We start from the raw sequence: 105,962 nt of genomic DNA, 5'->3' as shown, positions 1-105,962 counted from the left end.
GTCTTTGTGTATATTTCAATTTACAATGCGATCGTCGTGTTTTGATTTATTAATTTTTATTGTTTTCTTTATTTGCCAATTTTTCAAAACTTAAAACATTTTACACAAATTAATTTTAAAAATTTTTAATACGTACGCAGTCTGTTTAAAAGTTAAGTTAGATTATACACTCCTACGCCTACATATACATTATATACTCATATATATATATATATATTTATAGAGAAAGATATATATATATTTACTGTATATATATTTAATATATATATATATGCATGTATATATAGATTTAGTAATTATGATTAAATCTTGCCTTTGCATCATCACAATTCATGTAAAGTTTTTCATTTTTTTCGCTCAGTTTCCATGCGCAGTTTTTCAATTTTGTTGTCCACCTTGCTTTCTCTTATGTTTTATTTGGATTTCCTCTTTTAAATTTGTATTTTTTGTTTGTTTTTGTTTGTAGTTGTAATTACTTGTATTGTTGTTGAAAGTTTCAATTTACACACGGTTACAGTTATGGCTGTTGCTGTTTGCTGTTGCTGTTGTTATGGGGTCAAAGATTAATTTTGCTTGCGCGTCCTCTTCACAAATACACAAAAATGTAAAACCAATTAAAAAGCTAAACAAATTAGTACGTTAAGTATTTAACATTAGGGCTTTATGCGTTAGGTCGTAAAAATATTTTGCTAAAAATTAATATTCATATAGTTTAATATATATATATAACATACTATTGAAAACTTAAGCGCACAAACAAAACTAAATATTCAAATTAAAAACTAATTTTGCCAAACGTTTTTGCTTTCCCGAAAAAAATTAAAACAAAAATTACAAATTACAATATTTAACACAATTAGGGGATTTTTTGGGTGGAGGGAGCGGGGAGGCGGGGATGGGTTTCAGGAAGGATATGGGGAAAATTTCAGGCTTCCAAAGAAATGGTTTCCAAATAACGGCACATAATTTTGGTGATAATTTCATTAATCATAATTTTCATCAAGTTCAACGAAATCGGAAAACTTTAACGGAGTGTGTAACAATTTGCCAATTGGTTTACAGTTTTAGTTTAGTTTTTAGTTTACAATAGAAAAACACATTAACAATAAAAACTTACAAATTAAATTACAAATTTAAAACAATATAAAATCAGTACAGTTATCGAATTAAACAAATCGTTAAAATTAGTTATATGTATATATTTGCAATTTGAAGTGGGTTCAAAGGTTCAAAGTCACCAAATATGTGGAAAATTTCACAGGCGAAAAATCGAAAATTTTGCATGATAAAAATACGCGGCGTTGAAGAATTTTTCTTTTTTTTTTTCGTTAATATCCTTAAAAAAGTAACTCATTTGTTGTGTTTGTGTGTGTTTAAAGAGAGAAAAAAAACGTAATAAAAGTTTTAAATGATTTCTCCCCTTTCTTTTTCGAGGGCAACCTCTGCTCTCGATCGGGAAAAGGTAGATCCTTTAAGAAGAACTCCTAAGGAAACTTATCAAAAATTATTTTAAAAAGATGGTTAAATATTTAAGTGATTTTTTTTGTTTTGCTTGTTATTGTAGATAGAAAATGGCGCACACTTCTCTTCCTTCTCCTACAAAGACAGTTTACTTTAAACATTATGTGTGTGTGTGTGTGTATATGTTTTGGTGTTGTGTGTGTGTGTGAGTGTGAGTGTTACTAAATTTAATCTTAACTATGGTCATTTAGAATTTGTTGTATATTTTCCTCTTATTGTTTGTGGCTAATATTATGTATTGTATTTAAAGTTCTTTGCTGGTTTGCAAATTTTGCGCAAGTTCTCATCGTTTTTATTTTTATTTTTATTTATTTTTTTTTTAACTGTAGGCAACTGCTTGGTGTCTGTGTGTGTGTGTGTTTGTTTGTCTGTGTGTACTGGTAATTTAAAAAACTGGTGTTTTTTAGGCTTATGCTGAACAATGTTCATAGATACGTTTTAAAACACACGCGCCCTTGTCCTTCGTCAACGGCCAACAGTTTTGTATTCGCTTTATACTTGAGTTCAAAATTGGAAGTATTCTTTTGTTAGTTTAAAACTAATTTATATATTCTTTTTGTTTTGTTTTGTTTTGTTTTCTTTTTTATATAATATATATATATATATATATTAATTAACTTGTTGCTTTACTTGAGATCTAGCAATAGCGGAAACGCAGACATAAACGACAGATAAATTTCAACAAAAAATAAAGGGATTTTTGGTTGTGAATTTCGCAAAGTAATCTAAATAAATGATAGGCAAGTTTTTGCTTGATAATTGATTTTCCTATATAAAAGTATTTTCTTTTTTTGACACGCGTGTGTGTGTGTGTGTGTGCTGTTTGTAGGCATGGCATGGAGTTACAGTTAGGTTCGCTATATATGTATGTAGGTGTGGGGCGTTACTTTCATTCGTATCATATCATATCATATCATATCATATAATATCATATGTGCGTAGCAGTTCTGCTTAGATGAGTTCGTCAATAAAATTGGGAGAGAGTTTTGAGTCTGAATTGTTAATTAGTTGAGAGGCTTTTAAGGAGAATTTCTAGAATTTTATGAATTGTTTAGGTTTGCTGCTAAAACGCAATCGAGCGTCGGCTAATTGATTTCTTTCTTTCATAATTTGCTCTTATTTATGTTTTTTTCTTTGAAAGTTAAGCACAATTTGTATGTTTATATGTGTAAATATTAAGTATTCGTTATTTTGTTATTAAAATTCATAATATTCATCGTTATTATTATTAGTTTTAATTTTACTTTTACTTTTAATTTTACTGCTTGTGATGTGTGTGTTGCGGTTGTTGTCTTTCTAATTCGTTGCTTCAATTGGCAGATATATTCTCCGGGATTTGCTTTTGCCGGAACCATCTGCACATTTGTGTGTGTGTGTGTGTTTATGTGCAATTTTTTAACCCTACATATATACTTTTTCTTCTGCCAGTTAATTGATTTGAAGTTGCCTAAGACTTAGGGTTCGTTAAAAAATAGTTTTTGTGTTTTCCAATTAATGCAGAAAGTCTTTGCCAGTTGCCACTGCCAGTCATTATATAATAATGCTGGGTGCATTTACATATTCTTTTTGTTTTTTTTTTGTTTTTGTATGTATTTTCTTATCATTCTCATATCAATTCAATCAATCTAATTTATATTTTTTTTGTTTTCTTACTTTTTGTTTTGTTTTTGTTTTTTGTCAGTCAATGTTTCTTCATTAAGCTTTGCTTTTCACTTTGAATTCTTGTTGTTGTCTCTCGAAGTCCCTACAATATTAAACATTTTTTGTTTTTTTAATTTAGTACACATCAATATTCATCTGAACCTGAATCTGAATCTGATCTCTCTCGTATATATGTACTGGTTTCCCATATGTCTTGCTGGCTCCTTATTGCTGTGTGGTTATATACAGTAAAGGGAAATCGCTTGTGCACTATTTGCTTGTGTGTTAATTTTGCTTAAGGCTCCTCTCCTCCTCTCTTCTCTTTCTGTATATAGTCGAATCGATTTCGAATTTGTTTTTTGTTTTGTTTTGTTTGGTTTTTTTTACGCAATTCAATTCAATTTCAATGTATAAAAAGGTGCTACATGCTGCTTAAGATTTAAAATCAATCCGTACTGGGCTTAGACTGCTCTCTCTATATAGTTATAGATAAATATATATATTTTTAAATTTATATATCGTTTTTCGGTTTTTTGTTTTGTTTTTTTTTTTTTGCTATATGCGCTCAATTATTGTTTCGATTTCAAGTTAAAAACGCTATGAGACTTAATTTGTTTTCGTTATACTTTTTCTGTGAACTTTTAAAACGATTCGACTTCGATTTTGTTTATCTACGAGTTTATACGGGTTTGATCTTTTCTGATTTTAAAAATGGTTCTTGGGGGGGAGGAAATCGGTTAAATGAAGAAATTTTTCTTTTAAAATTCTGCTGCTGCACAGGCTATATAAGTGTTGGCATACATACATACATACAGATACATATATACTCTACTTGACTGATTTGTTGCTGCTTCCGATACCGATACCGATTCCGACTCTGATACTGGTACTGATTCTGCAATATTTGTTTGTTTGTTGTTAAAGCTATTTCGAATGAATCAAATGAACAGAACGGAAATCGGTTTGGTTCCGAAATGAATGCGTTTATATCTAAAGCAAGTTAAGGATCTCTCAGAATTTTCTCTAGCTGTAGGTTCTTATGGTTTATACAATTCTTTTAAAGGGAATTTATTGCTTTTAAGAGTTTTGTTACTTGGATCTAGATCTTCTCCAGGACATCGACGAGTGAAATTATTATTATTATTATTATTATTATTGGATGTTGCTGGGGCTGTAACTTCCATGTTGTGTGGCTGCTTTATAACTGATATCATATATAGGGTTGCTGTTGTTGTTGGTGTTGCTGTTGTTGTTGTTGTTGTTGTTGTTGTATTGTTCTAACTCCATGCCGAAAACGTATCCATGTACCACTGTTCACCATTTGTGCCTAAAGGTTGCTGTGGTAGCGGTAAACTGCCCCAACTGCCGCCATTTCCTATTAAACCGCTCGGGTAACGTCGCTTAACATCTGCCGGATTTTGGTGACCTCCATCGAACTTACGTTTACCGACTACTGCAGTGGGTAGGTTCATAGGTTCGAGGACAGCATTTTGTTGTTGGTTGTTGTTGGTTGTTGTTGTTGTGTGTGTTTTGTGTGTGCGTGTGGGTGTGGTTGAAGGTGTTTTTCGAAAGAAAAAAAAGAGAAAGAGAGTTAAAAATATTGTTAATACAAAAATGGTTCAAGGTGGTTTCTATTATTTTCTTTTTTTTGATTTTGTTGTTGATAAAGTTCAAGTTTTAGCTGGGCTATGGTTTAAATGAGGTTTTCTTGATGTATTTCATTTTTTTTTCTTTTTTTTTTTGCACAATTTGTTGCATTTTTTTTTCAGTCTGTTTTTTTCAAAGGGGCTTTGTGGTGGTTCAATAAAATGTTAAAGACAAACAGGTGGTTTTTTTTTATCATTGCTCATTTAATATTTCCCATTTGCATTATTGGGGGGTTGTTTCTTTACACATCAAAAATCATGAATTGGTGTTAATTCGACATAACGTTTTGGGGTATGGTATATGATACATTTACAAAACGTATACGTATAACGTGGTCTTGTTTTACACAAAATGAATTAGATGTGGGATATTAAGGGTGTTATCATGTGTGTGTGTGTGTGGGTGTGTTTGCTTTGGTGTGTGTGTGTGTGCTTGTGTGAATTACAATTATTACGAATTTGTTTCTCAGTGTGTAAAACATAGCACACGTTATTATCGCCGGAAAAACATTAAACATTAATTAAAAAAATGTTAGTGACAAGGAATCGACCGATCGTTTTTATCGATCGATTCCTGTATCGAGCGCTGACTCTGGGCTGTCTGGGCTGTCTGTGTGCTTGATTGAAGCTAAGATTCTTCTTCACTTGTCCATTGGGGGGAGATTTGGAATTTTGGAATGTCGCCGCTCCTTTTCTTGAGTTGGGTTTTCTTGAGCTGAGCTGAGCTGATCTGAACTGAAGCTGTTTGACTGGTGTGTTTGGTCCCGGTGTTTCTTGATTATTGAAAACGATGCCCCACAACCGACGATTACTCATCTGGTATTATCGTTTTCAATTGAATGATTACAAAGAATACGTAGATTTTGTTTACTAATGCATAGTGTCAAGTGTGAGAAGAGTGTGTCTTTGGGTTTTTTTGTGTTGTGTGTTCGGGTTGGCTGCATAGCACTTGAAACATTACTTGGCAATGAGACTTGAATACTTGTATTTAGGGGGACCAGGTTCTTGATTTCTTTTCGGACCGAGATGTCTTGTGTTTGGAGCTATGCTTTTTGGAATGCTTGTGTGAATGCTTGCTTTTCCTACTGTGGGAGCTATCTCGTTTCTTTGGCTTCTTGACAAGCGGGCGACTTTCGCCGCTGGCCGAGGGGCTCGACGAGGCGCTACGCTTAGTTGCCCTCCATGGACGTCTTGCGAGTGGCTCCAGCTAGAAACAGATTTAGTTTTTTTTTTTTTTTTTTTCTTTACGATGTGTGTGTGTGTGTCAGAAACAAAGCGCATGTAAGAGTGTGGTTGTGTGAAGCATTCTAAATATAAATCAAACGATCTGTATCTACAAATACAGCCACAAAGTGTACGAAGCAGGTGAGTGTGTGTGTGTGTGGGGGAGTCACGCTTTTGCTGCGGATGCAGATACAAAAGCGTGCCAGGAATCCGGTGGGTTGGGGGTTCGTTGCTCCATTGATAACAAATTATAAGAAGGTTTGGAGTCTGTGTGTGTGTGTGTGTGTGTGAACATAATACACGAATCGATTAGTATCTGTATGTAAAGGTGTGGTACAAATCAAACAAAACTATTTCCAGTTGATTCGCACCCTGTGGGGGAATATGTTTTGGGCTTGGATTATAGGGGGGTTGATTATATTACACATATATGTATTTTATTTATGGGCTTATGTAGGTTACTAATACTATTATTATTTGATTTTTATTCACATCCTTTGGCTTTGTGTGGCTCGGGTTAGCAAAGCATGATGGGTAATTAATTAACAAGACTCTCGACTCTCGATATACAGAAATGCACATACAAATAATATATATGTATATATGTATATGGTTAATTTAATGGGCTAGAGTATAAATTATATATTTATTTATATAAGATTTGTGCAATCGCAATCGATCTGTAAGTCAATCTTGACGCGCGTTTCGTGTGTATAAGTATATTATTTATGGCCTGGCAATCAACAAATTTTTTTTTTTTTTTTACCAACAGATTAACGCGGGACACAAAAAAAAACAACAAAAATTATATACACGTACGTCAAAATTTTGGATGATTTCTCTTAGGGGCTATGGGGCTCTTACTCTCTTCTATGTCTGCTATGAAGGATGGGTGGGGGGAGGGCGATTAGAGACAAAAACAGGGCAGACACTCCTCCATGTACTTGCTGGTACTTTTTTTATAGTTAGTAAAGTGACAACAATCTTGTGCGAATGGATATTGGTGTCTGTCTGTGTGTGTGTGTGTCTGTATGTGTGTGTGAGATATACTAATCGATTCATAAACGTTTACACAGAAGACACTGCTCATTGTTAGCCACATATCCGTATCAATATGCAATTAAAACAATCATATAATTTGTTATAATGGTACATAGGTATTGCGTGTGTGTGTGTGTGTGTAAGTGTAAGTGTAAGTGTGTGTGTGTTTATTGCTGCTTACAGTTCGAAGAAAGTAAGGAAAAAAGAGACAGCAGTCACGAGAGGGCATGCATCAAAAAATCGTAGCATACATTTCAGCGCCGACACAAAAGAAATGAAAAACCCCATAATTATATGGAAATATATGTATGTATATATGGAAAGCACACCAAGAAAATTCGTAAGCAGCAAAAGCACAACTACAGTGAACACAAGAAACAACGAAAGAAAACTGTATAATTCGTGATTATAGAAATATAGAAAAAAGAGAACACAACACAACATCGAGGTTAAAGTAGGAGGGGTTGTTGGGGTTTGGGGTTGTTGGGGGCTTCTGGGTTGGGGGCAGAGACACACGACATTGAGGGGGGCCTTCTTTTGCTGGTTGTCGGGGAGAAGTTCGGTTTTCTGGATAGGTCGTATCTCTCGATGGGTTTCGTTTCGTTTCGTTTCGGTTCTTGTGCGCCTTATGGATCAGCGAGAGAGAGTGTATGTGTGTGTGTGTGGTGTGGGTTGTGGATGTGTGGGTTTGTGGGTGTATGCGGGGGTTTTTTTACAGTTTACTTGGCTTTACTTATTAATTTATATGAATTTGACATTTGCAATTTACTTCTTTCTGGGTTGTTGCTGTAGTTGGATTGTCTTTGCAGTTTTCTTTCGACGTAGGTTGTTGGGAGATTTAGCTTTAAGTTCATTCGTTTTGATAGTTTCGATTGGTTTTTTGTTGGTTGGTTGATTGTGGTTGTGTTTTTTATCTCTGTAGTATTTTTGATTTATGTTATATTTTTGTTGTACTTATTTTTTGGTTTTGGTTTTTGGTTTGTTTGTTTGTTGAGCTCACCTGGTAAATTTTGTAGCGGCTTGACGTGCTGGGTGCCACGAGCGTTGTGACGCGTTTGTGCCACCCCACGGACCCCCCCGGTTGCTGCCGGCGCCCCCTGACCGGTGGCCCCCCGCTGAGCTACCGCCGCCGCCTGTCCCACCGCCGCCGCCGCCGCTGCCGGTCCCGCCGCCTGTGGCACTGTTTGGGCCCCCCGACGACTGATGCTGCCACGCTGGCCAACGGCTTTGCCACGCTGCACTGTGGTTCCATGCCCACGACCAGCCCCCTATTATATGGCCATCATCATCAACACAATCCACACATGGCATCATCATCATCGTCGTCATCGTCATCATATCATGCATGAGCGTGGCATTTGTGAGGGTTTAAGTGTGTGTGTGTGTGTGGGTTGAGTGTTTGTATGCGTGTGTGTGTGTGTGTGGGTGTGCGTGTGTTCGTGTTTGGGTGGATTCATATAGCGATTCCAGATTCGGTTCCATTATCCATCATTATCCATCATTCGTTGTTGGTCGGTTGTTGATTTGATTTTGGATTTCGAGTTAACGTTTCGTTCATTTTCGTTTTGGTTTTTAGAGTTTTGGTTCGAATCGTATTGATATTTTTTTTTTTGCATTATATAAATAATTGAAATTGTGTTTGTATATATATGGATCGCCAAGAGAATTGTCAAATTTTGGTCATTTCAAATCAAATGAAAGTAAGCAAGATGAAAATACATTTTTGGAGTTTTTGGGGTATTGGAATTTTGGATATTGGTTTGGAAATTTTCGGCAGTCGAATCGATGAGAGAATTTCGAATTTGGTTTTGTGGTGGAGGTTGGGAGGATTTTGGGGGAGGGGAGGGTCAGAAAAACGGTTTTGGTTTTCGAAAAAGAAAGGTAATCGATGGTGTTTTTTTTTTGGTTTGGTTTTTGGTTTTTGATTTTTGATTTGGTCGTTGGTTGGTTTTTGATTTAGGTAAATGGCAGAGATATAGAATTCGTAATTTTAGTGTGGGCATTTTTTTTTTTTGGTTTTTGGTTTTGGTAATTTGTTTTGTTTTTGACGAACATATATATAATTTTTCAAGATTTTTTGTTTTTTTTTGTTTTGTCATATTGTACCGAAAAACAAATGAATTGTTTGTATATAGATAAGTATATATATATATATATAACAAGAACACATAAAAAGAAAGAAAAGAAAAGAAAAAATCGAAATAAACGCGTTAGATTCTTGGTGTAAACTGTTTTTTGTTTGATTGTACATACACGATGTAATGTATGCATATAAGATATATGTGTATATTGATATAGAGAGATACGTCTGCGGATGTTCAATAATTAACTAAAATGTATTTGCTTCTCTCAGTATTTGTATCTGTATCTGTATCTGTATCTTTTAGCTAGTCTTTGTCTTGCTTCAATCGGATATTATAATATACTTATAACAACGGATATGACACGTCTACTCGCATGTCCAGGCAACAAAAGTATTTTCCTCTTGCGATTGACACAATATTCAACGAAAAAATATTAAAAAAAAAAATAACTTTACCAAGTTTATAAATTTGTTTAAAAATTATAAACTAGATTTTACAATAAGCGTATGCGGTTAATGGTTTATTAAAGCACTGGCATAATAATAACAATATATATTTAGGGCAATCATATTTTAAAACTAAAAAGCGCTTCACTTAAACACGAATTAAAATTAAAATTATATGGGGAGCACGCTGTGTTCAGCTCATCAAATTATAATTAATGGGTATTTGGGCCTGCCGGGTCAATGGGTGGTGCAATTAAGGGCATACAAGCAAAGCATAAGATTAAAGCAAAATAATAAAGCACAAATTGTTAATTGTTTGCATTTTTTCAATGGGCGGCGTGGCGAAGCGGTTCTCTCGATTCTCTCGAAACAGGCAGCGAATATGTATGGATGTATATGTGTACTCCTTCCAGCAATGGGCGTGCACTTGTTTGTGTGTGTGTCTGTGTGTGGGTGTGTTTCTGTGTGAGTGTGGGCGTGGCTTTTTTGTATTTTGGATGCAGCAGCATGTAACGTGCAAATTTTGACTTTTTGTAAAACGAAATGAAGAAAATATAATTTTGGGAAATTAAAGCATCCGTTAAGCAAAAACAAAAAGCGTTTATAAAACCAACAAAATATATACACAAAATAACTACGTTTGGGGCGGCAACTCTTTAGAACTGAAGGATCTAATCAGAATAAAATCAAATATACAATATATATTCACAAATATGTTCTACAATTCTCGTGTGTTTCTGTGTGCGTGTTGTTGTTGTTTTTCTCTGATTGTTGTCCGATTCGGGAGTAGCCAAAAAAAAAAAAGATCTATTTATAACGCACCATAACGGCCGACGAGTTCGAGCCATTTTCTTGGGCTTTCGACGAATGCTGTGCGGCACTTGATGTGGCCCCAGCCATTCCGGATCCGCCTCCGACTCCGACTCCGCCTCCGCCGCCGAGACTGGTGCCGCCGCCGCCGCCGCTGCTGCCATCGTTGGTGGCATTCGGATAGTTATAGTAATGGAAATCACCTTCGTAGGTGCGGTATAGATCGTCGTAATATAACTCGTTGGTGGCCAGACCAGGACGGTATTCCGGGTACCCAAAATAGTCGACCTCTAAATAATGTTGTGCAGGCCATTTGAAGGGGTTGGGTTAGGCAGGATAAGGTGGGATAAGGTAGGTTAGTGATGATGCGGCCCTTAGTTGAGGGGGCAGGGTGGGTTATAGCTGAGAGACCTAGTCCTAGGCTGCCAATTGTTTCACCTTAGCCAATGTTGCACGAATTGGGCGCGTACTGTAACGCAAAGGAGGTGTGTGATTCGGGATGTGGGATCTGTGGCTGGGTCGTGTGTGTGGTCGAGGGGGGGGGTCGGTATGGCTTAAGTAGATGAGACTTGAGGATTACTTACCGGTGATATAACATCAAACAGTATACAGGGTGCTTAACATTCGCTACACAGAGAACACAATTGCAACATTTAATTATCATAAACAACTATGAACAACGTTTAAGGTTTAATGGCTAATGTTCTATGGGTTTTAATGGGTTTCGGTTTGGGTTTCCGTTTCGGTTATGAGAGTAGGTAATGTTGTAGTTGTAGTTGTTTGCTTTGCACTTTGGCTGCGACACAGAGAGCGAGAGAGAGAGAGAGGTTCAGAGGAGCAGGAGGACGGTAGGAGAAAACAAAAACTATAAAGAATCGACAACATCGAAAATGGAACTCAAAAACGAACATGCAAATAAACAAAAAACAAAAAACAAGAGAGAGACAGAGCGATATCGACACATAACTTGCAAATGCGAATATAGAATAAGGAAAAACCAACAACATTTACGATTAGTACAATGAAACAACGGAAACAGAAAATATAAACAATTGAGAAGTGATAAGTGAGGTTATGTTCAGGTTAAAGTGAGGTTATGTTTCAATTGGTTTGCCAATGTTTCGATCTCGATCTCGATCTGGATCGTTATGGGTTAGTAGACTCAATCTAGCTGGAGAGTACGTCTGGGGGCAGTGCTAAGCGTGACTTTAAGGGCTCTAGGTATCTGTGTGTGTGTGTGTGGTGTGTATGGTGTGTGTATGTGTGGTGGTTAGGGGGCGGGGCTGGGGGGGACGAGCGTACATTTGTTAGTGGGTTTGAGCGCACATTTGGTTAACCTTAAAGAACTAACTAAAATGATGAGGCGAGACAGAAACAGAAACAATAATCAAGAAGTTTAAACAATATAAGAACAAAACGTTGCGATCTCAATGGTGGACATGATACAATATCGTATAACTTAAGACTTAAACAACTGCAGACCGGATTAGTGTTTTGCTTACGGCTTTGGTTAGACTCTTTCAACTAGAACTAGAACACAAACCTATCAAATAAGTACCGGGTTTTTTTTTTGGGGGGGGCAGTAGCTTGATATACGCCATATATATGTGTGTGTGTATGTGTTTACATGTGTGAGAGTGTTAGTATATGTGTTTGTGTGTGCCTAACAACTTGGCTAACTGACTACGAAAACTAAACATAAATTAACAAAAGTTATAAAGTATTTTTTTTCTTCTTTTTTTTTTTTTTGTTGTCCCAAAGGAAGGCGCTTGCGGCCTTCGCTTTCTCATCTACCATCATCATCGTCTGGCAGATGGCAGCGATGGTTCGAGCACATATATATGTATATGCATGTACATACAGACATCTAGAATGTATCTGATGGATTCACTTGGCCAATTTGCCAAACTTACCGTATTCGCGAGGTATCGGCGTACGGAGCGGCATGCGCGCACCTGGCAGGCGCATGGGCGTCAAGGACATCATGCTGGGATGTGTCGGCGACAGATTTCTGTATGGAGACAATGTTTCAAATCTTTACAAGGATTATCCCACATGATCGAAAGATGGGATTGAGTATAAATTGGCAATGTTTGTGGTTTGTCGTTTGTGTGACGGAAGTTTGCGGCAACGAAAGAAAATATAAAGTAGAAAAAATAAATTAATTCAAGCTCTGGTTAAGCTAGTGGCAGGCGACTTGAAAAGCAAACAGAAATTAAGATCAATTTGGGTTCTTAACGAAACGAATGGAATGCAGGATTTTTGCATTTGTTTTTTTGTGATTTGGAATTTTGCGCCAGGGTTTATTTTGTTTGTAGATTGTTGTTGTGCTAGCCAAGGATCGTGTAAATATTTAGGCTGGAATTACATACCCCACAAGGCCGGGACGTGCCTGCATCATTTGCATCATGCGACGTTCACGGGCGCGCAGAATTTCCTCCTTTTTCTTTTTGTCTGAAGGCGGTTTGGCGAGTGAGACCTAAACAGTCGAAGGATTAGAGTTTATTTGGAGACTTTCGTAGGGGTTTGGCACCTACCTCGATATTCGAGGCGCCGATCTCCTTGCCATTAAGGCCACGCATAGCTTCGACGGCGCTATCACGATCCTCAAAGTGTATAAAGGCATAGTCTTTAATTTTCTTAACGCGTTCTACTTTGCCATATTGCTCAAATTGTTCCTAGACATAGAAATACAAAGTTAATCAGTGTGTTCCATTCTCCTTGGAGTACAAACCTTTAGTTTTTCCTCTGTGACGTCCTGGGTTAGATTACGCACATAAAGAACTTTAACCTTAGACATTGTTTGCTCATCTGGCTCCTCCTGTGGATCGGCCCAGTCGACTATTATATCACATCCCCATACCTGCGAAAGAAAAACCATGTGTTAGGGATAGTTATGATAGGGTATGGGGGGGGGCGTGGACTCACCTTAATCCTACCAGTGCCAAGTCTTCGTTTGGCCAAAGATGCCGCCTTGTGTGACTCGTATTCGAGAAAGCAGAAGCCGCGATTCTTTTTCTTATCGTCTGGTGAACTGTATATGATTACCTCGTAAAGGCCAGCTATAGGTTCAGATTCGGGTTCAGATTTATTTATAAATATAAAGAAAAATGTCATTTAAGTACGTTGCTATTGAAATTGCGTTATCAATTCGAATGCAATTTTATGATTAGTTGGTTGCATATTGTAAAAATAGAAAACAACGTAAGAAATACAACAAAAAAGTATTTGTATTTTGGCGTGTGTGTGTGTGTGTGTGTGATAGAGAGAGTAGTTATAAGAAATACATATATGGAATATTTAAAGAGAAATGCACAAAATTTTACATGACAAGCATCATCCATCCATCGGGCTATCATTGTTATGTAAAATAATGAATCTTTCCGATATATATATAGTGTGTGTGTGTTTTTTTTTTTTTGATTTTGAAAACCAATGCCAACAATTGCTTCATTTGCTTTTGCTTAAACTTTTTGAAATATTTTTGAATAATTGAGAGAGAATGCGGCTAAGCTAGTAACATTTTCGTGTGTAACGGGTAATGCAAGGATCGGAGACAAAGTTTTACTGAGAGAGAGAGAGAGAGAGAGAGAGAGCGGGGGGTACGGGGGGGTGGTATAACATTGAGTAACGTAACGTAACGGATAGAAGGTTATGTAGAGTATTTTGTAAAACGAAACACACACTTAGAAAAAACACTTAAAAAAACCTCTGGTATTGCTATTTGGTTGTTGTTTTTGATTTTTGTATATATATAGTACATGTGGCAACAAAAACTAAACGAAAAAGAATACGATCGATGTATAACAAAAAAAAAAACACAACACGAAGTACGAATACGAGTACGAGTAGAGCACATATTGAGCTGGGGGGTTGGTTTCTTTTCTTTTCTTAGTAATGGAAACAATAATGGGTATAAACTATACACAAACATAGCCAGAGTTAGACAGAGTAAGATAGAGAGAGAGAGAGATAGAGTTAGAGAGAGAACTGTGTACACTGAGATACAAAAAGAGATCGATAGACGAACGAAACAACAAAATATGGGCAGAGTTTTTGAATTTGGTTTTCGAGTAGTTTCAATATCGATTTGATTCGTTGGGTTGTTCAATTTTGCTCGGGTAGTGGCGCTTATGTGAGAGATAGATAGTTACACTTAGAGAAACATAGAGTAAAATGAGTTTTCTTTTTTAAAGGCTTGTTGTCTCCAGTCATTAAGTAGTATATATATATATATTCAACGTGAATAGGCCAGAACATATCGATTTAGGTAAACGAATTGCTTTTTTCTTATTTTGGTATTGGTTTTGGTTTTGGGGCGGGATCGGTTTCGGTGTGCGCCGTTTTGTTATCTATATTATAGTAGTATATGATATAATCGTATATAAGTCTGCACTAAAACAAAAACTAGGTTTGTCCCTTTTTCAAAAATATTCAAAATGTTTTTCTTTTTTATTTTTTTGGTTTTTTTGTTTGTTTTCTTTTTTTGGCGAATTGTTTAGCTACAGGTTTTCAATGTCAACAAATTGGGCACATTTAATAATTGGAAAAATGAGGCTATAAATTATAAAAAAAACAATTAATTTTTTGTTGTATTTACTAACAGCGCTTAAAGTTAGAGAGAATGAGTGAGAGAGTATAGAGAATGACAGAGAGAGAGAGAGAGTAATAGATTAAAATCAATCGACCCCAAGACGGGGCTTCCATTGAGGCCCTGCCTTGGATTCTGGTCTCTGGTTAGGATGCTGTTCGTGTTTTGGGATTTATTTTTATTTTTTTTTTTTTGTGAGTGTATCATAAATTTTGTTATCAAATTTGAGTTGTTTTAAGCGTTTTAAAAGCGAAAATTGCAAAACAAAAATCCAATTGATACTTGGCATAAACAGGCTTCCATGCTCTTTTCACATTCTGCAAGTATCGCCCCTAAAAACATTGATTAGATTATATTTATATATATATATTTATTTGTTTTCGGCCAATTCCGGGAGAGCCAATTGGGGGTGGGGGGGAATGTGCTGGACTGGTCTATGGTCTAGGGTCTGGGCGGGGGCTATAGGGTCTAGGTATTATATTATATTTTATTATTTTTTTGGGTCTTTTGCTTTGTTTGTGGTTGGTTTTGGTTGCTGGTTTTTGGTTTTTGGATCACTTACGTGCATGTTTAGAAAATTCCTCAATTAATTCGTCGCGATCTCTATTCTTAGGTATATTGCCGACAAATAGCCGGTGATTGTTAAATGATATCGTAACACCAATCTTTTTGCCTTTCCGAATTTCAAAATCATTTAGCTGCAATTGTTTAAAAGTTCACACAAAACAAAAGAAAATTTTGATTTGCTATGAAAAATTTGTATTCCATTGGTACTGCGATTTGATTTTGGATTGATTTTGGATTGGTTTTTTGGTTTTTCGGGTTGGGTGAATTATGTGGCTGGTGGTAGTGTGTGTGTTTGTGTGTGTGGTATGGGGTGATGGTACAAAGGTAAGTGTGGAACTCTAGAATCTAGTCTTTAGTAGGTTTTCTTTTATACTTTGTATGCGTGCCAAATAAAAACGGAATTTACTCAAAAAATTGTTCATTTCTTTAGCTATTCGGCTGGTCTGTTTTCAGCTACTAGTCTAGTACTTACTATGCAGAATTATACAAGTTCGAACAGGAAAAAAAAAAAAAAAAAAAAAAAACAATAGGGCAAATTCTGCAGGCATGTTCTATATTGTTGTATTTACAGCCAGAAAGTCACTCCTTACCGACCAGATCTTACCTTTTTGCTTTGGCCAATTGGGCGTTTCAAATCGAGCGACTTTCTGGCTTGAACACTCAACGCTGCGTATACGTAATATTTGATAATATCTAGTGGGTAGAAGGGTAGCCTGCTTTCTTACAATGTGGAATAGTAGTTATAGAACATAATGGAAAACGAAAGTTTGTTGGAATGCATATTAATTTGGTAAATAATTTTTAAAAATTTCTTTCTTTTTTTCGGTTTTTGGTTTGGTTTTCTTTGGTTCAAAGTTAATGACTGGAGATATTATGTAAATAAGTTGAAAAGAAATATTCTTGTACGACAATTCAAGCTTATATAACGGTATGGCAATGACAGAAATGGGCGTGTCATTGTTTCTATGTGTGTGTGTGTGTGTGTGTGTGGGTGGGTGTGCTATGAGGCAACCTAAAAGATAAAACTTAGGAATGCATCCGTTGATGATTGTGGTTTGGTTTTTCTTTTTTTTTTTTGGTGAGCGGCGCGCGCATTTGAAAAGAGTGTCTCAGGCAGCATGGGTGGGGGGGTGGTGGGGGGCAGACGCCTTTCAATGTGTAGATGGGCAGATGGGTGGCTGGATGGTTGTTTGCGTGTGGGTGAGGTGGTGGGTGAATAGTTAGAATGAGTTGTGAAACAAAAAATAAATATATTAAATAATGTATACTAAAAATCCTACGACCCTTTCCTAGCCTAAAGTCCTAACGGTAAGTCCTCCCGCAATTAGCCAATTTTCCCATTTTAGCCAATTGGATTTTTGTTTTCGATTTAAAGCCGATTTTTGGAGCACTCCACTCCAGTTGATGATAATTTAAAATACATTTTTTTGTTAATTTTGTTTGACAATTTACCTGTAAGTTTACCAAATTCCTCTAAAATTTCATCTTTGCCCTTTGACTTGGGTATATTGCCTACGAAAAGGCGCAGATTCGGTACGCTTATATTTATTTTCAGACACTTGCCGGGTTTTATTTCGTGATTATCGAGCTAAATGGTGGAAGGGAAGGTAAAACGAGTTTCTTTTTAATACCAATTCACTGTTAATAATAAATAATAATACGACAACAAAATCATAAATCATAAGAACTAATTAAACAATTTCGAAATAAATCAATTAAGGGGGAGTTCGTTTTTTTTTTTTGTAGGGAAAGGTTAACTAAAAAAAACAAGACTTTGAAAAGTAATTTATTGCATTACCAATTTCGTTTCGAAGCGGGGCCGCAGTTGAGGTTTTTTGTTTTTGTTTTTGGAAAATGTTAAAGGAAAACGTTGGTTTTTTTTGTTGGTTAGTTATTAAGTGGTTAAAGAGGTACATATCACGTTCTGCAAATTTTTGTTGGGACATGCTCGTTTAAATAAAACCAGACAGTATGGTCGAGAACACGCACGCTGCTTAGATCTCTACGAAAAAGTTGATAGCTACATAGCTCGACTTAAGATTAAAGAGAATTCAACTAAAAAGAAAATAGTATATCAAATAATACAGAAATAGACAGGGGGCTTGGATTGGATTGGGTGTGTGTGTGTGTGTGTGTCGTGTGGGGGGTGTGTAGAGGGAGTAGGCCAGATTATCATTATTCTTTAGATAGAGTGAGAGAGAGAGAGAGAGAGAGAGAACTCTTTTCAAATCTGAAATTTGTACGATTTCGAATGCGCTGGTAGAGAGATTCTTTCGGATTAACTAAATATTACAACTCATATATGTATGTACTAGTATATGTAGTAGAAGACGGGACATGCATTACAAGTTACAGAAAAAGAGAGACAGAGAGAGAGCGGAGAGAGAGAGAGAGACAGCAGATGGTGAGACAGATAGCGTTGCCTATGGTTCGAATTTGTTTGGAAAGATCATGGCAGAGAGGTACAGTACGGTACGGTACAGAGTAACAGCAGAAAGTAACTGTAAAGTTAGCATACGGTAGGTAAGAAAAAAAAACTAAATAAAATTGCATCAAATTTTTGCTCGTTGAATCTAAAAGCGCCGAATCGTTTTCTCTTTTAATGTTTGGGTTTCCGCAAATGTTGCTCTTTCTTTAGGTCGAATTTTGGTTTTGTTTTGGCCGCATAGCTGTTTCCTACTTGTTCCGAGAGTAAATATGTGGATACAATACGTTATAGATGTAGTATATAGTATAAAGTATATATATATATAGGAGGATAATAGTTAATACGTATAAAAAACATTAAAGCACTGATTCAGGGTCGTGGACGGGGGGTTTTTGGGGGTTTTGGTTGCTGTTTGGGTGGGCTGGGGGCCGGGGTTCTGGTGGGCTGGTGGTTGGTGGGCGATTCAATGGTTGGCATAAATACCTGGCGCACTGCATTGACGGCCGCATCGCGGTTTGTGAATGTGACAAATGCATAACCACGATTTGTGCCTGTCATCGGGTCCATCATAAGGCGTAGGTCCCAGATTGTGCCGCAATTCTCGAATAGCGGTATGAGCTCATCCTCGTACATGTCCTTGGGTATCTTGCCGCAGAACACCTCGCATCCATTGCCGGGCACGTTGCCCTCCCAGTCCGGTGGCGGTCCGCCATATTTTCGTTGACCTTCAAGTACATTATCGTTAGATGCATCGCATGTATGCTATGGTCGTGGCAGACAACCCACCTGTCGTCACGTCTAATGTGTAGCCGGTGCGCTCGAGAATCTTCTTGATCTTGTCCTCATCGGGACCTTTCACCTGTACGGCAGTGGCGGGCGCGGGCACGCCCTGTTGGCTAGCCCGACTCTTTTGGCGGTATGTCTTCATCACGCCACACAGGTAGGCGGACTTATTCGACACATGCTCCAGGTTCGATTCGAGGAACTGACCCAGCACATTCAAGGCACCTTCGACGGGAAACTCCTTGAGCGCGTCCAGGGCGCGCTCATCCAGCTCGGCGTGAGCGAGTTTGCCGGTTTTGTAAATTTCATCCAATTTGCCAGCGACCTACGTGACACAAGTCATCAAATTAAAAGGCTGGAGTCCTCCTGGTACGTTAGGTAACTCACCTTCTTGTCCAGACCGTACTCCAAGAGCTTCGGATAGTCCTCTGTACGTTCGCCATCGCCACGGTCATCGGCTTTCTGATTAATGTCATCTAACAGCTCGCCATTACCCTCCGCCATTTCTGCAACAACAAAAATACATAGAAGTGGGTTCCGAAATTAGTCAAAATTATTAGAAAAATAATTTAAAGTAAAATACATAATAAAATACCATTTAATGTAACTCAGAGTGAAGAAATACTTCCTATGTACTTTCTTATTTCACTATTTAATGTAACTCTATTTTTTCTTCGAGTGCAGAGTGCTCCGAGTGCTCCCCAAGTCAGCGCACAGCGCATTTACCTTGAAGAGTTCAACGAACGCGACGCCAGGCCGTAAAAAAGTGAAATAGCTACAGAGTGTTGTTGTTTCTGTTTTGGAAATGGGTCGCGAGAATTCGCGAAACAAAAATTTCGCAGCTTTACGCATCGCCTCACGCACCCGGCCGAAAAAGAGACAGCGAGAGAGACTCGGAGAGAGTGTGAGAAAAGTGCGTGAGCACGTTTGCCAAAAAGTTCGTTGACTCCAAACAAAAAAATGACGCGATCTGGCAGTGGGACACGCACAGCAAAAAAAAGTGCGTGAGGAAGAGACAGAACAAATGTAAACAATATCGAAAAGCACACAGAAAGAGAGAGAGAGAGAGCGAGTGCGTATGTGCGATAGATTTGGACTCGCGATAGCGATAGCCGTGACGTAGGAGCACCAGTCGCCATGGCAACATTCGCGCGGTTTGCGGGCGGCATAAATCTGTGTTAGTGTGTCTAAACTGGTTAAAGTCTTGGCAGCAGTGCTTCTGGTCTTTGGTTTGGCTTGAGGTTCAATTAAATTTAGACATGTTGTCTCACTTGGCTTATCTGCAAACACCTCCGAGGCACAAACCTGTCAGGTGTGATACCCTTTCGGGGGGCATATGCCATCAGCAAAGAGAACAATCGGTATTAATTCCCATCTGCGACACAGTACCGTAAGAGTATACATTCGTCGATGGCAGAAATACACACATATTCATGCATGTATGCGGTATTTGCTTGCCTCCACTTTTGCCATGTGTTTCGCCACTTAGAAACGAGTGGAAACATGCGGGGAAAACTGCTTTGGGGACTGCAGCTGCATTGGGCAATTTATCATAAATGAATATTTATGGTGCGCAGCGGACTCGGACTCTCGGGTCTCATAATGAAAATGCATATTTTCGGTAGTTGTCAAGTGCCAAAAACACATCGAAGCAGGCGAAAATATTATCTGTAGAACAGTCAAGCCCACGTACTTGTGTGCATGTGTGTGTGTGTGTTTGACTTTTCTCAAACAAAAAACGAAGCAAAAGCTGCAGCAACGGCGGCGGCGGCAGCAAACACACACGAAACGAAACCGAAAGAAATGCGAATCTATAGCCGAGAGCAATAATTGCGTAACTTTGTGCAAAAAAAAAAGCAAAGTGCGAGAGCGCAACTAAGTAATAGAGCGAGAGAGAGGGCAGGCGAACGCTAGCCAACGTGCAAGAGAGTGGCGCGGCCGATCAGAAATTATGAGCAAAGTAAATCGCGCATTTTTTGTGCCCGACTTTTTTGTTGTTGCTGCTTTTGCGGACGGGCCTCTCGCTCTCCCTCTCTCGCTCTACCCGCAAATTTTTCTATTCCCTCTATGCCGCTTTTTCTCTCCGCTGGCATTGAAATACTTTTGTTCGATTGATACCGTAATTGTGTGCGTGTGTGCTTGAGTTACTCACTGATTGAGCGACTGCGGGACGAAACTCCCACAACACGTTTTTCTGGAGTGCCAGCTGATGGCTCCCCGGCCTGGGAGTCGCTGGCGGCGGCGGTGACTGTGGCTGCCATCATCTTAACCAACAATTTGAAATTTCCTTCTTCTCGTTTTTTATTCTTTTCTTTTGGTGGCTACTTGAAATTTCGCTTGCACTCGGTTTCGATCAATTTGGTAAATGAATTTCGTTAATTTGGAATTCCTTGAGAGCACAATGCAAAAAAAAAAATTTTTTTTTTTTTTTCCGAGACGAATAAAATTTTCACAACTGAACAGAAACAGAAACACAATTTTGTGAACTCAAACGTAGCAATGCCGAATCATTCCCGTTGACGTTTGACAGTTAATTCAGAGACAGGGGGTCTGCCAACTCGATTCGATACTAGGAGGCGATAATCCCAGGAAATACTAATAAAGTGGATACCCTACCCCGAACAACCAGTGAAGCGGTTTCGGGAGTACCATTAATGCTTGCAGGAAGACAATTCTAAGGCTGTATCACACTGAAGTTTGCTAGTGCTTACATTTGCTTGGAGGTTAGCAGTTTCGATTGAGGAATATTAAGTTTACAAGTGCAAAGGAAAGCTTTCCAGTGCTGGCAAATGCAAATCGCAATATATTTATGACAACTGCAGTGCCGTTGGAGTGCATCAAAGTGCAATGGTATGTATAACAATAACCGGAACCAGTCAACCAGCTAAAGCAATAACAAACAGCTATCGCTGTTCATAACCCTCACCCCTTCCTCTGGTGCTCCCGAGTGTTGACGACAACCGCAGGCGCTGGCGGGGGGGCCCCCAAGGGCGGAAAAGCGTTGCTGGAAAAGCATTTTCATCGAGCCACTGCCAAGGAAATGAATAATAAACAGGGGCACTGTGGAGAAGCCCGAATATGTGAAATTCCATTAGTGGGTAGGACGCCGCCCTGGAACATATCAATATGAGCAGCATTCCCCCCACTCTTGGGGGAAGCCGGAATATGTGCAATTCCCTTAGAACATATCGATTCGCAGGGTTTCCCTGGCTACAGGGCCTCCTCGTCCCATATCATTATACATTCCAAAAAAGAATACTGAAGATTGCCTTCTATTCATTCCTATTCAGGTGAGTGGCCCCCCCCCTCCATGACCTGGCCCGTACCAGCATGCTGCCGCTGCTGTTGGCCTAAAACCGCTTTCAATTTGCAACACTCTTTTTTTTTCTTGTTTGTTTTTTTTGCTTGTTGACTCTGCCTCTGTCATCATTTTTTGTGCATGTTTGTTGTGGCAACAGGGTTGTCGCCTGCCTTGTTTGCTCTACGGTGGCAACTCTGTTCGCTGCAAAAAATGGCAGAATTTGCATGTTTTTTTTTTTTGTATTTTCGTTTTGTTTGCACCGCTCGCCTGGCCTGGTAACTACCTCAATAAATTTCATGTTGATGCCGGCGGATACACATATCCTGGGCCCTGCTATGCACTTGTGCCGGTTGCCACCCTCCGCTGCTGGTCGCAGGGGTGGTTTGCTCTTGTGCCAAGAGATAATGCCTGGTGGAAGGTTAGTAAATCAGCGATCGGAAAAAAACGAGCTAGCAATTTAATGGCAGAGACAAAGGAAAATCAAAAATGTTGCTGATAAAGCCAAATAAATCGTTTTATGCCACATTTGTCTGACAGACAAAGCGTCGCCAGTGGTTGTCTGGGGTCTGGGCTAGAATTACAATTCCCCTTTGAAAGACCGAAGCGAAGCCAGACGACATGGGCTCACGGGCTCACGGGCTGGCTGTCTGGCGGAGTTGGGGCCGGCCCAAAGTCTGGGGGTTGTTAGCCATCGCAATGCAGTTTGAAGTGTTAAAGTTTCAGGCTTTTTGAAAAGGTGAGTTTCAAGAAGCTGCACAAGGGCACACACACACACCAAACTTTCACCAGGGACAACCGGACCAGCCCCAGAGAGCCGGAACACTTGTGTAGTTATTGATTTTGGAGCCACCACCCCTTTGGCCAGATGAGCCGGCACAACTCCACCAACAACTAAGCCGCTTTAAGGCACACAAATATCTCGAAGAGTAACTGGTAGACCAGACCAAAGCAGACCTCGGACGGAAGTGTGGCAAATGCCTCTTGTAATTTATAGCCCTAGACGGAGGGAGGGGCGGGGTGGGGGGGTAGAATTTATGGCATTGCGACAAGGCAAAAGTGCAGGAAAACTAAGCAAATTAGAAGGAGGCGACCAGGAGGCGGCTGCAGGGCTTCCAAGGGGTAGGCAGAGGGAGGTTGTAAAATGTAATTTATGACAGAAATTAAAGTGGAGCCGCAACTAAAAAGATTTGGGGGTGGGTGGGGGGTACCTTAAAGTGTTGCAATGGCTAGAGCCAAAGGATCTTTTGAATTATTGGGGATAATAAATGCTACTATCATTGAATCCTTTGGCAAATCGGAAAAACAGAGGTAATCCGAGGACACAGTAGCCGTTGTCTGTGCCAAAATCAAAGCCATCGCTGCCATAAGTTGCAAGTCGAGTTGGGTTGAATAAACAACGTGGCAGGCTCTGCAGTTCGGTGGGGTTTTGTTGCCAAGAAACCAATCGGGCGGGCCACGTCACCAGGGGCCCACCAGGCGCCGCCATGAAATCGGGGTGGCAGTGCGGGGTAAAGAAAATGTTTTCAATATTTGATGCTCGCATTTTGTGGCCGCAAAAGTGGATGCCCCGCTCAACATGGGGTCAGTCACGTGTTGGTCCACAAGGGGGGGCGCAAGCCGGAGCCCTACCCGATTGCACTGCTGCATTGCGGCAAGTCCGGACGGACGGCTGGACAGTCGGATGTGCAAACATTGTCTGGAGGTACCAGAAGTACTCGAATTGTGTCTGTCTGTGTGCCAAGTATCTGGCGGGGAGGAGGGGGAGGGGTAGGGGGAAAACACACACGCGACAAGCGCAAAATGAAAATTACACAAAACTTTTCCAAAAGAAGAAAATGGCGTGCTTTTTTATGGCTGTCAAAGATGCCCCTGCCGGAGAAAACTACAAAAACAAAAAAAAGAGGTGGCATTTGAGAGTTGGCCAAAAAGGCAGAGACCAGGCAGCACCAGTAGGGTGCCGCACACGATCCTGTGGCAAGTGAACTGCGCTTTTGTGTGTGCAACGTGCCAACCCAAGCCGAGCCGTGCCCCAAAGTGGCATGTTCCCCATAGAGCAACCGAATTAGAAAAGTGCCGGCTGCAGGCGCCTCTCAATTGCCAGGCAGGGCCCCAGGGTGGGTGCCCCACCCCCCCGTAAACGACTCTCGCGCACACACACTCCCATAGACGTATCTTTTAGTTGTATTTTAGCACATTTTATTATATTCAAAAATAGGCTGCTCCCAGACTGCCCTCCCGCTGGGCTGCGAGTGTCATCCCAGTGAGAGGGCAGAATGTCCTGGCGGTGCCCTGAATGTTGCATAAATTGTGTGCAGCGCCAGAAACTAATTGCCAAGATGGGAAGCAGGAAAATAAAGGAAAGGAACCAAAAGAACGAGGGTATTTATGCAAAAGAAGGTGGGATAAAAAGACCAGAAGATGCCGGGCATAAGAAAGATATATGACTGTGGGGGAATATAGAAAATTCTCCAAGATTCTTTCACCTTTCGAGTCGCGCAAAAAAAGCCCCAGAGTTGAAATTACTTAACACAGCTCTCGCAAGTCGAATGCAAAAGCCAAAACGTGTTTGCCGGCAACTGTCAAGTCGGCCCCCCCACCCCAGGCCCCAAAGACCCAACCTGCTTGCCTGCCCCCCTCTCCCCCCCTCCCTGCCTTCGCTGGCAGGGAGCGTGTTCTTGCCGAGCAAGAGTCATGCATCATGCAACACCCAAACGAAATGAGAGTCGACGACTCCATGCGGCTTTTGGGGGCAGCAGCATAGCGCGACAACGTGAAAATACAAAGACAGGCGGCGGAGAAAACATGGCGAAGCGCCAAATTATGCGCACATGCACCAGCAGGCGGGGTGGGGCGGGGCGGGGCAGGAGAAGACAGACAACAGAAGAAGAAACGGAAGCAAGACAAGAACTGCAAATAATTGCAGCAACGTGTGTGTGTCTCTGTCGCTGTGTGTGAGAGTGGGGCTCTCTATCAGTTTTCCTTGCTCCTCTCTTTCCCTTATCTGCCTCCGACTCTGCTTCTGCCTCTCACTATCCCGCAGAAGAGAGCGCATTGCACTCGAAAGCTTTTGGCGCTGCAGCAAAGCTTTCGTGCAATGCTTCGCCGGCCGGTTTTCGAATTGTGTGCTCGTGTGTGTGTGCGTGCGTGTGTTTGTGTGGACGCCATTTGGCTGACACGTGGCCGACATGGAGCCCAGAAAGAGAAGCAAGCGCGCTTTCCCTGCACAGAATGCAGTGCCGAAAACAAATCTGACCAAAAAGGAGAGCCAGCAGAGCAAAAGCCGTGGCAAAAAGGAGAAGCGAGTGGAGTGGAGTGGAAATGCCAAAGCAAGGCAACAAACAAACAACAACAGAATAAGCGCACGAACAACGAAATTCGCACAGATCCAGAGGCAGAACAAACCGGTTTGCCACTCTCGCACAACGATACTCGCAGACACCAATACACTCGCAGGCACAGAGCAGCCGAAAGAGAGAGCGAGAGAGAGAGAGAGAGGGGACGGTTCGGTTCCGACTTTGTCTGGACTTTTCTTTATTTTAAGTTCACTTTTTAATGATTTAAGCAGCGGCGTCGGCGTCAGTCAGCAGCGTCGGCGTTGGAGCAAGAGCGCGGCTGAAGGGAGAACGAGCGCACGATGCAAAAGGCAAAAATCAAAATGGTGGACAGGCAAAGGCAGCATGAGGACCAAAGGAGGCGGCAGGGCGGGCGGCAGCAGTGGTGGGGCCTGGTAGCCACAGAGGAGGGGGCGGCAGGCGGCGGCCTGCTAAGAGGTAGACGACGACGACGACGCTGGCAGCGGCGTTTAATGCGATTGTGACGATGTTAAATGCATTGCCACACACACACACAAGCGAAAAAAAACCTCATTGCTGCATCTGTGTGTCCGAGGGGGGGGGGCTCTAACTTCATTGTATTGGCTGGGGGGGAAGGGGGGCGCTGGGGCCACCGTATATGTGCGGCAGTGTTGTACAACGCCGCCTGCCGAGACACCGTGGGCGTTGTTGTCGTCTGTTTTTATAAAATATCAGCAGAAATATCAGAAAACACCTGAACGCACAGAAATTCAAATTCGTATCATTTCATGCCATGCGTCAGCTGTTTCTTGCCTTTGGAATTCTATATACAATACATATTTAAATATATACTCTGGGCGCAATTTCTAATTTTTGCACTCACACAGAGAGAGAGATGGAGAGAGAGAGAGGGAGGCGGCATGCATATATTGTATGTTGGGGCCTGGCTGCATGCAAGAGAATCAGCAGCGCAAAGAGGAAGCAAAAAATATATAAAATGCCGTCGCCACACATCGGAACGTACTAAACACTCACAAACACACACAGACACACACACACTCTCTCACACACACAGTTACTGGCACTTGAAGGGGATTGCGCTGCTGTCGCAAGTCTCCACTGTGTGTGTATATTTATAGGTATGCAAGTATATTCGCACTAATCGCAAAACTGCAGTTTCTTTTTTTCTGTTTTTTTTTTTTGCCAAGTGTATCCCAACGATACACAGACCGAAATTACCTTTTTGTATGGTGTTTGCACTTAAATATTCACAATATTAATTCCCTTCGTTGTGTATTGGGGGGACGGGGGGGATATTGTTATAATATTTGCGTTGCACAATTTGTTGCTAGATTTCTTGCATTTTCTACATAAAATATTCCTATTTACGAGCTAGATACAAATGTATCTGTGTACTTTTATGAGATCACAATTGGCCGTGTTGCCGTTCCGTTACGTTTCGTTTCGCATGCCGCGCGCGTTTACCGCCAACATATTAATAAAAACACTCGCGGGAGCGCTCGGGGGTGTGGGGGGAGGCGGTCTACTATATGGGAATTTCTATTATTTTGGATATTTTGGCAAGCACTTGAATTCCGATTCCGATTTCGATTGCTGCTGCAGGCACTGCACTCTGAACCGATTCCGTGTTTGATTTTAGATTTCGATTCGAATGTGGCCAATAATTCCTGCGTGTGGCGGCCGCGTTGTAATAATGGCGGCGGACGGCTACGTCACCGGTTCTTCGTCTGACGCTCGCTGCTGCTCTGTGCGCTGCTGCTGCTGGTCTTCCGTTCCGTCGTCACTCACTTCCCTCGCACAACAAAGCTCAAGTCGAATGTGTTGAGTGTGTCTACCTCCTGTTTCTGCTCAGCGCTGCCAAAACCACTCAAAACACAACAAAGCCCACAAACAACTCTGGGGAGTCGCAGTCGCAGTCGCAGCAGCAGTGGCAGCAGCAGCCGCAAGTCGTAACGAAAGCTGCAGCAGAGACGACGGTGGCGGCGGCGACAAAAATGCACACACAGAGGCAGAACGAGAGAGCCCACAGTGCACACTGACACTCTGTCACACGCACACACAGACGACCAGCCAGACGGGCAAAAAGTTTCGCAAAAAAAAGGGCAGGAATTGAGAGAGAGCGCAAGCTTCGGGCAAAGCTACCAAGAGAGCGCGAGAGCCGAAGAGAGCGAACGCCTGAGAGACAGCATGATAAGCAGCGCGAGTGGCAGTAGAATTTGCACAACAAAGCGAATGGCGAAAAAACATGCTGTTCTCTCTCACACACAAAGGCAAGCTTGCTCTCTCTCCTTGAGGAAGATCGCCGTCCGTCTCTCTGGTGTGTGTGGGCATAAAATGCGAAGAAAAAAAACCACGAGCAAGTTTTGTCGCGTGTGGATGCTAAGTACTATTGTGTTCTTTATGGTTTTTTTTGCCATGTGGAACTCGTTGCAATCTTTAATCTTTTGCCACGAAAAAAAAGCAAAAGCAGAGCCCTGAGACCAAGTCAAACAAAAGTGAAAATTGCTAATAAATAGGCTAAAGAATACACAGTTTTGGGCCATAAAGTATCTGGAAGACACTCCGTCGACGTTCCACAATGCCATCCACACTCATACACGCACAGGCAGACGCACACACACAGACACTGGGAACACAGAACCAGAGAGGCACACAAAAGCGAGCAAAAAACACAAACTTTGGCCGAACATTCCTTCAAAGGGGTTAAAATGAGCGAAAAACAGCAACGGCATGGGCATGGGCATGAATGCCCAAGGGCTGTGTAAAATGTAGATGCTGTCTGTAAATTTTTATACAAGGCAAACCAAACCATCGAATCGGTAACTAAAATAAACGCATACAGTTGCAGCAGGGCCGCAAACACAGCTACACGGGGCTCACACACATGCCGATACAGATACACGGATACACGGACAAAAACTGCAGAAGAGAAGTGACCGACCGTAGGAGGGGTATGGAACAGGACTGGACAGTGGGACAGGCACAGGGTTTGGGGTAGGGCAGTGGGGTGGGGGGCAGGGCCGAAACCAGCGCCCACGCGGCGTATCTCTGGCACCGGGGCCGACTAGTGGGCTCGCCCAATGTTGCTGTCGTCGTTATGGCCATCGTTATCCGGCTTTTTGGTCATGAACTTGTGGGCCTCCACTGCACCTCCCCTCCTCCCCTCTTCCCTGCCCACGTCACACGTCAAGCACCAACCAGGGCTTGCACGTAAACATCTCAAAAATATGTACTACGATGGCTTTCTCTCTTTCCCGCTGGCACTCTATTTTTAAAAGTATTGTAAAAATAAACTAAAAAACAAAATTAAATAAGAGCAATTCTCTTCAGCACTCTGCTGAGTGGCATTGGCCTTTCAATCGAAATTTTGTGTGCCGAAAAAATGCAGATTTTATTTACTTTGCGGAAAAAGTTTAGAGGTACTCTCAGGTTACCCAGAAGAGCCGGGTAGGGTATGGCATGGAAATGGAAACCCTGGGAAGATACTCATGCAGAGCCGAAAGCAGACACAGTGGGTGCTGTGCTGTGTGGTGCCATGGCGCTGACTAACAGTAAAACAGCTGAAGTAACCTAAGAAGTATCGAGGGAATTTGTGATTATTCCGGGAATACGTGAACCGGTAAACAGGATTCGTAAGCATGGATTAACCTGGTCAGAAGATCAGCACAGCACAGCGTAGAACTTTCTGCCACGATTTACTTATGAATATTTTAAAATATTTTCCCTCTAAAAGGGATATGCATACATATCTCTATGATCTGGCCATATAATATAGAAGTAATGGTTTGAAGACAGATTTGAAGAGTTGAAAACATAGAACCAATCCAAAGACTCCATAGTTCCGTGGGATAGACTGCACATATCAAATATGTACGAAAATGAGCGAATAATAGATAGAAAAAAGACCCTACCCCACCTTGATTCAAACAAAAAAGAGCAGATCTGATATCTTTACGACAACTAAATAAAAGTCATTATAGAATCGCTTTTTCTTTGGGCAATAAACGTGGAGCAAAGATCTATATCTGTCTATTTACTGAAAAGGTGTGTCGGGGCTGTCGTATGGTATCTTTCTATGGTAACACTTACTCAAAGGAATTGTTGGTGTTGCGTCGAGAGTCGAGTGGAGGTGTCTCTGCTGGCTGGCTGTATCCAAATGTGTAGAGTATCCAATTGGCGCTGTAGGTGTGTGGTAGATATTTAATCCGAAAATGTGCTAAGCTATATTTATGGGAATTTCTATATGTATGTAGTTAATGTGTGCTTCTGTTTCTGTTTCTTGTTGTTTCTTTTTTGCACTACTCAAAGAACTTCACTGGTTTTTGCTCACTTCGGTGCACTTATAATTACAATATCTAGAACGTGTTTCGTTTCGACGATATTTTCACAACACAACTTTCGCGCTTTTCCGACACGTTGCGCGATCTGTGATCGCCGGGAGAGTGAGAGTGATGCAGTGTGCAGCGTTGAGGTGCTGCTGCTCTGCAGTACAGTAGAGCGCCAGTACGACGGCAAGACTGATGATGATTATGAGGCTGATGACGACAATGATCAGTCACCGCACTCGCCGTTCGCCGTTTGCCGTTCTCTCTCTCTCTCTCTCTCTCTCTTTCACTTTTCGCCAAAGAATGCAGTCGTTCCTTCTCGCCTGCCTGCCTGACTGCCTGCAGTAATTGCAATCAGCGTTGCATTCGACGAAGCGACTCTCTCTTGTGGCCCTGTTGCTGGGGGCTGCTGCTGCGGCGGCTCTCAGTCCACAGATCGAAGATCGCCTCCGTTGCAGCTCGGGCGCAGGAAGTGCACGACGAAGCTTCGGCGGCCGGAGAACAAGTTACGAGCTCTCTGCACTCGCGATCGTTTCCCGTTCTGCGCGATCGGCTGCAGTTCTTCTCTCCTCTCTTCTGCTCTGAGATTTTAGCAGTGCGTTGCTCTCCCTCGTTTCGTGTGGGGCGTGTACCCCTTTGTTGGGCGGGGAGCCTTGGGGGCTTGCAGTTGGTCCAGAGCCGTGGCGAGCCGTTTCAAAAGCTTTCGAGCTGCACTTTCCCCGACTGCATTCGATCGCGATCGCGCGTTACGTAAAGCGTGCTCGGTAGCTTTGCTTAAAGCTTTATATGATATGGCGGAGGAGTATGAGGAGGCACATTGACATTAAATTACAATTTTGCGTTAAATTGTGTTAATTTTGATTGGAAATTTGAATTTTGTTTGCAATTTGCGGCCGTTTCTGCTGCTGACTGCGTTTTGGGGTGGTTGACTGAAGACTGGCACTGATCCAATCCCTGGTACAATCCAATCCGAAAGTTGAATTGCAAATGCAGTTTCTCGAATGTAAGTGTGTGTTTTTTTTTGTGTGTGTGTGTAAACGCAGTCTCCACTTCTCTGTGTGTGTGTGTGTTTGCTCTCTCACTGAATAGATAATTATATAACTTCGATTGTTTTCTTGTACGAGTATTTTTGAGCTGTTTGAGCTTCACTTGATGATCATAATTTCCACTTGGCACGGAATAGTATTCAATATAATAAGCACTTTTCTTTCGTTTTAGTCGTTTTTGTTTTCGTTTTCGTTGTCTTCATTCAATTCTCGTTACTCGTTTCTCGTTTTGTTCAGGTTGTGTTTGCTTCACTTGTTAGAAATTTATAGATTTTGTATTTAATTTTAATGCATTTCCAGACATGTCGCTGCATTTTCGCTCGCCCATAGATACTTTATCCGTCGGATATCAGTTGATTACGTATTAGGTATTATTATTATCAAGTTTTAGCCTATGACTGCGTATTAGTATTATATATGTATATATTTATTATAATTAGAAGCGTTGTTTGCTTGTGATCCTCTCACTGGTGCACTTAACCATATTAGAATAATAGATTATTGAAAATTTACCGCTATTACCGTTTTATAATTCAAGGCAGCAAATAAAGAAAAAACTTAAACAAAAACTGGCAAATGTTTGCTTAAATCTTTAAACCACTTATAACAAGGTTTTCTTATTTCTTTTTTTTTTGGATTTGTCGACTGTAATTTTAATTCGATTCTATTGTTGTTAGATTTTGATCTCTGGATGACGTTTCGATGGTAGGGAGGGGTTGATAAAGTTGCTGGTTGCCGGCTCTATTGCTGATGTTAATCCAAAAAGTGTGTGAAGACGTTGTATGCGCGGACTCCGTGTTTTTATACGTTATTTTTTGCGTTGCCAAAAAGATATGAAAAATTTCCAAAAAAATTTTAAACTGAATTTTAACGTTGAATTTTGTTTTCTGTTTCTGTTTATGCTGATTGCCGGTTGATTTAACCGTTGGTGTAAAAAGTTCCAGATTTGTAATTGCAATATTTTCGCATGGTCGTTTGCGCGTCCGCGATACTTGCGAGTGGAGTGGCGATGCGATACAGATACAGATACCAGGCTGGGTAGTCACTCAGCCTCGGCCTCGGTCGCAGTCTCAGTCTCAGTTCTCAGTCTCCGTCTCCGTCGTCGTCTCAGGCGGCAACAGCCACAAAAAAGCTTGCAGCTACACGCACACCAATGCAGATGTTGCTCTCCAGAGAGAGCACGGATATCCAGAGAGCGAGAGAGAGAGAGAGCAAGAGCAAAGCGGCTTCCTTTTTGTTTTGTTTTTCGCATTCGCAGCGGTAGGCAACTGCATTTGTATTGCAACTTCTCTCTCACACACACACACACACAGGGAGAACGTCGCTCCCTCGTGCGAGCTTGCATGTGTCTGTGCTTTTTGTAGTTCTTCGCCCCAGCAACCACCCAGCCGCAGCCACAGCCACAGCCACAGCCACAGCCACAGCTTTAGTTGCCGTTGCGTTTGCGATTTCCTCTGCCTCTGCGATGCCTTTCTTTGCCGGCTTGTAGCTCTCTCTCTCTCTCTCTCGCTGTGCCTCTCTCTTGGTTTTTTACACATTTTTTTGTCATTCCGATTGACCCCTCCAAAACAGAGCCGGGCGATGCCCAAAGAGATGCCAACAAAGTCGCGACCGCCGATGCGTTTTCTCGCCCTCTCGCTCTCTAGCCCTCTCTATTGCTCTCTGTCTCTGTGTTTGTGTGGCATGTTTGAGGAACATTTCAATTAACTGCAATTCTTCTGCTCCCATAGCATACCGCCGGGCAATGGCAATCCGTTTTTATGATCCACTCGCTTCACTCGACTCTGATTGCCTCTCTTCTCTCTCTTCTCTCTGCTCGTGCCCGTGCCCGTGCCCGTCCGTGCGTCCAAGTTTAATTAACTCGGAGTCACGGACAATGCCGAGCGAGCGACAAGTAAAGCGTATCTAGATGCCCCCGATAAGATCTGTTCTGTTCGGTTCTGTTCTGTTCTGTTGCCATCGCTCTTTTGTAGATTCCCATTTTGCCAACTCAATATGTGGGCCAACCAGCAGGTGCGATAACCGTCAAAGGGAGATAATATTGTACATATAAGGGAATAGAATTTCATAGATGATATATTGATTGGGCTTGGGAGATGCACCCAAGATAGGGGAGGGGGGCCTTAGAAGGGTATGGAATATAGAGACTTCTAGAAACTCTTCAAGGGTGATATCTAGACCTGAAAGAAGATCGATTTATAATGATCCTCTAACACAGTTAACGATCCTTTAAAATCATTGGACTTATAGCATTCCTTATGGGTTCCAAATCTACTAAAAGCCAAGTCCTTCTAAGGTCAAGATCCAACAGCTTTCCTTTCCTTCATTTGTAGGGCAGAAAACGAAAGCCAAAACGAAGTGAATGCTGGGAAAGAGGCTAAAACAGAGAGAGACAGAGAGAGAACGAATCGAGGACGATGAGCGAGGAAACCGCTGATGAAGACGATGACCATTCAGCAGCAGGAGCATCATCAAGGAATCGGAGGCATCATCAAAAATGCGATGGACCAACATGAGGAGCAGCAGCGGCAGTCCGTATCTGTGGCGATAACGCAATTTTTGTGTTGAATCCTGTTTTTATTCCCACAGTTTTGCCGAGGCTTACATCTGACGGGGGACGTGGCCCCGGTAGCCCCGGTAGCCCCGATGCGGCAGCTACAGCAGCGGTGCCGGTGGCAGGAACAGGAACAGGGGCAGGGGCAGGGGCAATGCCAAAGGGGAATCACGGGCGCATGGTCATCATCAAGGCGATCGCTCTCTGCCAGCGTCGCTGTCGTGGTCTCAAAATAATAAGATGACATCCAACACTTCTTGTGCCGAGGCAGAGCCTCACAGGCAAGGGGCACCGCAGTCTCGGCATTGGCCTGGACGGCCCTCCCCTAGCCTTACCCCCATATGTGTGCTGTTCCCCTTGCAACCCCCTGCCAAGTTGCCGCCGCCACCGCCGCCGCTGCCAGCCGCAGTCCGTTCCATATATTTTTATATATATAAAAAAAAAAGAATCCCATTTTTTTCCTCGCATAATAAAACTTTTTCTGCATGCTTTTCATTTCCTTCGAGATACCAGAGAGGCACCAACAACGTCAGCGGGAGGGGCAGCCACAGCAGCGACGCAGACAGCAGCACTTGGCTGCCACACAAAGGAAGATCACCTCTGACGACGACGACGACGCAAGGACTTGTCTGCATTGAAATGAATGTAGGTAGAGGTACGAGTACTCGTACTCGTACTCGTCCTCAACCCCATCCATGTACCTGAACCTCTCCCCGACTCTCGAGCGGAGGATGGACAATGTCCAGGGGTCCGAAACTTATTGAGCTCCGCTGATATTTCAGTGCCTCTTTTTACCCCTCTCTCTCTGTGGCACAGCTTTTTGTTGCTGGTGGTTGCTCGGCAACGGGAGCTCTGTGGAGACGAGACCGCCGATATCTCGAGAAAGTTAAGAAATCATTTAGGGGGTTAAGTACGATTATGGGCCGTCTCTTGCCCTCTTAAGACCAGCCCAGACTCTGTCCTCCACTAACCCATTTTAGTGCTGGTCAGGCTGAAAATAGTTGTAGAGAAGCTCCTTGTTTACCCAAAATCTTATAGAACGGAGTCGGAGACAGAGTCTGACTGGCCACAGGAAGTGGATGACTAGCAAGGACGATGCCCAGCAGGGCTGAATGAAGGAAACTCAATGCGACATTTGCATTTTTAATGCATACCCACATGCGAGTATAAAACGTTGTTTTTTATGAGTTGATTTTGATTTGCGTACTTCTTTATTTAATTTTTTTCGGACTGGTTCGTATCGTCTAATTTTTTTCGTCGGTGGTTCCTTTTTTTGGTTTTTACCAAAAGAAAGGCGGTCGCTTGACCATCTCCTGCTCCTTCCTTTTTGGGCATTGTCTGTGCCGCGGTGTCACCTTCGAGCAACAGCCAGAGGAGCGCTGACCACGCAGACAAGACAACACACAGGCACACACAGGCGCACAGGCACACAAAAAGCTAAGCAGAAAAGTACACAGAAGTAGGAGCCAGTATCCTTTTGTGATATATGAGTAAGTTGTACCTGAAGGATGCGCTGAGCCATTGAGCACACACACACACACAAACACACACACATACAGGGAGAGGACGATCCAGGCAAGCTGCACCACCACCACCAGCACTACGGTCATCATCTTGGCTTGGCTTGGCTTGGCTTGGCTTGGCTTGGAGTTTATCATTTGATATCGAGCACAGCGTGATTATATTGTGGATGATATAAAGTGGGTATGGGTATGAGGATGAGGATGAGCATGATGACCGCACCCGTGGCCTGGACACCCTATGCACCCCTCGAAACAGAGACAGAGACAGAGAGAGCAGAGGAGCAGAGGAGCACCCCTGCTTTGATCTTCTTGGGTCGTGGTCTTTGTCTTATGGCCATGGCTGGTGGGAAAATTTATCTAAATTGTCGATGGCGTTCTTTTTTTTTTCTCCTGAATTTGATTCTTTTGCAAAAAGGATTTCTCTTTCTTTTAGTTTTTTTTTTTGCATTTTTTTATTTTTTGTCATATTGTGGAATGTTTTGTCGTCACTTTTGGAATGAAAAAAGGATGCAAAAAATGATGCGCCAGCAAATGGCCAAAGTCCATAAATTAAGCCCCGGTGCAGGGACACACGAGGGGACGATCGATGGCGAGGAAGTAGAACAAAAAGCTGGAAATTGGATGAAGGTGTTAAAATATAAAGCGCCCTTGTTGCCGCATCCTGTCAGGGCGCGGTACGATTCGATTGCCAGGGCAACGCACAAACTGCTGCTATTCTAAGTTTAGCTGAGAAGCAAACAGACGGCGAAACAGTTTCCAAACAGTTTTCCAATTAGCTGTCAAAAAAAGGAAAACGCGCGACCACTTGACGTGGGGGTAGGGGGGGGGGGGGAAATCAACAAACTAAAGCGATGGCTGGGGCTGCTGGGGGGGGGCCCCCCACTGTGTAGCGGAGTGTGACACCAGGGTTGGCAATTATTTTTAACGAACTTCTATCCACACACCGAAGGAGTGGGCAAAGGAGGTCCTGGGTCAATGTTCGACAATTGCCAGGGGGGAAATATATATCGCGCATACGCCCTGGCTGACGCAGAGCTCTCTCCGTCTCCCTCTGTTTGTGGGTCAAAGCGATCTCAGGCAACCGGATCGTGATGTAGATTAAGATCCATTGAAAGTAAAACAAGCCACAGCTGACGTGTGCGCGAAAAGGGTAGAGGTAAACGCATAAATCTGAGCAGTTGCAACTGCAACTGCGACTGCAATTGCAGCTGTGGCTGCCCGACATCCACGCAATCAACGCATTAAATCAATTTTAACTTGGCCTACTTTCCGCATCCACATGCGGCGAGTGCTTCTCTTCCTAAAACAAAAGCACAAACGGCGATGCGGACCCTTGGTCGACTGGAGGCAGAACGGCAACAGCCGTTAGCTTCGCCAGAAGTGGCAAACTGCAGCTTGCCACAGCCTGGGAAAGATTCAGCCCAGGACTGGGACTGCGACTGCGACTGGGACTGGGGATGGAGGCAGACCCATTGAAATGCAATCTGCGCACAAACGGCGACGGCAACCACATTTTTAGTTTTGCCATTTATTTTTTATGGTTTTTGTTTCTTTTTGCCGCCAAATGAATGCGAAATATTTCACCTACATTTCGAGGCAAAGTGCACCTATGAGGCCCCCACGAGCAAGCGGAAATTCAACAGGAAAAATATGAACTGCCAGCATTTTAAGGGAATAAAGTAAGCCCTAAGAGAGCAATGATTTGAATTGTCTTTTAAAGCTACTCTCCAGCCTAAATACACATTATTTGATCCCTTTTAAGACCTTTCATCTGGCATAGTATCTTCTGATTCGATTCAGGGGTCTGGGGGCATCCAAGCGTTGCCATTGAAGCACTTTTGTGCCATAAGCCAGGCCCGCGACCGGCCACTGCCACATATTACATGGCTATTTACTTAACCCATTAATTCTACAGTCGAAATAAAAATATGAAGCCTGGTGCTGACATGGCAAGGGGCTAACCAGGCACCAGGCGGTGCAGGGTAGGGACAGGGACCACATGCAGCCGGCAAACGTGGACCGAAGAGCATGCGAAGAGTGCTATGTACTTGCATTTGCATTTGCATTATGTAAACGCACTGGGGCCACAGTCAGGACGGCAACCGGCCAAAGTGAAGTTGGAATGTGGTTTACATAAGCCAGGACTGGCTGGACCGAACCGACCTACGCCAACAGTCGTAGGCCATAAAACCGAAAGGAGTGCAAAGAACCCGGGGGCGGCTCGGGGACGGGTATGGGTAGGGGTAGGGGTAGGGGTACGGTGGCATAACTTAATGAAGAGCCACTGCTGTCAGTCGCTTTATGTAACCATAGAACCGGGGCATCGTCATCGTGGCGTATCTCGAGATCCAGATGGCCAGCGGATGGCCAATAAACACAGCCCTAAGCTGCTCTAAGCCTCTTCCAACCTTCCCATTCTAGAGGGGCCTTGAAGTGCCTTTAAGCTCGGGCTCAGGCTCAAACAAAGCTAGAAACAGTGAATGGAGAATCTTGTGGTGTTTCTGGCCTTGCCTTTCTCTTCCATTACCAACCAATTTTGATTACATTTTATAAGAGTGACTTTTACAAATTTTTAGAAAATTCTGCAGGGCTTAAAGGTTGTGATACACTCGGAGAAACAAGCCCATATTTAATTTAATATTCTGTGAAATTAAATAGAATTGCCTTTGGTTTAAGCATAAATTGGGACCAAATTAAAAACCTTTTAAAATAAATATAATACATGCAATTTCTATTTTATCTAAGTATAAAATTATAAAATTTAATATTCTGTGAAATTAAATAGAATTGCCTTTGGTTTAAGCATAAATTGGGACCAAATTAAAAATCCTTTTAAAATAAATATAATACATGCAATTTGTATTTTATCTATGTATAAAATTATTGGATTTAAATATGAAATATATTTATTTTTATGATTTAGATCAAATATGTTTATGAAAAGAATTTCCTTTCTCTATAATGGTCTAATTCTAAGTATCTTTAAGGACCTCTCAAGGGGGGTGTTAGGGGTGGCATAGTAAAAATTAATTAAAATCGTCTCACTCACCGGTACATTCCCGTTGTCTGGACAGAGAGCTGCACACGTCATGGTTGTAGGCACGATACGAGCTTCGGCCCATGTTTTTGGCAGCTGAAAAAATATCCAAGAAAAAACACAGAAAATTAATTGGGTTGCAAGGAGTAAAAGTTCCTAAAATACCTCGATATTGAACGTATTAATCGTGCAGTAATCGATGATAAGGAGTTTTGTGATTTTCACCGCTTCGGTCTTGGGTCACACCAAACACCCAGATAAGACTTATCACAAAGGAAATATAAGTCAAACCATAAACAAATATTTGTCCCTCAGTTCTTGACTCATTTTGTGTAGAGATGGCTGCGAAAGTGGATTTCTCTGAGCTGCAAATCAGCCAGGTTCGTATACCGCCTAAAGGAGCGGCACTTTCACTAATCAAACCCTTCCTTGGACAGAGGCTCGGAAGGGGGGGCTTTGGTGCGGTGTACAGGGGCTGGTGCCGGGACCAAAAGATCGCCGTGAAAAGGTTCTATGAGGCGATCAACAAAAACATAGAAAGGGAAATCACACAGCTGTCGCGTGTGGCCCATGAGAACATTGTCAAGTTGTTCGGGATGGCCACCTATCAAGACGAGACCTACTTGCTGATGGAGTACGTTGAGGGCGGCTCCCTTCACGACATTCTCTATGGAACGGTGCGCAGGGAATACTCCGTGCAGGAGGCCCTCCGCTGGGCCATTCAGTGCGCCGAGGTATGTATGTGGCTGGGGTTCGGCAAGGGGTTGAATCTTTTTGTCCTCCGCCCAGGCTGTGGCCTATCTGCATGCCATGACCCCAAGGCCGATGCTGCATCGTGATATCAAGCCACACAACATGCTGCTGACGGGCATACCCGGTCGCCTGAAGATCTGCGACTTTGGTACTGTGACCGACATGCAGAGCTACATGTCGAACGCCCGTGGTACCGCGGCCTACATGGCCCCAGAGGTGCGTATTCCCCCGCGGACTAGTCCCCTGGCTTAATCTGTTCCGTCCGCAGGTGATATTGGGCAAGAAATACACGGATAAATGCGATGTCTACAGCTGGGCCGTCATGCTCTGGGAGCTGATGTCCCGCCGACCGCCCTTTAGTCACATGGAGAACCCCAATTATATAGCTGTTATGCTGGCGACTGGTTGTGGTACGTCAGTTCCATCCGATCTCCATCTATCATGCCTCATTTGGATGTACGCTCTGTCCAATCCCCAGGCGAGCATCCCGATATGGATGCGATAAGATCCGATTGTCCTCAGACCATCAGGGAGTTGATCAGACGATGCTGGTGCTTCAAACCCGAGCAGAGACCCTCCATGCAGCAAGCTGTGAAATTCTTGAACGAACTGGGGGTTTCTTCCGACGATAAGGACTTTGTGTACATCCTCGATCAGGACACAGTGGCCGTGGTATCCGTCGGCGAAGAGGTAGCCCCCTCCCAAGCGATGATAGCTGTAGAACCTGAGGCTAATCTTGTCTTGTAACTCTTTTAGAAGCACGGCTCGGGCTGGCGACGTGTCGTCCATATATCCTTCTGGCGTAAGCAATATTCGACGGTCAGGATGAGCCTTCACATTGCCGAGCGGGAGGCAGTGCGAGTGGCCAAGCAGGCGGAACGGGAGATCATCAGGGCGGCACGAGATGTCGGGCGGGAGACCCATCGAGCTGCCCAGGACATCGGCAGGGAGACGGTGAGAGCTGCCCAGGACGTTGGCAGGGAGACGGTGAGAGCTGCCCAGGACATCGGCAGGGAGACGGTGAGAGCTGCCCAGGACACTGGCAGGGAGACGGTGAGAGCTGCCCAGGACACTGGCAGGGAGACGGCAAGAGCTGCCCAGGACGTTGGCAGGGAGACGGCGAGAGCTGCCCAGGGTGTTGGGCGGGAAACCGCTAGAGCTGCCCAGGATGTTGGGCGGGAAACCGCTAGAGCTGCCCAGGATGCCGAGCGGGAGACAAGACGGGCACTCGAGAATGCCGAGCGGGAGGCTAGACGGGCCAAGGAGAAGATCGCCAACGAGGCCAAGCGGCTGGCCGACAAGGGCAGGAAGGTCTTGAAGAAGTTTCGCAAATTCTAATCCCTTTACTGATAAGTCATACGCTATGCTAATGTGTGGAAAATGATTAATAATGCTGGGCTGCCTGCGGAGAGAGAGTCCTTTTTGATCCCTTCAACGACTCCGTCTCACGCTCGCACCAATGCAGATGCAGATGCAGATGCAAATGCAAATGCAGGCTGCAGGGGTAGGCCTATGAAAAGCTTAGACTGCATTAAGCACGAAGCAAAGCAAAGGTAAGGAATCTAAAGGAAAGGGGAGGAAAGGCAGGGCAGGGCACGGCTCGGTGGGGAGAGATGTGAAGGATGTGAACAACAAGAAGGATGACGGCGATGAGGACGATGACGGCGGCGGACATGACAGCGAGGCGATGTTCCTTGCTTTGAGGAGTGCCAGGGTCGACGTGGGGAGGAGTACAGTATGTACCAAGCGGTGCATTGCTGCTCCTGGCACAGCGCGACTCCTTAGCGTTTTTTGCATTGTGTTGCTTTTCTCATACGTTTCTATGCGTGTGCTTGTATGCGAGTGTATGAGCGTGTGTGTGTGTGTGTGTGTGTGTGTGTGTATTTGTGACCGGAAACTGCCATTTAAAGTGCATTTTGGAGAGGAGTCGTCGGAGTCTCAGTTGAGAGACGAAACGGGACGGAACGAGCTTCACTTGTGTGTTAAATGAAAAGAAGAACTTTGTCCTCCCCTCTCCCTCTCTTTCTCTGCTTCGTCTGCCTCTGCCTAACCCCAATCGCCTCTCTCTCTCGTTTTGTTTTTATGTTTTTTTTTCCGCTGCTGTTATTTTTGCATACCATCAAGCAACTCCTTTTGTGTCGGGGCCCCCTACTCCTCCAACTCCTACTCCCCTCCTCCTTGGAGCCAACACGTGTAATCCAACTCCTTTTAATTACATTCAATACCCCGGCCACAGTCGTCCGTCCATCTGCCAAGGTGTTGGCAGGCAGTTGCCTTTTGCTCTTCCCTCCTCCTTCTGTCTCTCTCCCCCTCTCATTTAACGCCTCGTTTGTGCTCCTCTCCATCTTTAACCTTCTGCCCAAATATCGATTTTCAGCTTTAGCTTTGGCTTAGGTGCAACTGCTGGTAAAACAGGGCTGGGATCCGCACCAATCGCCATCCCATTGTAAGGCCAACGAGGTGTTAAAACATTTTGTAAAAGCCAAGATTGCGGGCATAGCCTGCTGCTGGTGCTGCTGGAGTTCCTGCGGTTGAAATGCAATCAAGTGTCACTAATCGCGATCGGGGGGGAGATCATATTTGCAGGCGCTGCACTCTCGGCTCCGCCACAGATCCAATCTGCACTCCCGCCCTGCCGTAAGTTGAGACTTGGACTGTGACGGACAAAATAATAATAATCTACAAATCTATAGATGATTATTAGGACCCTGCAACTCAGCCCCAGTCCCCTCTACTCAACTCGTTCTATAGGTTGCCCTTACGCTATCTTTTCAGCATGTTCGCGTTGGTCATGCGGCAGCACCCCTCGGTCGGTTGGCCGGGAGGAGAGCTGCCTTCTGCTGGTGTCACATGGGGCCTCTTGATGGTGCAGTAAATGCATCACAAATGAAAAAAAAAATAAAATATATATATAACAAAATTTCCATAGAAAATTCCCCTTTCCAATGTACGTTCTCATCATATCTTTGTTCTTCTTCTAATAACTATCCGTTTGAGAATACAAATCGTATAATACACTCAGAAAAAGAATACTAAAAGAAACCCACTCCTCTTAATTTTTAATATTTTTTGTTTTAAGTGCAAACTTGCTAAAATTTCTTTTTTTTTCTATTTCCCATTAAAAATTTAAATTTTTGTACACAAAGATCTTTTCTTTTGTTATATTTTTATACATTACTTTATACACCTTCAATCCAACATAATTGAAACTTAAAAAAAAAATACATACATATTTTTGTTTCCATTTCCAATTAAAAAATTATTGAACTATTTTCTTTTGTTATATTTTGATACATTACTGTATACACCCACCTTCAGTCAAAAATAATGAAATTTAAAAAAAATATATATAAATATACAAGAAAATTTAAAAAAAATACGCCGTTTCTATTATTGTATCTTAAGACTTAAAGTATTTTTAATAAGGCCTATAAAAGACTTCAAAATAAATTCAATATATTAAATTTGTAGGAAATATATTGAATTTGAATATACAAATATATTTAGATAAGCTATTTTCATATTTATGGTAAAATATAACCTAAATGAACCTAAGAACCTTTATGAACACTTTGATGCAAGATCGATTAGAACGAAAAATGTGTTTGTCCTACTAATATATCTACAATACCAAACAACTTTTCTAAAAGCCATTTTTATAGACAAACTATGGCCTATTCATTAGTTCTTCCCTACCTTTAAATTGGCATCTACTGCCGCAAAAACATTCCTGCCCCGACCGCCCACATTTAATCCTTAAACAAAAAAATATATATAAATAAGAATTTTAAATTTTTTACGCTTGGCTTGGCCTCAAGGATCGCCTTGTGTGTGTGTGTGTGTATGTTTTTGCTACTTGAGCCATTTGCCAGACAGAGCCAGGCTAACCAGCGTTTTCAGAGGAATAGGTCAGTACGGCCGAGTGAGTGTTTTGTGGAGTGCACGCCAGTGCGAATGTGAATGTGCCAGAGTGAATGCATTCTAAGTTTTCAAGTGTATATGCTGTAATAATTTTCGAGTTAAAACAAAGGCAGAATGGGAACAGCACATGCTACTGCCGCCACGTAAGTGCCCCGGGGGCAGGACTCGCCCGGACCGCACCCCTCTCGACCACAACTAGCCTCACACCCTCTCACGTTACCCATGCCATGACCACGATGCAGTTGCCCTCTCCAAGGCGGGGTCAATGACAGCGCAGAAGGTCAAACGAACGCATCGCGAACTAGGGAACTATCCCTAGGACTACGCCAGGATATCGCTGATATACGACTTCGATTTCGCACGCAGCATACTCGTAGAAGGGGGACTGGCAGGACAAACTTTGGAGCGAAAGAGGACCAGTACACAAGTGATTAATATCCCCCCTGGTTGCACGGCAGCTGCTGCCAAAGTATCTCCTAGATAAAAGTTAATTTCTGCCCCTCTGCCCGTGCCTCTGACCCTGCCACAGCGGACTGCAGCAGGAGTCCAGGGTCCAAGTCCAGGGTCCAGGGTACAGGGGCCAGGGTCCAGGCAGCTGATGAAATGTACGCTCAACTTCCGCTGCAAGTTTTGCTTTTTTGGATTTCTGTACCTCACGACGATGCCGATGCTGACCAGAGAGTAGGAAATCTTTTGTAATCGTCCGATAACCCCGACGAGTGCAGAACTTGAAACTCAACCCTTAAGACCAGGAGAAGCACAAGCGAATCTCTGGGGCTGGAGGCCGTAGACTGGAACAATGCCAGCGACAGCGACTGCAATGCAATTGCATGTCCAGCCTAGCAGGATGCCAGGCAGTCGAGCGGGCATCCAGGCAGGTCCTTGCCGGCAATTAGAACGCCGCACCGATGGGAAGGCCCTGCTCGCGGGTCTTCCATTTTGCTGTTGTTTACGAGTATTTACATATCAAAATGGCATTATAATGCGAATAATGGCGAAGGGATTGAGCGGTTCCTGCAATGCAATCGCTGCTTGGCCTGCATTCCTATTGTGCAAAAAGAGAGAGCTACACAGAACACAAGAACGAAAGAGAGGCAGAGAATGAATCCTTTTTAATCCATCTATATCTTTTGTGCTGCTAAAAAAAAGGAAAACGAGAGAACTCTGCAATGCAATGACCGGACTGGACCGCATGGACAACGAAGGGGCCATCGAACACAACTTCCAATTCAAAACGCATAACGAACATTAAGGCCGCAAGGAGTCCATTGTGCAGGCCGACTGACAGACAGGAAGCAGGATAGGCCAGAGATGAAATTAATACGCATAAATTACATGCCACATAGGACGAAGATGGGACCCTGGGAAAAACTTTTTGCCACGAATGCAGGAGTTGCAGGATTTGCTGGAGGATTACTGTCTGCAGATGATGGACCATAAATTGCTTAATTTAATATAATTTAATTCAATTTATTTGGTATGTAAATTTCATTAAAACAAAACAAGTTATTTATTGCCAGGAGAATTATTTAATTAGCTTCCGATGTGACAGCCAGGAAAGGCACCCAAAGTTGGTAATTCTCGAGTCGATGCCATTGGGCTTTGAAGGATGAGCAAGAGCCCTAATTAAAAACATTTTCGAAACGGCACAAACGGAATACATTCACATAATGCAAAAGTTGGGGCCACACTGGCCGTTAGAAGAGGTAGCGTCGACAGAAGAACACGACAGGAAGGAGCAGGAGCAGGAGAGGGAAAGGGAAAAGGAAAAGAAGGAATAGGACTGCAATTTGCTGAACTTCTGCTAACTACATGAACGGACCGAGGTCGTCGCTTGTCGGCCATTCCGTTTCCGGTCGGGCTTGGCTATTGTCGTAGGTCCTCGAGGCACAGGGAGCACAAGTCAGTCGAGCCTGGCTAGGCAGGCGGCCGGCCACTTGCCACAGGGCAATGTGCTAGCCGAAGGAACCTGCCGGAGGAGGAGACGCCATATGCGAAGAACGACAACAATTGAATTACAAAATTATTTGCTGCTGCTGTCGTCGTCGTCGTTGTCCACGTCCACGTCCACGTCCTCGTCTGACTTGAAGAACTAGTTGTGTCTGACTACACAAGGATGGCAGGACAGGGACAGAGACAGGGGCAGGGGCAGGGGCTGAAGCTCAAGTGCCACTTGGCTGGGGCAGAGGGGACATGTTTTCTAAAACGGAAATTAGGTGACAGGACGCGAAGAGGGGCCCAAGCTGGTCCTTGGGTCAACTTTAATTGCTGCTTTGTGTGTCTGTGTGTGTGTGTGTGTGCGAGGAAGTTGTTGGCCTGTCAGAGGTTTTTGCTGCTGCAGAAAATAAAGTTTCGTTTTGTGGGCAAATGAAGATTGATTTGATGGCCAGACGCAAGAGCATGGCAGCAGCAAGAGTATCTGTATCTCTGGCAAAGCACAAGCACAATGCCATGCAATTAACGGCTCTCGGTTTGCCCGATAACACTCGTGGCCCATTGAAAATCCAGAGAGAGAGAGCAATAGCAATGTCTGTGCAACTGTATCTGCAGTGCATTTGTGTCTGTGAGTGGACCGCATTGGGTATCTCTCAGACCAGACTGTCTGGCTGAGCGTGCGAGAGTCGCGTGTGCAATGCTGCAAAAATGTTCAAATACTCTTCTTTTTTTCTGGTTGCTGGTGGTGCTGCTGCCGCTTGGTTTGGGTTATCGTCTGGCTGTGGCAATCATAACAGCCCGAGGAGGAGCAAGGCCCGAGAACCGCACAAAATGATGCAGAAAGTGTGGAGGGGAGGATAGCGAAAACTGAAACGAGCCGAAACGCACGAAGATTCAATGCATGGTATATTCAACACAAGGGTAAGGCAGCATCCGGATAGGGGAACCAGTGCAGGCCGCTCTCTCGTATGGCCTCACCTTCTATCCAAATAAACATGTACCTTGATTCCAACGACTGCTTCTGCTGCTGCTGCTGCTGCATGAGGATGAAGATGAGGAGGTGGCTGGCAGAGGCAGGCAACGACGACGACGACGACGTCGACGACTTTGTGGATTTTGATTCTGGGTCATTCACCCTTGACAAAAAAATGTTTTGCGCTGTGTGTTAGGCCGCTTTTGTGTGTTGCTGTTGCTGTTATTTGCTTTGTTGCTGTGCTTTCATCCCGCTCCTCTCTGCACTGCTTTGCACTGCTCTGTTCTGCTCCGCTCTCCTCACCGGATTCCACCATAGCCGCACGTACAGGCATTTGGACTTTACTTTTCCTTATTTCACTTCGTTTTATTTCACTTTACTTTATTTTTGCTCATCTTTTCTTTTTGGGAGCCATGCCAAAATGCAATCCAACGATCAGACATGGCCACATACTCGTAGAGCTGATTTGCATATGTACATGTGTCCACGTCCATGTTCATGTCTGTGTCTGTGCCTGTGGCCCTGTCCGAGTCCATGTCTATGTCCTGTCCTGCTCTGCTGTCCAGCCTTGTCATTGTCCGGCATTGTCTACGCACACGCTTTTGTTTTATTATATTTGCCCAGCAATTTCTGTTTGATTTTGCTTAAATTGTTGCCTCCCTCCCTCCACCACTCTTCGCTTTTCCCTCTTCGACTGTCTGCCATTCATTCTAAGACTCTTTTATCTCGTTGCGCTTTTCGTTGTGGCTGATTTTCGGCCTGTGGTCTGCTCTGTGTGTGCTCTTTGGTTTTTTGAACTTTCGCGTTTATTTAGAAGGCGATTTGCCCGAATATGTATATAGCATATAGCAATGCATCCATTTTGGTTCTCGGGGACTGATAAAAATTATCAGAAATAAGTCAGAACGGCTATTAATAATTCCTTTGAGTGCCAGTATACAGCACAATATTTTATGGAATTATCCGTATTTACTAGATACTTGTCGGATATAGGAGCTCCTACAGAGAGTGTCTTTCCATCCATCCACACAAATTTCATTTGCCGACCCATCCAATCGCGAATTTGCAAAACTTTTAATGCCCTCGCGTTATCTGCCATGCAACGCTGCCAAATCCCTTGCCGTACGCCAACCTATTTTCTGGGGCAACATCCATCCAGTAACTGTAGTCCCCCGTAAAACACTCTCTGGCACAGAGCCGGCAATTGCCATGGCCATTTTTGGGGGCCAACAACAAGAACGGAATTTATGCAACAATCAATTACAGTAGCCGGCGAAACAAGAAACAAAAGGCGAATGCCCAAAAACCAAACTAAAACAAAGCACACAACGACCGAAATATGTAACTGCAAAATGTGCTGCAAGTTGCAGTGGCAGTGGCTGTGGCAGCGGCAGTAACTCCGGTGATTCCCACGTGCAAAATAAAACAGTGCGGGAGGCGCGTAGATTTATCTGCATTACGGTTGCCGGTACCAGAGGATAACCAGACAGCCACACCATCTATACCCAACACAGACAACACACACACACACACACCACACACACACGTACGGAAATGTCAGTCGACAAACTGGAAATTATGTTTGTGCCAAATTTTAGTTTTGTCGGCCAGAGGTAGGATCCCACTCCCCCCACACCCCGGCTGTAATCCAACTGGCAAAAACAACAGACCCCGAGACTCGACCCCCGACTGAACGACAATGGACGAAAAAATGGCCAAAAGGTAAAGCATAAAACGACAGGTGTAATAAATAACCCAAGCGAAATGGCCAGGACGTAAACGTAAATGTGGACGTGGCTGCAGACTGCAGCAATGTAATGGAGATCGGTGGTGCCCGGCGGGGGGTGGGGGGGGATACAGCTCGTCCACTAATTCGTGTCATTTAGCGCAGGTGGCGACAGAGGAAGAGGAGCGGCAGCCACAGCAGCAGATTGACACTGGGCGATAGCGCCAGGAAATGGCTCTTGCCGCAGCATCGCGGCCCCTTCGGGGCTGGAGAGCAGAGCCGTAACCACAGCCGCAAAGTTGCCAAAATAGCTGCTTTGGGTGCTGACCCGATTCTGTATTAAATTAATCCCTATCTCAATGGGATGGCCCGGTCAGTGGCGAGGGCTGCAGCACAAATGGACTTCAATAATGCAGATACGAGGAAGGGTCACTAAAGAAATGGCCAATGGGGGGATAATACATCTGAATGTGCATGTAAATACAGTGAAACCTCTTGTTCGAGGACAACCAAGGTACTACTATAGATGTGGGACTCGGATTATGTGCTAAGATCGATATGTAGATATATCGAATATCAAAAATGTTTTTCTTCAAATTCAAAGTGAAAGTTACCTGCTAAAGAGTTTGCACTGTGCGATATCTCCAAGTGGATGCTGCCAAACAAAACACATACACAACGGACAACAATCTCAATGAATTACAATTCTTAAATTGTGTGTCCCGCCAAAAAAACTGGTTCAATTACACAACTGGTTCGCTCAGAAAATCGATACATCAATAATGAGCGAACACTTTACAATACTGTTTGATGTACTTTATACACATCATGAATGCACAAATACCATTGAAACATAGACCAATTTTTACAAAATTATTAATATATTAGATAATTGTGTTTTTTTTTGTGTTCGTATCGTGTAAAAAAACAGGAACAAATTGCATTCTAAATTAATTTCAAAGCCATTTTTCAAAAAAGTTTAGAATTATTTTAGGACAGTATATACGGTATATAAACACTACCTATCACAGAAGCAATGCACCAGAACAGGTCAACAAAAAACAAATGAAACTGAATATGTACCTAAAGGTAGGGTATAATGGAATTCTATACATGCCGTAATAATTTCCCACTTATCGCACAAAAATACCGATATTTTTTGTAGGTGGATAAGTTGACTGAAAAGTCGCATGTTTAACGATGTGAAACAGCAGAAAAATAACCTTAGCGAAGATGAGTAGTTCCGTTGATGATATATCCCAAAAAACATGCATATTTATTTTACCTACAAAAATATTGTCAACAAATATATGTATATCGATACATCGATATCTCACATTGAGGGCGTAGTTCCAACAAGTGCAAACATTACTAATTTACTTGGCGTATCGCGCCCCACGCCCCAAGAATCTCACTTATTGTTTAAGTTATTTGTGTTTGTGTTTGTTTCAATTAAAAGTGGTTTTAGTTAGCACTACTAACGGACAGCAGGGCGTGGCCGCACGCGTAGCCAGAAAACATAACTAGAATGTTTCCCTCGACGATTTTGGGGCGCAGCTACCTGCTTTTTATGCTGGTACTCGCCGTGGGCGTGTTCGCCCAGCACGAGTGGCAGGCCCGCGACGCCTTCGATGAGATCAAGATACAGTTTGACAAAGTCAATGCCGACAACTGTCCCATCCAGCATCATTCGGACCTGTTCATGCCCATGGATGCCGTTTCCCACCACCCGGACATCAAAGAGGTGAATGTGAATCCCGTGTTCCCCAATCGGACGGCGTTGCTGCATCTGCAGAACATGGCGCTGACACGCAGCTTCTTCTGGAGCTACATTCTGCAGTCGCGATTCATTCGACCCGCCATCAACGACACCTACGATCCGGGCATGATGTACTACTTCCTCTCCACCGTGGCTGACGTATCGTCCAATCCGTCGATCAACGCCTCGGCTGTCTACTTTTCGCCAAACAGCTCGTATTCGTCCTCGTATCGCGGCTTCTTCAACAAGACGTTTCCCCGCTTTGGACCGCGAACCTTCCGTTTGGATGACTTCAACGATCCCATTCATTTGCAAAAGATTTCCACGTGGAACACATTCGACGTTCAGGACTTGGGCGCCCACCATCCCGACTCTATATCGAAGGACTACAGCCATGACCTGTACAAGATAAACGAGTGGTACCGCGCCTGGCTACCGGACAATGTCGAGGGACGGCATGACACCAAGATCACCTACCAGGTGGAGATCCGCTATGCCAATAACACAAACGAAACGTTCACCTTCCACGGCCCGCCTGGCGCTGAAGAGAATCCCGGACCGATTAAGTTCACGCGGCCATACTTCGACTGTGGTCGTTCGAATAAATGGCTGGTGGCAGCCGTCGTTCCCATAGCAGATATCTACCCCCGGCACACCCAGTTCCGGCACATCGAATATCCCAAGTAAGTCGAACTTGTTCTTGAGCCGAGGTTAGTCCTAATCCTCTTGGTTTTCCACAGATACACTGCAGTGTCCGTCCTGGAAATGGACTTTGAGCGTATAGACATAAATCAGTGTCCCCTTGGCGAAGGCAACAAGGGGCCGAATCACTTTGCAGACACAGCGAGATGTAAAAAGGAGACGACAGAGTGTGAGCCCTTGCATGGCTGGGGCTTCAGGCGGGGCGGCTACCAATGTCGCTGTAAGCCGGGCTTCCGGCTGCCCAACGTCGTGCGCCGGCCCTACCTGGGCGAGATCGTAGAGCGGGCCTCGGCAGAGCAGTACTACAACGAGTATGACTGTCTCAGTATTGGCTGTAGGTGAATCCATGCCTCGAATCAGACTCCCTATTAACACATTCCAACTCTTACAGGGATTCAAAAGCTGCCTATCCAGTGGGAGAAGGCTCCGTACCATGTGCGGCAGAAGTATCTGGACATGCACTCCGAGTACCGCAACTATACGACAGGTTCCAGGTCTCTGCACTCGGAGCATATAAACATCGATCAAGTATTGAAGTTCATCCACGGTGTCAACTACCGCACGTGCAAAAAGTGAGTTCAAAACTTGGGGCGGGGGATGGGATATTTACTGATGCATATGTGTCTTGGCAGCTTCCATCCGCAGGATCTCATACTGCGAGGAGATGTAAGCTTTGGCGCCAAGGAGCAGTTCGAGAACGAAGCCAAGATGGCCGTGCGACTGGCCAACTTTATTAGCGCCTTCCTGCAGGTAAGCAGCAGCCGTGTCTATTCTATCTATGTGGAGCGATGGAAGAGTGTTCCCATCGCCTCTCATCATTTCGCCTTCACGCTAAATGAAGAGCAATAATTGATAACCCGACACCTATTAAGAGCCTTCGACGACGGCTCTTGAAAACTTCTCAAGTGTAAATTATAATTTTCCACGCGTAATTCAACTTCCTCGAATTTCCTGCTTTCCTGCAATGCCAGTTTCACAGTTTCAGCCTCGGCTACGGCCACGGCCACGGCCTCGGATTCTGTGTGTGTGGTGTCTGTGTTGCAGTAGGAGCCTCGAGTTGCCAGCCGCACGGCGTGAATTAAATATTCAGTGTCAAACCATTACCAAATGCTAAATTCATTAGTTTGAGCGCAAAGGACACGAAAAACGGGTTCGACACAAGGCGTCGTCTTCATTAAAGGCCAGCAGCCAGCACCCAGCAGCCGCAGAGGACGAGAGGACGAGGCAGCAGCCACAGAACTAGAGTTTCCTTGTATATCACTCGCTCTTGCTGTGTCGCTCGCTGTGTCTATATTTGCACAAGTTCTTAGCATTCAAATGCAAAACTCCTCTTCGGGGTGGGGAAAGATTTCCCAAAGATCTGCTGCTGCTGCGACTGCTCCCCAAACACTTACCTTACTTATGCACATCCTCCTTCCTTTTCATTGCTCTCGGCAGATATCGGATCCCAATGAGGTCTACTCGGGCAAGCGTGTGGCGGACAAGCCCCTGACCGAGGATCAAATGATCGGCGAGACTCTGGCCATTATGATGGGCGACAGCAAGGTCTGGTCGGCCTCAACGCTCTGGGAGCGCAATAAGTTCACCAATCGCACCTACTTCGCACCCTATGCCTACAAAACGGAGCTGAACACGCGCAAGTACAAGGTGGAGGATCTGGCGCGCATCAACAAAACGCACGATCTGTACACCGAGAAGAAGTACTTCAAGTTCCTCAAGCAGCGCTGGAACACCAACTTTGACGATCTCGAGACCTTCTATATGAAGATCAAGTTGCGGCACAACGAGACAGGTGAATACCAGCAGAAGTACGAGCACTACCCCAACTCGTATAGGGCGGCCAGCATCAAGCACGGCTACTGGACCCAGCCTCAGTTCGACTGCAATGGCTATGTGAAGAAGTGGCTGGTGACCTATGCGGTGCCCTTCTTTGGCTGGGATAGCCTCAAAGTGAAACTGGAATTCAAGTAAGTAAAGTACCCTACCGCAGAGGGGATGGGTTTTTATTGGGTAGGGTAAGGGTAGGGTAGTGATACTTGTTGGGCCGGTCCGCTGCGTGCCGCTGTCGCGGGCCGTAACCCCTTTTAGGGTGCAGTCCCATTCCCATTCGGATTCAGACTCAGAATCCCATTCAAAGCCCTATTCTCATGCAAATGCTTTGTTGTAGTTTCTATGATTTGATTGTCTAATTTTCGAGTGTTGACATGGCCTAACTTTTGACTTGTGACTCCCATGAGCGGCGGGCCATTGTGATGCAAATGTTTGGCAATTAAACTGACTAATTTGTTTGCTCTACGCAGGGGTGTCGTGGCCGTGTCCATGGACATGATGCAGCTGGACATCAATCAGTGCCCGGACTGGTACTATGAGCCCAATGCCTACAAGGGCACGCACAAGTGCGACGAGAAGTCATCCTACGTGAGCAGCTCCTGTCATATTTACGAATCATAATAGCACCCTAATTGCTTTCCTCCCTCTTATTTCCAGTGCGTTCCCATAATGGGTCGTGGCTATGAAACCGGCGGCTACAAGTGCGAGTGCCTGCAGGGCTACGAGTATCCGTTTGAGGATCTAATCACCTACTACGATGGACAGCTGGTGGAGGCCGAGTATCAGAATATTGTCGCCGACAAGGAGACGCGCTACGATATGTTCAAGTGTCGACTGGCCGGCGCCTCGGGCCTGCAGTCGGCCCTGGGGCTGGTCATCGCACTGATTGGCCTGACGCTCACCATGCTTTATAGATTTAGTTAGGGATCCCTGCACGCCAAATAACTAACTCTCTAGCCTTTTCAGCCAACTTTCGTCCAATCGAAAAACTCACATCAAATCTCTCCACAAAAGACATAAACTACAAAGCAACAGCAATCTCAAAGACACAAAAATTGACACCCAAAAACAAAACGAGCTGCCAGCCCAGTTCTCCGCAATCCGCTCTGCAATCCGTTTGCTCTTCTGCTCCTTTTGAACATTGTCATCATTTATCTGCAAGGCGATTAAGTTGTAGACATAATCTATTACAATGAATCTGGTTATTTGTCATTTCTATCAAAAGCAGCAGCAGCAGCGGCAGCGGCAGCAGGAGCATCCACGGCGGCAACGGCAGCAGAAAAGCGCAAACAGCCGCGCCTACTGCGCTCAGATTACGGAAGCGTCGTCCTCCGGGTTTTCGCTTTCGTTGTCGCTGTCGCTGCTCCTTCTGTGGCCCTCTCTAATGTCCGTGAAGTCGCCCAGCTGTATGCGTGTGTGCTCGCTCGCTCAGAGCGCCGATCGCAAACCTGTTAACATCAAAACCCAGTTAGGCCCCGTACCTACACCCATCGGGGAGGTCCAGGTCCAGCCTGAGGGTTGTTTGTGCCGCACGCACACCTTTTTTCCTTGGCCTCTGCCTGGTCCAACGGATGGCACAAAATATCCAACGCCTGCCGTCGTGTTTTTCTTATATTAAATCGTCGACATTGCGTCCGATGGTCTGTTGGCTGCTTTTTTCTTTTTTTTTTTTTGCCTGAATTAAATATATATGCCGCTGCCGCTGCCGCTTTTTGCTCCTTGATTATCATATGCGCTTGAATTTTATTATCTGTACCCTGAGAACTTTTTCTATGCGCCGCAGGAACCAGTTTATCAGCCACTTGGTCTCCTACCAGGGCAAAAAAGAAATCTCCAGCTTTTTTCATTAAAAACTTTATAGCCATAGGTAGCTGGACATGGGCACAAAAAATCTTTTTCACACATTTTTCATAGTCATCTCAGGGCAGAAGCAGCAGCAGCAGTCTCCGATCGGTGGGCAGGGCAGTGACTGTCGCAGCATTTGGGCAACTCCTCCATTTCCAAATGTGCCGCTGCGACTGAGCCGGCTGGCTATGTCCGCTTTTGGTTTTGTTTCTGGGTGTCACATTCAGTCCTCAGAGGGCTGTCCCTCTCCCTAATATTCCATTCCACTATCAATTTGTAGAAAAATACAAATACGAAGCTGTCAAAAGTGTAAATTGTGCCTTAAAGAAAAACGTACATGTATCTGTCAGTCAGTAAATGTAAATGTAACTGTTTGTGCTCGAATAATTGTAATACCAGAGACTATATCGAATGTCCGTCCAAGAACAAAGTCTGTTTTTGTTTTATGTACCTTAATGTTAAGTGCCTTGAGAGCAGACAGCAGAGAATTTTTACAAAAGTATCACTTTTCCATAGTTTAATGTATAGAATCTTAAGTGTCTTTTAACTCAAAACGAATCCATATACACAATGTTTTAATATATGATTTTGTAGTAAATTAATGCATTTATAATCTCCTCGCGGGGCTCTCACTTACCAACTTTGTTCATCTTGAAATCTTGTTTCCCTAAGGTTAGTTGAATAACACCGCTTCTGCGTCTGGGTAAGAATTTGTTGTTATTTAAGTCTTGCGGGATTGACTTATACGTCAGGTATTAAAATCTGAGCGCTTTGCGCCAAATCGAGTTTCCAAAACAAAAATAAATGTAATTTTTAAGAATGCAAAATCACACGATGTGGTTTTTGACAAAACAAAAGACAAACAAAAAACAAAATTTGTTGGAACACCAAAATAATTTCACGCCGCCCGCCTAATGGGCCGAGCGTCGCCTGTTCTCTTCCGATTTTTTTTATCTTATATATACTATATCCGTGATCACCCGACGGCACTGCCTCGATTTCTTTAAATGAAACGCGCACTATATTCGGCCAAAATCGGTATTTTCTGTTCACGAAGTATCAAGAAAAATTTCTAATTTGGACTTTAATTTCAATTTTTCGATCCTTTTAGAATTTTAAAATAATTTTTGGAAGGGGAGATGTAATTTGAATGGTTGATGTTTTATTACTGATAGATTTTCCCAGTTGCCCCTTGGCTTGAAATTTCCCAACAAACTCAGAGCCAACTTAGGGCCTGCCCGAGAAACCGAATGAAGCCGCACAAAATAAGTAATCTAGTATTCCTTGTTTTCAACTTTGTATTTATTTCGTGTTCAGTTTTGTGTGTGTTCTAAATACATCCCAGCTACACCGTTGCCTCTCTGTGTGTGGGCGGGCAGGTAAAAGTCGGGGGCTACAGTATGTGTATGCAGTTGGTTATCAAACATTTTTAAAAACTATCACAAATCAATTATTGGATGTGGCTACACAACAAAGTACAATATAGCTCAGATCTGTATGCCCCAGAAGAGGTGTAGAGACTGGATCCTCGAATGGGGGGGTCATACGAGAGCCGGCCACGTTAATACAACAGTTTCCTCGTTGATTCATTTCGACTCTACAACACTTCGAATTACAAATTACGAACAACACATAAACGTTTAAAAAATACTAATACTTCAATTTGTTCTTGACTCGCTAACAAAACATCCAATCCAAAATGCACACAGTCGGAGTCTAAAATGAAAAACCTCTTGGGTATACGAGCTTACAGTTTAATGGGGTTTCCTTAGCCAAGTGAATCTCAATTTGGTTGGTGAAAGTCTATAAACTAATTGCCTTAAGTTACTTGGGGTCTCTCTTGTTCGATCGAGGCTAGCGTTGTCGATTCCTTCTTAAGGTGTGGTATGCCATCGAGTGGATCCACTTTAAAACATTATCCATGACTATTCATCTCCGTTACAGTTAACGTACGTATGTATATGTATATAATTGCTAAAAACAATTGGCTTCGATTCCTTACACAATTTCGTAATAATTATGAGTATTAAATTAGAACCATTTACGAGTATAGTTAACATTTGGGGCACTTTTGAGCTCGTTTTGGTTTGGTTTTGGTGCTCGATTCATGGGTTTGGTTTCATTCTCATTTAGTTTGAGTTTGAGACTGAAGGCGTGGCGTGGCGTGGCATGGCATGGCATGGCATGGGCTGAGGCGTGATTGTGGGCCATAGCCTGGATTCTTTTGACCGGATTTGAACTGCATATGGGTGCAGAATATGTATCTGTATCTGTATCTGTAGCTGTAACTGTAGCATTTAAATGTGTTATATTTGAGCAAAATTGTAACTGCATGTGTTCCGAATAAACTTTTACATCAACAACAACGACAATAATATGGTATAATCGGATACGACATCGACATAGATATTGTATCTCCTAAAGGTGCAAACATCTATTAATTCCTTAAACACGGAATGATTGTATTTTCTCGTACTGTTTGATATGCCTGAGCTAAGAGTCCCCGTCCCCGTCCCCGTTTGCGTCCCCCTAATCGGTTGGGGCATAATAGACCACCGTGGACTTCCGCCGGAATCCCAGATTGAAGAACGACGTCTCGGACTTCTTTCGCTCATGCTCGTGCTCGTTGCCAAAATAGGAGAATAGTCGACCCGTGGTGCCGGCAGCCACCGACCGTCCACCGCCATGGACACTGTGACTGCTGCTCTGGCGATGGATCTTGGTGAGCGATGTGTGCGAGTGCTGGCGCTGCAGGTGCTGCTGGTGGTGCTGTCGGTGGTGCTGCTGATGGGACTGTTGTTGCTGTTGCTGTAAAAGTTGCTGGTGATGCTGTGCGTTGACGCTGCCATGCAGGTACCCGCTGGTTGTTGGCGATAGATCAGTCATCTCACACGGCCAGAGGGTGAACGAAGATGGGACCTTATGTATCCCGTCCGATAATCGATAGTGGTGGGATGCTGACCTGTTGAAGTACCGCTCCGAGGGCCGCGACCCCATCTACACAATTATTTTTGTTTGTTTTTTTTTTCGGAAGATTTGTTTGTGTTTTGGGGGCATAGAAAGAAGTGTACATGTTAGTATCGGCTTGGTTAGTTCTATGAAGGCAAGTAGTTTTTTGTATGGCATTTAGTTTCTATGCATTTCTTTTCATGTTCAATTCTAATGCTCTAAATACACTCACATTTACATAGATTATTGTTCATTTGCAAGACTATTAAATTTCAATTTGGCATCGGATACTGCACTGCAGCACAGACCAAGGACCCAATGGGAGATCTTTTATCTGCAGTGCACTGCTTGATGCTCGCACAAATAGCCTAAGATCTAAGACTTTTTACTGATTTTTTACTGATGTTCTGTTCAAGTTATTTACAAAATTCTCGTGTATTGTGTTTTGTATGTGTGTGTGTGTAGGTGTGGGTGTGAGTGTGTTGGTGTGGGTTTAAGCGGGGTGGTTCGATTTACGAGTGCCACAAATATACATATACTTGTATGGATTTAACGTAAAGCTGTGCTCTTCCAGATACACGAATTATAGATCCAACAACATAGGCAAAGTGCAAAGCAATAAAAGAGGTAACAAATTTGTACTATAATTTCATAGATGCCAAAAAGTGAGAAGTGATAGATGCTGGACTGTACATGAGAGTGAGGGCAATCGAGTGTGGGCTACAGAATATAGAAGTGGATAGAAAAAAAACACAAAAAAAAGGAACATATCTAGAGCTCTCACCGTTCGTTCGTTTCGAGTTTCTCTATATTGGAAACTATTACTTTACTAAATGTAATTGGTAAAAAAATTGTTCTCAACAGTCAGACAACAACGGCTATAAAAACATTGTAGGCTCGGGGGCGATTCGGGGGCGGCCTTGGCCGTGGGATCTAAGCAAAAATGCCCACCAGGCCCCCACCACGATCGGCCGCCACGAGATCTGGTTTCATTCATGCGATTGGCTCAAACAACATATGGGTTTGTATTGACCGCATAATACTTTCGCTTATGTTTATAATGGGATGCATAAATATGCTGCGATCTGTGGAATGAGACCATAGAGAAAGAGAGAGAGAGAGAGAGGAGAGAGAGAAAAAGAACGCATAATTTGAAGAGGATATCAAAGCAAAAAACAGGACAAAAACATAACAGTACAACGAAAACAATGCATTCACGATGATCCATCCGATTGCGATTGCGATTGCGATCCCTCCCGATAACTCTATGGGTGGCAACTGTACCTGGCACTTATCGATATAGCAAAAGGAAGGAATGACGGTTTGTACTTACCCCAAGGTCTGGCAAGTGGTGTGCAATTTAGTACTGGGTTTTCTTTGGCTTTTCTTTTTGGTTTTTTGGAAAATCTTTTTACAAAATATATATATATGTTCTGGTTGCGGTCTTTTTGTTCTGTACAATATTCAGTGACTTGTCCAACTCTTAGCTTATGTGGTGCGTGCGCGTGATGTGCCGCTGCGCATATCTCGTGGACGGTCCGGGGACTATAGCATCTCGTTTACAAAGCGCTGGCCTACCGCTACATGGGTGTTGTTTCGAGTGTATTCATGGGTATGTTCAACATGTGTATTTTTTTTGTTTGCAGTGTATATTTTGATCAATTTAGCCGGGTCGGTTCGTTGTATTCAGTGTGTTCAGTGTTTTGCAGAGTTAGGGGGAGAGAGAGAGAACAGTTCGAAGAGAGGAGATAGTCGAGAAATAGAGAAGAGAGAGAGAAAGACACAGAGAGAGAGAGAGAGAGAGATAGGCAGGTTGTGGCATAGGTGAAGTAGAAAAACAAGAAGAAAAGAAGCAATAGTACAGATTAGCGGTGTTTTTACTATATACAAATCAGAAATCAGAAATCAGAATAGTTATCTACTAGAGAGAGAGCTGCTGGTACAGAATTTCAGTTGATCTCCAAAATAATTATACAAGAAACTGATCAAAAGAATATTCATGATCTACATACAGTACTTCGGTGTGTGAGAGAGAGATCGAGTGTGTCTGTCATTCATTCTCTCGGATTCAGATCGGATCTGGTCTGGGCTCACGAATGACATACGTTTTGGATGAGGTGAGAGTGAAGATACTTCAAAATACATATGTTGTAGCTGGCAGAACCCTACCTTGCCTTGACTTACCTTGGTACGAGTACTTATCGAATCGAAAAGAAGTTCTGAAGGAATAGCAAATCGAAATCAGCCAATAGTTGGGGACTCTACTGGCTCTACTGTACGTATATATTGGATTATCAAATGAGCTATCATGGATTAGATTACCAATACTTTACTCTGATTACGGAATATGTAGCTTATGGAGAGGATATGGAAATCATACTGGGATGCGAGTAAGAGAGTAAAGTACATAAGAAGAATCGATAAAGTTGCAATCATCCACAAACCCTCCACAAACCAAATTAAACCCGAAACACCAAAAGTTCTAGGCAAGAAACGAAATCGAAATCGAATTGAAAACATATGTACTTCGCTTACAGTTTTGGATTTGGATAAATATATTAGTATCAGGACTGGTAGAATCTCGGGTATGGGTATAGGTTTCGGGTTTCTTAGAGTATGGTATTCCTAAATGCCGTATTTTTATTATTACGAGCAACTTTTCTATTAGATTTGGCCACCGTGTTGTTTAAGCGTAGGTTGTACAAAAACAAAAACCAAACAAAAATAACAAAACTCAATAACATACGCAATTCTCCTCTCAGCCTAATCACGAAACTCACCTCGCGTTGTGACCCAGCATTATGATGCTTCTGCAAAAATACAATTGAAATATCGACACGGTTTTTATATATATAAGAAGTAGGTAGTAGAGGTAGAGTAGTTATAGTAGCATAGAGTAGAATTCGTTCAGCTTGTAGACAGATCACACAGAAAACAAAGAGGAACGGAACTCAAGAGAAGTTGAAATTTTGGAAAAAACGAAAAACAACATCCAATCCGGATACGAAACGATGACAAAACGAAGGTCGGTTTTAACATGCCAATCAGTAACATTTCGAATGCATTTTTTATGGTTATCTTTATTTAGGATTCCGCTTTTAGTATTTTAAGGTTGGTCGGGGGATTTCCTTCTGAGGCACATTCTTAATCTGAATTATTTGTAGGAGAAACGATAAGGAAACTATGAACTTAAGACTCTACACGAGGGGAGGACCGAGAGGGCGTCTCGAGTACATTCCTTCATGCAGCGTTACTATAACATCTGGTTAACATCTATATGGCCTCACTAGTGGGTGCAGACAATTTCAGTAACAAAAGAACGAAACGAACCGAAAATCGGAATGTATTTACAGATCCATACATACATATATGTAAGATGGGGCCAAGTCAAAACTAAACTCAATTAGAAAAAGCGATTCAGGTGAGAGATCACACAACAATCAGTCAAACAGCAACCATCTCTTTGAAGATTCTCTGGGTGGGTCTCGGTCTCGGAATCGCAACACCAGCGAAAGGCAATCTATATAGTACGTAGAGAGGTGTGTGTGAGTGTGTGTGTATGAGTGTGTAGGTGGGTGTACGAACTACTACGAGATACCGAATAACCGATCCTTGGCTCCATCGGCTAGAAAGGTATATACATCTTACACATAGATGAGGAAAACAAAAAGATTGGATTGGAGTGGTCTGGTTGGTTGGTATATGCCGAAAGAAAACTTAACTATCAACGACAATAAATATAGGTACGAGTATAGTATGTATGGTTTGTGGTAAATAGTATACGTATAAAGAGTAACAGCTCCGCCAAAGAAACGTTTAGAACAACAACGAGACGGGATTGTCAACCAATTGCACAACAGCCGAAGAAGTGTCGGTTTAACGGATTATAACGATAACGATATATAGTATGTAGAGATATACATGGTACTTGTATGTATTTGGTATATAACGAGTATAGTATGTGTTACAAGGCATATATAGATTGTATGTTTTGATGTATGTAGTTCTTTGTGTGTACATTAAATAGAGAATTACAATTATGTAGATACACATGTCTATATAGCTAACATATCTTTCAACAAGGGTGAGCGCAAAGTTGGAAGCCAAAATGTGTTGTCTTGGTATTGTTTTTTATGTCTGTGGGATTATTATAGTTTTGTACCTATTATATATGATAGATAGCATAGAAGTAGTTGTTGTTGTTGGTGGTATTCAGTAAAAAATCTGCCAAGTATCTGGTTACTTATCAATTATCAGTATAGTTCGGTTGAGGTTGGAAGGTTCGTTAAATATTGTACTATTCAGAACAGATCTTAGGATGCCTACGATTCTAGTTATTAATTATATATCTAATTGTATGTTAAATCAAAGGTGGGTTTTGGTTTTTGGTTTTTGGGTTTTTGGCTTAGCTTGTGTTTTTGGCCTACCGAATGAGCATAGCGAATTTCGGCTAATTCACAACAACATTGGTAACGGAGTATGGCTCGAACGCTCTTTCTGCAAGATGTTTGTTTATATAAAATTAAATATATAGTTTATGTGAGTACACAGCAGGTAAATCAACATGGTTTTTGTTTTTTTATTTTTTATTCAAATCATAAATTAATTAATGCGATGATGATTTTTCTTTTTAATTATTTTAATATTGGCTTTAGTCGACTCTTTTGGCAATAAACATAAAACATACAACAACAAAGCAAATAAAATGGAAAACAAAAAGAACAAACTATAAATTATATTTGAACCAAACACGCACGATTCTTTACTCTGACAAAGAAAATTAGCATATTAATTGGCACAACAATTGTAATTTTAGCGTACTGCAGTGAGTACTGTACTTACCGCAGCAGTCGCGTTATGTAGTCGGGCCAGTTCTCGGGGAACATCACCAGGAAGAACCCGATGCCAATCAGTATGACCCCGGCCAGCTTCATGCCCGCAAAGTTGGCACTGTACAGTATGACATCGAGGGCTATGGGATAGTGGAATTACAAACGGATTGGATCAGGACTTGAAGAGTAGGTTCCCATCTCTAGTATGGGGAATTTTCAGCCCCTCTTTCGATCAATTTCCCAACTTTGTGGCGTTTCTCGAACTCCAAAGATCAAATGTTGCCGTGTGCCCCACATGAGTGCCCGCTTTTTATATTACAATTTAAAACAATTTGCAGTCACGGAATCCCTCCAGCCGAAGAAACCAACCCAAGACCCAAGGGGGGAGCCCCCGCCTGTGTACATACCACCAGAAACGGGCACAGCGGTAATCAGACCCAATGTCACAAACATGTTGTACGTTACGGCGGCGCTGAACTGCATCAGAACGTGGAAAACTGCAATCGGAATTAATTACAAACGATAAAAGTTTCGAACACAACAAAAGGAGTATCGGGGGTTCGGGGTTCGGGGGTCATACCCAAGAGCAGGACGCTCGCTGCGAGCAGTAGGTTCCAGGGTATGCTCTCCGATGTGAGGCTTTCCGTGCCAGTCAGGTAGAGCGCCAGCACCACTGGCCAGAGCAGGAGGGCGTTGAGGAAGCCCAGGGCGGTGAAAATGAAGGCGATTTGGCCCACCGGCGGATCGCCCATCACCTTGCGGAACATAACCTAGAAAGCGACAGCGACAGCCCGACATGAGCACACGGCACGACACAATCAGTCAGGACACGGAGGCAAGGACTTACCCGGAACACGGCATAGCCGGCGCCGGCCAGTGTGGCCAGAACGACGCCGCTCAGAGTCCGACTCTCGGTGATGCCGTCCATGTAGGCGAGCAGTGCGATTCCCGTATCGCACAGAATGATGGCGACAATCTAGACGGATCACATCGGGCATTATGCAAAGACGAGACAGATGTGGATATGTACTTACGCGAACGCCTACGAACTGCTCGTGCAGGATCACCCAGGAGAGCAGATAGACGCAGGCCACATTGGTGGCGAACAGGGCCAGGGCATCCGTGGCATAGAGCACGTTCAGGGAGAGCGTATACAGGTAGGTGGTGACCAGCCACAAAATGCAAAACGAGAGGCAGCGATTCAGGAAGCGACCTGCGGGTGGGGGAAAAACTCAGAAATGGGAGCTCAGGGCCCGGTCCGGCCCGGCAGACACTCACCCACGGTGAAGCCGCGCTCCCGGAATCCTCTCAGCACATCGCCCAGGACCTCGCTCAGCTTGTCGCACTTGCGCGTGGAAACGAGGCCCAGGATGTAGATCGGGAAGAAGAGCAGTGAAAAGTTGGTAAAAAACCAGGCGGCAAAAAACGGTGCACTGAAATAGACGGGTTGGCGCGGTGGTATATTGAACATCTCGGTGGCGTCCTCGACGTGATGCAGCGACGAGTCGCTGATGGCCATTATTTCCTCCAGCTCGGCGCTCAGCTCGGCCCGACTCGATGACGTGTCCTGGTCATCGTTGAGCACGTCATCGTAGGGCGCCCGGTACTTGTACATGTACTTGATGCAGTGCGTGGCCCCCACCCATGAGGCGGTCATCAGGATGGTCACGCACACGCCGAAGTACATCTGCAACGAGCAAAGTGCCAGTAAAGTTAAAGGTGAAGTGGCATGGTAGGGGCCTTGGGCATACCTTGCGGGCCAGCTCCGAGCAGCAGGACTCCTTGCAGGCCTGCAGCTTTCTGAAGCGCAGCTCCGGCTCCTCCCCATGGCCATTCGGCTGCTGTTGCTGCTGCTGCTGGGAGTCGAGTCCGGTTTGCGTGTCACTCGAGTCGCCTCCGAAGTGGTGTTGTGCATTGTGGCTGCCGGGGGGGCCCGTGGGGGTGTCCGCTGGTATGATGATTACCTCATTGGGATCCTGCTGGCTCGACGAGATCGAGTCTTGGTGGGTTATTTGCGGATTGCTCGATGTGAGCACATTGCTGAAGCCGCAGCCGCCTGTCGCTCCTGCGCCAGTGCCACCTCCCCCTCCTGCTGCGACAGCTGTGCCTCCCGAGCTGCTGCTGCTGGCCCCCGGCCCCGTCCCCGTGCCCGTCCCACTGTTGTTGTTATTGTTATTGTTGCTGTAGGGGACATTTGTCGATGAGTCTCCGGTGACTACCACGGCAGGTGTGCGGACCCGTTTCGGATTGAAAATGGCTGGAATTTCGCCGTCGCGCGTCATGCTACTATCATCATTGCCAGACCTCGTTCATAGTGTTCATAGGGGTCCGTGCCAGCTTGAAGATAGATTGAGAAATTTGTGCGCTTAACTTTAAGTTTAAAGGAGGTTTCTCCAGGGGGAGTCCAATCAATGATTCCATTCGATTATAGCCGCCATTAGCTGCCATTCTTGAGGCAGAGAAACCGAAACGAGAAGCAAGTTGCTCACGTGCTGGCAGCGATTAAAGATTGAGGGACACGCAAGTGGGAAGCGAAGCTCATTTCTCGACCCTTTACAAGCAAAAGGCGCACCCAAAGCCCACGCAGGCCACGTCAGAGTGTGGTCCGAGCAATTTGCATTCCCATTCCCATCCCCAACCACACCCCCCCCCTCCCCCCCTCTCTGTTCTTGGTTCTCCTTCAGCTTGGACCGTAATCGTGTTCCCTCTAGGCCAAAACCAAGGCCAGAGCCAGAGCTACAGCCAAGCCAAGTTTTATTGCCGTCTGACCAACGGGCGGCTTGTTCATTAGAGTCCGGTCCAGGCCAGGCCAGGATGGGGCTGGGGGGGTGTCGAATTTTTGGGGTGGGATTCATAACAATGCGAGTTATGAACGCCCCGGCTCAAGCAGGTCAAGTTGAGCCCGTCTGTCGGGAGTGGACAATAAACTGGCAGCCGGATCTGGTCGGGCAATTTGTAAGCATATTTAGTAGAGTGTTAAATCCCGCCAATCCAAGCCAGCCCCCCGCTGCCGCGATCCATTACAGTGTGTCTGTGTCCTTCTGTGTCCTTCACCTTCAGCGCCCGCTGAGCAGCCAGCCAGCCTGTGCCCTGTGTGTTTGTTTGCCCCCGAAAATAGCATTCTAATTGAAACATTAATTATTCAGCCCAAGTCGTTGTCGTGGGCGGGCCTGTGCACATGCATATCCGAGGAGCCCAATGGGACAGCGGGTCGACGGATTCTAACAATCTAATCGGTATATAATGAGTGTCCTGTTCTTTTCTTGTTCGAGTAATTGACTGGTCTTTGTCTTTAGGATTGAATAAGCTTAGACGGCTCTTAAAATTGAAACACTTTACTTCTAGACTCAAATTTGCTTAATATTTTATATCCCAAAAGAGAATATCTATCTGAAGCCTAGCATACAAGTGCATTCGTGATCGCATCGAGAGATTTCGAATGAATGATTCATGGAGCATTTATTCTCATTAAGCTTCAGCCAAAGTCGTCTCGAAATCGGTTTCTCAGTTTGATCCGAGCACTTGGATAGACGAGAGACACCAGCGGATTAGATAGTTACTTTGAAATGGTTATGGCCGGAAAACTTGTTCTGCTTCTAGTTGTGGCTTGGCTGGGCGGTGAGTGCATATAAATATGTATATTCCATGTAGATTGTATTGATGTATTGATGGTCCCCGTAGCGCTGACAAGGGGCGACACCCCATGCGGCCGCCTGGAGGAGCGCGTGCTCTACATAACGGACGAAAGAACAGAGCCTTCGGAGTATCCCTGGATAGGGGTGCTGCTGCAGAGTCAGGGTAAGTGCCACCCTCCCTTGATCTGTGGCTCTTGAGGTTCCTAATGGGCTTGTATTCCAGGTAATGGCTATACAAACACAAGATGCACTGTGGTCATAGTGAATCAACAGCATGTCCTGACCACCGCCACGTGTGTGAAGCGATTCAAGAACCGGACGGGCAATGTGAGCGCCGTCGTGATGCTGGGCGTGTGGAATGAGAGCCACTCACCCGACGAGGAGTTCGCCTGCAACAACAAGGGCTTCTGTGTGCCCGGGCCCAAGCTGTACAACGTGGCCGAGATCAAGGTGCATCCCGATGCGGACAAGGACACGGACGACAATGACATGGCCATCCTGCGTCTTGTGGAGCCCATCGAGTGGACAAACTACATCCAACCCATTTGCATGGAGGGCAACGCGGAGCCAGAGTCGCTGATCAATCGCAACCTGCACTTCTCCGGCTTCACACACACCGACAACATCAAGGGCAAGGGTCTGGCCATGACGGTCTCCCGACAGAAGTGCAAGCAACTGACCTCCGCCTCGACCCTGCCGCCGGAGAACCAGCTCTGCGGCTTTCCCGTGAAGCGCACAAAGTTCTACGAGGGCGCGGCCCTGATGGACATCAGCGTGGAGCGGAATGTGCCGCACAGCTTCTATGTTGTGGCCCTGCTGGCCAGGGTGATGAACGTGGGTGTGGTGACCACTCATGTCTACCAGGATCTGCGGCGCGCTCGTCCCTGGATAATGGAAAATACTGCCACAAAGTAGTACCCTCCATCCCCGCTCTACTGTTGGGGTTACAGAACCTGTTTAAGCGTATTTCCTATATGTTTTCAATAAATATACATTGCATTAATGGAAGTCATAAGTTTATGAAGGGGAAACACTGATGCATCGTGCTGGGAGCCGCCCAGAGTTCCGTATCGGCAACTGGTTTGTAGTTGCATTAACACAGGTAGCACGAATAGTTTATTAGAAACCCAATCAAGTAGACGATCAACTACTGGAGAAACCCACTGGTGGATCGGATCGACAATCGTCGTGGGATACTGTTGCAGTTCTCATCGATCGATCAGTTGACTCTGAGTCGCACTTTGGAATGCATTGGGGAACCGCTCTCATCACTTTGCTGCTGGCTACTTGGACGGGCGTCCTATCCGCCAAGCTGGAGGACACCGAGTGCGGCTACTTCGACGAGGACCAGTTTCTCAAGCAGGGTTCCTTTGCCATACCCACGGAGCACCAGTGGGTGGCCCGCATCGTCTTCGGGAAAGGTGAGTCTCTCTGGCATAGCAGACTAGAACGAATGACCCTAGATGTGTATGACCTTTAGGTTTCGAGGGCAAGATCCAAAACGATGGATGCCTGGGCGCCTTGATTTCCAAGCGCAATGTGCTGGCCCCCGCCCACTGCTTCGTACAGTACAATGGCGAGGCAGAGGCATTCTCCGTCCACCTGGGAGTGTGGAACAAGAGCTCGATCATCAGCCAGCCGTCATGCGACAGGGATGGGTTCTGTGTGGTGCCGGCACAGGAGATAAAGCTGGCCGAGATCGCCATTCATCCGGAGTACGATCCGCTCACGCTGAAGAACAGCCTGGCCGTGCTCACCCTCCAGCGGGATGCCAAGCTGAATCCGAACGTGATGCCCGTTTGCATGCCCCCGCCACAGCTGGTCAATGAGACACTGGTCGGCCAGACGTTCATAGTGGCCGGGCTGCGAGTCAAGGAGGATCGCAAGCTCAAGACCTGGGTGAACACTCTGAGCCGTGGCTTCTGCCAGTCGAAGGTCAGCTCCATTGTCACCAGCAGCACCACCGTCTGCGGCTACCAGGCCAAGCCCGAAGGCTACTATATCGGAGCTCCCCTGGTGGGTATGCAGGTGAAGGGCGATGTCACCCAGAACTTCTATCTGGTGGGTCTGATGATCGACTGGCGCTGGGAGAACAATCGCATCCTCTCCAGCTTCCTGGCCATACGGCACTACCTCGATTTTATCTACCAAAATGCCAATTCGCTAATTGTACGCTCCTGAGCACTGAATAAAGGCAGAAGCCACAGGTATATTCGTATATTATATACCTGGGGACTGGGGGTGTTAATTATTCAGTTTGAAGCTCGGCGGCGCTGCTCGTGCAACATGCAAATTGTTCGTACACTTATAGCATTTTAATAAGCAGTCACTCAGCCCTCCCCCTCCCCACGCCCAACGCCATGGCCATTGCTAGTTGGCTGTTGGCTAATGCGAGAAGTATGGAAATTTCATCGCTTTTCCGAGCAGACCCCGAATCACTGTGACAATGCTGCTTCTGACAGACAGACAGCCAAAAGTTGCAATTCCCAAGCAAAAACGGAAACGGAAACCCAAAAAGGGGGCAGTAATGTTGGGTGGGATGGGAGACTGCCCTGCAATTGGCCGAATGCCAAGACGACATTGGCCAAACAAAGAAATGGAAACCACATGGTGGACTAAGCAATGCTCTGCTCAGTGTGATATATGGCCAGCACAAGCTGTTGGCTGCAAAGTTGGTCTTTTGGGATGCACAAAGGACTGGGGTGTTCTATCAATTTTCAGGCAGGTATTAAATATTTAGCTGCTCGACAGGTGGCTTCGATGTCATTTTCCCATGCACCAGCACCAGCACCGGCCATCCCCAAAGCCTTGTCAGGCTAATGGCAGACCCATCATTTTGGATGCATACTTTTAGTCGTCAAATTGCTCTATAAAGAAGGCAGGGAGTGAGAGTAAAGACGCTCTTCGTGCTGTTTATTTGCGCCAAGAATAAAAATCACAATAAAATTTAAATTGCCAAGCAAAGGCATGGCGAAGGGGAGCAGGAGTCGGAAAACGTGACCAGATGACCGACAGACAGACACGGATGAACGGAATCTTTTCCTTTGTTGTTTTACGGATGGCAGAATGGCGGAATGCCGGAATGCGATTCAAAACAACATAAACAGCTGGTTCGGAGAGAGAACGTGCCATGGAGAGAGAGCGGAGAGAGAGAGACTACAGAGAGCAGCACTCTCAGTGCAGGCGTGGGTGCCAGTTGGCTGTTGAAAAATAAACGAGCTTACGAGCGAGCGCAAGCACACGGCCACAAAACAAATACACCGCGCGCTCGAGGACAACACGCGGCGTATACGCAATGTGACAGTTTTAGTGGTTATGGTCAAGCACAGCACTTGAGCGAGGGCACGGCGAAACCGAAAGTGACGCCAAAAAACTGTTTCAGTCAGACACCTGGCAGGCACCCCCAAAACGCGCACTTGAAAATGGGGAAAAGCAAAACGCCCGCCAAGACGTATATCCATTGGGAGAGTGTCTGTGTGTGTGTGTGTGGACACGTGGGTGGGTGTGTGGTTGGCTGTGTGCGTGTCTGTGGTTGGGCTTAGGGTTAGCTACTAGGCCTTGAGGTAGCGCCCACCTTGACAGTAGCCCGCCTATGTCGAAAATCTAGTCCCGCCCCCAGCTCCGGCCCCATTGTGACGGCTTTGAATTTTTCATTTGGCCACAAGAAGAAGAAAGTATGAGGAAGGGAAGAGAAGGGAAAATTGCTTGGGCAAGGAATCGGTTTATCTTGTAGCGATGGAAACTGTGTGTGTTTTCCAGGCTGCAGCTGTCGTTTCACATTTGCCGTGTGTTATGGATGCTCGGCGGGGCGTTTAATGATTTTATATAATTTACTTAAGCACTTAATGTCATTTTCCCACGGCACACACGAGCCCACGAGCCACAAGGGCCACAAAACTTTACGCAATTCTCGACATTCTCTGTCGCAGTATCTGTATCTCACGCTTGCTCTTATGTAAAGATGGTGCGGAATGGCGACGCTCGGCTCGGTGGCGGAGCCCTTTACTTAATTCAATTAAATGGACACAAATATGCTCTGTATAAATTTGGAGCAGCAGCTCAAAAACAGAACGCTTCCCGGATACACAAAAGGCACACAAGCATGGATACACACACACACAAACGTAGAAACTGGCACTCGCGCACGCACACAGCCAGGAGACACGTACATATACTCGCAGCACATGGATAGAATCGCACGAATCGCTTGCTTAGCCCAAAAAAGCAAGCTGCCACTTAAATGCGCCTCCTTCGGACTTGTTTTCCTAGACTTTGGTGGAAACTGTTACAGCCACAGCGACAGCCACAGCTACAGCTCCTTGCTGCTGGCGTTTTTCCAGCCTTCCTTTTTGTTTTTTGGAGCACGCGCCGCGGCCACTGTCGGATGTCGTGTCGTTGCTGGCCAGGAATCTCAAAGTAGACTGAACCGTTTCCTGGCCAAAGCCAGAGCCAAAGCTTTTCCAGCATGTGTCGAAAGCCCTCTCCACGGCTGACAGCTCTCTCTCGCTCTCGCTTTTATTCTTTCAATATCTCTCTCTCCCCACAATGAAAGGAAAAACACTTGTTAGGAATTTTCTTTGCTTTTACAGTTGTTTTTGCTCTGCTTGGCTCGTGGCACAAAGCCGCTGATTTGAGAACTTAAAAATTGGCCAGAAAAACTTGGAAAATGGGCATTTCCATTCAGGCCTTACGTTAAGTTCGTACTAAAAAATAATGTAAAAGTTCAATCTTTAAAAAGTTACGACATATAATTAGAAATATCTCCTGATTTTCCGTTACTTAAGACACAAGTGGTTTTTGAATAAAAACTGAATAAAAATATGCCGTTTTTATTATTTTTTCCATGATTGTATATTAAATATTAATTTTCCAACCTATAAAAAGATAAAAACTCACCTTTTTTTGTATTCTGGCAAACGTGGCTACATTACGAAATTTCGTTTAATAGCCCGCGATTGGGTAAATTTTCAATATATTATAGAAAATTTGTGGTACAACTTTTAATGTAGAATCATCAAAGTTAATTTGATTGAAATGTGATCTTATTAATAATTTTCACATTGAAGTTCCGTACAACGAATTTATTTCCAGAACACTACAATGCTATATTATGAAAAAATGAATTCTATATTACGAATTCCTCTTGAGTTTCGCTATGTGGAAGTTCGACTGTTGGTTAAATTAGTCAACTTTGAATAAATTCAGAAGATAATATAGGGACAGAACTATATGGAAATGTGTTTAAATTGACTTTAAATGTTTGTTTTTTGGCCATGATCGAGAATTTTGAAATTAGTTTTAATTTCATTCAGAAATACGATCGTTACGTCCCATTAGGCCAGCTTTCCTTTCTTTTTGATCTACATATATTATTGAGGCATGGACATGTTCTTAATTAAAATTAAATTTCTAAATTATTCCACATGTCGAAGCAAATAAAGCCCGCACAAATGGAGACATTCAATAGTTATTACCACTTTAGGATGGCAAAAAGAAACATGCCATCAAAAAGTAGCAGGGCCGCGAAAATGCCCCAATAAAAACAGTCATATTAAGACAGGCCATCAAATAGTATTCGCGACAAGGAGATGATCCCATAAACACAAATTCATCAGGAGAAAGCATTTCGCCAACCGTCCATTCGGCAAAATTTTTGGAAATCAGAAAACTGACGCATTCTTAGATCAGAGCAAAGCGAAGAAAACGAGTTTCTTAATCACAGACGATACCTTGAATGGCATATTAATTGTGTAATATATAAAAGTCCATTAGCATATGTATGGGCGAGATTGGCATCTGTCACCGAGCCGCGGGGGAAAGACGTTCTTTTCGACACCCTCAGAATTGGGTTAGCTGGTTTAGTGTCGGCTGGGACCTGGAACAATGCCATTTTATATCAAATTGGTTATTGAGAGTTTCGCTAAAATACAAAATTCTAATGAGATGCGCTCGAAGACAAAACAATGGCCATGCGACAAGCTGGTGTTGTTGACCACTAGGTTCGCATCTCGGATTCGTGTCAGTGTGCTATAGACCAGAAAGGGCAGCGGACGCAGCCAGAGCTTAGCCTTCACCCACAGACATTACAGTTAACAGCCATGCATTGGCAATTGGTGACAGCTTTGTTGCTCTTTGTAGCATGGAATTATCCCATTCAGACTCAATCAGCCAGGATGCCGGCTTTGGAGGTGCAGCAAGGGCCAGGGCGGCCACAGGCACGGCAGCCAGCCAATAAAGAGTGGGAAATATACAAACTTGTAATTAGTCTATGGAGAGATATACTTATGTACTACTTCTTTTGTTTCAGTAACTACCAGTATGTCCTGTTGCCGAATAATAACGGTGGGTACCGGAGGCGTCGCATCCATGACATCCAAGGCAAGGCTGCGCCAACGACAACCACAGAGCGTCCACTAGTCCGCGTATGGAATAGTTTCATTCGAAGTGTTCAGCCCTCGTTAAGTTGGCGAAACTTGACCAATCCATTGGCCAACTTCTTTAACGATGGCAGCGCCAATATCATTGAGACATCGCCCGTGTACCTTCAGTCTCTGACCGAGAACCTGGAACAACAGCCAGAGAGTCCGATTCCAGAGTCGCAGAGCTCCAAGAAACGCAAACGAAAGCGCCGCAAGCAGCAGATACGTAGGCCCTCCTTTGAGTCGCAGGAGTATGATCCGTACGATTACTATGCACCTCCGTTGCCTCCAGCCGAGCCTATGTTCTTCTACGACACTAACTCCGGCAGCTATTACGGAGTGCAGCGCTTCAGCCCGCAAGACTTTCAGGAAAACTACTACAATCACTTTGATCCCGCATCGGAGGGGGAGCCACAGGAGCCGACGGTTTTGGGAAAAATCAACACCAAAAAGATCACTCTTCTGCGGCCACTGCCGTTGTCCTCTACGAAAGGTCAGTCCGCAGTAGAAACAGTCGACGCCAGCGACTCGGCCAATCAAAACGAAGACACAGACGATGAAATTGATTCGAACGATAGTACAGCACTGTCCGATGCAACGTCTTACGGCATTGGTGAAGAAGACGATGACGACGAGAGTCAGTCACCGCTCTCCGAGAGCATGCGCAATGCTCTAGGCACGTACATGCGTGACGATCAACCCAATCGCCAGCGCCAGCGCCAGTCAGGGCGCAATGGTGGCGTCACTGCAATTTCAGACTCAGGTGCCAAGGTTTCTCCTCGGAACCAGAACCGCTACTATTGGCTGCGCGCCTGGTGAAATAAACCAAAATATCTTAATAAACTTATCGAATACCTGATGGACATGAGCATGTATTTAAAGGATTTGTTTGTATGCGTGTGAGTGTGTGTTTTAATAGGATGATATGGAGATGGGGAGCTGTAATGAAGATAACAGTCACATGTAATTTCTCTAGTTATGTATTATTTTTTAAGTGGTAATGAGGTAGTCAGTTGACTTACTATACTAACAGATCACAAGAAATTAGCTAGGGTTGATCCGGGGATATGCGACGATTAGACCAGCTTCGTGAGACGAGATGCACTGCCAGCATTGGGATCCACGGGCAGTGCAACATGATCCACATGCTCAACGTTTTGAAAATATGCATGCTGAAGGGCGTCCTTGGCGGAGATGCGCATGTTGGGGTTATAGCACAGCATCGACTGTACAGCAAAGTAACATTATAGATACACGCTGATGGATTTGATTGGGATTTGATCGCTCACCATTATAAGATCATGTGCCTCGTGCTCGCGGATGGGTGCAGGCACATTGGAGGGCTGAAATTTTGGGAACTTGGCCTTAAAATCCGGCAGCTGTGTCACACCAGGCCATGTGGTTTCGTCGGGCGTGCTCAAAGTGCGAAAGATCCGAAACAGTTGATCGATTTCGCTGTCCCCGGGAAACAATGATCGTCGCATTATCTGAAAAATAATATTGAATGAGGTAATCACCATAATCACAATCCCAATAGCCTACCATCTCGGCGAAAATGCAGCCCAGGCTCCAGATGTCCACTCCAGTCGAGTAGAACTTAGTTCCCAGCAATATTTCCGGTGCTCGGTACCAGAGCGTGACCACCTCGTGGGTGTACGGTCGCATGGGTACATTAAAGGCTCGTGCCAGCCCGAAATCTGCCAACTACAGCGATGAATTAGCAAGCAACTAACAGGATTACAGCTTGATGCCTACCTTTATTCTGCCCGCCGTGTCTACGAGTAGATTCTGGGGCTTGAGATCGCGGTGCAGTACACGATTGGTGTGACAAAAGCAGAGGGCGTCGAATATCTGGTGCATATAGCTCTGAAAAGAGTGAACGCGTTTGTATATACATACATACGTATGGAGGCTTACTTAGATGAACTTACTTTGATCAACTGTGGCGTAAAGACATCCTTCTTCTTGTCCATCAGTTTCTTCAGATCCATGTTGAGGTACTCGAATATCATGTATAGATTATTACCAGAAATAACCACGTCAAACAGCTGCACCACATTCTGGTGCTTGAGGTTCTTCAGCAGGGATATCTCACGTATGGCTGTGGAAGGGACGCCTTCATCCTCACTGCAATAACGAGGGAAAAGTCAGTAAACATAACACATGTGTACACATAATGTCAGTATTAATGAATGCGACTTGGATACTGAAGGTGTGGCTGACCACGCAGCCGAATCATGTGGTGCTACGGCTTTTAAGACCACAGCGCAGCACACACAGAATCCGGGCTGCGTTGTGCAGCAGGGTCTGCTGCAGAGCCTGCGAGGTGTTTGACATTCGTCAAGGACACGGCGTCAGCAGCCAGGATACATATCATATCCCAGGTTGTGTATATGTGTATCTGCACTACACGCCATATGCCGACTGCCGTTTGTTGGCTGCACAACGCTTTGATGCTGTGACTCTAGATGCGAATTCGAGGACTTCGATGTTGATTTACGTACCCTTCCAGACGGATTTTCTTGAGAGCCACATCCTGACCAGTTAAATTGCTGCGCGCCTTGTAGACAATGCCGTATGTGCCTTCGCCGATTTTCTCGGCTCGTAGGAAGTTGTCTAAAACAGTTGTCATTGGGTTAAATCAATCAATCATTCAATCATTAATAATCAAAAAATTGGAGGGAATTCAGCCCATAAAGGGATGGCAGAAGCGAGGATAGAAAATATCGATAGTGCTATCGATACCGGAATGTTGAAACCTTTCTTAAGAGATGTGGCAGCTCATGATATTTCCACCGTTCACGGTATTTTTAATACTTTTCGGTATTTTTTGAGCATTTGTCAATTTCATCAATCTATTAAATTTCATTTTCAACGTTATATAGAAATCCAATAAATGCAATTATTAAAATTAAGCCAATCACGTAGGAAATTGATTCATCACTCGTATAAAATTATGTGGGCAGGGCTGAGAGATCTATCTTGCTAGTAACATTCGATGGAAGATCAAAATCGAAGAATATGGGGGGCCTGCTCCACCGCCTGTACCTGTGCCTGCCGCCTTCCTGCTGTTCTCTCGACCGAGTACAGCGACGGGAACGGAACCACGACGACGAGCGATGCCCTTCAAGGATGTGGGCGATGCGCACGCCCTGGACGTGTCGGTGGCGGAGAGGCGCATCTACTGGACTGACCAGAAGACCAAGTGCATCTTCCGGGCCTTTCTCAATGGCTCCTATGTGCAGCAGATCGTGGACTAGGGTCTGATTGGGCCGGACGGCATCCGATGGTCCGATGCGGAGGTTCGTCTCATCGAGGTCGCCCGCCTGGATGGCAGCAGTCGGCGCGTGCTCTTGTGGAAGGAGGTGGAGGAGCCCCGGTCCCTGGTCCTCGAGCCGCGCCGCGGCTACATGTACTGGACAGAGTCGCCTTCGGACTCCATACGGCGTGCCACGATGGACGGATCCGAGCTGCAAACCATCGTTGCGAGAGCCAACTATGCGGCCGGGCTCACATTCGACCAGGCGACGAGTCGCCTCTACTGGGCCACCCAGTCGCGGCCAGCGAAGATAGAGAGCGCCGACTGGGGTAAGAAGCACCCGATACTGGTTTGCAGCGACACGCGGTTTCCCTGTATCAGGACTACGTGTACTGGAGCGACTGAAACACCGGGGACATTGAGCGGGTGCACAAGACGACGGGCGAGAGCCACAGCCTGGTCCATTCGGGCATGACTTACATCACTTCGCTGCTTGTGTGCAACGACAAGCGACAGGTGGGGCTAATACGTGCAAGATCAACAACGGGAGCTGCTCCCACCTGTGCCTGGCCCAGCCCGCAGACGGGGCATGACCTGTGCCTGCCCCACCCACTACCAGCTGGCCAAGGACGGGGTCTCCTGCAAGAACTACATCATCTTCAGCCAGATGAACAGCTTCGGCCGACTGCTGTCGAACACGACAGACTGCTCGAATGTGCCGCTGCCAGTGTGCGGCAAGAATATCCGCGCCGTGGACTATGATCCGATCTCGCATTACATTTACTGGGTAAGGAGGATTAGCAGAAGCTGAGCGCGGTTTCCCTAATATCCCTAATCCTTCTTTTTCTTTTCAAGATCGAAGGCAGGAGTCACAGCATCAAGCGTTCTCTGGCAAATGGCACAAAGGTGAGCCTCTTGGCCAACTCCGGACAGCCGTTCGACATTGCAATCGACATCATTGGGCGGCTGCTCTTCTGGACCTGCTCCTACTCCAACAGCATTAACGTGACAAGGTGAATCTCTCTCTCTCTCCGATTCATCCGCACAATTGTGTTCCTAAAGCGTTGCCTCTTTTAGCTTCCTGGGTGAATCCGTAGGCGTCAACGATACCGGGGACTCGGAGAAGCCTCGCAACATTGCCGTGCATGCCATGAAGCGTTTGCTCTTCTGGACAGATGTCAGCAGCCATCAGGCCATCATTCGGGCCCGAGTCGAAGGCAATGAGCTGGCCCTGGACCAACAGTCCGACTACAACAGTCTACTATGCCCATGGCAAGTGAATCAATGTGATAGACCTTAAAGGAAAGAACAAGTAAGCAACCAATATGGAGACCCGACCCTCTGAACACATGTGTAATCCCCTTTTCCCTCTTACAGGAAAACCTTTGTTTCCATGCACATCACGCAGGTGAACAACATTGCCGCCTTGGGAGGATTTGTGTACTGGCTGGATGACAAGACCGGACTGGAGTGGATCACTGTCAACGCAGAGCGTCGTTCCGGGGAGCTGCAGCGTCTGTCGCAGTTCACCGACATCAGTGCCGTGTGGGCACCGGATGCGAAAGTGCTGCGCAATCACATGGCACAGTTGCCCAAATTGTTCCCACATCTGCATAGCGGGGTGTGACACGCAGTACTCACGACGTCTGCTCGTGCCCCAAGCATCTGATGCTACTGGAGGACAAGGAGAACTACGGCGTCTATCCGGACAGATAATTTTAAGTGGCGGGAGTAGTGACATAAAGAACGACTTTATATCCGCCTTCTGGCGCTGTGACGAAAGGACTGCCCGGCGGATCAGTTCAGCTGACAGTCAACCGAGGGCAGAGACAAGACTCTGATCTGCGATGGTACCACCAGTGACAACTGTGACAATGTCAAGGCTAACTTATGATGAAGCAGGGCCCCGTCTAAAACGAAAACTAGCTGCCGATGTAGCAATCAGTAATAAAAACGATACCAAACTTTTAATTCATGCAGGAACAATGTCAGCCAGGAAATCATATGCAAATGATACTGCATTTTTACTTAAAAATGTTAGCACTTCTGAAAGCGAAGCTACTGAAGCTAAAAGAAAGCTCGATATTGTAGAACCAATACCTTTAACAACAAATGATGCTTTGGAATTCTTGCTGGAAAATTCTTTAAGCAAACGATTATATAATGAAATTCGTCAAATAAGCAAACAGCATAATTGTGACATATACCCAAGCTACCAAAATGTCCAGGAAGCCAAATTGCAATTGAGACCTGCGGGAATAACTGCTACAGAAACTATGGCAAAAGTTGCCTTGCAAGATTTGTTAAACCACACTGCCAGCCGCATAATATTGTTACAGGAAGAGTTATTCGCTAACTTTGAAAACGTTTCTAGTATTAAGTTAATTGCGAGTTACGGATACGATGGATCAACTGGGCAAAGTATGTATAAAAAAAGATTTGAAACGAAGGAACCGGAACAATTTTTTGGAATAATAGAACTCCGCAGTCTGTAAGATTTTGCCGACTCCTCAAAATGGAATTCGCCAGAGAAACAAAAGATCATATTCTTGCAGAAAAAAACGATTTGGACACACAAATAAAAAACTTGACTCCTTGTGTAGTAAAAATTTCAAATGAAAAGAAGATCACTGTCTCATACGACCTTCACATGACTCTTATAGATGGGAAAGTTTTAAACGTTTTAACGGGTACAAAATCTTGCCAATTGTGTTCAATATGTGGTGCAGGCCCAAAACAATTTATGGAAACTTATGATACAAATTCCTTTAAGCCAAATCCTCGGCATCTTCATTATGGGATAAGTCCACTTCATGCTTGGATACGCATTTTTGAATTGCTGCTTAAAATATCATATAGAATGGGGCTTAAAAAATGGCAAGTAAGAAACGAAAATGACAAGTTGGAAATGATTGCCAAAAAAAACATATACAAAGAAGATATCGTATCTGCCCAAATTCTTAAACTAACAATATCCTACTCCACCTTCCCACAGCTTTGCATCGGCCGCCCTGCGCTGCGATGGCCCTGCCTCGGATATTTTCGCGCACCGAGACAAAAATCGGGCTTTAATGGCTCCATTGAAGAAATTAAGTAAGCAGTAAGCAGTAAGCCAAAAATAATTGAAAATCACTGCATACTGATATTCTCCTCGCAGGGAAGCACGCCGTCAAGCACTCCCTTTTAAAGACTTTAAAAATGCAATAGAGAACCTGCCGGCTATGCCATATGAGGTGCAACGCGACCAAGCTGCGGATGAAGATGGAGCAAAAGACTATGGATGAGTGTGCCAGGCTACTACTACCACAATGCCTTCTACAAGGACCCAAGGTCCGAAGGCGACACCAGTTTAAGGTACGCGCTTGTCCCCAACGAACGAAGGACAAGTTGCTCAGTATGCCAAAAGCGGAAGAGGATGATTCGCCCGAAGAGTTTCAGCATGAATAGGCAAAGTAAGTATAAGTACCACCAATTGTATGACACATTTTTGGCTAATTCTCGACCATTGACAGATTGGGAAATTTACGCCTTTGCAAAGTACGCGGACAAGGAAACAAAACCGAAACAAATAAGCACGAAAGAAGTCAAGCCCGATGGCAACACTGAAAAGCCTTCTACATATATTCCCTGAGGCAAATCCTGCTTTTATGGCGAAGTTGCTAGCATCTGGCTATCCCGTTAACGAAACAGCAGTCAAGCTTTTAGCGGAGTATAGTCGGAGAGGCATAGGGATCCGTGTACGTCGGACCGGAGAAAGAGCTAGCCACCAGCGACAGCGTGGGAGGAAAAGCTTTACGGCTTTACCGCGCAGATAACCATCAGAGATCACTAGAAAACACAAACGGGACGGATAAGCCGTTAACGGGACAATGATGTAGTATTGGTGGCGTCCCAAGTTGGATTTTAAACAAATTATTAAATAACACTCACTTCGATAGGCTAACGGCACAATTGAAAAGCAGGTAAGGAGGCAGGTCTTCTCGCAGTTTGTAAATAGAGTTTAATTGTTTATCCAAAACCGCAGGAATAGCTGGCGGCCTCTTTTGAAAGCGTGGGTGTGTTTGTGTTTAGCTTACAGCTATCGTGTAAAGTGACCCCACTATCAACTTGTTCCTTCGCTTACCTTTGCGCCACCAAGATGAAAGTAAAATGCACAATTTGGGAGTGGATTACAGAGGAAGGAGGAGATGCAAAACGAAAGAAAGAAACGTATGAACCCAGCGAACACGAAAGTCCACCGAAGCCACCAAATTTTCCACCAAAGCCACCAAATTTTCCGCCAAAGCCTAATAGTCCAAATAGTCCACCAAAGCCACCTAATAGTCCGCCTCCACAAACTCCCTCCATAAGTCCAGATCATTATATCAAAAGAATGCCTCCAACACCTAAAACGCCACCGAAAGACGACTCTGGCTCAGACTCCGAAATAGGAGAATGGAGTGGAATTGTAACCCCAAGGCACGACGTAGCCAGCGTGTCGTCAGTGCGGACGGTGGAGCTGATTATAAACGTTTACGGGATACTCCTTAAAGCAAAGTGTATATCACTTTTAAAAAAAGTTAAAGAGGAGCCATTGACGCCTGGAGACAGGAAGATAATAAGAAAAGCTATTACGGCGTTTTATTCGGAACAAAATTTAAAGTTAACCATGTCAAAATTTCGCCAGCTTGTAGACGAAATAACCGAGTTATTTCCGAATGAAATGACTTCCAATTGGACCTGCGGGAGACAAAATCGTGTAAATTTCTATAACAACATACAATCAAAGAAGTATGAGCTAAAAAAGAAGACTAAGGCTAACAGGAGCTCCTCCAACGCTCCTGCTTTAACACTCTGCTGCCATGCAGACAAACTTACATGCAGCACCTGCGCGGAGTTCACCTGCACAAAATGCAGTGCATCCTGCAATAAGTGCAGCCAACTGATATGCAGCAGTTGCGAGATTTCCAAAAGAGCATTGTAAGTCCTATCTTTTTCTAACATTTATAACATTCTAACAAATCTAATATGATCGAATCTAATGTCTCTTCCACAGAAATCTGGAACTGCTTTGCAATATGTGCGAAAAGTTCCAAGCTCCAGAAGGGTCTAAAATTTTACTTTCGTGTCAGCAACACATTTCAAAAGTTGTGCCAAAAGAAACACCTAATAATTAGGAAAATCATCGATGTCTGCAAAGTACATCCAAACATCGATGACAATGTTTCGACGTTTCAACAGCTCTAATTTCTTTAATCTAATTGAAATGTACTTAAATTTCGCCACACACGGCAAATCGGACTTCAATATTACACCATTTATTTTATTACAATTAGGATTAGCGTTAAATCGGCGTATGCAATTATTTGTGTTTAGTAGATATACTTATACCAAAACTGAAAATTCAAAACAAATATACTTAAATAATGACGAACAACATGCCCATTTAGTCTTCAATGTATTCGAAGGGCTCTGGGGGCTCGGGCTCCTTCTCCTCATCGTTCATTGGACCGAAGGCAGCCACGGGTTCGACGAGTTCCTGTTCCTCAACTTTGCCGCTGTGCTGGAATACAATGATGCCGCCAATGGTGACCTCCTTGAGGGGCTCGTAGGTCTGGTTGTCGATGACGCTCAGGACCTTCAACTGTTGACGCAGGAATAAACCTAGATAAATTTACATACATTCAACGTGTTTTTTTTATCTTAACATTTGTTAATTTTAACTTTTTTTACTTATATTCACTAATTATACCCGATACTCAAAGTATTGGGGTATATTAGATTTGTGGTAAAAGTGGATGTGTGTAACGTCCAGAAGGAATCGTTTCCGACCCCATAAAGTATATATATTCTTGATCAGTATCAATAGCCGAGTGGATTGAGCCATGTCTGTCTGTCCGTCTGTCCGTCCGTCCGTCCGTCCGTCTGTCCGTCTGTCCGTCCTCTTCAGCGCCTAGTGCTCAAAGACTATAAGAGCTAGAGCAACCAAATTTGTTATCCACACTCCTGTGATATCGGACCTTGACCGTTTTATGTCAAAATTTCGCCACACCCCCTTCCGCCCCCGCAAAGGACGAAAATCTGGGGCATCCACAAATCTCAGAGACTATTAAGGCTAGAGTAACCAAATTTGGTATCCGCACTCCTGTTAGATCTCACTTTAAAACGTATATCTCAAAATTTCGCCCCACCCCCTGCCTGCCAGTGGCTACGCAGCGCCCGACGTCACGCTCAGACTGATTTTCTGTCTCTCTCGCACTCTTTGTCGTGTCGTTTAATATTAGCGGCTTCTGCCGGAGGAGAGCCATACTGACTTAGTATCGGGTATAACTGTAGAGTTGCGGTGTCCGCAGTAACTCACAACGTTCCCCCTCGTTTTTTTTGTTTCTATTGGAATAGGCTGGATTTCTGTGTCAAATTTCTTTTTGATCTGCCACTAATTGCCGCTATCTGCAAAACAGTTTTTTCTTCTGCCTCCTCCCCTACGCACGGGGTATAGACGCCCACGCGGAGCGATGTATCAAACCGATGCGGCTGCCGTCTGCCGGGCACTAGTTGGCCTCTCCTCTCTTGCTCGCCAAAGTGCTCCAAAGCGACGACCCAAAGCTCCGGCGAATTTTTTTAAACTCCAGCTGGTTGTCCCGGAAGACGGACCTCCTCCAAATTCCAACCTAGGGCAAATTCCACACACATGGAACACACATTTATACACTTTCGCTCGGTTTCTTTATCTTAACTTACCCAAACGGGTGCCTCGTCGAAAGTGTGTATATCACTAACTAACGCTTCACTGTCAGGGATATATTTCACCTATTGGTTTCAATGGGTTTCTCTCTCTTTTTGAATATTATAATCATTCTGCCACTTTAGAGGGTACTTGTTGAACACCATTTAACGCTGTCGACCAAGCTTGGAATGCTGCAACGGCGTCCCAATGACAATGTCGAACTTCTACTTCGAACCCGCTTTTCTTCGATGAGGAAGTTTGACCTGGCTCTGACCCACTCTCTGATCCCTCGCCCTCTTTGCCAACTATTAAAGAGAATTTTTGTCTTGCCGCTCGTTAGACGGTGCCTAATTTTCGGCGGACTCCAAAAATCCTAGGCCACCTCACAGCAGCTACAAGCCTCACCGTACACCTCAAACCTCACTTCGGAGAGACCGCAAATATTTTGTTTAGTCCAAGGAACCTCTTTGCCTAGATTGGCTCCTGCAACTTCTTCAGATGTCCTTTTGTTAGCGACAGGACTATGTGTGTGTTTCTGCTCCATGCTCGTTGACCATTTAGGGATTGATGCATTTATGTATGCCCCAGCGAGTAATAAGCTTATAAGTTGTTTGGAGTTCTGAATGCTGCCACCGTGCGATAACACAACAATTTCAGCGACGAGGTGAGGAGGAGTCGAACTAATTATAATCAATATGAAGTGGGTGGCACATCAATAGGTGGGCTGGGCAGCGGATGGGTGCACCTCCTGCAGATATCATTTTCTCAGGTGAAAGACGCATGGAAACAAAGGGTATGGTCATATTGTGATGAATGCATTTATGGCAGCCCAAGCGTGTATTAAGCTGATTGAAAATTTTGCTGAGCAGCTTAAAATCTAAGAATGTTCTAAGGGGGTTCGGAACGGGGAGATGCACAAACTCACAAACATGGTCGGAGATGGTTATTTTTAAATGGAATTTCAATGTCCTATTTTTGCTGGTACAAAATGTAAACATAATCATTTATTCTTTCGAATAAATTGAACCCGTTTGCACACTTTTTGGTATGTGTTTTGGAAAGCTGATTATTTTATAATGGACTATGCATAGCTCCATATGTATATCGAACATTTAGCCAATTTTCGATGGAAATGTTAGTTTTATTTGAAATTTACACACTATGCTCTTTGTGATATACGTCCTCTATATATGGATTCCTCTTTACATTCAAAAAGTGTTTCAAATAAAAATAAATATTAAAAAAATATATATAAAATCAAATTGCCTGAATATTATCCAAAATCCAATCACTGTATGGGGCAATAAACATAAACAGGTATGGCGCTTCGAGGTATGATTCAAATCTGCCGATCAAATTGCCGATAAGATAGTAGTTTTTGGGCACGCCGTTCTCCACACGAACGCCTACCAAAGCCGACCCATACTGCAGATCCGCTCCTTCAACATGTCCGCACATCTGATGCTCCGTGATTAACTCGTAGCTTTTCTTACAAAACTGCTTATCGCGAATGTTCGCATAAGTCTTGATGCGGCGGCTATGCATTTTCTTGCCGTCTTGCCCATCGTAACCAATCAGGTCCACGTTAGTTGCAACAAAAGTAGTTGGACCTTCCCAGGGCTGTGGCATGCAAATGGGCTGAGCAAAGATAGAGAAGGGTACATCGCGATCCAGTCTGATAGCAGCCAGGTCATCCCCAAGTGTGTTGATATTGTAGTCGGGATGCACAATAAACTTTTCAATCGAGAACATTTTTATGTGTGTGCTGGACTCACAGTCGGAAGTGTCGAACAGAACCGCATAGGGCGTGTGTGGTTTTTTGTTTCGATAGAAACAGCTGGCGGGGGTCAGGGCATGCCGGGCATTGAGGAGCACGGCTACGCAATGAAATATGAATGCCTCACTACTGTTCTTATAGACAAGACGACCCAGCCATGGCTGCTCATCCTGCTCGGCGTACACCTTGTTCGTGTAGAGCTGTCTCTCATCCAGTCTGCCACATGCTTCCTCTTCACACACTACCGCAATGGCTGAGTTCAGGAAGGAGGAATTTAATTGGTGTCGTCTCAAGAACCTTGGTCATCTTACCTAGCACGGATAGAACAATAGAGTTCACAAATACGAATACCCTAGATCCCGGCATCTCGTTGTGTGAGCTGTGAATAGGACGTCGACCCAACAAAGACTGAATTGATTGAATCATTCGCAGTCTCTGAACCGCTGATTAAAGTTTATCGAACCGCAGGGCTTTGCATATAATGTCATATATGTACATATTTTTAGCTCTCTCTCTGTATGCTCGACTTGGTGTAATTATAACTAGTTATCTCTTCAATCCACTGCCTGTGCGTTGAAATGAGTGCGAATAGGGTCGGCATTTGCGGATTGTTCTTAGCCAAGCCATGCAGAGAAATCCCCAAAAGGTTGCATGCCCCAGTGCCGTTCTCCATTTTGATGCCCACCAAGGGCGAACCTGCCAACACGGGGCTGTCTGTCGGGATGTGTGCGCACACCTCAAGCTCCGTTATGGCCAGACCCTCGAATTTGCGCTGGCAGTAGGCCTGACTCGTAATTTTAGTTGTTCGATGGCTCCGTGTTCCACTTTTGCCCTGACCTAAGGTCACCACATCGAAGCGCCGTGCGATCAGGGAACCGGGGTCTACGTCCTCGGCAAGAGACAGGCCGGATGCCATGTTAAGATCGCCTTCCAGCTGTAGTATTGCGATATTGTTGTCAGAGCGGTCCAAAGTGTATTTCGGATGAATGAAAATCTGGCTGATGGGGTGTATTTTATTTTTAGTCCTGAACCTGTAGTCCTTTTGGGGCTTCCACATCACACAGTGCGCCGGCGTCAGGATGTGGCGAATGGTGATAGCAACGCCAGAGCAGTGATACAGGTAGTCGAAATTTGGACTGTAATACATAATCTTTCCAATCGATTCCGTATCATTGGTTAATGCATTTACACAATCAAATCTTTTGCTGGCCAATGCTGCATCTGTAAAAAAAACGTATATGCATGTACATATATTAATAAAGCCTCAACCGCGTAATCAAAACATACTTCTCAGCGTAATAAAAGATAATATCAAGAAAATAGGGACTGATCTGGATGAATACATATTGCACTTGTCTGCTCCGATCCGCTCTGCTCTCTCGTGGGGTTGGATAACAACTGAATTGACGATGAGAAGGCTGTTGAGCTGCTGAGCTTTGTCAGCAGCGTATGTATAGGTATTTAGTGCGATACAGAGTCGAAGGGACAGCGAAAGGTACGAGTTAGGCCAACGAAGAGAGCACGACGGGTCTGTTGGATGATTAGCTCGGCAGGCTGGTCGAATTGATCAGCGAGAGCGCGTCAGATCGAGAGAGCGAAAGAAAAGGCGGAAGAAACAATGAAAGACGCGAGAGAACGGCTGCATAGGCAGCTGCAGTGCGAGAGAATATGTATGTATACATATGAATGCAGCTTACAATGTGCAAACAACAAACAATAATAAGGTTTTACTTTACTGCTGCATCACTGGCTGTAATCTATTAATTATTGAGCTGCGTAGCCCTACAAAGGCGTTGGCATCATTTTCTTGAGAAATGAACTTCGATAATCCACTTCGTAGAAATGCTACAGGCGTTTAGAAACACATTTCATGCATTTACAAATTTAATTGCCTGTAATTGCCGCACGCACTTCATGTTGTCTCAATTTGTGTTTTACGAGCTGCAATAAAAATGCCATGAACATTTGGGGGCTGGTCCTGTTCATTCTGATCTGCTGAGCATGTGTTTTGCGTGCTGGGCTTCCGTAGAGAGAGAGAGAGAGAGAGAGCAAGAGATTTGGTTTTTTGCGTGTTCTGGCGCGCAACATTTAATATACCATTTATTGGAGAAAGCATCCGTAGAACGAGATTGCCATGCTTTCAGCGCTTCAGCGTCTGTCTTCTACAATATATTCTTACAGACATATTCATATATCGTTAAAGTTATCACAAATGGTTTTTTTTCTTTTGATTCGTTAAATTGGAACCATCTGTGGGAGAAAGTTACAGAAAACTCAGTTGTTACCAAGTAGGGAATCAGGCAATTTGCATAGTTAGCTAGCGACTAAGACGTAATTCTACAATGAGACCAGCTAAGAAGGCAAGTTTGCTGAGAAGTGTTGAGAATGGTGTGGCGACCAAATATCTGTTTGCCGTGTTCTTGTGTTAGCCGTTTCATAATATACGTATATTCTGGCGATTGACCTCGAACACGATGTGGTCCTCCTCGTCGCTGTTGACATCCTCGATGGCCATGGGAAGTGATGTTAGCTCTTGATTGGTCCTGTCGCCTTGTACCCCATATTTGCGCTCTGCTCGTGTTAATCGCATTTGATAGACACGCAACACAAGTAGAAAAATGGCGGAACTTGTTATTGCCACCAGAACGTAGACGACGGCTTGTCCCGGAAAATCCATTTCATTGCCCATGCTAGAGTGCTCGATGCGAGCATCCTCCACAGGCAAACTGGAGGATGGCGATAACTTGGGCTCGGCCCGAGATTTTGGGTCAGCTGGCCGCTCTGGCTCCTTGGGTTGTTCCTTCAAAGTTAGCGCAGGCTTCTCAGCAATGATGACATCAGCATCCTTTTGATTGGGCACGGGCACTGCATCATCTGACTTTACCGCTTTCGGAATTGCAGCCGGTGCACTTAGCTCCGATATCGGAACGGGCTTTGTGCCATTCGTGGATGCTGCCGACACTGCTGCGTCACTCTGCTGTTGCACCAACATCAGCACAAACAACCAGATGGCTGTGGCCGCGATGGAAGATCCCCGGAAGTGCATTTGTTCTTATCTTATTGTTATTCTATCGAAATTGGATACAAGCCACTATGACGTTTTAAAATTTCTGATGTTTTGATTTTGCTGTAACTTGTCAGTGCTGCCAGACCGACTGGAATCGCAAAGGTAAGGGGGTTCATGCAACCGAACTTTGCATTTTATGGCTCATTAATCATTGGAAACGCTGAATCACGCTGTTTGACAGGACCCTTCGTGATGACTTCATGGAGTCCCCCAGCTGCTCAGAGTACCCTGCCCGCTGCGGAGCGGGTGTCGACAATTAGCAGTGATTCGAATGGCAAACCAAATCTATTACTCCACTTGTTCAAGTGCTTCGATTCGTTTCTTCCCCTGCCCGACCTGGCACAGACCGGAATTTATGGCTGCAGCTGTTTGCACATTTCCATATTCCTACGACTGCTGCTCGGTTGCTTGCTCTCGATAACGAAGGAGTTCGCTCGACTTGCAGGTTGGGGGTGGGGCAGGGAGTGAGAAATATAAATTATGCCATGCTGATATGTACTTACGGTTTTTGGCGCCAACCAAGTGCCGAAAACTGCATTTACCCAAAAAACAGAAAGCAGAAAGCAGCATGAAGCACCGAAAGCGGTGGGTGGCTAAAAGAATCCAATTTCGGGGCAGGCGACAGCCCAAAGGTGCGGTCCCCAACTGTGTTTTGGGTTTCCTTGTAATTTATGCGTTCGGGTTCGGGTCAGAAATGGGGTAACTTTTGTGTAAATAACCTCAAAGAATTTTCAATCTATTAGCGGTGGAAAGAAATCCCAAAATTCAGGAGTCGTCAGGCGATTTTTGCTTTATTCATAAATCAACCTGTCGAAAAACCCAGCAAGACCGCCATAAGGGATATTTAAACAGTGGCTAGATTTTGGTGTTCTGCAGAATCCAATCGCGATGCAAATGAACGTTAGTATGCAAATGCATACTCGGTTCAGAGGGAAATCCCGCGGCCGCCACGCCAACTAGATGGAACCTACGTGGATCCCCTCCATGGGCATCGATGAGAGGAGCCCCTGACAGGGGCTGAAAGTCTGTGATCCCGCAAATGTTCGAAGTAGCTATTACATTGTGTCCATCCTTTTTCCGGCACTCTTCGGTGCTGACTTTCTGGAACGGCATCTTAATTCTCTTAGGTATTGCCCGTTTTTTAGGTGTCAAGAAGCCCGACACTTGGAGAGTTGTGTCGTCGGTACCACTTGAAACTTCTTCGGCTGTGGGCAGGCATATGGGCTGAACATAGTTGGAGATTTCCACGTTCCTGGCCAACTCGATGACAGCTATGTCATTGTCGATCTTGTCGGTGGTGTAGTCTGGATGCAGAGTTAGTGTCTTGTGGTCGATGCGCTGAGGGGGCGGTGCACACGAGTCCTGGGGATTGCAGTCCCGTTCGGTAATGTCGTTGCTGGAGTCCCAGTCGCCGAGGATTACTGCCGAGACCTCTCTACCGAAACCAGTCAGGCAATGAGCAGCTGTGACGACATGACGGGGACCTATGAGGGCACCCACACACCCAAAGTCTCGGTTTCCCAGGGAGTCAGTGAACTCGATCCGGGCGATCCAAGGGTGTTCGTCCAGTTCCGTGATTCGCTCTCCATTCCTAACCTGCGATTCGTTCAGTTTGCCGCACTGCTGCTCGAAAGTAAATGTTTCGATTGCTACAAAAACGAAAAAAACTATATTTTGATATCTAATTGGAGGTCTCTTCCGATATTTACTAATAAATGAGGTGAACAATGTCCCCAGTAAAACCAGAGAACTGTAGAACACCAACATTCTGATCTGTTCGGCACTTCAGCAAGCATTGAGGTGCATCCCAGCCAAGCCGCGTCTTTTATAAGCCCAGTGGCTGCTATTTAGTATGTACTTAGCTAGTTAATCCAGTTATTGAGTGGTTGTACCCAAGGAAAGCTGCTTTGATTAATTAAACGCTGGGAAATTCCGCTCAACTTCCTGACAATCCATCTTCATTGAATCGAATGTAAAGTATGTTGTATACAACAAATTGATGCTGATTCTTGTTTGCTCATAATTATTGCATAATAATCCCTCCGAAACGACAAAAAAGTGTGTTCAGTATACATTTCAATTGAATGAACTCGAACAAATATGAATAAAAGATTCATATGATTGGCGACTGCCGCCGCTGCTCATTTATTTATGAGTATATTCCGATTCGGTGCAGCGCGAAATAGACATTACTTAATTGAGCGTAAATCAAATTAATTAATTCATTAATTCGAGCGTTGTTAGCAAACGATTTGTGGTCCATTTAAAGTGGCTAACTGACAGAATTTTGCCCGAATTTCCTCCCGGTGGCAGGACATCGCTAATGGAAATTGCACTCGTTAAAGTGAAAGCATGTTGCAGGCCCCCCCTGACAGACAGAATGGAATAAATGAGGCCAATTGCTAGCTAACAGCTTTAATCTGAACCCCAACACCCCGTTCAGAAAGCTCCTCTGCCTTGAATGGTGTTGATCAAATGTCAAAGTTGGTGATGAAAACAAGGACATCGACCGGGTAGACAATTCTCCCTGGAACTACCGACTTTTCAGCTAACGAGCAGGCGCATGTTCCATCTGCAATAATAACAATGCTGCCAGGATATTGACACAGCGGCAATAGCAACAACCATACCCATGTGCTGGTCGCAGGTCCTGCCATTGTCGACAATAAGAGCAAATGGCGGGCAAAAGTGCAACTTGTAATTCGAACAAAAGCAAACCAGTTACAAATGCCGCTCATGCGACTACTCGTAGATGAACCTTTGTGTATGTTGGTACGTCCGCACGTGTACTATATTTATTTTCCATAGTATACGTATATGTATCCATGTGAAAGGAGGAGGGAGTACTATAAACAGAAACAAAACTTAGGGGAACACGTGGACAGAAACGTAAGAACAATTGCCATAGCCTCACCGACAAGCTAAATATATTTCCTTCGATGACTAGTCCAGGGATAAGAGAGCATTTGTGACCCTTTTCCAAGGCGATAACAGCATGTAAAATAACAATCTTATGAAATACCTTTGGCCTGAAGGAAGTTTACTTGGTGGCCATTCGATTGGTTTTACCATTGCCATTTCGCGGTAAGTCCTTAACCATTAGGTCACCGCCGAAATACGTAGTCCACGACTTTCTGTTCATTCAATTGTCCCCATTTGCCTCAGTCAAGACCTCTAAAACAACAGGCATCTGGGAGATTATGTACTCGAGCTCGTGAGGATAATATTTATTGCTCCGGTACTTCAGAAGATCCTTCTTAAGTTCCACACGTATACACGCACCTATCGTCATTCACATAGCCCAAGTCACCCATAGTCTCGTCGCCTCCGGGTCGCCATAGTAGCCGGGCCAGAACTCTCCACTGTCAAAGTAAAACTCTCCTACCTCGTTGGGTCCCATAGTGTCAACAAATTCGCCGACAATCTTCAGTTTCAACCCACAGCATTGGGCTTCTCGTCGAAGCTAAAGTTGAAACAGCAGCAACAGCCTAACTCTGAAAAACCACAGCCGAAGCGACGGCGAAGTTCTTGCTGAGTTTGTAAAGTGCAGCGCCCCAAAGGCCTGACTGCTGCCAATCGCCGTGTGACCTTGTCCTCCTCGATTATGCGCACCGAAGGGCCTATCGGAGAACTCGTACTGAAGATGCCCTTGCTGATTGTGGTGATTCCAGCGATTTGGATGCGTACTGAACATCAGTAGTGGTGATGCATGCTTTAAGCAAATCCGTAAACCTTTTGACAGCATTTGACTTTTTGTGTAATACTTACATGTTTTCGTTGAGAATTTTGCGGCTGTTGGACAATGCCTTGGGAGGGCCCGTGGTTTGTTGTTTATTTATATCCCAATTTGAGACGAGTTGGCTGGAGACATGAGTCTGGAGCACTTCCTGAATACTGATGTAGACCGTCGGATGGTAACTCATTGTCACTCTCTTAATATCCGACTTGGCTGAGTCTTCTCGAACTATTTCATACTTGTATCTGTCGCAGAAGATTATAAGTTGTTAGTTGATGTTTTCGTTGATTTCTTTCAGATACGTAATGTTCAGGGAGTGGGGTGAGATTCCCTTGAAGAAGCACGCCTCTGTGACAGCCGAGAGATGGGCGGTGTTTCTCGCTATGATGGCCACGATATCCGTCTGATACAGTCCAATGGAATGTCTTCTCAGAGTCTGATATCTGGAGAGATATATTAGAGGATTAGTAAGAATTTCTTTATTGTGCAACCTTTTGAACCAACTTGCACTATAATCTTCGGAAGACGCTGCATCCCCTGAAATATTATTTCGCCTATTGAAAGGTCTTCCGAAAAAGGAGATCTCATCCTCAGGGCTCCAGATCTTGTGTACGGCTGTACGGCTCAAGACTATTTGCCTCCGACATTGTCATTTGTACACTTCCATGGTAGATTATATTGTCTACTTGTGTTTTCTATTACTATTCGTTGTATGTCATATGGTTATCTCTGTTCTGAGAGTGATAAGTTTGAGTGATAAGCGTTTTAAGTTCCATAAAATCGAACTAAGCGATCCCGAAACGCGAACCGAAGGGAGGAAACTCGTGTGTGCTGAAGATGATTACTTCTGATTTTGCCCATTTACCCATCCCCAGTTGAATTTATCTAACTCTAAATTGAACTTGCCACGCATCAGTGTTGCCCTGGGAATACATACTACGGCTTTAGGTACATATATACATACATGTGTTTGTGTGTGGGTGCATTGGGGGTTAAGTTTAAAAGTTGTTCATGCCTAGCATTTGAAATTTGTTGCGAAATTATATTGCGGCTTGTTTGTTTCGCTCCTACTCCTGATTCCTGCTGCTGCTGCTTCGTATGCGTCACGTTGCGTATACGCGCCGTGCGCCCCCAGGGCAGGCCTTCTCACCATTCGCACACACAGAGAAAACCAAACAGAAAAATACTATAGCAACAACCACTAGATAGATACACACCCACACACGAGTATCTAGATAGATGTATCTGAGGGGGGTGGTGGGAGGGGAGGGGACTCTACAAATCCGGCAGCATCTTCCGCACATTCTAGTAAATAAGTTTTGAAAAGGAAGGCGAAATAAACGTCGACAGCGTTTATACTCCTACATATATGTGTATTATGCTGTATTACAAAAAGGATTGTTGTCGCTGCTGCCACGATAAATGGCCCTAGAGTTCACATTATGTGTGTGCTTATGTGTGTGTGGAAAATCTATAAAAAGTTATAAAAGTGTCATTAGCGCCAACAATAGGCATGCCGACAGCATCGGGACCTTAGCGCGTTGTCACATCGCTAAAGCCTTGTAATAATCCCTGTCCTGTAAACTTGTTGTTGTCAACTTTTTCTCCGCTTTGCATTGGCAGTGACCTCCTTTGTCACTCCCCGAACAATAATAATTCATACGAGTGTCACTACTAACTAACTAAATGGCTAAAGTAAAAGGTTTTCCGTGTACAATTTGAGAAGTCTGTCTGTGCGAGAGTGTTGAGTACCGGTCTGTTTGCCATCTATGCCTATCATGTGCTTTTTATCACTCGTTGATTTGCCTTATTGTGTTGTTTCATGCATAATTTAACACAAAAATGGACCGAACAACGACATCAGGTTTGATTAAACTTCATGGCTTTGACAGATTGCAATTGTCTTTGTTATTTCTTTTTTAAATATTAATCGTAAATAAGACATGCCTGAGAGCTTTCCATTCTTCGATTAAGGTACATATTTTCAATAAATTCCATCACTACTTAGTTTTTCGATTTGGTTTCGCTTTGACTTCAGTCATCTTTTATTGGCAAACTTTTCTCCTGCTTTAGACATGCCCGTCACATTGAATCAAACAAGTTTATTTGCTCTGTCTCTGCAGTTGGATCTTACATCTCTCTCCTCCCCCCCGCTCCCACAATCCCATCGCTGGTTAGTTGACTTTGACAAATTTCAGCAAAGTGGATTAATTTGTTTTATTCTGTACCTATTGCTGTCCGCTCATTAGAGCCACAGACGAACAGAGTCGAACTTTTCGCCAGAGATAAGAAAAGTTGGCCGGTCCTGACCTGGCCTGGCTTGACGGGGCCTGGCTGGAGGGCTTTAATTAAGGCCCAGTCAGACGGCAAGTGAAATCAACAGGTGATTCCTGGGCCAGGCCCTGGCCCTGGACGTTGACAGGCGGCTTGTGGCACACACTTTGCCAATTAATGGCTCAGAGACTGGCTTCGGGCCTGCCCGACGATCCTTACAGGCAGTCCTGGATCCCTTGGAAACTTTAACTTTGCCCATAAATCTCCATTTCAAAAGTTCACGACCGTTCGGAGATACAGATACGAGTAAACAACGAGATTTAGCGCATTATGCAGGCAAGGGAGCATTTAGGCGGCTTTATTGTCGTAACGTTATTGTGTTCCATTCCGGTGTGCCCAAAGCCACACTTCCATCGTGCCATCGTCTTGCCACTGGCTTTGACTTTGGATTTTCGCACAGTTGCCAAAGGGCAACTTCGCCTGAACCACGCCCACGCGCTTTCGAGTGCCACAAGAGGACTTATGCGTATTTTTCTTGGCATTCATTTTTTGTTCTTTCATACGAAAATATTTATTTAGTCCTCGCTGGCAGTTTTAACGTTAAAGTTCACTGCATTGAGTGGAATTAAATTTTACAGGGAACAAAATGAAAATGGCATATTAATAACGCGAGGAAAATGCACTCTCGGTGCAGCACACACGTCGTATACGCAATACGCGGAAAACTCAATGGAGTGTATGAAAGTGTGTCTTCGCCATAATATGGCTCCTGTTTCGCTTGTGTGCGTACGTGAATATTGCCGAAAGGCAGTCAGGAATTTATTTAACTTTCACTTTACTTGAAGCCGCTGCGTGGCAGCTGCGTGCATTTGATTATTCCCGTTTGCACAGCAGAATGTCGAGAAACGCCAGACAAACAGAAGAGGCAAAGAAAAACTCTGCTGGCAACAATCAAAAGTCGCCACTGACAACGGGGCTATGCCTCCCCTCCACTGGAGGCCCCGTGTACACTGTACACGTATTTCTCCTTCATTTTTATTCACTTTATTTCATGGACAATCCGATCCGCTCATTTTCGCCTCCCATCGGGGCTGACATTTTCAAGAAAAAAATTTGCTGTCTCCGTATTTAAAGCTGCATTTTTTTTTCCCCTTCTCTGGGGTGTTTGTCTTCCCCTTCGCAATTCCCGACATCGCTTAGCGTTGGGAGATATTGTGGCGACCTTTCTTGTTTTATTTATTTACATTTAGATTTTCCAAAAGACAAACGGCTAAGAGATAAGCGACAGCCAGCACAAATACAGCTCGGAATTTATTTAAAATTCAACCCGACAAATGTCAGCTTGATGGAGGCTAATTAAATCAGTGAAACTGACTTAAAGGACTGTAAGATGACTGCCTTGCAGCGGCTCGGTTTGGTCTTTATTCAATTCATGAATTCAATTGAATGGGACCCTCCAAAAAGTATTTCTTTTTCCCTGGAAGATGGGTTATGAAACTAGTTTTTTTTGTACCTTCATATCTTTATCTTGATTCAGTAAATCGCCCGTTTTCATGCTGATTGATGGGGCGCCCTTTCAGTCATTCTGACTTTTTTCTACTTATCTAAAATGTTGAGTTTTTGCGCTGAATCATTTTCCACTCGGTCGTGCCATCCAGCTGAAAGTGTTTCGTTAATTAGGAAACGCGGAAATTTGTCATCTGTGTGCCCCTGTGTGCGCTCTTGTGTGAGTGTGTGGGTGTGGGTGGGTGAGTGATGGCAGCCACAATGGTCGTTCCTCATTTCATCTGCCAACCATGGCAACCATGGCAATCGCAGCGGGACTGCAGATTGCGGGTGAGGTAGAGGCTGCTCTGCTCCGCCGATGCGGTTGCCATAATGCCCGTAATTACTTTGTTAATGCTCAGCGTATTATGCCAGCAAATTAAATTATGTACGGTGCGAGCACAGAGGGAAACAGTGACAATGCGGCACACACTACTAGAGCCAGCAGGCAGCATCCAGCAACCAACATCCCGTAGCAAGACATATTGAATATTTAAGAACGTGGCGCACTTTTAAATTTTTATAAAGGGCCAAAAGGACCACTTGACTGCCGTGACATTTTAGCTTGGGGTATTATGCGCAAGACTTTAATTAAATGCGACAGAATTTCGCCAGGGAGTGCAGGGAATTGAAACTCGTAGTTAATCCACTGGAGGAGTTGCTTACAATTTAATCAAACAGGAGAATACTGCTTTTGCCCATAGAACAAGCTCTCATTAGGCACTCGGAAGTTTCATACGATCAAGGTCAAAATTTCTAGGAGAGGAATATGGTTAGGGAATATGGATCGCTACTTTCAGGACACAAAATTGTTCAAGATTTAGTCAGCAGTTGAATTCTAACAGTTCTTGGAAGCGGGACAGTTCGAGTTGCCTTAATCATTGGATGACTGATTACTGACTACGCTCCCCAGTGAGTCACACTCCTTCCCTTTCATTACGTCACGGTCCACTGTTGGCCACAACACACTCCAATTACGTTGCCAATTTACCATCTACCACAATAGATGCTGGGCCAAAGCGGAAGTCCCGGGGTGCACTTCCATGGCACGCTCAGATAATTTCATTGTAAAGTTTAAGCAAATGTTTACCCTGCAGATGGGAGACAGACTGAGACTGGGACTGAGACTGGTGGGGGCCGACTGGTGAGGGCGTGCTCCTCTTGCCGATAATTGAATTAGGGATGCCGACGACAAGGTAACAGGGTCTGCGGGGCGAAATGAATGAGCAGACGAGGTGCGTCACAAATTAAAGCCAACAGCAACAGCAACAGCAACGGCAACGGGAACGGGATGAGGCCAACAGGTGTTGACTTTTCGCCAATTTTCCATTTTGGGGTCTCTTAAGTCTTTAATAATTTAATGACTTCATAAAGGCTAGGCCATCGCACTGCCTGTGCCTTGATCTGATCTGATTTGTGTGCGAGCTGTGCCCTTGCCAGTCGGTCTCTAATTGAGTCAGCAGGCTTCTTGGAATTGGCCTGATTGTGCATGGGGCACAATCTCGTCAGTGTCTGGGCCAGGCCGAGGCTCTCGCTAATTTCCTGCATTCAATGGGCGAGCTCTGGGGCAGGCCGTCGCGTTGTGGCCGAGTAGCAAGTGTCTTCTGGCTCTGGCACTGGCACTGGCATTGAATGGAATTAAGAATGCAACTTTAGTCTATTTAGTCGCTTGTAATTGCGTTTGCTTGTTAACTTGATTCCCTGCTGTTCTCTGACTGCTTTCATTCAGATACTCCCAAATGCAGTAGCAAATGGCTGCCGGCCAAAGCCAAATGCAGCAAACCACACAGCACTCTCCGGCTAATGACATTTGCAGAAAGGCTGCCAAAAAGCCTGGACCTTGACTTCAGTCCAACCGCAAGAGGCAAAGAGTAAAGTTTTTCCGCTTCACAAAAGCATCCCACTCTTGACGTCACTCCCGATTGATTCCCAGGAACAAACTCTGACGCATTCCAGCCGACATCTGTGCGTGCATTGCTTTTAAATGGCAGGGGCCAGTGGAATTCCTTAGATTTGTTTGCCACGCGGCTTTTCCTCGACTCCTTTGCTCTGTCCCCCAGCTGGAAACAGTCCAAAGCCCTGGCCAGGCGTGAAGTGGAAAAGTCGCTTAGGACTAGCCCACTAATTTCTCAAAGGATTTTGGCTTCACTTAGTTGTTCTTTGTTGCGGCATGTGCCACTAGACCCAAGGTCTCCGTCTCCCTCTCCCTCTCTCTCTCGATTACGAAGTTGTCAAGTGGGCCAGGCCAAGTGGGGTTGCCAGGTCATTGCATTGCAGCGTTCTATTAGCAGGGATATCCTCTTGGGCGCCTCTTGGGGGGTCAACTCTTCATGCAGTGATTACACTTGTAAGCCGGCTGAACGGATTGCCCTAGTATTGATTTTCGTCCGGCCACAGTGCGTATGGGCAATGTCCCACAGCCCTGATCTGGAATGAACAATGAATACATATATTTTTTGTACATTAATAAACACTCTGCTTGGTTTGGACTTGAAGTCGGGCCGCTGTCAAGTGCAAACAAAGGTCAGCTTTTTACACTCCACTCGGAGTTACAAATCCTTTTGGCAGACACTGCGGCTAGTCAGGGCATCACTTTCTCTTATTAAGTACCCAGCAGCATAAACCACAAATCAGATTTATGGCCGACAGACACAAATCTGAGGCCCGGACCTGGCCGTGGCACTTTAAGAAGACTCCTTTCCGCCATGTCTGGCCAGAATTTAAGCAGCGCAAATAAAACGCAAAAGTACACCCACACACAGATGGCACAATTTGGGATTCCATTATGAGCTCTGTTGACGAATGCATAATTGAATCTAAAGTATCTCATTTGTCCCATAAACACGTTCGACTTTTATTTTACTCACTTATAAATATACCAGAAAAATGGTGAATACGAGTATGCGGAAAAATATTGTTGACTCCCGGGACAAAGCCACGTGCAGGCTGAGAAACGACAAACAGCAGCCCCCCAAAACAACAATTGAATTTCTGTTTAGTTAAAACACACACTCTCATAAATAATATATATAGCATTCTTTGTGCCACACGGATGCGAGTGTGTGTGTGTGTGTGCGGGGGCATCAGGTATCGGTATTGGCATTGGTATTGACATTGGGGAACATTAATGCCTGTTTTGTGTGTGTGCCACAATCGAAACGAAATGAAAAAGCATTTGACTTTCTGGTTGGGCTTATTATGTTTGTGTGTACGTGTACATACATTCGATCACCGGCATTTTGGGTCTGCAATCACCTCAGTGAGTAGCAGACGGTGAGTGGCAGACGGGCAGGAAGAGATGGCATTAGTTTAAAAGGCTTCCAATACCCGTGGCCATATTCAATTTATGTAATAGAATTGCGTTATTTGTGTGTTAAATGAATTTCCCCATTCAATGCCAGCACAGCTTAAGTGAGGGCCCCCCAATTTGTGGGTACAGCTAATGATGTCGGGAGTTGTGTTACAAATTTCAACCGCCGAGGGGCTTCGCTCCGCAATTGTGTGAGGCTTAAATCTGAAACCTGGCTAAAACTCTACTGCTCTTTGCTTTTAACTACACTTTCCACCAACACGCATACTCGCACAAACACTCTAAATGTATAATTTGCTCAATAACATGATAATTATAACGACATCAGATAGCTATGCTATGAATGTGGGGGCTGGCAACACAGTTCGCCCATTACCAGAGAAACATGGCAAAAACGTGACAGGCCCTGAAAAGTTTCTAGTTATATTAATAATTTGATTAGTAGTTAACGACGAAGAGGCAGGAGACAGGAGAATGGCAACGGGCAACAGTGCGTATGTGTGATGCCTCCATTCTGTTTCTGTGGGCATATGTCGCCTTTCGCTTTCCACTCGGCGAACAGCAGGCGAAAGTGCGGTTCGGGGCAAGTGCAAAAGGTCTCCACAATGCAGAGAAAACTTAATTTTCGTGCCGAATTTTTGCATATTTTATTAACCCAAACAGACGGCACACGGCGCTCTGCGCTGTGGCGCTGCCATTGGATAACCAACCCAATCATAAAAGTTGCCCCTCAGCCTCGGCCTCAGTCGACTTGCTTTAATTTTATGCACAAACAAAAGTCCTCAACTCGGCCCAAAGTCTCGGGCAAGGGTTTGCTTTTCTGTTTATTTCTGGGCCCGAGAGCGAGACCGTGCTCTGGGTTTTCTCCTAGAACTCCTACGTAGATATATTTAAATTAAATCTTAAATATTGTGTAGATTGCGGAATCAAAGCAGAGCTAGAGCCAGAACCCGAGCCACCAGCCTCCCACTCGAATTACACTTGAAGTTTAATCGCCCAGATTTGGCATCCGGCAGGGCAGCCGCCAAGTACTCGTACTTTGGTTATGCTGTGCCCCATTTGCTTGCCTACTTTTTGGGAAGATGCTGGGAGTATTAGATAGCCGTTTGATTAGGGGAGAACAATTTAATTCGTGTTGATCATGGTCTGGTTTCCGTCTTTCCCCATTTACGAGACCCATAAAATGGTTAACACGTGTCCACTTGGCTTGGCTTAAACAGCTTTAAGGACTCATCTCCTCTTTGACTCCATTGCGAGAGTATGGATTCTGTTTGCTCTTCACTGCCCACAGCTGCCCGAGTACGCATACGCAGCGTGGCCCAACGAAGGGCTCAACGATGCACTCTGTCCGTTCTGATGATAAGCATTTGACTCTGGCCCATGGACAGACGATGCACAGGCACGTATCAGTTTCGACTTGTGCATGGCCAGAGCCAGGGCAAATGTGCGGACTGCGCAAAGTTGGATTTAGCCAGAGGTAGAGGTAGAGGTAGGCCAGAAGAAAGTTGGGCTCGCCTTATCTATCCGCCTGACTGGCTCTGGATGTAAATTGCATTTGGAACCGAATGGTGTTGACTTGGCCCCAGAATGAATGTATTCAGATTTGCTTTGTTTCATCGACCTTCGTTGGCTCGGAGGTACGAGTCCGCTCGAACTCATTTGACCGGCAGTTGATTGACCGTCCCACACACACCCACACAGAAGACACTTCGATCAAAGTGTCATTCCATGTTAATTGCTTGGCTGTTGCGGTTTTTGTGAAGCTTGTGCTTGTGCCCCAAAGTTCAAAGTTCTTAGGGCAAATGATTGGTAAAAGAATGGAGAAACTCTGCTCGGGCTAAAACCCTTTTTTGGACAAATTCTGTTTCTGTTTCGTATTAGAGTGTGAAGCAGATCTGCTGGTATGGATACCAGCCCGGTTGGACTTTACTTTCACACATACCAGACAGATGTCCTCCACATATTCCATCCATAGTCCTCTGTCAAGATGAAACTTTGTTCCCGTTTCCCCCCCGCCCCGTACGACCCCTCTCTTTGGACGGAACTTTTTTTCAATTTTCGTCTGCCACAATGGGTTATCAAATGACAACGTGCAAAGTGCTCAGCAACACTGCCACATCCTGCCGCCAGAGGACGGCCAAAGGATGCTATGCGCTGCTCGAGTCTATTCAATTTCAATTGGAGCCTGTTTCAAATCGATTTTTATTATTTTGCATTTATTTTTCACCCCCCGTGTACCCCACAGCACCACCAGAGAGGAAGTCCATGCGAGTATTGGTTTTCCATCCATCCTTTTTTTAGCATTCGATTCGTCGGTTTGTCGGTTTGTCGCTTAGCATTGTGGTCGGATCAAGGTGACCGGGCGGACGCCGGATGCCAGCGGGTCGTTAAATCCACCACAAAATCTAAGCCAGCCTAGGACCTTCCCTTCCCTTCTGCTTCCTCCCCTGGATAATACCCAGACAAATACTGATTAATCTGAGTCTTTAAGCGCAGATTTGGAATGGTCTCCAGCTGCCGAGTACAATTGTTCAGTAAATGCTGGACATTTATTATGGGGGAGTGGGACCATTTGTTTCCTCTGCCCCAATCGGATCCAGCTAATGACTCGTCGTCTGTGGCTTAGTTTGACGGTGTCATTCAGTCGACCCACGACTTCTGTCAAACTCCGCTTCGAGTCTGAGCCTGAACCTGAAGCTGAACCTGAACCTGAGCCGGGACGGTGCTGTCTACCCTCATTTGCCTAACTGACATTTCAACGCGTGTCACCGAGGAGCAGGCAGCGGTCCCATCATCACTTTTCGCCCCATGCGCCGTTGGAGCTGTCACCATGACTGATACAGCATCCATCCCACGGATGCCAGGTTGACGCACTTATTGTTTGACTTTATTTATGGAGCGATATTAGAGGCGTCGTACAGTGCGTGCTGTCAGTCCATGCACATGGTTGATGGTGGTGGCTGGCTGGCTGGTTGGTTGGTTGGTTGGCTGGCTGGCTGGCTGGCTGGTGGGATTTGCAATTGCTTTGTCCTCTGATAAAAGGGTAAAGAGATGATGGGCTGGGCGTCTCTCTGGCCATAATGTATGTGACATGGGCGTGTTCAATTTGCTTGATAGATGTCTGCCATTGTAGCGGGAATCTCAAGCGTGATTCGGTTACCAAGAGAGAGAGAGAGAGCGGAAGAGAGACAGGAAGAGATAAAGAGAGCTGGCAACTGATGTCCCTATTATGGCAGATTTCCCCGAATCCTGTTTGGCAATTTGCAAAATACTCGTATTGCTGATGGAGCAGTCTTTCCAACATTCCCTTAGCTAACAGCGAACGGGTTGGTACTTCTCAACTTGAAAAAGTACTTTCATTTTCCTGGAACTCACTTTATTTAGCCTTTTCAGTTGAAAATTCGGAAGTGAAACTTCAATTACACAGATGGACACACTCTACAATCTCCATCCTCCATTCAGAGGCCCTTGCCAAGTCGAAGACCCTCTGAATCGAAGTGAAAACTTTTTGCGTTCCTTGGCAAGGCGTTTATCGAATTATGATCGATTTTTGCCCTGAATTGACACAACGTCGCCGCTACGTGAATGCCTGCGAGAAAGGCGACTGGAGAAATGGCGGCCAATTGCATTAAATTATTAACGTTTTAATTACGAATTTTAATGGACATTTTTCGCAGCAATTGAATTTACATCGACAATCTCTGGGGAGACACGTAGATTGGCAGCTCCGTGCCCCTCCTGGTGCAACCTGCTTTCATTGAATATCTCTAAGCCAAAATAAACTTTTACCAAAACGAAAACTACTGGGGGACAATTTTTTTGCGAAATTGACAAATTTTGACATTTACGCAGACGAGGGAAGATACCAGTCAGCCAATGGAATGTGTATTACTTGTCTGTTTGCTTGTGTTCCTCCATCCCTCCTACTGTTGCTGTTGAATATGTAATTTGATGAGAGGCAGACAGACACAACACACAATGCCCCGCCACAGCCAGCCCGGCGAGGCATGTAAATATGTATGAATGTTTCCACAGCTTCCGGCGTCTCGTTGATAAGCCAAGGAATTTGAGGAGCCTTGACTTAGTAGGCACTTCCACATCCACATCCCCCCCATTGTCTCTCCCCAGTCACGTGTCCCCGTGTCCCTGTGTCCCTGTGTCGTCCCCTCAACTTGTTAGTTTACTTTAAGTGTCCGTGTACTGCCTTGGGGGCCTGGGCCACACTTCAGTTGGTGTTTGTCTTGTGGTTGGATTAAAACACACTCGCCCCAGACCCAGTCCCAGTCCCATTCCCATTCCCAGCAAATGTCCATGGTTTCAAACACTCACTCACTCAGAAACACACACACACCCGTGCTAGAGCTGGGAGTTTATGAAAATATGCGGAAAGTGTTGAATTTATTTGCCCAACAAACATTGTGAGTTTTCGCATTTGTTGTTACGACTTTTAATTCGCCCGGCTTCTCGAGTTTTATTTTCATACCCGGCAATCGTGGATTGCAGTGGGTATATTGTATTCTAGGAAATGTAATCAACAGCCAGAGGAATCCTATCGTGGATAGCAAGGGTATATTGTATTCTAGGAAATGTAATCAACAGCCAGAGGAATCCTAAGAGGTAGGATCTTCTCTCACTCTTCTCCCTCACATTTCTACTTTCCAAAACCATTTTGAAGATTCCAAAGATATCCTTTAATTCGTTCCCAGTCTAAATATATCCCTGGATATCTCATTGTCGAGGCAATGGCTTTTTCTGGCCTGCTGAGTCCTGAGTAGATGCAGCTGGTGAGCAATTATTCAAACAATATGTCTGCAAATCTCTGCTCATCCTGACACGGATGATGAACGGGCAGGCAACATGTTGCTCCGTGTAGCAATTAAAGACGCGAACACACACAAGCACAGAAGGGCTAAAGCCGTTCTTAAAGCTAAGAACCATTACTGATTTCACTTACGGTCACGTTTCTTCTCCAACAGGTGACATTAACCGGATTAATTTCATCCTTCCGCCATTAGGAGAACCGGAAGAGGGACCAGCCACGAGAATGGCTTATGGCCTGTCGTCTGCAAGGGCCTTTAGTCTGTGTATCAGGTTTGCGCGTGTCCTTGGTCCTGTTTGTGCGTTTTAATAAATTGAGTTTTTCGCATGGCTTGATTAGTCAAGGGAGCCACCGTGGCCACCGTGGCCACCGTGGCACGGAAGCAGCGCCAACAGGTGGCCCACAAAACAAAATAAAACTCATGAAAAGTGTGGAAAAAGTGTAAACAGACTTCAAGTATGACATCAGCTTGGTGTATTGTAGCATGCGATAAATTTATTCACACAGATGTACGAATATAAACAGGCAATCACGACCAGATGCTGGCGAAAATCTCCATGCCACCATACAGGTGCACTCGAGGCGTCACCGCTGCGTGGCAGGCAGACTGTCAGCCATTTTTGCTGACTCTGGCAGTGACACTGCCACTTAATGCGGCATTGCTTAGTCGCCCGCCCCCACATTGGCGCTCTGTTTGCCTGTGGCTGTTGTTTCCAAATTACGCAGCAGAAATTAGGGTACGGTCTGACATTTGGTCTAATCCCACACAGCGAGCCGAGACCACGAATGCGTGTGCAAATGCCCGTAGGTAGTAGTAAATGTAATCTGATTACATGCAAACAAACATAATTTATTGCCCATTCGATGGAGTTTATCAGCAGCGGCACTCTACTGTCAGGACGTGGTCTGGTCTACTCGTATTTGTTGCACACTCAACGCTGTTTGTGCGATTGATTGCATAACCGTAAATTATGCAACGCAACAGACTGCTGATGATGGCCAGTGCAGGCCCTTCAGCACGAGGACCGTCGTCCGCCTGGCATGCACTACCAAACACTGCTCGGGCAGCGGGTGAGTGCTTTTAATATTCATCTAATGCACTCGACGTGTTGTGTTAGCAAACTGCAGGCCATCACGGGTATACTCGACCAGGACTGGCCAGATTCCGACTGAGTTACAAGCTCCCTTGGACGCAACAGGGTGACGAAGAGTGTCGAAGACACGATTCCCTTCCGCCCACAGACATTGTGTATTAGCTTCATTTTTCTTGGCCAACTCTTCGTTGCTGCTGCTGTTGTTTCCAGCATCTGGCAGCTGCTGCATCTGAAGCCCATCCCCCCCGCTGATGATGCGGATGTCCGTCCACTCTGGGTGCCTGTGTGTGTGTGTACTAAGTGAGTGTTGCTACCTGCACATGACTGCTCGTCCGGGTCCGGGCTTGTGCGTGGGGGTACCGTGGGGATGTTGTCTGTTTGGAGCATTCAACTTAGTATTGAAATCATTGATATGCCATCGGTAGTGCAGGGTCCACCCTGCCATATGTCTGGGTCTGGCTGCGGCCCTTTCTGTTTCATCGAATCACGCATGCAGCTCGGTGCCGCACGTGGCGTATGCGCAATATTGGAACGCTTCATTGGGACCTGGTTTTATTTGCTGCTGCTGCTGCTGCTGCTTACCTGTTTACGCATTCAATTTATGCATTGACTTTGATTACGTTGTGCAGTATGCAAAACGCGTAATTTGATTTTTGATAACTGTTAGATGGGAATCTTCTAATGACAATTCGGTTGGAATATCTGGATTGATTCTTTACTTCTTTGTCACCTTCCTGTATGGCTCTCAACGGCAAGCGTGTCTGCCAACGTGCAATAAACCGCCCCTGAGAAAAGTCAAGAAGCCAGACCGTAGAGCACGTGCAGGAAACACTGGTTCGCGGTTGTGGCTTCACTTTAATGGTGCTAATAAGGCGCTGGTAATTATAATTGAATTACTTGGAAGCGCGCTCTTACACACACACTCACAGTCTGGGTAAAGTGGATACCCGCTCGTGTTGGCCATTAGATTTTTCTCCGTGTGAAATTACGGCAGCGGCAGCGGCAGCAGCAGGAGCCGGGTAGCCAGTACTGAAATATATAAACTGATTTATGCCCCGGTCTTCCAGGACCGTATATAAGCTAAGGGGAGTGGAGCGTGAGCAGAGAGGGGAGAGGGGAGCAGAGAGGCAATTCAATGGTAAGTCAAACAGTTCCCGGCACTGTTGATGTTGATGCAGTTGAGATTTAATTTGATTACATTGGCATGGGAGAGCAGGGCAAACATCTTCTGATTGCCTGAATAAGCAATGAGGAAGGCATTAGCTAGATGTGGCTTCAATGGGCGGCGGTAATGTGAGCATCCTTGGACCAGGGAATCGTTGGCGCCATCCACCTCCAGTTGTGTATTAATACACATATTACGCAATTAATAACACACGCTGGGTGCTCAGCTGGGCGCAAAATGTAACACTTGGTGCGGAGTGTTCCCCAACAGGCAGCTGCATCCTTGCCGAGGCCCCGTGCTAAATTAAGAGCCTCATGCAGCAGCAGCAACAGCATCAGCAGCAACAGCATCTGCTCGGGAAGTCAGTGAAGCTGCGTACCGTAAATTTATAGCCGCATGGAAACGCAACTTGTGCAGCCATAAATGGCTGAATGAATTGCTTCTGGAGTGCGAGTGGATTCACAAAAGTGGCCACTGAACCCGTCCCACTGGGTGGGACCCACGGCACCACCATCAAGGAATCAAGTACGTGGGCAAGCGCCTGCACTTCTCTCCGCCTCTTGGCATCTCTGAAAGTGCTTTTCTTTATGGCCCTCTTCTCACTACCCGCATGAAAATTGTGCCGTAGCGGTGCAAGGGACTGGGGCAGGAAAGCAGCAAAAAAGCTTCACTGAAATGTATAAAATTGTGCCAGCTAGGCATTCTTTTCCTTCCTGGCGGCTGCGTCTTCCTGCTGCTGCTGTTGTCTTGTGCGCTCACACGGAAAAGCAGACAAAATGTATCTGTGACAGCGGCAGCCAAGAAATCCAGGATAACCAAGCGGAGCAAGAGCCCAAAACGAAAGACGACAAACGAATATTTATTACAGGTGTTTGCCTTTGACTGACAGCAGGGAGCCAGCCCCGGGGACGGGCAGGGAGGACTTAGTTCTGGGCACTCGAATAAGAACTCAACTTTAAGATTGAAGCACATCGGGCAGATTCTTTTGTTCGATTGTGCCCGCAAATTGATTTGGCATCATCAAATCGTACTCCGTGCCCGGCCAGCCGGGCCCAGACGAAGGCAATTCGCCTTCAAATCCGATTTAGGTCTGTATTGAAACCCGAACAAGAATTCCAGGAAAAGCTGCCACCAACTGTAGAATAAAAAATTTTTACAAAATAATCACAGTATAACCACAGCATTTCACTCACTTTTCACTAGAGAAGGTAGCCATGCCCGTGGAAGGTGGAATTTAAAGCAGAGCAAGGACCCCGCGCAGCCACTTCACAGCGAAGGGGAAAATATGCAGAATTGCACTTTTAAACATTTCAAAGCACCTTGGCAGGACCTCGGTGACAGCGAGGAGAAGACAATCCGCGACACTCGCTTCGCACCCCCTGCTGTCGACCAAGTGGATTTACCTGGTTAGGTATGCAAATCTACGTGAAACTTACTGCAAGACAATGGAAGCCAAAGTATCTTTTGCCAGGCAGCTGAGATTTATTACCGCCCGCGGGGATTGGCAGCGCCAGATACTCTCGTCCTCTCGTACTCGTACTTACATAAATGTAAATGCAGACGGTAACCAAAAAGGAGGAGCATCATTTCCATTGCCATTCCCATTCCCATTCCCATCATGGCCATGACCAGTCTGCTGGTGTTGGTTGGTCATTCTGATTAGAAGCCGTAACGTAACGGTTTGCCACTGACAGTTAATGAGGGGAATCTCTGTGGGTTGGCGGGCTGGCGGGTTGGCGAGCTTGTGGAGCGTTTTCATGTGCTCGTGATGTGTAATTAATTTTCGGCAACATCTGTTTATCCTAATTAGAGATGAACGCCCCATGCAGCGGATACATATGCAGGGTTGGAGTGGCTTATGGGTGTGGGTGTGGCCCGAGGCGTTTTCTTTTCATTTATCATTATTAGAATTCTGGCCCCGAAAACAAACCCTAGGGTCAGCAGAGAGATGAAAGAGGGCTAAAACGAGCCGAAATCAAGTGAGTAATGGCTGGAACGGCTCCTGCATGGCAAATTCTCTTAATCAGCGCACCAGCAGCAGCACCAATT

At 44.8% G+C, this 105,962-nt stretch overlaps 13 protein-coding genes across 52 annotated transcripts; 7 read left to right on the top strand and 6 right to left on the bottom strand.

Annotated features, from left to right (window-relative positions):
- Nucleotides 1-3,016: 3,016 nt before the first annotated feature.
- Nucleotides 3,017-54,473, bottom strand: LOC108154187 (heterogeneous nuclear ribonucleoprotein R). Of its 27 annotated transcripts, XM_033388867.1 has the most exons (15): nucleotides 53,964-54,473; nucleotides 37,895-37,978; nucleotides 19,170-19,288; nucleotides 18,786-19,107; nucleotides 18,483-18,724; nucleotides 17,024-17,159; nucleotides 13,342-13,475; nucleotides 13,148-13,276; nucleotides 12,951-13,091; nucleotides 12,786-12,892; nucleotides 12,327-12,448; nucleotides 10,426-10,703; nucleotides 8,074-8,341; nucleotides 7,843-7,989; nucleotides 3,017-4,615 (listed from the first exon to the last, which is right to left on the bottom strand). In XM_033388867.1, the coding sequence occupies exons 1-15, from the start codon at nucleotides 53,974-53,976 to the stop codon at nucleotides 4,440-4,442; spliced, it is 2,418 nt and encodes an 805-aa protein (XP_033244758.1). In that variant the 5' UTR covers nucleotides 53,977-54,473; the 3' UTR covers nucleotides 3,017-4,439. The 27 variants fall into 27 exon arrangements, with proteins under 27 accessions (XP_033244758.1, XP_033244761.1, XP_033244755.1 ...); XM_033388870.1 differs by lacking the exons at nucleotides 37,895-37,978; nucleotides 53,964-54,473 and adding an exon at nucleotides 29,487-31,773; XM_033388864.1 differs by lacking the exons at nucleotides 37,895-37,978; nucleotides 53,964-54,473 and adding an exon at nucleotides 29,487-29,576 and having other exon boundaries at nucleotides 12,327-12,424.
- On the top strand, nucleotides 38,151-41,491 carry LOC108154193 (putative mitogen-activated protein kinase kinase kinase 7-like). Its single transcript, XM_017284409.2, has 6 exons — nucleotides 38,151-38,262; nucleotides 38,320-38,616; nucleotides 38,672-38,851; nucleotides 38,904-39,045; nucleotides 39,114-39,325; nucleotides 39,392-41,491. Exons 1-6 carry the CDS (start codon nucleotides 38,221-38,223, stop codon nucleotides 39,971-39,973), a joined length of 1,455 nt encoding a protein of 484 aa, XP_017139898.1. The 5' UTR covers nucleotides 38,151-38,220; the 3' UTR covers nucleotides 39,974-41,491.
- Nucleotides 48,537-53,962, top strand: LOC108154186. The gene is made up of 7 exons (XM_017284361.2): nucleotides 48,537-49,632; nucleotides 49,690-49,985; nucleotides 50,043-50,223; nucleotides 50,284-50,401; nucleotides 51,089-51,618; nucleotides 51,952-52,069; nucleotides 52,139-53,962. The coding sequence occupies exons 1-7, from the start codon at nucleotides 48,719-48,721 to the stop codon at nucleotides 52,403-52,405; spliced, it is 2,424 nt and encodes an 807-aa protein (XP_017139850.1). The 5' UTR covers nucleotides 48,537-48,718; the 3' UTR covers nucleotides 52,406-53,962.
- Nucleotides 54,474-54,610: 137 nt separating the features above from the next.
- Nucleotides 54,611-69,169, bottom strand: LOC108154189 (putative thiamine transporter SLC35F3). 11 transcript variants are annotated; one of them, XM_017284396.2, is made up of 11 exons: nucleotides 68,912-69,168; nucleotides 62,859-63,444; nucleotides 62,386-62,794; nucleotides 62,142-62,320; nucleotides 61,955-62,083; nucleotides 61,688-61,877; nucleotides 61,515-61,604; nucleotides 61,118-61,247; nucleotides 60,703-60,772; nucleotides 59,056-59,085; nucleotides 54,611-56,323 (listed from the first exon to the last, which is right to left on the bottom strand). In XM_017284396.2, exons 2-11 carry the CDS (start codon nucleotides 63,387-63,389, stop codon nucleotides 55,856-55,858), a joined length of 2,226 nt encoding a protein of 741 aa, XP_017139885.1. In that variant the 5' UTR covers nucleotides 63,390-63,444; nucleotides 68,912-69,168; the 3' UTR covers nucleotides 54,611-55,855. The 11 variants fall into 11 exon arrangements, 9 of the variants coding, with proteins under 9 accessions (XP_017139885.1, XP_017139879.1, XP_017139881.1 ...); XM_033388889.1 differs by having other exon boundaries at nucleotides 56,230-57,360; nucleotides 68,912-69,169; XR_001774941.2 differs by lacking the exon at nucleotides 60,703-60,772 and adding an exon at nucleotides 57,609-57,855 and having other exon boundaries at nucleotides 56,240-56,323; nucleotides 68,912-69,169.
- On the top strand, nucleotides 64,616-65,750 carry LOC108154200 (phenoloxidase-activating factor 1). Its single transcript, XM_017284417.2, has 3 exons — nucleotides 64,616-64,725; nucleotides 64,789-64,905; nucleotides 64,966-65,750. Exons 1-3 carry the CDS (start codon nucleotides 64,674-64,676, stop codon nucleotides 65,655-65,657), a joined length of 861 nt encoding a protein of 286 aa, XP_017139906.1. The 5' UTR covers nucleotides 64,616-64,673; the 3' UTR covers nucleotides 65,658-65,750.
- LOC108154205 (phenoloxidase-activating factor 3-like) lies at nucleotides 65,867-66,960 on the top strand. The gene is made up of 2 exons (XM_017284426.2): nucleotides 65,867-66,163; nucleotides 66,223-66,960. Exons 1-2 carry the CDS (start codon nucleotides 65,989-65,991, stop codon nucleotides 66,921-66,923), a joined length of 876 nt encoding a protein of 291 aa, XP_017139915.1. The 5' UTR covers nucleotides 65,867-65,988; the 3' UTR covers nucleotides 66,924-66,960.
- A 991-nt stretch (nucleotides 69,170-70,160) lies between the features above and the next one.
- LOC108154196 lies at nucleotides 70,161-72,006 on the top strand. The gene is made up of 2 exons (XM_017284412.2): nucleotides 70,161-70,980; nucleotides 71,050-72,006. The coding sequence occupies exons 1-2, from the start codon at nucleotides 70,841-70,843 to the stop codon at nucleotides 71,978-71,980; spliced, it is 1,071 nt and encodes a 356-aa protein (XP_017139901.1). The 5' UTR covers nucleotides 70,161-70,840; the 3' UTR covers nucleotides 71,981-72,006.
- A 7-nt stretch (nucleotides 72,007-72,013) lies between these two features.
- On the bottom strand, nucleotides 72,014-73,883 carry LOC108154199 (cyclin-dependent kinase 2). 2 transcript variants are annotated; one of them, XR_001774943.2, is made up of 7 exons: nucleotides 73,666-73,883; nucleotides 73,093-73,288; nucleotides 72,917-73,027; nucleotides 72,704-72,865; nucleotides 72,451-72,648; nucleotides 72,184-72,387; nucleotides 72,014-72,100 (listed from the first exon to the last, which is right to left on the bottom strand). XR_001774943.2 is itself a non-coding variant. In XM_017284416.2 (7 exons), the coding sequence occupies exons 1-6, from the start codon at nucleotides 73,791-73,793 to the stop codon at nucleotides 72,238-72,240; spliced, it is 945 nt and encodes a 314-aa protein (XP_017139905.1). In that variant the 5' UTR covers nucleotides 73,794-73,883; the 3' UTR covers nucleotides 72,014-72,100; nucleotides 72,193-72,237. The 2 variants fall into 2 exon arrangements, 1 of the variants encoding a protein (XP_017139905.1); XM_017284416.2 differs by having other exon boundaries at nucleotides 72,193-72,387.
- Nucleotides 73,884-74,569: 686 nt separating this feature from the next.
- On the top strand, nucleotides 74,570-76,391 carry LOC117187025 (low-density lipoprotein receptor-related protein 5-like). Its single transcript, XM_033388663.1, has 4 exons — nucleotides 74,570-75,207; nucleotides 75,276-75,433; nucleotides 75,498-75,732; nucleotides 75,798-76,391. The coding sequence occupies exons 1-3, from the start codon at nucleotides 75,010-75,012 to the stop codon at nucleotides 75,718-75,720; spliced, it is 579 nt and encodes a 192-aa protein (XP_033244554.1). The 5' UTR covers nucleotides 74,570-75,009; the 3' UTR covers nucleotides 75,721-75,732; nucleotides 75,798-76,391.
- A 101-nt stretch (nucleotides 76,392-76,492) lies between these two features.
- Nucleotides 76,493-79,838, top strand: LOC108157052 (disheveled-associated activator of morphogenesis 1-A-like). 2 transcript variants are annotated; one of them, XM_033388661.1, is made up of 6 exons: nucleotides 76,493-77,301; nucleotides 77,416-77,513; nucleotides 77,578-77,872; nucleotides 77,933-78,382; nucleotides 78,445-79,379; nucleotides 79,456-79,838. In XM_033388661.1, the coding sequence occupies exons 5-6, from the start codon at nucleotides 78,559-78,561 to the stop codon at nucleotides 79,574-79,576; spliced, it is 942 nt and encodes a 313-aa protein (XP_033244552.1). In that variant the 5' UTR covers nucleotides 76,493-77,301; nucleotides 77,416-77,513; nucleotides 77,578-77,872; nucleotides 77,933-78,382; nucleotides 78,445-78,558; the 3' UTR covers nucleotides 79,577-79,838. The 2 variants fall into 2 exon arrangements, with proteins under 2 accessions (XP_033244552.1, XP_033244553.1); XM_033388662.1 differs by having other exon boundaries at nucleotides 76,493-77,520.
- Nucleotides 79,839-82,246: 2,408 nt separating this feature from the next.
- LOC108157727 (vitellin-degrading protease-like) lies at nucleotides 82,247-84,421 on the bottom strand. Of its 2 annotated transcripts, XM_017289898.2 has the most exons (3): nucleotides 84,191-84,421; nucleotides 83,215-84,124; nucleotides 82,247-83,156 (listed from the first exon to the last, which is right to left on the bottom strand). In XM_017289898.2, exons 2-3 carry the CDS (start codon nucleotides 83,327-83,329, stop codon nucleotides 82,384-82,386), a joined length of 888 nt encoding a protein of 295 aa, XP_017145387.1. In that variant the 5' UTR covers nucleotides 83,330-84,124; nucleotides 84,191-84,421; the 3' UTR covers nucleotides 82,247-82,383. The 2 variants fall into 2 exon arrangements, with proteins under 2 accessions (XP_017145387.1, XP_017139579.1); XM_017284090.2 differs by lacking the exon at nucleotides 82,247-83,156 and having other exon boundaries at nucleotides 83,351-84,124; nucleotides 84,216-84,298.
- Nucleotides 84,422-84,981: 560 nt separating this feature from the next.
- Nucleotides 84,982-85,997, bottom strand: LOC108157627. Its single transcript, XM_017289765.2, has 2 exons — nucleotides 85,368-85,997; nucleotides 84,982-85,153 (listed from the first exon to the last, which is right to left on the bottom strand). The coding sequence occupies exons 1-2, from the start codon at nucleotides 85,947-85,949 to the stop codon at nucleotides 85,139-85,141; spliced, it is 597 nt and encodes a 198-aa protein (XP_017145254.1). The 5' UTR covers nucleotides 85,950-85,997; the 3' UTR covers nucleotides 84,982-85,138.
- A 737-nt stretch (nucleotides 85,998-86,734) lies between these two features.
- On the bottom strand, nucleotides 86,735-87,775 carry LOC108154373 (phenoloxidase-activating factor 3). Its single transcript, XM_017284637.2, has 2 exons — nucleotides 87,680-87,775; nucleotides 86,735-87,619 (listed from the first exon to the last, which is right to left on the bottom strand). The coding sequence occupies exons 1-2, from the start codon at nucleotides 87,735-87,737 to the stop codon at nucleotides 86,826-86,828; spliced, it is 852 nt and encodes a 283-aa protein (XP_017140126.1). The 5' UTR covers nucleotides 87,738-87,775; the 3' UTR covers nucleotides 86,735-86,825.
- Nucleotides 87,776-105,962: the final 18,187 nt, after the last annotated feature.

Source organism: Drosophila miranda, chromosome 2, assembly GCF_003369915.1.
Source record: "Drosophila miranda strain MSH22 chromosome 2, D.miranda_PacBio2.1, whole genome shotgun sequence".
Classification (NCBI taxonomy): Eukaryota; Metazoa; Arthropoda; class Insecta; order Diptera; family Drosophilidae; genus Drosophila; species Drosophila miranda.
Note: the sequence above shows the minus strand (reverse complement) of the source record. Positions and strands in the feature narration are given on the sequence as shown.

Bases quoted from the DNA above. Each gene is read 5' to 3' on its own strand.
- LOC108154187 (XM_033388866.1), bottom strand. From the start codon at position 21,046: ATGATGGCAGCCACAGTCACCGCCGCCGCCAGCGACTCCCAGGCCGGG. The intron at 10,704-12,326 runs GTAAGTTTGGCA...AACATTATTTAG, and splicing joins GCCGATACCTCGCGAATACG to AGGTCGACTATTTTGGGTAC. The intron at 7,990-8,073 runs GTGAGCTCAACA...AAAATACTACAG, and splicing joins GCCGCTACAAAATTTACCAG to AGATAAAAAACACAACCACA.
- LOC108154193 (XM_017284409.2), top strand. From the start codon at position 38,221: ATGGCTGCGAAAGTGGATTTCTCTGAGCTGCAAATCAGCCAG. The intron at 38,617-38,671 runs GTATGTATGTGG...TCCTCCGCCCAG, and splicing joins GGGCCATTCAGTGCGCCGAG to GCTGTGGCCTATCTGCATGC. The intron at 38,852-38,903 runs GTGCGTATTCCC...TTCCGTCCGCAG, and splicing joins CGGCCTACATGGCCCCAGAG to GTGATATTGGGCAAGAAATA.
- LOC108154186 (XM_017284361.2), top strand. From the start codon at position 48,719: ATGTTTCCCTCGACGATTTTGGGGCGCAGCTACCTGCTTTTTATGCTG. The intron at 49,633-49,689 runs GTAAGTCGAACT...GGTTTTCCACAG, and splicing joins CGGCACATCGAATATCCCAA to ATACACTGCAGTGTCCGTCC. The intron at 52,070-52,138 runs GTGAGCAGCTCC...TCTTATTTCCAG, and splicing joins GCGACGAGAAGTCATCCTAC to TGCGTTCCCATAATGGGTCG.
- LOC108154189 (XM_017284396.2), bottom strand. From the start codon at position 63,389: ATGACGCGCGACGGCGAAATTCCAGCCATTTTCAATCCGAAACGGGTC. The intron at 62,795-62,858 runs GTATGCCCAAGG...TGCTCGTTGCAG, and splicing joins GCTCGGAGCTGGCCCGCAAG to ATGTACTTCGGCGTGTGCGT. The intron at 61,248-61,514 runs GTATGTACACAG...ACTATCCCATAG, and splicing joins CGCTGTGCCCGTTTCTGGTG to CCCTCGATGTCATACTGTAC.
- LOC108154200 (XM_017284417.2), top strand. From the start codon at position 64,674: ATGGTTATGGCCGGAAAACTTGTTCTGCTTCTAGTTGTGGCTTGGCTG. The intron at 64,726-64,788 runs GTGAGTGCATAT...TGGTCCCCGTAG, and splicing joins AGTTGTGGCTTGGCTGGGCG to CGCTGACAAGGGGCGACACC. The intron at 64,906-64,965 runs GTAAGTGCCACC...CTTGTATTCCAG, and splicing joins GGTGCTGCTGCAGAGTCAGG to GTAATGGCTATACAAACACA.
- LOC108154205 (XM_017284426.2), top strand. From the start codon at position 65,989: ATGCATTGGGGAACCGCTCTCATCACTTTGCTGCTGGCTACTTGGACG. The intron at 66,164-66,222 runs GTGAGTCTCTCT...TATGACCTTTAG, and splicing joins CCGCATCGTCTTCGGGAAAG to GTTTCGAGGGCAAGATCCAA.
- LOC108154196 (XM_017284412.2), top strand. From the start codon at position 70,841: ATGCATTGGCAATTGGTGACAGCTTTGTTGCTCTTTGTAGCATGGAAT. The intron at 70,981-71,049 runs GTGGGAAATATA...CTTTTGTTTCAG, and splicing joins CGGCAGCCAGCCAATAAAGA to TAACTACCAGTATGTCCTGT.
- LOC108154199 (XM_017284416.2), bottom strand. From the start codon at position 73,793: ATGACAACTGTTTTAGACAACTTCCTACGAGCCGAGAAAATCGGCGAA. The intron at 73,289-73,665 runs GTACGTAAATCA...TCGTTATTGCAG, and splicing joins AAGAAAATCCGTCTGGAAGG to TGAGGATGAAGGCGTCCCTT. The intron at 72,388-72,450 runs GTGAGCGATCAA...TTTGCTGTACAG, and splicing joins AGGCACATGATCTTATAATG to TCGATGCTGTGCTATAACCC.
- LOC117187025 (XM_033388663.1), top strand. From the start codon at position 75,010: ATGACCTGTGCCTGCCCCACCCACTACCAGCTGGCCAAGGACGGGGTC. The intron at 75,208-75,275 runs GTAAGGAGGATT...TTTCTTTTCAAG, and splicing joins TCTCGCATTACATTTACTGG to ATCGAAGGCAGGAGTCACAG. The intron at 75,434-75,497 runs GTGAATCTCTCT...TGCCTCTTTTAG, and splicing joins AACAGCATTAACGTGACAAG to CTTCCTGGGTGAATCCGTAG.
- LOC108157052 (XM_033388661.1), top strand. From the start codon at position 78,559: ATGAAAGTAAAATGCACAATTTGGGAGTGGATTACAGAGGAAGGAGGA. The intron at 79,380-79,455 runs GTAAGTCCTATC...TCTCTTCCACAG, and splicing joins GAGATTTCCAAAAGAGCATT to AAATCTGGAACTGCTTTGCA.
- LOC108157727 (XM_017289898.2), bottom strand. From the start codon at position 83,329: ATGATTCAATCAATTCAGTCTTTGTTGGGTCGACGTCCTATTCACAGC. The intron at 83,157-83,214 runs GTAAGATGACCA...TCCTGAACTCAG, and splicing joins TATTGTTCTATCCGTGCTAG to CCATTGCGGTAGTGTGTGAA.
- LOC108157627 (XM_017289765.2), bottom strand. From the start codon at position 85,949: ATGCACTTCCGGGGATCTTCCATCGCGGCCACAGCCATCTGGTTGTTT.
- LOC108154373 (XM_017284637.2), bottom strand. From the start codon at position 87,737: ATGTTGGTGTTCTACAGTTCTCTGGTTTTACTGGGGACATTGTTCACC. The intron at 87,620-87,679 runs GTAAATATCGGA...TCGTTTTTGTAG, and splicing joins ATTGTTCACCTCATTTATTA to CAATCGAAACATTTACTTTC.